This window comes from Lynx rufus, unplaced genomic scaffold (genome assembly GCF_022079265.1).
Source record: "Lynx rufus isolate CCGP_SWC_20201006 ecotype Redwood Valley unplaced genomic scaffold, mLynRuf1.p SCAF_8, whole genome shotgun sequence".
In the NCBI taxonomy this organism is placed as follows: domain Eukaryota; kingdom Metazoa; phylum Chordata; class Mammalia; order Carnivora; family Felidae; genus Lynx; species Lynx rufus.
The window spans coordinates 111,649,093-111,793,271 of record NW_025814896.1 but is presented as its reverse complement, the minus strand read 5'-3'; positions in this window follow the sequence as shown (position 1 = coordinate 111,793,271).

Sequence of the window (144,179 nt, the reverse complement as noted above, 5' to 3'; positions counted from 1 at the left end):
AGGGCAGTGGGATTGAGCCCTGTATCGGATTTCACGCTGAGCATGGAGGCTGTTTAAGATTCTCTCTCTCTCTCTCTCTCTCTCTCTCTCTCTCTCTCTGAGGCGCCTGGGTGGCTCAGTCAGTTAAGCATCCGACTTCAGCTCAGGTCATGATCTCGTGGTTCGTGATTTCGACCCCCCATGTTGGGGTCTGTGCTGACAGCTCAGAGCCTGGAGCCTGCTTCAGATTCTGTGTCTCCATCTCTCTCTGCCATTCCCCCACTCACACTCTGTCTCTCTTTCTCTCTCAAAAATAAACGTTAAACAAAATTATTAAAAAAAAAAAAGATTCTCTCTCTCTGTGTCCTTCTGCCCCCTCCCCAACTCCTGCTTTCTAAATAAATAAATAAATAAATAAATAAATAAATAAATAAATAAAATGGGAGGAGAGCTGATAGTCTCTTAAGACCAGTTGAAGAAAATAACCAGGGTTTGTGCCTATATAATTGGTCACCCCTGCTTCCCTGTAATAATTACTATAATAAAATATGATGAATCAGGAGTTCCAGGTTAAAAGCCATCCTACAAAAAGCCTATATTAAACAAGTCATAGAGTTCACCTCAAACAAATGTCAGGTGTGGGGCAAAGGGGAGAAAGCTTTATAAACATACTGATCTATTTCAGAAGTTGGTCATTTTTTTTTCTTTTTTAAGATTTAAAACTAACAGGATCTTAAGGCACTTCCTTAGTAAGAAGGCAATCTCCAGCAGCTGAACTTACATGTAAGCTAGTCAAACAACTCAAAGAGCCCTACGCTTCCCAGAGTTTCAACTCACTGTTTGACAGTCAAACAGTCAGTGACAAGCCCTACTCATCAAAAACAAACAAACAAAAAGAACACTTACTTAATTCATTTTTATGTCCTTATGACAAGTGAGGTGACTGTGACACAGATATTATGAATGAGGTGGGAATCGTTCATGGTCTATTCACTGAAAAATCAATGAGGTGAGAGCAGATAAGTTAGGACTTCCCATTGTGCACTTGCTCTTTCTAGACTCAAAATTAAACATCCAGCAGCATGAACCTATGCCTCCAGCCCTTACTACCTCCTTCAGCTCTCACCACCTCCTAAGATACTGGTTCAAAAATGAACAAACAAAAAGCAGCTTTTCCTTCTATTCCACATGGACACTCCTATATAGTTTCAAGCTATGCCATGAAGCTGGAACTGGCATGAGGCAAAATGGTACTACTAAAGTTTTCTGAAAACCCAAGTTAAGAATGCAAAACACATTTGGAGCAATTCATAATGCTCACAACTGATGTTAGAAATTGATGCTCTGAGCTTACAGATTCAGGAACCTGAAGATAATGGAGAATTTATTGAAGTGATATTCAACCTGCCTCTTAAAAAATATTTTAGTTTCTACTCAACATGCCAAATCAGTACTTAGGATTACTAATTAGAAATAAAATACTTCATCTATAGACAAGGTATCATCAAATCATTCTTGGGGGTTTACCAAAATATCTTCATACTTGTGTGCTATATGAACAGTGCCAGTTACTTGAGGAGATACTGCAGGGAAATTTGCAAACATAAAGCCTATTATCGATGGATCTTCATTTCCTCCCTTAGTATCTAACTTCCACACACTACTTTAGGGCAGCAACTGTTTCTGTACTGAAAGTTCTCCTCTTGGTCATTAGCCTATTGTGACCTGATCCCCTGTGTTCTCCTTATTCATAAATTGTGAGTTCCTCCCTCCGGAAGCTCTCACTCAGAGAGATGGCAGGTACTGTTCAGTGGTGTCCCTAACCATTTGTAGGTTGGTTCCTTAAGTCTAAAAATAGTCAGGGGGCACCTGGAGGCTTAGTTGGTTAAGTTTCTGACTCTCGATTTCCACTCAGGTCACGATCTCAAGGTTCGTGCCCTTGAGCCCTGAGTAGGGCTCTGTGCTGACAGCGTGGAGTCTGCTTGGGATTCTCTGTCTCTGTCTCTCTCTGTCCCTTGACCACATGCTCCCTCTCTCAAAAACAAATAAACATTTAAAAAATAGTCACAATGGAAGTAAACAGTTTAAATTGCTTCTTCTTAGGGGCGCCTGGGTGGCTCAGTCAGTTAAGCGTCAGACTTCGGCTCAGGTCATGATCTCACGCTCCGTGGTTTCAAGCCCCACAGTCGGGCTCTGTGCTGACAGCTCAGAGCCTGGAGCCTGTTTCAGATTCTGTGTCTCCCTCTTTCTCTGACCCTCCCCTGTTCATGCTCTCTCTCTGTCTCAGAAATAAATAAATGTTAAAAAAAATTATAAAGAAAGAAAGAAAGAAATTGCTTCTTCTTAGAATTTGTTGCTGTTGCTTCCTACTGCTTCTTCTTTGAAAATATTAGTCATGAGAAGAGTAATAGAAATGTAAATTGTGGTGGCAGTGGGGTTGCCAGAAGACAATTCAAAGTCTGAATTATGCAGGGTACACACTAATTTAAACTATAACCATTTTTCATGTAATTAAAATGTTCATGTGGCATAGACACAGGAATCAATCATGTGGTCTAACTTTCCTGCTTATCAAAAAGGAACAATAATTAATTAAAGGATGCCTTCAGCATTTCACATGGCAAGTATTTCCAAAGTTATGAATGTAAAATAATAATCATCTCTCTTTGGGGCAAGATTATGCTTTGCTATTGTAGTAACAATAAAAGCAGTGATGAATATCAGAATGAGAAAAGGCTTTCTTAATGGTTCAAGAATAGTATTCCAACAAGTCCTATCTTGCTAGGAGGGAGGAGCATAGCATATGAAAAATATATTCACATGGAACCTAATCATCTGTGAGAACCAAAATAAAATACTGAAGATGGTAGAGCAAAAAAATTCAGACTTAAGGAGGATGCCCTAAGGGTAGAACTGATAATATGAGGGTACTATAGGGAGATGTAAAATAGTCTTCCCAGAGCAGAAGCTTCAGGAAAGGGAGCTGTAACTGTTCACAGAGGTTCTTTCATCATGCCAAGATGTCCATTCATGTTTCTCCAAGCAATATTGAAACCGTGGGCTGAACGATATAAAATGCTAGATTCCTGTAGAAAGCCATATACTCTATATGTAGAGTTCACCTAAAGAGGACACAGCTGTGTCAAGTACAAAAGGGAAAGAAGACATCAGCTGGAAAGCTTAGGTCCATTGAGAAGTATCTTTCTTATCTTCAAAATTGGCTTGACTGGGAACCTAGGAATAATTATGGGAAAAGCCTAGACATGTGACTTCCCCCTTCTCCTAGAGCCTGTCTTCCAATGGCATGCAGGATGGCCCCTGAGGACAGTGGATTCACACAGACTAAAGCAATTATGCTAGAGAATATATTCTGCCCTTTGAATATGTCTGAAACTTTACCTTCCTCCTTCTCAACACTCTCTCTGTTCTGAGGCCATTCTATTCATTTTTTCTGTTCCTTTGACAAGGAAGCAACACCCTCTAAGTACAGAAGACAGAGGAATTCCTTGGCTCTTTTATCCTTTCTTTGTTGAACCCAAGCCTTATTTATAAGCTTATATTTATAAACTCAGTTCTGAAAGCTGGTTTCTTTCAGGTGTTCAGCAGACGGATTTCCTTTAACCTTTCACTTTTTTTTTAGGGTTATTTCCAAAGCAGAAGAATGAAAAGTCAAAGGCCGTAGGAAAAAGGATGCCGTTCCACTAGCTTGAGATACCTTCACATCTTCTGGGAAAGGCACGTGAGGATGGTTCCAGTGAACACAGCAACAGGAGAACAAGCAGGCTGCTTCCCCTCAGCCTGTCCCTCCTACAATAGACTCATAACAGATGTAAATGAAACTAGTCATTCAATCTCAAGTGATGCAGATTCTCCTCTCCTTTTAGTTCTGAAAGTCTGAAATGGCTTATTCTCAAATCAATCTACACAGTAGACCCCAGGTCCGGTCTCAACATGGAGGCCCTAGGACGTTGTTAAGGAATGAAGTTGCAATAGGTAATTCACTTGACTTTCTAAGGTTATGTTTACATGTTAGGCAGAACACAATTACAGTAAGCCTATCCATATCACAACCCATGATGGATCAAGTTTTGATGCTTAGAGAGACACATTCACATTTTAGAAGCTAGCTGATCACCCAAGTTCTTGCAAATTTACAAAGAAAGTACAACAAAACTGGAAATAACTGTGAAATGTACCATTTAAAAAAACCCTATTTCTAATGAAATTGTTTATTGCGTGCCTTAAGAGTGATTTCCTAGGTAAGATACTTTTCCAAGTGGAAAATGCAATAGCGATGGTGACATTATTTGCAAATCATTGTAATGTAGTTCTATAGGCATATTACTGCACTCCAAAGCAATTTCCTGATTGTACATAGAAGCAGATTAAAATATGACAAGACACAGAACTGCAATGACAACACAGAAAAAATGCTAAAGAAAATCTAATATAGATTGTGTTGTGCAGAATTTAAGTAAATATAGATGTGTAGCTTTATGACTCTTAGTTTAAATTTAAATATGGTGTCTTTAGTCTTTACAAATATTAGATACATCACATAGTTGCACTATTGAAGCTATTACTGTACATTTATAATGGATTTTTCTATTATATTTGATGTAACATGATCAGTTCCATATCTAGAGCTCCTATAATGACCAACTCTATTTCATCTACAAAACTCTTCCTCATATGAAAAAAATAAAAGCTAGTAAGACCAGAGACTGACTCTCAGTTAAGAGAGTCCCTATATAATTTCCTGTATTATAGAAAATGGTTCCCACATCAAACACAAACATAATAAAATTCATGTGCAAGCCCCTATCAATAGGTCATTAAGCCACAAATATGCTCACTGAAAATCAGATTCTGTGTATGGTAAAACTGAGCCTAAATTATTATCAAGTTTCTTTTGCTTTCCATGAGGGATGGCAGGAGATAAGAATGAGAAGTTGCTGTTCTCACAATATATGGCAATAATTGACTGCAAATGATCAAAAATTAGATGGGCACATTGCTGCCATGTAGCAGACACTGTCCACTGATTATTGAATTTTCCAATTTTCCTCTCTACTTCCTTTTAACTGAAACTGTTTGTTCACTCCCCTCCAAATGGCCGTGATTTTCAGGAATCTGCTTCTAACAATAATTGCAGGGGATGAAATCTGTTAGTTGGTCTAAACCTATTGTGGGGGTCTCATGCCTTTTCCTGGGAGGTGGGTTCAGACATGAGCATTGGATACAGTATTGTGATTTTTCTCCTTTCACTGCCTTTGGATGCTGATTTCTGAGATGCCTGGGAAATTGATAGCCACCTTGGACCCAGGGGAACAGATGATGGCAAATTAACAACAACTGAACTACCAGATGAGGCTTTGAAAGGAAGGTTGCATTTGAATCAGAGATGATAGACTCCCTAAGACAACATTTCCAGGAAAAGGATTCTTATATTTTTATAATTAATAAGGAGAAAAGGAAGAAAGCAGAATCAAGTTCATAACAGGAGAGAAAGACAGAGCCAACAGATGTCACCTCTAGCAGTTCTCATGTTTCGGCTACAATTCACTTAGCTGCATCTTTGGCAATTTTCTCAGTGTAAACCAGAGCTGCAAGGAAAAATAATTTTCAATATCTGAATTCATCTCCATTAAAAGAGGGATGGTAGGCATATTATATTTCGAAGGCCAAGTCTTATGAACTAATTACATCTCCTAAAATACCATGTTAGGGAGGATGCTAAGGCTCAGACCCATCCCAGTTGAAAGGAGAGCTGTGCCTGGGGGTGTGCGCCTGGAGCCCAGCATAGAAGAATGTCAGCTAGCTTGCCAAGTATTTGTCCTCTTTGGTTTTGTTGATTTCACTAAACTCCACTATACACACACACACACACACACACACACACATATATATATGTGTATATATATATATATATATATATATATATATATATATTCTTCTATTGAATCTGAAACTATCTGGAAACATAAATATTTCTAAGTGGAATCTTGGCTCATCATTAATTTACATATTTGGTAAATATGTAGGGAGGGAACAGAAACAGATGATTATAATGTAAGACAAGAAGAGATGACTGGTTAGTGCTACAGTAAAGGCACAAAAAAGGCAGATCCTCTCCTAATGAAAATAAAACAATTTACAGCCTTCAGTCTGAGATGTATTGGTTGACCCCTCAAAGTATCATCAGTATGTTAGACCAATTTGCCTTTTAAAAGCAGATAAAGTTACAATTCTGCCTAAGTGTAAGGCTCAGTCAATAGAAAGCAAAAAAGGAAAAGGAATAAATAGAAGAAGGGGTGTAGGAGAAAATGTGAGAAAACTAAATGAAAGAGGCAAGAAAGATGTGGGAGAGCATGGGAAATGGTCACCAACCACCCTTCATGTGGCTTTCAACAACCAGCAGGAAGGCCCTGCATGGTATCCACGACGGAAATTACGATGATGTTTTTTTCTCTAAGCTTCCTGGGTGCTTGATATTTTTCTTTTTTTTTATTTTTTTTAATTTTTTTTTCAACGTTTATTTATTTTTTTTGGGACAGAGAGAGACAGAGCATGAACGGGGGAGGGGCAGAGAGAGAGGGAGACACAGAATCGGAAACAGGCTCCAGGCTCTGAGCCATCAGCCCAGAGCCGGACGCGGGGCTCGAACTCACGGACCGCGAGATCGTGACCTGGCTGAAGTCGGACGCTTAACCGATTGCGCCACCCAGGCGCCCTGATATTTTTCTAATAAAATGATTAAGTCTGCACAAAGAAATGATTTCTACCCCAAATGTCACCTAATGTAACCTAACCCATGTCATAAATATCATTGTTACTGCAGTCAATTTTGAAAATCCAAACATAAAACAACTTCGAGTGCAGGAGTGAGACCACTAGTGCTTCAAGTCAATCATACTAAAATATTAATTCTGGAAATGATGATAAAGTCACCTTTGATTTAAAGTTCCCCCATGAGATGGTGTCATCTCTCAGGTTTTAAATCTAGAATATTCACCCTTTTGGTCATAATACCTTAATTACTGACATAAACATGATGGGAGGTAAAAACAATTTTTTAAATGGTCCTTCGTTACACTTCTTTTTTCCAAACTGGACCATAAAATCAATTTTTAACAGAACAGAATAAAAATATCAGAATTCATAGTCTTTGTAGCACTTTCGTTTCTGTTCTGTGTTTGTAGTTTTACATTGGGTCACCTTGATTTTACGGTATTTCCTTTTGTGGATTGCAGTCAAAATATTTGAAAGCCATTACTTTCAACTACCTTCCCTAATGCTATTTGCCTATTTGACTTTTTAATGGAATCATCACTCATGATGTATATAACGGGAAGCAGGGATATGACCAAGAACAATGGCTGTACACTTAGTCCATCCAATCGGTTTGATAAATGTTTACATTTGAATTCTCACTTTAAAAAAATCTCATTAAGAACTCTCAAATAAAAAAAAAAAACAGAAAAAGCAAAACCAACTAGAACAGAATTTGTCCAGTTGGAACAGGGGTGTACCCCCATCACCTCTTTTAGCCTTCTTATGGAGAAACAGTGCTCACAACATCTTCGTCAGGTCTCAGCTCCTCCATAGAGCAGTCTGCAGCTTGAACAACTTACTCAACTTCTCTGGACCCAGCTGCTCCATCTGTAAAATGAAAAATGTATAGCCTCATTATGCTCACAGACCTATTGTGGGTGAAATTTGCACAATAGATTTCAGCTCCCAAGTTCCTAAGCTGCTTCTCAACTATTGTTTTGCGTCAACTCAACGATTTTCCATTCATCACAAAGTGTCTTAAAAATGTATCAAAGACAAGTTAATTTGAAATAACCCCAATGCATTTATCTCCCAAGATATTTGGCCATTGTTAATATTATAAATAAAACCTGATTCAGAGACCTAGGGAAAATATGTTGTGTCCCATCTCTAGAAAGTGCCTTATCCTACATGAAATTCTAATGTTTTACCTTCATTCCTTTGGATCAGTATCTATATTGATTAAAATGTGAAAAATAAAAGAAATAGTAATTGTATGGGAGAGTAATCACAAGAAAGTGTAACTTAGAATTTATATATATATAAATATAATATATATAGTATATATTTTATATATTATATTCTATAATATACCATATATAATATATATCTATATAATAAAGGAAAACATATATAGTATATTATAGAATATAATATATAATATATTATATATATCTAATAATATATGTCATATAAATTTATATATATATATATCCAAAGATTAAAAAAAGAAAAAGAAAATAGTGTTCAGTGAGGTAAATTAAACAGAAAGGGGAGAATCAGTATCAAAGAAACCTTTGTTTACTCTTATTGATAGAAATTCCAACGACTACAAGTAAGAATACCCTGTATTTGCATTTTTCTTGCTGGTTTGCAAAACTACCTCATACCAGATCCCTATAATATCTATGCAGAATACTTAGATAAGTCTTCATAAATTACTTTTTAAAAAACAGTTAAATAAAAAAAAGCTAAGAGTAAGATAAGCAAATTGCCCAATTTAAGAAATTAGTAAGTTGCAAGAAAATAACCTGGGAAAAGGCCCTTGGCCTTCTCTGTTCTTTCAGGTACATCTGTCCTCCCACTTTCTAGTCTTCTAAAAACCAGCCTTGAGTGCCGCGAAACAAACATGTGAAGTATCCCAACCCTGATCACCAGAAACAGGAACTCAGCTCTGCTGAAGGGAGCTTGCCCTTCTTTAGATTGTTCCCCAGTGCCGGTAGGAAGGTAAACTAGTATACTTATTCCACAGTACAGGACAGGCTTCCCTTCAAGGAGAGTTGAGTTCAAGAGAAAACACCTCCAAACACAAAATGTCAATACTATTGTGTGTTCTTTTTTTTAACATTTATTTATTTTTGAGACAGAGAGAGACAGAGCATGAACTGGGGAGGGTCAGAGAGAGGGAGACACAGAATCTGAAACAGGTTCCAGACTCGAACTCACGGACGACGAGATCACGACCTGAGCCAAAGTCGGACGCTTAACCAACTGAATCACCCAGGTGCCCCACTATTGTGTGTTCTTTAGGAACAAGGTACTTCAACATCGCCATTAATGACAATGACAAGGGAAGCCCCGCAACCAACACTGGACCAAACACCGTATTTATCAACAGTGAAAATCACTAAATAAACAAGAAGTTCACAGCTTTGGAACATGGGGTAAACATGTATCTCTGACTTCAGTGCAGTAATTTTATTTCCCTGGTTAAAAAGCAGCTATAAGAAAAAGATAGTAGACATATTTTTTAAGTTATTTATTTATTTTGAGAGAGAGAGAGACAGCATGAGTGGGGGAGGGGCAGAGAAAGAGGGAGACAGAGAGAATCCCAAGCAGGATCCGTGCTGTTAGCACAGAGCCCAATGTGAGGATCTCACGAAACTGTGAGATCATGACCCGAGCAGAAACCAAGAATCAGACTGCTAACCGACTGAGCCACCCAGGTACCCCGTTAATAGATATATTTTATTATTAGTCGACACTACTGAGAATGACAGAGGAAACCTGAAATTAAATAAACAGTGCATCTTCAAATAACATTTCTGAAGAGGTGACCTTGTTAATCAAATACAATTTACTCAAGGATACTGTTAGAAATGTCTACTATGTGCTTCTGTTTTCACTCCAGAAGGAAGTTTACCTATGGGCTACATTCACTAATATTCACTTTGTTTTATTAGTTTTACCTGATTTGTGTCCATATTCTTTGCTATTGTGATTTAGCATTGTGAACTTTCTGAGGTGCTCTGTCAGGACTATCAACAGTGTTGTGTCAACAGCACTCATAGATCATTACAGCGTGGGTGCAAAGATAATATGCTGAGCTAAGTGTTTGATATTAAAGTACTTTTGTTCTTAAAAGCATAAAATATTTTTTTAATTCTTAAATATTATAAAGACTAAGCTCAACAAAACAGCTAGGTAGAGTAGGCAAACTGTCTATGTAATTTGATTTCACGGGTCTAACAATTTCCTGCTCTTTTCTGAATACTTCATCCTTTTGCTCACTGGTATATGAAATTTAACATTTAGAGCTTTTTTCAGCAAACGACTTCATTATCATTCATATAAATAACCAAACATTTTTTAAAGTAGATACTCAAATGGAGACTAGTGTAAACCAAGATACTATTGAATTTAAGGTTTCAGTGCCTTTATGGAGAAGCAACACTTAGTGCTGAAGGGGAAGAAAAATGTTTTGCCTAATTAGAAAGAGAAAAATTAGTCGAAATTTGCATTTTGAAGTCAGTTTACTAAGTCATATGTCAAATGCCCCACACCATACTCAGAGAACTCTCTTTGGTTACTTTCCTCAAAAGTGGTTCTGGATAAGGCATATACTCAAAATGTCCCATAGATAGGTACATTAAGGAATTCATTTAATTACATTTTTAATCTTCGATTAGACTTTGAAAATTCAAAGAAAAAACTTGATTTTTGTATGGTTGACTTTGTATTATGAATTCTTATAAAATTTCCTTAGTATTTCATAGCAGTTTTATAGGTTCCTTTGACTATTTTATGTATAGTTTGGTTGAATTTCCATAATGACATTTTTATTTCACCTTTTCAAACTTTATTTCTTTTTCTTGACTTATTACATTTTGGGCTCTCTACTTCAACATTAAGGGAAAAAAAGAAATGAGAGAAGTCCTTTCTTTGTTTCTGATGTAAGAGAAAAAAATGTTAATTTTTTACCATTAAATTTGATACTAGCCATAAAGTCTTCATAGGTGTTCTTTATCAGGTTGAGAAGTTTCCTTCCATTCATAGTTTATTGTTAGGATTTTTTTAAATCATAAATTACCATTGAATGTAGCAAATACTTTTTCTGCTCTATTGAAGTGATCATGTGATTTTTCTTTCATAATCCTTTACTATGGTGAATTATACTGATTGATTTCATATATGAGCCAATCTGAATTCCTAGGATAAAACCTACTTGGTCATGACTTATAGTCCCTGCTATCTATTGCTGTTCTATCATAATCAATAGAATACTTTGTTAAAGATTTTTGCATTTAATATTCATGAGAAACATTAGTCTCCAGTTTTTTTCTCTTTGCAATATCTTTATCTTATCTTGGTATCAGAGTTATGCTTGCCTCATAAAGTGAGTTGGAGCGATTATACTTATCTACTTTGTGAAGAGTTTGCAAAATACAGGTATGATTTTTTTCCCTTAAATATTTAATAGAATTCATTAATGAAGCCATTTGGACCTACCATTTTCTTTGTGAAAATTCTATTTCTTTAATAGATATAAGACAATTTAAAAATTCCATTTCCCATTGCAAAAGTTATAGAAAATTGTGTTTTTAAGTCAACACCAATTTCTTATAAATTATTGCATTATATGTTATGAAGTTATTCATATATCCTCTTATTTTCTTTAATATCTCTGGTGATGCTCCTTAATTTATTCACCTTGGTAATTTGTATCTTGGGGTTCTTTTTCTCCTTTTTCTTGACAGTCTTGTTAGTAAATTTATCAATTTTATTGATCTTTTCAAATAAGTAGCTGACATTATTGATTTTCTCTACTGTTTAAATTTCTATTGCAGTGGTTTGACTCATATTTCCTTTTACTAATATTGGATTTGCTTTGTTCTGGTTAGTGTCTTCTTAAGGTAAGAGACTAGATCATTCATTTTGTACCTTTCTTCTTTCATGAAATAAACTATAAATTTCCTTTTATGGATTGTTTTAGTTGTATCTGTTAATTTTGATAAGAGGTGTGTGTGTGTGTTTTATTATTCAGCTAGTAATAGTTTTATATTAATTTTTATCTTATGATTTTTTTCTTTGATCCATGAGTTATTTGGAAGTACATTTAATTTTGAAGTACTTAGGGACATTTATCAATTTTTTATTAATACAGATTTCTAGTCTACTATACTAACTAGTATAATAATAGTATACTAATACTATTATACAAAGAGATCATTGTGTATTATTTCATCCTTTGAAACTTATTGGATCTTTTCACGTGGCCAAGAATATGGCCTATTTTCAGGAAAATTCCTTATTCGTTTGAAAAGAAAGCATATTCTGTTTACTTATAATGTTTTGAAAATTTCAATTAGGTTAATTTAATTGATAGTGTTAATTGGGACGCCTGGGTGGCTCAGTCAGTTAAGATCCTGACTCTTGGTTTTGGCTCAGGTCATGATCTCACAGTTTGTGGGTTCAAGCTCCATTGGGCTCTGTGCTGACAGTGCAGAGCCTGCTTGGGATACTCTCTCTCCCTTTCTCTCTGTCCCTCTCCTGCTTGTTCTCTCCGTCTCTCTCTCAAAATAAATAAATAAACAAACAAAATTTAATTTATACTGTTAATCAACTCTTCTATATATTAATTGGTCCATGTGAACTCATGCAAACAGTTTCTAAAAAGGGAGTTTTTAAAATCTTCAAATAATATTGTAGATCTTTGCCCATTTTCCTTTTCATTTTGCTGTTGTTATTATTGAAGTAACATTAATATACAGTGTTATATTAGTTTCAGGTGTATAATATAATGATTCAAGTGTACTCATCAAGATAAGTGTACTCTTAATCCCCTTCATCTGTTTCCCCATCTCCCTCCACCTCCACCGCTCTGGCAACGACTAGTGTGTTCTCTGTATTTAAGTGCTTTATTTTTCCCTTTGTCTTTGTCTCTTTTTCCTTTGTTCATTTGTTTTGTTTCTTAAATTCCACACATGAGTGAAATCATATGGTATTTGTCTTTCTTTTACTGGCTTATTTCATTTAGCATTATACCCTCTACATCCATCTATGTTGTTGCAAATCCCAAGATCTCATTTTTTTTTTTAATTTACATCCAAATTAGTTAGCATATAGTGCAACAATGGTTTCAGGAGTAGATTCCTTAATGTCCCTTACCCATTTAGCCCATCCCTCTCCCACAACCCTCCAGTAACTCTCTGTTTCTTCTCCATATTTGAGAGTCTCTTCTGTTTTGTCCCCCTCCTTGTTTTTATATTATTTTCGCTTCCCTTCCCTTATGTTCATCTGTTTCGTCTCTTAAAGTCCTCATATGAGTGAAGTCACATGATATTTGTCTTTCTCTGACTGGCTAATTTCACTTAGCATAATACCCTCCAGTTCCATCCACGTAGTTGCAAATGGCAAGATTTCATTCTTTTTGATTGCTGAGTAATACTCCATTGTATATATATATATATACCATGTACATACATGTATATATATATATATATACACACACACACATATATATATACATACATACATATATGTATACATACATACATATATACATACATACATATATATATATACCATGTACATGTATGTACATGGTATATACATATACACCACACCAAGATCTCATTTTTTAATGGCTGAGGATTATTCTAGTGTGTGTGTATGTATGTATGTGTTTGCCAGTATACATACATATCTCACACATCTTCTTTATCCATTAATGTATCAGTGGATATGGATTGCTTCCATATCTTACCTATTGTAAATAATGCTGCAGTAAACATGGGGGTGCATATATCTTTTCAAATTAGCATTTTCATTTTCTTTAGATAAGTACTCAGTTAGTGGAATTACTGGATCATATGGTAACTCTAGTTTTAATTTTTTGAGAAACCTCCATACTGTTTGCCATGGTGGCTTTAGCAATTTGTATTCCAACCAAAAGGGAATGAGGCTTCTTTTTTCTCCACATTCTCACCAACATTTGTCATTTGCTGCGTTTTTGATTTTAGCCACTCTGACAGGTATAAAGTAATATCTCATTATAGTTTTGATTTGTACTTACCTGATAATTAGTGATATTGAGCATCTTTTCATGTATCTATTGGTCATCTGTATATCCTCTTTGGAAAAATGTCTATTCCTGTCTTCTAGTTTTTATTGGATTGGGGGTGGTGGTGTTGAGCTGTATAAATTCTTTATATAAGTTGGATATTAAGCCTTTATGGATATGTCATTTGCTGATATCTTCTCCAATTAAGTAGGTTGTCTTTTTGCTTCCTTTGCTGTGCAAAGCTTTTTATTTTACTGTAGTCCCAATAGTATCATTTTTTGCTTTTGTTTCCCTTCCCTGAGGAGACATATCTAGAAAAATATTTCTATAATTGATTCCAGAGGTATTACTGCCTATCTTTTCTTTGAGGAGTTTTATGGTTTCAGGTCTCACATGTTGTTTTTTAATTCATTTTGAGTTTATCTTTGTGTATGGTGTAAGAAAGCAACCAAATTTCATTATTTTGCATGTAGCTGTCCGGTTTTCCCAGCACCATTTTTTGAAGAGACTATCTTTTCTCCATTCTATATTCATGCCTCCTTTGTCATAGCTTAATTGACTATATAAGCATGGGTTTATTTGGGGGCTTCTAATCTATTCCTTTGATTTATGTGTCTGTATATTTTTGTGCCAGTACCATACTGTTTTGATTACTACAGCTTTGTAGTATATCTTGAAATCTGGGATTGTGATACCTCCAACTTTGTTCTTTCTCAAGATTGGTTTGGCTACTTTGGGTCTTTTGTGGCTCTATACAAATTTTTCCCTTTAGTCTGACAACTTCTGTTTAAAGAATTTTAGAAAATTTGATACTGGACTCAGACATACTTACAATTAATAAAAATTCTTGATTTTTTGACACTTTTATCTGATATTAACACAGTCACAGCAACTTTCTTATGCTTAGTGTTTGCAGGGAAGGTATATATTTTTTTTCCTTTAACTTACAGAATTGTCTGTGTCTTTGTGTCTTTGTCTTTAAAATATGTATTATAATCAACACGTAGATCATTTTTTAAATCCTGCCTAATAATCTCTGCCTTTTAACTGGGTTTTTTTTTAACATACCTATATTCAATGTAATTATTGAGATGTCTACAGTTAAGCCTATGACATTGGCGTTTTTCCTATGCGTCCTGTAGTTCTTTGTTCCTGAGTTCTTCCTTCCAAGATTTTTTTCAGGGGCAGTAGGATGCACCAAATCAAGCATTTTTTAATATTACATTTATGTCCTCTGTTGGCATTTTAGCTATGCTTCTTTGTTTTATGTTTAGTGTTTACTGGATAGATTAAAATCTCCATTTTTAACCTTCAAAAATCATGTCTTTGCACATACATCAACAGCTTGTCTTTGCATATAATGTTCCCTTTTTCTGGAATGCTTTCTCCACAGGTATCTTTAAGATTCTCTTCCTCACGTCTTTCCGGTCAATGCTCAAATGTTGTCTCATCAGAAAAGTTCCATAACGTCTTCATATAAAATTGTAACCCATCTCTCTAAGTTGTCTCTTGTATCTTGTCTTATTTTCTCCGTAACATGTTTACATTTAAGGAAATTTTATTAACTAAAGTAATAAACAGAACTATTGCTCAATGGGGTGTTGGTGTATTCACTTTGAGTTTATTCAAATGAGTGATCACAAATCAATATAACCTTTGATACTTTAATATATTTCTGAAAATTATTTCAAAATGTATACGGGGCGCCTGGGTGGCGCAGTCGGTTAAGCGTCCGACTTCAGCCAGGTCACGATCTCGCGGTCCGTGAGTTCGAGCCCCGCGTCGGGCTCTGGGCTGATGGCTCAGAGCCTGGAGCCTGTTTCCGATTCTGTGTCTCCCTCTCTCTCTGCCTCTCGCCCGTTCATGCTCTGTCTCTCTCTGTCCCCAAAATAAATAAAACGTTGAAAAAAAAAATTTAAAAAAAAAAATAAAAAAAAAAAATGTATAATTGATTTTAAAAGCATACTACTGTTTGTTTTATAAAAATACTACTTATTTGAGAGTTAACTAACTAGAAATAATCTTTCCAATGTTCAAATTTCTCTCTTCAACCCTCTTTGACAACTCTCATTCTTTACATTTCTACTGAAAATTAACTTCTTTGCAATGTTTTCTTCATCCTTCAAGTCTAGATTCAGACTCCACCTATGCATTTCTAGAACACCTTTTTCTAAGAACATTTATCTCATGGGACACCTGGGTGGCTCAGGTTAAGCATCTGACTTCAGCTCAGATCACAATCTCCCGGTTCATGAGTTTGAGTCCCACATCAGGCTTTCTGCTGTCAGTGTGGATCCCTCTTCAGATCCTCTCTCCTGCATTTCTCTGTCTCCCCAACTTGTGCTCCCCCACCCCCCGTGAAAAATAAATAAACATTTAAAAAATAAGGTTGGGGCATCTGGGTGGCTCAGTCAGTTAAGTGTATGACTTTGGCTCAGGTAACGCTTTCACGGTTCATGAGTTCAAGCCCCGCATTGGGCTCTGTGCTGATAGCTCAAAGCCTGGAACCTGCTTTCAGATTCTGTGTGTGTGTCTCTCTCTTCCCCTCCCCTGCTCATGCTCTATCTCTCTCTGTCTCTGTCTCTCTCTGTCTCTCTCTCCCTCTGTCTCTCAACAATAAATAAAAGTTAAGATTTTTTAAAAGAATATTTATCTCACAGTATCGCACTTGCCAATTTGTCTCCCAGCACCTTGCATGGTCCCCAGCACATAACAAACACTCCATACATATTTGTATAAGGGAGAAACAGTGTGGGGAAAAAAAGGAAAAATGAGAGACAGGAAGAGAGGAAAGAAGAAGGCCCGCTTTACCTAATTCTGGTCAATGTCCTTCAATGCTCTGCACTCTTTCCTTACCTCACAAAATATCTAGATTTCTATAGTAAAATATATTAAAAATGAAGCATTTATTCAATTCATTTAGATCTCATATAATTTAAGCTTCATATTTAAGCTTAAGAAAGAGAGGGAAATCATTCTTTCTGGCTGTCAAGTAATGCTTGGATAAACTCTTATTGGCTTACTAAGGTTTACTACACATGGAGTGAATTTTCAGAATATGAGATCCTGCTACTTTTGTATATCCCATAGAGTCTTAAGTACAATATGCACTATTATGAAATATGAAATCAAATTTCACTGTTTCTTGACTTAACATGTTCCATCTTGTTGCTTAGCTACTTTGTTCTACAAAATTTCAAACTCACAGTTGCCACTTGAAGCAGAAATTTTAAGGAGAAAAAAGCTTTCAGGATAAAGACTCAGCTCTGCAGTCTATCCAAATTTTCCAGAAGATTCTTCAAAATATTTATATGTGCAAAAGCAAAATGACTCTTCTTAGGTATGACAGTCTACCTTTCTGGTATTTAACATCAATCCCCTTCTGGTTCTGCTATCCTTTGTTTTAGCACCATTCTATTAATCTTTCTTTAAATACATCATAATCACCAACGCCCTCATATCTGCAATGCCCATGTCCTGGATTTTATATCTCATTTTTACATCTTATCCCAACCTTCCACAAGAGAAACAATCATCTCTTCCTGTGTGTTCCCTAAGCCTCTGCTACATTGCTCATATCCACTGTATGTTATTTGGTGTAAACATGATTATAATCATACCTAGCAAAAAGGGGAAACTCCCCCCCCCCCGCCCGTGACATCTTTCAAGAAGTACACTGTCTTTGTTCAGCATAAATTAATACACAAGCTCCTTTGAGATACAGAGAAAAACCTTGGGGGCCTGAGTATGAGCAGAATCACTCCACAGTCTTTTCTAGAGAGGAAAAAGAATGTGCTGGTTTCTCCTCTGGGATGCAAAGGAGGAGAGCAAAGGACAGAGCAAAGGGTGATCCATGATGGGATCCCCATGATTTAAAACGTGGTCTCACCCATATTTTGCTGAATATCCGTGGTGAAGGAATAAATTCATGAAATGCTTGCATGATGGAAGATTTTGTGGAAAACTGGTGAAAGCTGGAGTTTTGCACTCATGTGGTGGGGGTGAAATCAGGACTGAAAGGACAGAAGCAGTCAGGTGACAGCCAAGAGAAAGGTATAAAAATAAAAGTGATTAGATGTTGGTGATTGGCAACAAGTTTATAGAAATCTCTTATGCCTGTGGTCACACTCTATGCCCCGGATCCTGTGATCTAGCACAACTTGGCCAGCTACGTATTGTATGTAGTTATCCACCCTTGAACACAATCAAGGTTGTGGATGGTCTTGCCTTGACTCCTATCTACTGAAAGAATTGGATAAGGATGTAGAGCATCACCAGGCACAAGTCCTGACTGCTTTTTGAATAAACCTCAAAGTCAAAGCAAAGTTTCGGAAACTACTACTTACACTATTGGATGGTGTCAAATGGAAAGCTAAGCACACAAAAAGTAGGGTGTGAACTTACTAGACTCAGCAATTCTAAGAAACTCCCACCTGAAGCAGCTGACTAGAGGTTGTTTTTAACACAGCTTAGCTGACATGCCATGCGTTAAGAGATTGAAGAAATCTTTCCTAGAAAGGGAAAAAAGCCTGTTGCACATGTATTTAAGCTGAATTTCTTTCTCGTATTTTATCCACTGAGAGAGGAATCTGCAGCCTGGACTGCTACTATAATAGCGTCTATCTGACAGATACTGGAATCTCTAAATAAGGCTACAAGCTACTAGAAACAAGGGGCATTTTAATGGAGCATATATTTAGGGTTTGCAGTGGAGGATTTGGAACCAAGGAGAGAGCGTGATCCTGAAATGTTGTAGTGCAGCCACAGGTCTTGAGAGTAGCAAAGTAACAGCAATTAACAGAAAGTTCGGAGGATATATAGCATATGATCCCAAAGCCACCAGGGAAAATATCTTGCAGATACAATAGCATAAAATACTAGAATGGGTATTTAAGAAAGTGGAGAAATTCTAGAATGCAATTCAAATTTCTGACCATAAACAGGAAGGGAATGGCATAGAAATATTTTAAGACATATGAGACACTTTAAGTAAACCATTCAGCAAAGTGCTTGGAAGTCATTTTTAAAAATCAGGCCCAGGGAGCAATTTACAGCAATGCTTTACTAGAAAAAAATTTCACCAGCATAAGCAGGTTTAGAGCCCCCAAATTCTTACTATTAGTGAATCTAATCCAGAAAAAAAGAGAGTGATGTGACATCAGCTGCCCTCTGGGATCAAGAATAAATCGACTTCCACACTGAAAGCGAGTGGGAATTTGAACTGAGGTAAATATAATGCAGACCCAGAAGAGGAATGCAGGTGCTAGAAGTCAGCTGAAGCTGGCTCCCCACCTTTAGTAAGAAGGTATGGCAGCCAAAAGTGCTTTTGAACAAGTATTTCCTCTTCTCTAACATATGGTGGTATCACATTTCTCCATTCCCTTTGAATTTAGGCATTGCCACCCAACTTGCTTTGGCCAATGAAATGTGAGCAGAAGTGATCAAGTCACTTTATAAGACAAAAACATTTAGAGTTAGTACACAAGTTGTTTCATACCTTCCCATTGCTGCAGTGATTAAGGAAACACATATCAAAATGGAGTTTCCATGGGCACCTTGGTGGCTTAGTTGGTTAAATGTCAAGCTTCAGCTCAGGTCATGATCTCACAGTCTGTGAGTTCAAGCCCCACGTCCAGCTCCGTGCTGACAGCTCAGAGTCTGGAGCCTGCTTCAGATTCTGTCTCCCTCTCTCTCTGTTCCTCCCCTGCTCATGCTTTCTTTCGCTCTCTCTGCCTCTGTCTCTCTTGAAAACAAATAAATATTTTTTAAGATGAGGTCTCCATTAGCCTGGGTCCTTGAATGTCTCCAGTGAACATGTACATAGATATGACTTAGAAATAAACTTGTTGTAAGATCTGGTGGACACACCCTAAGGGGATGTCCAATACTGCTCATCTATTGTTCATGCTTCTGTGTAATCCCCTCCTTTTCAGTGTAGGTGGGACTTGCTTCCAACCAATAGAACAGGGCAAAAGTAATGGGAGCTCATTTCTGTGATTACATTATAAAACATATAAAAATATCTTACTGGCAGACACACCAGGGGCTCCACTCACAGGCCCTGAAGTAAGCTACCATGAAACAAGGACCCATGTTGGAAAAGCCCACTGGCAAGGAACTGTGGTCATTTATTAGGCAGCAATAGAAAACTTACGCAGAAGCCATTGTGTTTTAGAAGTTGTTACTACATCATAACCTATCGTATTCCTTCTGACAGAAGAATCCCAAATAAGCCCAATATTTATGTATAAGAGTGTGCCTACAAATGCCAGTACAGTATAGGTAGCCCAGTATAGGAGTCCATAGCAGGCTTCTCAGATCCACTGGTTTTGTTTATCTAAGTATCCATTGTGTGGTATTATGTTTGCAGTGGAACTGTCCCATATATGTGAAACAGATTTAAGTTTAAAGAACAGCCAGAAATTTCGTGAAGGAGAAACACTTACCAGGTAACTTAGATGCAGTGATCATTGGGTCTCTTAAAACAGTGACCATGAAGTGAACTCTATTTCTGTATCCAGACTTTCCAAAGAAAATTGATGATTTGGGATTATGTGTCATATTTATTTGTACCACTCTATGCCCTCCAGAACACTATCATCTATCTCCAGATTTATATGCATCCTAGTTGAAATGTACAATTCTATAAGAGCCAACTATATGAATGAGTTACAAGGTAAATGCATGCTAATGCTGACAATGGTGGAAGCATCTACAATCATAACATTTAACACATTTTTACAACAGTAAGCCTGCTATTTGCCATTTATGGGAAACCTTCCTAGAGCCTCAAAACTTAGCATTTGGTTATATTTGTCTCTCATTTGTTATAAATTTTCTCTTATGTCACTTAGACTCAAGTTAGACCAATTAGATTTTGTCCTTAGAACATTTGGAATTAGGATTCATTGAAACACTATCTGTTGATTATTTGAACTGAGGAGGAATTTACTGAGGAGCTGTGTGGGTGGCCATATGTGCATAGAAGAAAAAGCCTTGATGCAGAGAGAAAAAATAGAGAAGTCACAGACAGTGCAAAAATAAGAGGCCAGGTAGGAAGTGGGAGAGAAAACAAGCGAGAAACTAACTGACTGACTTGGTGACTGAAGAATTCCCATTTCCATCCTTAGGTTTATTTTAATTAAGTGCTTCTTTTACACTTACATCAAGTTGTGCCTTTATTTACTTTGAAGCACGAAATTTATGAAATGTATCTCTAGTAAGATGCTGCCTTCTCCAAGGCCCTGGAAAGAATTTAAGCAGTTCCTGAACTTAGATGAAAGAAAGAAAAAGAAAGAAAGAAAGAAAGAAAGAAAGAAAGAAAGAAAGAAAGAAAGAATTATCCTTAGTTTTACCTACCTCTAAGTGAAATTAGAATTTTCTTCAATTATGGATGTAAGAAAATAAGCAGTCATATAAAGCAATATTGTAACTGTCATCAATAGCAATCAGAAATTTCCATACCCCACTACAGTTGTATCTGAAATCTTGATATACTGTATATGTTGATCACAATTTCAAAATGATGGTAGTTATTAGACTCACCACTAGATAGTATTATTTAATGCATTAATAAGGAAGTACATAATTACTATGTTACAAATTTATTTTTAATACTTTGCTAGTCTCATTTCAATATAATTGGTTTCCAATGCAATCTTATTTTCTTGTATTAATTTTATTTTATTTAAAAAAAATTTTTTAATGCTTATTTATTTTTTGAGACAGAGACAGACACAGCATGAACAGGGGAGGGTCAGAAAGAGAGGGAGACATAGAATCCAAAGCAGGCTCCAGGCCCTGAGCTATAAGCACAGAGACCGACACGGGGCTCGAACTCACGGACCGTGAGATCATGACCTGAGCCGAAGTCGGACGGTTAACCGACTGAGCCAACCAGGCGTCCCTATTATATTAATTTTAAAACATTACTCTGAGAAGGGATACACAGGATTTACCAGATGTCCAAATGGGTTTAGGGCCCATAAAAATACTGAGATCAAAGATAGGCAAGAAGTGTTAAGATTACCAGTGAGCTAAACAATCAAATCCATAGAAATCAGGGGAACACCAAGTGGAACAAGACCCTTATACCTCTGAGAATTACTGTTATTTCCTATGCCCAGGTTTGGACATTTTACACCTACTATGTTAAATATCTGACTATATCTTTAAAAGACCTTAGTGAAAAATATGAGATACAATTTTTTTTCCTGCTGTAGCTGAAGTCTTTATATGTAATGGCTGATGAAACAGTAAGTGGTGTTATCATGCTGAGTCAAATCATTCAAGTTGACTACCAGTTAAGGAACATAAACACAGGTTGTATTGAATTGGGAGGGAATAATGAAAAAAATTAAACTCCATCATCATTCCTATCATTTCAATTATTGTTTTGCTTATAACATTCCAATCCTCTCTCAGTAACTTAAGATAACTTAAGATATATTTACATATGCATTCTAGTGGTGGTTTTAAATAAGCATTCTGTCAGCCTCCAGTTATTACCTCAACCAATTTGAGAAAGAGAATCTGTGGCTAGAATTACAAATGAGTGGGTTTGCAACTTACGGCACTTAGGGAGTGAAGGACCATTGACAGTAATTACTTCTTTTCCCCTTGAGGGCCCCTGAGAAGGAAAGTACTGCATTTTCCTACTGAGAAAATTCAGTGTTTGACAGACCATGGACAATTATAAAATTAGCTAATTGATGACTTATTAACATGAGAAACATGCATGTTCATCAGTAGATATTTTTAAAATAAAGTTCTACTCTAATTTCGCATGAATATTTCAAATGAGGCCTATCAAGAAATTCTGTTTCATTTTATTTCCTTTTTCTTCATTTGCATTGTCTGTCATCCCTGATAAATTCTGGAATCTTCAGAGATTTAGGTATAAATAGGGAAAACCACTGACTCTGAGGTCTCTGATGTTTTCCACAATTGCAAATTAATCTATGACATAATTCTAAAAATATTAAAAATTATTATCAACAAGTGCAACAGGAATGAGGCTGGATGAATTAAGGCCACCTCTGACTGTTTCTTTAAAACAGAAACACATTCACACACACACCTTGATTTCTGGACTATTTGAAGGCAATGGACACTAAATAAAGGAAGAATAACAGATGGGAGCTTACTGTGTTTTCAATATCCTTGAGGACTTGTTTTAGAAAAAGACTTGTTTAAGCCATTCTGCTCGATCTACAAAATTCTGTTGTAAAATTTAGTCTCCTGAGAAATAAGAATAAAAAAAAAATACCTGATGAAGAGAATAGCTCTATATTGTCATGTTCAAACAAAGGTTAACTAGAAAATGGAAAATCTTGATTCTAACAAGTTTATAATGCCATAGTTCATGGCAGTGCTTAAAAGCTGCTTACTGGCAAAGTAGAATCTGAGCTCAAATTCCACTACCACGTTCCACCTGCATATCCTAGGGAAAAGGAATGAATGGGCCTCAGATGATTCACGTGTAAAAGGAGGAAAATAACAATTCTCCCTCAGGGATGTTGTGAGGATTTCATGAAACAAGAAAAGTGCCTAGGAAAGTGCCTGACATATGACAGGTGCTCAATAAACTGAAGCATGCTGCCCTCTTCTGCTGGTTTGTACCCTACTGTCCATCAGACTGAGCAGCATGTACAGGAGTGAGCCAAATGGATACTAATTTGGGATAAGATGGAATCAAGGAAAAGAAAGGAACATAGAGTTATTACATTTGAAATAGGACTACACCTTGAGAAAGAGAAAAGCAATACCTCTCAGATAGGCAATGAAATAACTCAAGCTTACATATCTTTAATTCTTGTTAGTTCGAATCTCTGAGGCCCTTTCTTAGTTTCTTTTTTCTCAACATTCCCCGTGGCTTTCCAGAAAATCATTGCCTTATGTTTTGGTTATTTATTTTGATGCTATATATTTAAATTAGGCTTATTATGTTTTCAGTGATTTAAAGGAAGTGGACTTACGGTGGTAGTATATAATATTTCTTAATGCTTACTATCTTCAACTAAAATTTAGGTAATAAACCACTAGAAGATAGATTTCCCCATTCTAAAAATCCCATAACCCAAATGACTGGTTTGTTTAAGCAACAATAAGTGAGGAGGGAAGAATAAAAATCAAGAGAAGGAGAGAAGAGTGAAGGAAGGAGGGAAACAGAAAAAAAAAAGGATAAATATGCACTCCTTTAAAAAAATACAATTTCAGTTAGGTGAGTAGTGAGTGGCTTCTTGAAAATATAGACTTAGGGCATTTCTGTAACCCAAAAATCCAGCAAGGTATGGACTGTTTGCAAAAATATAAGAAAATACACCACCTTTCCCATCTGCTTCTTCCTCTAAAACCCTATATATTTCTTTGTTGTTGCACCTCCAGAAATGCAAAATGGAATTGGGAGATTTTTGGAAAGGAAAACCAAAGCAATCACAGGGATTTGGAGTAGGAATCAAGCTAGGGAAGTCATCCAGCAATGCAAGAAGAAACTGAAAGAGGAAAAGTCTTCAGCCAGGAAAGGCAAAACCATAGGATGCTAACCACATTAAAATCATTACAATACAAAATTGCTATGACCAGAACAAACATAAACCTAACTTTCAAAATCTGAAAGACTAGGGTGAGTCTTCTTTAAAGGAGATGTTTCTCAAACTGAGCAAGGCAAACTTAGGAAAAAGAAAAAAAGGAAGTACTTTTTTAGACAGAGGACAATAATCTTACGAAATGTAATCCCCAAGAGGTAGGTACTGACAGCAAATATAAGTAAGTTTTGAAGGGGATTGGCTGAATTTATATACCACAGTGCCATCAACAGAGATTAAGAAGAACTGACGCATGTTCTGCCTCTAAGGTTGATGTCAGAATGAAAAATTACAACCACTCATGGTTCATCCCTAAGGGCCATTGTTTGCACAGATTTGGGGGCTAGTTGGAACATTAATCTAGACCAGTCATGGTTATTTCTAAGTTTCTAAGCTTTATCTTTATAATTTAAAATTTATAAAGTCAGGAAATAAGTTGGAAGAAAACTTAGGTCTCATCTGGTTTAACCTCCCTCATATTTTTCATAGGAAGCTTGAGTCCCGGAGTCACATTGACTTACCTCAGGTCACCCGATTTGCTGATGGAAGAATCAAAAATAAAATCAATTCTTCTCCAAAATTTATAGATGACAGCATTAACATTCTTCTCTCCTCATGGCAACTATAAATAAAATTACAGACTATAATATACCTAATCTAGATGCATACCCAGGGCAGGAGTCATTGTGGTTCTCCTACCTCAATCAGGAAATTAATTTTGTAGTAATGGTTTGAGGTATTCTATTTACCTCTTCATCAGTTCATCTGTCATGGGCCTTGAAATCCACATAAATTTAGTTTCTTTACTAAATTCTCAGTTCTCAGTCAGTTTTTAAGCCTGAACTAAAGCAAAAACCTCTGAGAGACTCTTTTTTTCTGTTAAAGAAACTTCAAATTAGGGAAACTGACATCATCTTTGTCTTATTGAATTTTAAAACTTATCTTGGTAAGCAGCTCTACAGAAAGTAATTGACTACCAGGATTTTATGCAGATGCCTCCAAAACCACTCACCTTGAGCTAAATCATAGTAAACACCCCTCCCAGGTTAACACGAGTAAATGGAACCACTCAGTTATAGCTGGTAAGCATTTTCCCTCTTCATTAATGTGTGTACCCATATTTTTAGCCATTCTTCAGAGAATTGCACTATTTGGCATTGCATTTGCAGGGTCCGTTAAGGTAGATGGTCTCAGATATTTACTGAAAACAAATAAGAATTATTATTCACACGTAAAATTTAAGATGTACATGCACTACCTCAATGCAATGATGTTGCAATTTTATTTGACTGATATTCAGAGAAATCAAACCACAAGGGAAATTAACCTGAGAATCCAGTGAAGCTCTGGTCACCAAAAGGTCACTCATGGAATTCTATATTAATGTCTGTTATCAGAACTTAGTAACCAAAGGGATATGCAAAGTGTAAGCAATAGAGATTAACTGAAAACATAAACTACACATAACTATACCTAGCATACAAATGTCCATGAGTAGGAAAGAATATGAGAAGATTATGCAAAAAGAGAAAAGCTTGTTATTCTGGGCAAATGCAATCTATTTAGGGTATGAATTTTGCCTAAGGAAGGCCTCACCTGCTCTGAGGAACTTCTGAGTAAACCATTACTTGATTTGCATGGAAATGCAAAGTGATTCCTTCAGAGGACTGCTATTGGAACATCCCAATATTAAGACCAAGTCATTGAAATGCTCTTCAAAGCAGCCAGTAGTGCCCTCTGCATACTCTGAAAAATTGTGTACTTCATGTTTTATACTTGATGATTATATTCTCATTCCTGGTTTTTTTTAATTAGACTATAACCTATTCAAGGAAAATAATACTATAATCTTTCAAAATATTTTTAAACTCATTGTGTCCCACACAGTATCTGACCTGGACCATTAATAGACTGAGCAATCTTAGATCATGATAGGCAATCAAAATGGAGAAGGCAAGGAAAAAGGGGGACATTTTTCAAAGTACATTTATATTCATAATCTGACCTTTAGATTTCTTATAGTTTTGGAAATGATTTTTTTGATAAGATAAAATTATTATTCCATGCATACTAAATCTGCTGTGGCTGACATTTTGGAATAAACAGAATTTTTACACAGCAGAAAAACATATCTAAATCTACTTTATAAAGAAATTCAAATCCTGCCTGGCCATGATGGAGTAATAATGCTAGAATACCACTTCTACTGCAGACCATTAAAACTTAGACAGAATATATGAAATTACTTTTTTAGTCACTAGAAAGCAAATGGCACAGACCTACAGTCCTTGAAAACAGGAGTCTTTGGCTTTCTGCCTATGTCCAGTTTCAGGACTGGATAAGGAGGAAGGGAAACTCAAATAGAGACTGCCATCTTTCTTAGTACAGGACACAGAGATTGACATTCAATGAGGCCAAGGAAACTCAAATTAGTCGTGGGAGGCAAAGGAGGAATTATAGAATGCCAGAGAGGAGAAAGCTATGAAGAGAAAGAGGTCCAATATGTATCGCAGTCCTCTTGAATCTTTAGCTGAATATAAATCTGCATATATTTGTGGTGGACCAGACAAAGAACAACTTTCAGGGAAAGAAAACATATTGGTAATCTGTTGGCAAATAATTCCTAGCGCTCACTCGGGCAAGAAATAATGTGTGTTCCCACCAACCAAAATGGAAAGACCTTGTTAATATACAGGGCATTCAGTACATGTCCTGAAAGAATCAAGCTTTAGTAATGAAGCTAGAGTGGAGGCTACTCTCTACCTGTCCCCACCCCAAAAGCTTGAAAACAAATCACAAAAGCATCAAAATGATTTGTAACTAACTTGATTGCCTGCCAGGACATTCTTCATACAAATCTGAAAAGTTCAATACTCGAAAAAAATGTAAAATCATAATGCCTACCAGCCAACAAAAACCACTAGATAAGTGAAAAAGCAGAAAAATGTAACCTACAACCAGGAGAAGAATCAAATAACAGAAGCAGACATAGAAATGACAATGACAATGGAATTAGGAGAAAAGTATACCAACATCATTATTATTAATGTGTCAATTTTGCTCAAAGATTTAAAGAGAAACATAATGAGAAGAGAAATAGAAAATATAAGAATCAAATGGAACTTCTAGAAATGAAATACTAAAATGAAACTGTCACTAGGAAGAATTAAGACCAGATTAGACACTCAGAAAGAAAGGTCAGTGAACCTGAAGACATAACAAAAGCAACTACCTAAAAAATACAATGAGAGGAAAAAAAAAAAAAGAGAGAGAGAGCAAGAGAGATTGGAAAAAAGAAGAGTCTCGGTGATGTGTGCTTAATTGCAAGATGTGTAACCACCATGTAGTTTGAGTACCAGAAGAAAGGAAAGAAGAGGGAGATAGAAAAATATTTAAGGAAATTAAAATTCCAAAATTGTCCAAGAGTTTTCCAAATTTGGTGAAAACAATAAACCCACAGATTCAAGAAGATCAATAAACACTAACTGAATACAAAACCACACCAACACACATTACAATCAAATTACTGAAAACTTCAACAAAGCGAAAAATCATAGGAAAAAAGATACATTTTTTACATAATAAAAAAAAATGACCACAGACACATGAAAAGTCAGTGATTCAGAGCTGATGAAATGAAAGGGGGAAAAGAAACTTGTCAAACAACACAGTGAAAATATTCTACAAAAAAATAAGCAATGAAGACTTTTTCAGGCCAAAAAAAATCTGTAACAATGTTTTGCCAGCAAGTATTCACTGAAAGAAATGTTGAAGGAAATTCTTCAGATATAATGAAATGATACCAGACAAAAAACTAGATGACAAAAAAGAAAGAAAAATAAAAGGTAAATAGGTAGGTAGACATAAAAGCATGTTTGTTTTATGTTTAATTTTTATTTTTTTAAGTTTATTTATTTACTTTGAGAGAGTGAGTGCATGAGAGGGGCAGAGAGAGAGGGAAAGAGAGAATCCCACATAGGTTCTTCACTGTCAGCACGGACCCTGATATGGGGCTTGAATTCATGAACTGAGGGATTGTGACCTGAGCTGAAATCAAGAGTTGGACACTTAACTGACTGAGCCACCAAGGCCACCCAGGTTTGTTTTATTAAGGGAGGAAAAAAAAAATATATATATATACATATATGTATGTATAATTGGTTGTTTAAAACAAAAATATACTGTGGGATTTAACTTATTCCTATAACTATACCTATATACACATAAAGTGCACCACAACAAAAATACAAAGGATTGGAAGGGAAATGGTTTAGGGAAAATTTTTTAAGGTTTTTAGCCATACATGTAATGTAAAATATGTTAAGTTACAGATATATAGTGCAAAATCTACAGTAGCCACAAAAAGATGTATACCTAATACACCAATAATGGAGATAAATATTAACAAATTAGACAAAAAATAATCAAAAGATAAAGAGAAATAAACAAATATCAGATAGCATGATGGTATATGTAAGCCAATTATGTTAAAATTTACTTAAATACAAATGGTCTAAGCACTCTAATTAAAGATCAGAGATTATCAGACTGAACCAAAAAAACAATAATGAACTATATTTTGTCTACATTTAAGTATGTTTTTTTAAGTGTAAAGATGTCAACAGGATAAAAGTAAAATTGTACAAAAAGGACTGTACAAACACTAATATTAAGAAAGCTATAGTGACTGTGATTAGATAAAATGCAAATCAAAGAATATTAACAGGGATTAAAAAGAATATTTCATAATGCTTCATAAGGATAAATAGGTCAATTCTCAATGAAGATACAATAATTTTATACTCTACGTGCCTAAACACAAATTTTAAAAACGAGTTTCAAAATTCCATGGAGCAACAAATCAGCAGAACTGAAATGAGAAAGAAGCAAATATATTATTCTAATTAGAGAGTTCAACATTCTGAGCAATGATAGAACATGTAGACAGAATATCAGTGAAGATACAGAAAACTGAGCAACACATTCTATCAATGTGACCTAACTGACATTTATTTACACAACACTTTACCAAAGAACAGCAACACATACATTATTTTCAATTGAACATGCCACATGCTACCAAGATAAACCATATGGTGGACTATAAAACAAGTCAATAAATTTTAAAAGATTCAAATACACAGTATGTTCTCTGACAACAATAGAATTAGCACAGAAATTAACAAAGCTATCTGGGAAATTCCCAAATATATAGACACAAAACAATGCACTTCTAAACAAATATGTCAAAGAAAGAATCACCAAAAGAATTAGAAATGCCTTCAACTGGTGAAAATGAAGTCATCAAAATATCAAAATTTGTAAGTTTTGGCTAAAACAGTTCTTAGAGAGATAATTATAGATTGATAAACTTAGAAAAGAAGAAAGTTCTAAAAATAAGTGAGGTAAGCTCTCAACTTAAGAAACTAGGAAAAGAAGAGCTAATTAAAATAAATTAGCATAATGAAGAAAATAACGGATACATAATTGAAAATCAATACAGAAAAACAATAAAGAAAAATCGGTTAAAGCAAAAATTGTTCCTTTGAGAAGGTCAACAAAAATGGTAACTAATTATCCTGATCAAGAAAAAAGAGAGAGAAGAGAAACAAATTGCCAAAAATGATGGAGGAGATCACTAAAGATCTCACAGACATTAAAAATATAATAAAGGATAATTTCACAACTTAATAACAATATATGCTACTTCCAAGAAAAACAAATTCCTTGAAAATCAGTGAACCAAAACTAATACAAGATGATACAGAAAATCTAATCTAATTTTTGAAATATTCGTTAAACACATTGATTTTTCTATCATTTTCAAAAAACTGTAGAACCTTATGATTTATATGAATTATGTCATACATTTATGAAATAAATAATACCAACCACATACATACTCTTTCAGAAAGCAGAGAAGGAAGCACTTATCAAATCACTTTATAAAGCTAGCATCACTCTATCACCAAAATCAGTTGAAGACTTTACAAAAACAGGAGCTGCAGACCACATCCTTATGCATGTAAATGCAAAAACCCTTAACAATTTATAACAAATAAAATCCTATAACATATAAAGAGGCTGACATATAGGGTTTACCCTCGAAATGAGAAGATAGTCATGAAGAAAGAAGTAAGATCTATAAATGGATCTTGTCTGGGGAATGTAAAGACTGGAGGAAGAGGCCACTTGTTTTTATGTAAAGACAGCAACACAAGACTTCAAGGAACAGGAAGAATCAAGGAACCATGACACCACCAAAGGAACACAATATAGACTCTTCAACAGTGATGTTAGAACAACTGGGTAACCATATGGGAAAAACTAAATCTGAACTCTTAACTGCATCTTAAAAAAATTAATTCAAAATGGTTCTTAGACTTAAATGGAAAAACTTTAATTATAAAATTCTAGAAGAAAATATAAGAGAAAGATATGTGATCTTGAACTAGCAAAAAGTTCCAAAGTCATACACATACACACACAACAAACCATGAATCATAAAAGAACTGAACGTAATCACAATTAAAAATTACTGTTTTTCTCGGGGCGCCTGGGTGGCTCAGTCAGTTGGGCGTCGACTTCGGCTCAGGTCACAATCTCGTGGTCCGTGAGTTCGAGCCCCGCGTCGGGCTCTGTGCTGACTGCTCAGAGCCTGGAGCCTGGAGCCTGTTTCAGATTCTGAGTCTCCCTGTCTCTGACCCTCCCCTGTTCATGCTCTGTCTCTCTCTGTCTCAAAAATAAATAAACGTTAAAAAAAATTTTTTTTTAAATTACTATTTTTCTGAAGACACTTATATGGAAAGTCACAATCTGAGAGAAGATATTTGCACTACACACATGTGATAAAGGACTTGTATGCAAAATATATAAAGAATATTTACAACTCAGGGCACCTTGGGTGGCTCAGTCGGTTAAGTATCCGACTTTGCCTCAGGTCATGATCTCACAGTTCATGAGTTCAAGCCCCACATTAGGCTAGCTGCTGGAAGCACAGAGCCTGCTTCAGATCCTCTGTCTCCCTCATTCTCTGCCGCTTATCCTCTCTCTCTCTCTCTCTCTCTCTGTATGTGTGTGTGTGTGTCAAAAATAAATAAAACATTATATATATTTTTTAAAAAGAATATTTACAACTCAATAATGCAAAGGAGATCTGACTTAAAAATGGGCAAATGATTTGAACAGACACTTCATCAAAAAAGAAAATACAAATAACTAATAAGCACATGAAAAGATGTTCAACGTCATTAGTCATCAGAGAAAATGTGACTTTAAACTGCAATAACTTACCAATAACACTCACACTCAAATGTCCAAAGTTGAAAAGACTTGTCCAGGTAGTAGAAAAACTGGCGCTTATACATGGCTGGTAGGAACATGAAAGGATAAAACCTTTGGGACACTGATTTTTTAAAAGAATTTAAACATACAGGGGCACCTGGGTGGCTCAGTTGGTTGAGTGTCCGACTTCAGCTCAGGTCATGATCTCACCGCTTGTGAGTTTGAGTCCCGCGTCAGGCTCTGTGCTGACAGCTCAGAGCCTGGATCCTGCTTTGGATTCTGTGTCTCGCTCTCTCTCTGCCCCTCCCTCACTCATGCTCTGTCTCTCTCTCTCTGTCAAGAATAAATAAAACATTTTTTAAAATTTTTAAGAAAAGAATTTAAACATACAGTTACCATATGATTCAGCTATTCAACTAAGATATTCACCCAGGAAAAGTGAAAACATTTATGCACAAAACCACTTGTACAAGAATGTTCACGTCAACTGTTTTCTGTAGTCAAAAATTGGGAACAATCAGAATGTCTATCAAGAAGCAAATGGAAAAGCAGTTGGTAGGGACTAGTTGGCAATATAAAAGAACTAACAACTGAGAACAATGTGGCTGAATCTAAAAACAACACATTGAGTGAAAGAAACCAGACACGAAACTATATGATTCCATTTCTATGAAACTGTAGAAAAAGGTGAATCCTACATATAAGCGAAAGAAAGCATGTCAGTGTCTACCTGGGACTCAAGTTGCAGTAATGGAAATGTTCTCTATATTGATTTTAGTGGTAGTTTTCAGATACATACATTTATCAAATCACATAAACTTCCCATTGGAAATCAGATCTTTTCTGCTTCCTTTGGCTACCACAATGAAAGACTACCATGTCTAGGGAGACTTGTAGAGTTTGTTTTTGATCTTTACATTTCTGATGTTTAATAGCATAGTGCATATAATGTCGTCGTAGATACAGATGCTCAGATTCTATATAAATGTTTGTTCATAGGCTTTGATGCCTTGGAAGGGTATATATATTTTCTCAATCTTGGCTGCAGAGTTGTACACATGACTATCCATTCAGGCTGTTTATTAGATTGTTTGACTGATCAGTATCTAAAAATGCTATTTTTCCTTGGTAATTCTGTCAATATTTATGTCTTATGTTTGAGGCTACAGGTATATTCAGGGTTCAGAACTGGTATATCTTTATAGTGAATCATTCCTTTTATGGTTAAGTGATAATCCTCATTATCCCTACCAATATATTTGTCTTGGAACTATCTGTTTTGATAATAGTGCCACATCAATGTTCTTTTGAATAGAATTTTAAAAACATACATTTTCCATTTCCTACCTTTCAAACTTTATATATCTTTATATCATAGGGATGTCTCTTGAAATTACCTGAGACCTGGATTTAGTTTTTGCTTTTACAGCAAAAACTTTCTCTCTCTAAGAGATTGTCATCAAGAAAGTTTCTTATATTTACAAGTATTGTGATTATTGATGCATTTAAACTCATTTTAGTTTTTAATTTTTCATGCATTTTTATTAGTATGCAGCTTTTAATATCCAGTTTGTAATATTTGTTAGTGGCATATGTTACGAGACCATGATTTTTTTTCCATTTGAAACTCTCAAGATGTGTTTCCTAAATATGATGATCAGAAGAGGGAAGTAGAGGCACCAGTTGATGTCTGTTTCTTAACTGAAATGATCAGTCCTACCACCCCCCCCCCCCAGTAAGAGGATGTATTTGTGAGAATTTTGGACTTGGAAAGAGTCTCAAAGATGTGGCCTAATCCATTGTACATGTGAAAATTGAAAACTGGAAGGTTTAGATTTGTTGTTCAAGGTCACAAAGCGAGCTAATAATTACGATATGACTGGAGTGGAGTCTCCTAACTCTTTGTCTAGTATTCTCTCCATGCTGTCCTTTCAGATTTATGCTGTACAGACTATTGAGTATCATCATTTCGGCGATACAATTGTAGCACATGTCTTCCTGAAGGAGCTTGCAAGTTGAATCAATTCTGATGTGCATATTAAGTTAAGAAGCATGCAAAGCAGATGGTAAAATGCAAATGGATTAAGAGCTCCAAGGTTATACAGATTTGAATCTATTTTAAAAAGTGATAGCCTGTTTTAAGTCTCATCAGTGACTTTGAAAACAATAGACTCAACCACAATGGGAAATATGAAATATTTTCTAACTTGCAGTTGCCCTTTGTAAAAAATGTTTTATTTCCATATCTAATTTATTATTTCTCATTTATGTAATACCCTGCAGCTTTATTTCTCTACAACTTTTACCTTCCCATTGAGTATTTAAATTTTTCTATCATTTATTTTCCCTCAAAGGCATTAACCTGCTTTTCTAAACCATATTTCATTTTCTTTGTTACTTTCCAGACACCTAAAATTTTTAAATATTATTTCTAGTTAATCCCATATGGCACACAAAATGAAGAGCCAGTGTAAAGAATAATTACTCAGTATTTCAAAATGCAGGACTGCTGGGGTAAATTACATGATGGGAATCAATGCCATCAGGTCTCATAGTATTGACCATGAAAACGTAGCAGTCATACTTGGAAAAAGCTTTTACTTTCTCTACATGAGAAAGAAAAGGAAAACACAAAAACCCAATCTCAAATTATGCTTCAATTTCTACATTAATGTTCTCTTCTTAAAATATACATCGCTAAACCCCCTGGTTCAGCAGATCTTTCAAAACCAGCCTTTGAGATTTCAGTCTAGGTCTGCATTCTGAGCATATTTTTTAGCAGATAGACCAATTAGGCTTTTTTCCTGACAGCAGCCAATGTCGTGGGGCCTTTGTTGAATTTCTATCACATCTTGTGTTTATGAAAATGAACTGTGTCCTTGGGAATTTCAAAAGGTAATGAAGCATGGGTCTACGGGGAGCACCAGAGGGAGGCATAGCACAGAGTTTGTCACTATGTCACTCTGATGGGGGTATTTGATTTCAACTGATAGCAATGGTTCTCTATGGTACATAGGTCCAAAGAATCAGAAATCAAAACAAAACCTCGCGAACTCTAATACCTAGAAATAACCAATTTTTGTTTAAGCTCATGTGTACCACCAATTAATCCCAAGAAGAGATAGATTTGGAATTTGGCATATTTTATTTTTTTACAGAGACCTATTTAAACTTGAGAAAGGGCAGACATGAGCTATTTACAATCTCTTGGGCATATACTATGTTGTGTCTGCCTCATGCCAGCCCCACGCTCGGCCTTTTCACTGTTTTGGTTGAAGGACTCCCTCAAAGGTCGGCTCATCCTGAACTCTACAGTCAAGCTCTTTCCACTTTCATTTTTCTCCCTTGGCTATTCTTCTTTCCATCCAGGGATGCATTTATCTGTTCATCCTCAGACTCTCTGGAACTTTGGGTGATCAAATCATGCAGCTTTGCCAGGGACTGTCTCAGTTTTAGCCCTATAAATCGCACCTCCCAGGAACACCCCATTTTTCCTTTCCAAGCTGCTCTGGAGATTTACGTCTTTCTCCAAGCCCAACCAAGGGACTGATCTTACTGCATATTCATTCTTTCAATAAGATCCTTCTCCTAAGTCACTGCCCCATCCCCTCCCCAAACACACACACACACACACATACACACGCACACACACACACACACACACACAAGAGCTTAGAAATATACTGAGAATGAGCACAAAGGTTTTGCTTCATTGATGTGATGTTTGGCCTAAATGTCACCTCTTCTTTGCCTTTTCAAAATCAGCCAGGACTTGAAAGACCTGCCTCAGTCTGCTTAGTGTCTGTGTCTTCAATCTGTGTTCCCAGGTCAGCCTTATGCTGAGTAGGTGTTACTCTCCCTTGGGCTCATTTCACCAAGCTTTTTATGCTCTCTGATGGCCTTCACTTGCTGGCTCAGGCTTATCTTGGATGAGCCTGGGAGCAACCTGGGAGAGAAAGTTCCTATTTCAGTTATGCCTCTCCACCATATTTCTAGGAAGTGGAACATGGAATTGTCATACTTCACATTTTGGGATTTGCGGGCCCAACTATGATTGCTCTTTTTGTATGTGACTTGCTTCTTCCTCCTTATTTGGAAGGTTTTAAGATCTTTCCTTTGTCCCTACTATTCTGGAAATTCACAAATATGTTCTTTCTTAATATTTTATTTTATTTTTGAGAGAGTGCAAGAAGGGGAGGGGCAGAGAGAGGGGGACAGGGATCATAAGCAGGCTTTGCGCTGACAGCAGACAGCCTGATGTGGGGCTCAAATTCACAAACCGCGAGACCATGACCTAAGCCGAAGTCGAATGCTCAACTGACTGAGTCACTCAGGTGCCCCACAAATATGTCCTTTAATGTGGGTTTTTCTCCATTCATTTAACTAGAAACTCAGTGGGTCCTTCCATTCTGAAAAATCATGTGTTGATACCTTTTTATCCCACTTCTTTATTAATTTAGTCATCTTGCAATTTCCCTGTTCCTTCTAATAGTTCATTGTTGTTTTACTCCTTTCATTATATATGACATCCTATTCTTTTTAATTGATGTAACATTTTCCCTTATTAAGGTGATCATAAAATGTAATATAATGCATTCATTTAATGTTCATTTTCCCCTTTCTAAATATCAAATAATTTTACTGGAATATACCTTCCAGTTCCTTTAATTGTTTTAGCTGTAAATTTAATTGTATCAGTTAAACAGTAAAAGTTTCATTTTATGAATGTTGAGACTATGCAACGTATAATTGTGTAAAATTGGGGGGGGGATTGTTCAAAGGACTGTGGAAAACCTTGTCTCTGGGCTTTGGTTTCACAGTTTTAAAATGAAAACTGACAGCAAACCTGTGTTTTGTACCTGCCAAAAGACAGGTGATCTTAAAAGAGCCACTCCCTGCTTCCCCCTCCCCCCCCCCGCCCCCCAGTCCCTGGACATCAGTTGAAGAACTGACATACTTTAATCCTAACCAGTGTTTTGAAAGAAAATACAGGGTGGGGGTGGGGGGAATTCCACACATTTAACTCCAAAAGGAATACCTTTTTAAAATAATAAGAAAAAGAAAATGAATGATATTAATCAATTAGAAATGAGTCAAAGGCCAGGATGCCTGGGTGGCTCAGTCAGTTAAGCATCTCACTCTTGACCTTGACTCAGGTCACAATCTCAGTGTGAGGCTGAGTCCTGCTTGGGCTCCAGACTCTATAGCCAGCGTGAAGCCTGCTTGAGATTCTCAATCTCTCTCTCTCTCTCTCTCTCTCCCTCTACCCCTCCCCTTCTCACATTCTTTCTTTCTCTCTAAAGAAGAAAGAAAAAAAGAAAGAAAAGAAAAGAAAAGAAAAGAAAAGAAAAGAAAAGAAAAGAAAAGAAAAAAGAAAAAGAAAAAAGAAATGAGCCAAGGGCTAAGGGAATTTTAAGTAAAATAAATCCTTAGGATAAAACCAAATTAAAAAGTTTTTAACGGCACAAGGTTCTCACACAAAGACAGGAAAACAATGAGTCAGCACCGAACTAGTAACAAAGTGTCTTATCTGTTAATGAAATTATACCCCACTACAACTGAGTAAGATGACATGGTGAGTCACTTCCATGCCAATGATCAATGTTAAAGCTAAAAGGAATAGTACAGAACAATAAGTTCAACTCTTATTTTCATAAAGAACTGACTGAGACTAAAAGAAACAAGGAAGTCATTCAAGCCCTCACAAATAGCTAATGGCCCATGCAGCAAATATGTTATTGCTCCAAAATCAAACTGCTCAATCTCTTTATTCCTATGAACTTCAATGTTCCCTGAAGAAACGGGTCTATAATGAAATAACTAACACAACTACAGATAGGTGAAAAATAATTGGCAAAGTCTAGATATGGCCCATATAATTTAATACTCAATACAGCGCAGTTTCAAAAAGAGAAAAGATTCCAGATCTATATGTTTTCAATAAAATATCCTTTAAAGTCAAACGTTAGATGGTCCAGAGATGAACAATAAAAGAATAAAAAAGAGAACAGCAAAGAACATTTGTGAAGGCAATTAAAGAACTTGGGTTGTAAAATTTAGAGAAGAAAATGTTAAAGAATGACTAGCTACAGTTAAATGACAAATACAGGCAATTATTCCCCATGTTCATGGAGATAAAATAGAATTAGGTAGGCACGGATGTACCCAACAAGCAATTCTTATGGGTAGAGTGACTTAGGTCTGGCTCAGCCCATCAGTAGCGAAATAAAAAGGTTAATGGTAGATGGATCCCTAGAGTTTTGGGATAAATGGACTAACAGTTGAAATTTGCTGGTCGGACGTCTAGAAGCTAGACCAAGTGACCACTACCATACTGCAAAACCACAAAGCTAACTGCCTTTCTTAATCAAGGAAATGACATGTTCAACTCTTCCAAGTCAAAAAGGTACTGTGATTAAGCACGGACTCAAGGGTCCAGAATGCCTGGGTTCAAATCCCAGCCTTCATCAATAGCTAATGTAAATTTAGGCAAATTACTTTTAAGTATCTCCAGCTTCTCCTATGTCAATGAAGAAGATTTGGGTGACCACCTAAGATGGTGTCTACCAATTCTTGGGCCAACTCTAGGAAATAATGAGTAATTATTATCTTCCATATGTCTGAGAGTGTACAATCTGACATAATTTAACATAATTATTGAAAGTATCAAGATAGAAATGTGGCTTTTAAATTTATCTATTAAAGGTGTCACCTGCTCGATTGAAGAGGGGAAAAAAATGTAGCTAAGGATATTTAACAGCCGTTATTACATCACCACGACCCATCAAACGGGCAGTGATGAATACCTTGACTAAATCCTAATTAAGAGTCTACTGAATTAGTGAATTTTCGATTTTTACAATTGGCATTTGCTTCCTCTTGAGTAATGTTAGGCTTTCTTTACATGAGCATTGGAGAAGCCGTTTCCTAGTCATGTTTTATTAGCAACTATGTGGCAATACCATGCCTCTCTAAACATAAATTTCTACAAATACTCATAATGTATACACTCAAAATACAACTTGTTTCCAAATGGCTGAATCATTTGGCTGCCAAATGAACTCTCAGTTGAAACAATGGAAGAAGCGCAAAGAATCTGTAATTTAGACACAAATAAGAGACTATCCAACAGCATGACTTGGTAGCTAAACTCAATAGTAATGAAATGCTAAATTCTTACATTTCTTTAATTATTGCATAAATCTGTTAAGACTTTAATCTGTAGGTATGGTGAAATGACTATAGAGCAAGAGAAGGAGCTATTAGAGTCCTCTAAGATATCCCAATACAGTCAGTTCTGTGATCTGAGACATATGTCTTCCTAAAAATCAGTGCATTCTGTGAAATTGTGCAATAAAAACCATAGGGCTTAGGTAACAACAACAACAACAAAATGAGGCTATGTCACAAGACTTGAAAGCTTCATCAGTGAAACACTGGAAAAAAAGAGATAGGAACCTAACGACTATGGCCAGAAGAGTTTTATACACATTAAATAGCTAAGAAATACTTAAGGACTAAAACACACCAAGTATTTTACCTGGAAAAAAAGATGTGAAATTGGCTTGTGTAAGTGGACAACAGAGAAGTTGCTGCTTGTGAGTTATTGTAAAGAGGTGGAAGGAGGATTAACAGAAATCATAGGGAAAATTGTAATCCCAGAAGCAGTGAACTGAGGCAGCTGGAAGATATTTGAGGCGCGCGCACGTGTATGTCTGTGTGTGCATGCATTCCTACCTAAATCACTTCATTTGGAAAATTTCCTGCATCAACCTAGTATTTCTTGCAGATAAAACCATGCATAAGCAAATGCAAAATTCACAGTATGCTCAAATTGTTACCTAAAATACCAATCTCATGGGAACAAATCAGTTTCAAAATAAGATAATGTATATGACAATTTATCATTGATAAAAACTTGAGACGGGGAATAAGCTTGACAGAAAATTTAAATAATCAACACCAGACTTTCTTGGATCAAGGAGGTTGTTGAATGAACTGAATAAATTAGAAAGATTAACACCTTACAAAACTTTTCCTGGATTTTCTCTCCTTTTTTTTATTTGCTATTCCTTTGCCTTTGAAAATTAACTCAACGATTTCTTAATATATCTACAAATGACCCTCCTCCATTCTTTTTCTTAACATGACTTTTTCTCCTCTCTATTCATCACCCTGAATTAGTTTCTTTTTCAAAAATGTTTTTTGAACTAACATTCTTGATTTTCTTTCTTCTAAACAGGATATTAACTTTATTTAAGTGTGAGGCTAAAAAAATGTTTTAAATACCTTATTTTGAGACATGGGAGGTTTGGGGGTTGGTAAAGGATGGGTGGGTTATGTTTCTAGGGTTGAATTTCTGAAGACTCAATTTGTAATACAAGTACAGTTTCTAATTCCTCACAAATCTGGTTCACAACCTGGATAATACCAGGATGGTGAACCACCCACCCAACTACCTTATCCTCAGTTTGTTTCTTTTTATCAGGGAGAAAATCTTCAACTAAGATGGAAATCAAAAGATTTCTCTGTTCTAGATGTAGAACTGTTTGTCTTGGAATGTTTCACTAAGTCCTTCCACAAAGACTTAGAATGTTTTTCTTCCCTCTGGATACATTTCACTTTAGCTGAAGGAAGAAGGTGTAGGAAAAAAAAAAAAAATCCTATCAGCCTCTGAATATCAGCTTCCATCCTGGCTAACTTTTGACCATAGAGTTACCTAAAAATAAAAAATCCTTTCAAATATTTTCTCAGGTCTCAGCTGGGGCACATAGTAAAATATTCCTGGAAGTATGGAACAACCCCTTGGATGCAAAAGGCATCCCCAAAGAGGGTGCAAAGGATACGAGGTACAGAGTCAATCCTCAAAGGTAAACACAAGAAAGACAATTCCTCTGAGAGCTGGAAAGGGTGAGTAAGGCCCTAGTCACAGATGGAGGGCAACCCACATTTCTGTCCAACCATATTTTGGGGGACTCCAACCTAACAATCACCAACTAAATACACAGGACACAAAATGAGACAATCAAACCAATGGGTACTTGAAAGCAAATTCATGAGCCACAATTTAAAGATCTAATTCTTACAAATGTTTTTTGCCTGAAAATCTGAATTTGGGAAGGAAGGGAAGTTTTATCTTCCTCCCTTGACCAGCCACCACCAATACAGATCTGGGAGAAATGACTTCAGTTAAAATCTTACTCTTGCTGCACCTGGGAGGCTCAGTCGGTTAAGTGACAGGCTCTTCATTTCCACTCAGGTCATGATCTCATGGTTTCTGAGATCAAGCCCCACATTGGGCTCTGTGCTGACAGCGAGACACCTGCTTGGAATTCTCTCTCTCCCTCTCTCTGCCCCCTCCCCAGTTTGCACCTTCTTGCTCTCTCTCTTTCAAAATAAATAAATAAACTTACAAAGGCGGGGGGTGGATCTTTTATCTTTTGCAGCCTCTTCATTTTTCCAGGATCCTGTCTTCAGTCTGCAGAGCAAGTGGATCTCATCCGGTCACCAGAAACTATAAAGGAGGAAAAATAATTTCCCCTCGACCCTTTGTACTGAGTGCTTGGCTAGGACCCCTTTTTGTTGGACACCTCATAAATGAAAAGGCTTATATATGTTAAAATTCTCCACTGTGGCCACTGTAATTCAAGAATATCTTTGGTAAGGTTAACCTGCTTGTTCAGCCTTAAAACAATTTTTATTTTTTATCTGTGGTCTCACACTGACCTCAGAGCAGTTTAAGTCAGGCCCAGTCTGACTATGGATTTGGTCTGACCCCGAACTCTGTCTGGTTTTCAAGTTGGACCCAGTTTGAATCCCAACCCAGTCTGGCTTTTTAAGTCCAACCCAGTGCAACTCTGGCTAGGTTCTGGACTCAGTCCAGGAAAAAAAAAAAAAATGGTCAAATAAAATCTCAAAACTCATAACGCAAGGTTTGCACAGCTAGGATCTGAAAGGTACTTACCCCCACCTTCAGAGACAGCTAGAAGGCAAGGAGCTTAAGGAGCTCAGCAGGTCTCTTTGTGTGGTTACTCATGGCTCTTGGGGGCTGTGGGGTCTCCTTTGGATCCCTCTCCTGATGACAGAACTGTTAAAAGATAAACTGTGGCATATGAAAAATTCTGAGTTCATTTGAGCAAAAATGGATTCAAATCAGGCAGGATCCAACCCAGCAGTAGAAAGGAGTCTTGGAGAGCTGTGCAAAATGAAAGAACCTTAATTTTTTTATGTTTATTTATTTTTGAGAGAGAGAGAGAGAGAGAGAGAGAGAGAGCGCATGAATGGGGGAGGAGCAGAGAGAGGGAGACACAGAATCTAAAGCAGGCTCCAGGCTCCGAGCTGTCAGCACAGAGCCCGACGCGGGGCTAAAACTCACGAACTGTGAGATCTTGACCTGAGCCAAAGTCAGACAATTAACCGACTGATCCACCCAGGCGCCTCTAAATGAAAGAATTTTATAGGCAAAAGGAAACAGGAACAAGAAAGTTATACTAGGAAAACAAAACAGCTCCTTTTCTTTGAGGGGTGGTAGATTACCTACCGGGCGCTGTTCAGGTGACTCCCGGTTACTGGCTTTAGCATTCTGTGCCTCCTAGATTTCAATGTCTATTTTCTTCCCCAGAATGGGGAAGTTCTCAGCTGATTTGTTCAAGTATACCTTCCGCCCCTTCCTCTTTCTTCTTCTTCTGGAACTACTACGATATAGATATTGTTCTGTTTCATTGAATCACTTAGTTCTCTAGTTCTCCCCTCGTGATCCAGAATTTTTAAATCTTTTTCTCAGCTTCACCTTTTTCCCTAATTTTACCTCTATTTCACTTAATCTCCCCTCTGCCTCTTCAATCCTCGCAGTCACCGCCTCTAGTTTATTTTGCACTTCATTTGCAGCACTTTTTAATTCATCATGACTATTATTTAGTTCCTTGATCTCTGCAGCAATAGATTCTCTGCTGTCTTCTGTGCTTTTTTCAAGCACAGCAATTAATCTTATGACTATTACTCTAAATTCTTGTTTAGTTATATTGTTTATATCTGTTTTGATCAATTCTTTAGCTGTCATTTCTTCCTGGAATTTCTTTTGAGGAGAATTCTTCCGTTTCATCATTTTGGCTAGTTTTCTGTCCCTTATGTGTTTTAAAAGTTTTTATGTGACCTTAACCTGTGAGCACTACTGTATTAAAGAGGGATCATACACTGTCCAGGGCCTGGCCCTTCAGGAGGTGTGTTTTTGGAGTGTGTTACTTGCTCTCTGTTTTTGTGACTTTGGTTACTTTACCTCCCTACTGGAAGTACCCCTGGAAAGGAAAACAAACAAAAGACAACCAGAAAACAAAAACAAACACAAAAACAAAAGCTAAAAACCAGAAACACCAGCTACAAGTAAACACCAGGGTGGAGGCAGTGTTGATGGAAGCGGCCTTATGCCACACAAAGAGAGAAATGGCAGGGGTGGGGAAAAAGAAAATAAAATAAAAATTGACCAGAGAAACTATATGGCTTAATCCAGAGAGAGAGAAAAAAATAGAGAAGGTATAGAACATGTATAAAGAGAATAGATTAACTATGTCTGCTTAAACAAACCAATAACCAGAGTAACCAGACTAGAGGAGGGAAGAGACAAGAAGGAGAAAAGGAAGGAAGACTATATCTATATAATAAGAATTATCCAAGAATTAAATCAGGCAATGCAAGAGCGCCGGTCTGGAGGAGGGCCTGTCTGGCTTGTCAGCACCAACTCGGCTGCCGTAGATACGCAGTTAGCAGGCGCGGAGGGGCGTGGTTTGGTGCAGGCAGTCCCGCCTCCCCTGTGGACCCGCCGCCCTTTCCCAGAAGCCCCACCTTGGTGGTGATCGGGCGAAACGTGGCGACGCCCAGTCTCTCTTCCACAGACCGGGTGATCCAAACCACTCTGTTCAAGCCGTCCTCACCGTGCCCTGGGAGCAAAGAAGGCGGTTTGCCCCACCCCGCCAACTCCCGCACCTCCCTGGTGCTTGGCTGGGACTTAAACCCTGATGTCTTTAAGGTTCCCACTCCGTCTGCCGCCGGGGTTTCGGGCAAGTGCAGCTCCGCACTGCCCAATATATGGTCTCCGGCTGGAGGGCGCAGGCAGTCTTTTGTCTTTTTAGCGGATATATACCTTCTTCCCACAGCATTCCAGGAAGGGGATTACTTTCTCCCACTTAGAACTGCGTGTCTGAACCGGTTACCAAGCCCGGGGCTGGCTCCCTTCCTCCCCAGGTGCGTGAACAGAGCAGCCCATCCCAGTCCAGGGAAAGCCCCGCAGTTAGAGATTGTATCTTTCTCCATCCTGGTGCCTGGTTTTTTCCTTGTCCAGATACAGTCCTACACTTCCCCAGCCTCCCTTTCTCTTCCCTTTGTCTCTCCGCAGGAGGGGATCCCTTCCCTCCATTCCTCTGCTGCGGGTTTTCTCTCTCCCAGTTTGCAATCACGCATCTTTGGCCCGCCAGGTTGTCCCAGTGCCTGGAGGCATCTCTGTCACTTTGCTTCCTGGACTCTTGGAGTTCAAAGTCTGTTGGCCTCAACACTACTGTGTTTGAGAGATGAGGGAACTTCGGATCCCCCTACTTCTCCACCACGTTGGAAAGTTGCTACATCTTAAGCATTCTTACCGAACAAAAGAGAGTTAACTATGTGACAGGTTAGATGTGTTAATTATCTTGATGTTGGTAATCATTCTACAATGTATATGTATATCAACCCATCACATGCACTTTAAATATATACAAGTACGGTTTTCAATTACCACTTAATAAGGTTAAAAAAATTACTTGGATCAATCTTCCAATTCATGAGTTTAGTTCCTGTATCATGTATCATTTCTCCTAATCTAACCCCTCGGTATTTACTTTTAGTTTAGTTACCATGTTTCTTAATTCTCAAGGCTTCAAATTTGCTTTTCTATTGAAGTCTGTCATTTTATTCTCTCCTAGAGGGTACTAATAAGTATTTTTGTTTTTCCTCTATTAAAATTTTGGTGTGATCATTTCTTTTTTTTTTTTTTTAATTTTTTTTCAACGTTTTTTATTTATTTTTGGGACAGAGAGAGACAGAGCATGAATGGGGGAGGGGCAGAGAGAGAGGGAGACACAGAATCGGAAACAGGCTCCAGGCTCTGAGCCATCAGCCCAGAGCCTGACGCAGGGCTCGAACTCACGGACCGCGAGATCGTGACCTGGCTGAAGTTGGACGCTTAACCTACTGCGCCACCCAGGCGCCCCTGGTGTGATCATTTCTTAATTTTGTTGAATCTCTTCTCTTTTGAGTTTCCTTACATGTCTGGGACTTTGTTGAATGTTTGTATTTTTAGATTAGCATCTAAGAAACACTGAAAATACCCATAGAGGGGGGAAAAAGAGTCTCAATGAGGAGTCCTATGTCCAGCAGTTATGTAATGGAGCAAAAGGCGGGACTTGTGGTGGGCTAGCATGTTGTTAAATGCATGAGAATATTTCACTTGTTCAGGAAGGGGAGGCACCCATTCTTCATAGTAGACATAAGTTATCTGGAACCTTCTCCATACCTTGTACTCTATAAGTCTCATAATCTCTTGTGAGGATGTCTAAATTCAAATTCCTTATTCATATTGTACCCCTCCAACTCTATCCTGAGGCCAAATTAGGAAACAGTGGAAAATAGTAATGAATAGACATTTGTCATTAGTTTCCCTTCATCCAGCCTCTGAACCCTTTTCCATGTTAGGAGAATTTTCCACCGTAGGAGTCTTGCTGAGGCAAAGAATGCCCCCTTTATAAAAAACCGAAGCTCTTGTGATTCTCTTTTCTAGTTATCAGACTTAGACTCTGCCAATCAAAATACATATGTGCCGGATTTGAAGCTCTGAAAGGGAAGATCTGTGCCCACGCCTGCAAAATTCACCTCCTGGAGCAGAAGTGGCTCAATGGTAAGTCATTGCAATACTACCTGAATAGGGTTGTAGAGATTCCATAGCAAGGCCACTTCTGTGGCTTGGAGTTGTTGCTCCTGGCGGCCCAGCCTCCGTCCTGGTTCTCCAGCCTTCTTGCAATTCTGTGAGCCACGCCAATCCGTATCTGCTTCATTCAGAGTAATTTTCGCTTGCACTTGACAACTGATTAGTACCCTTGGCAGAACTACTTCACAGCCCTTTTATTAATTACCAATCAGACCTCACAAGGCCTCCGTCTCCAAAACATACCACCTGGAGGAAAAGGTGGGTTTTTCTCTTTGCCTGCCTTGTGCTTTTCAGCAATCTCGCGTTCCATTGTCGGCCGAATATTACATGTTCTGTTTCTTTCAAAAAATGCACCACTCTTCTGGGTTTTGGTCACTCTTCCCAGGTTTCCAAATTCCTGTGCATCCCCTTTTCTTTTATGTATGTTTCCATGAGATCTGGGATGGTAGGAAAAGTACATCCTATTTTTAGGAAACCATACTGAACTGAAAGTTAACTATTTTATTTTCTACCTTTTACTCCTGATTCATTTTTAAATAATAATTGCCATATGAGTATACTTAAAACTTTATATATGAATGTGTATATATGTGTGTATGTGTGCGTGCATGGGTGTGTGTGTGTGTGTGTGTGAGAGAGAGAGAGAGAGAGAGAGAGAGAGAAAGAGATCTATAGATCACCGGAAGAATTTCTAACTTAATGGTGATGTTAGGAAACAAGTGGAGGCCTTGGTATCAGGTCGTACTGTACTGATACGTCATTCTTTATCACTGTGATCAGTGTAGTCAGGTTGTTTTCAAATTGCTTTCATTGTCAATCAGCAAAGTAAACATTCCATTCCAATTTAGCCCACGTAGCTCCTCATCTGCTTTCAATGGGGATCATCTACAGTGTGTTCATTCTCTCTTTGGTTTTTTGTTTGCCTAAATACCTGTTTGAGATGGAATCATGAAGATTATGACGGTGTCTATTTACTTTGGTGAATATGACATTTCTTCAGGCCTACAGTAAAATCATTACCTAGGTTTATTCAATGTAGAGGTCCATTTATATTTGAAATCATATGCTGCCAAAAAGCCTGAATAAAATAAATGTTTTGTTAACTGGACCCTACTTTGAATGTAGCTAGGTCCACTGCAAGCAGATGTACTTAAAGCTACTGAAAAAAAATCTATACTTTTCAATACAAAATTGTCAGCACATTGGGGCGCCTGGGTGGCGCAGTCGGGTAAGCGTCCGACTTCAGCCAGGTCACGATCTCGCGGTCCGTGAGTTCGAGCCCCGCGTCGGGCTCTGGGCTGACGGCTCAGAGCCTGGAGCCTGTTTCCGATTCTGTGTCTCCCTCTCTCTCTGCCCCTCCCCCGTTCATGCTCTGTCTCTCTCTGTCCCAAAAAAATAAATAAACGTTGAAAAAAAAAAAAAATTCAAAATTGTCAGCACATTGCAGGTGCCCAATCACAATCTTGTGTGCTTGATATTCATTCTTTCCTGCCCTTCCCCCACCAAAAATTTCCTCTAATTTATCTGCATTTTTAAAAGTTGTCGATTCCTATAGTGGGTTTTCGTAAGCTAGGGCACACCTGTATATATCTCTAACCACTGAATATTCCAGTTGCCTCAATATCACATTTCCCAATACTGCCTTAAAGACATTCTCTGTCTCTGTTTCCTTTACCTTTGCTGGTTTTCTTCTGGTGAGCTAATACTTTTCAGGCGCTCTTTTTTCAATTTGCTTTAAACTTCTGACTCTACTCTCTGAGTTTTCCTGCTTCTCTTTAAACTTGAGTCAGGCTGTCAACACCACTTATTGAATGCCTGCTGTGAAAAGATACAAAAGGAATCAAGGCAACACTTTCTTTCCTGGAAGACTGTAAAATCTACTTGGTGAGACAGAATATACATTCCCATTGAAAGCATGTAAAAGACTCCAAAATGACCTGAAATAAGCATGTATTAATTTAGTCGAACACTTACATGTATTCTAAAAGAATGCAGTGTTCTTTAGTACTGTGCAAGATTGATTAAGTCTCTTCTAGATCTGAGTTTTGAGTGTCAAACCTATCAGACATCATGTCTCCTTTTATAATAAATATTTTATGATAACTTTTTACTATTTCAAAATGAAATGAATAGATGACAAAATCTAACAATGCACGTAATTTCAAGGAAATTAATATAAGGTCTTATCTGCAACACAAAGGAGAGTAAAAATATTTTATAATCAAATAATATATATTTCAAAATATAACTGGCCAGGCACATGCACACTAGAAGACAAAATGAGGTAGAATCAGATTCTGGTCCCATATGTGGCAATTGCAAATGTATTGGTGGCTCAAAAGTCAGGAAGCATGGCTGTCAGAAGTGTGGATTTCCACAGTGGTGACCTACTCTCGGTCAAGTCCCAGAGGAAAACAAATATTCCCTTGGCTTATATGTAGGTTACACCTGTGAAAAAAATCACTGTGTATTAGAAAAATCACTATGTATTGTTGTATGCAACCATTTTGTTTCCTATATGTGAAAGGATTAAATTCTGGTCTCAATTAGAAACAGGCATCCCATTTATATGAGGACCCAGGGTCTGTTCAAATATGGCAAGGATTTGAAACTGTTCTTTATTGTACAAGATTGTCCTCACACTGAGGGATGTCTAATATCTTCCTGCTGGTCATCTAATCCTGTGACAACTGTCCTCACACTGAAGGATGTTTAATATCTTCCTGCTCGCCACCCTGTCCAATCATGTGACAACTGCATGTGTCTCCACGTATTTGCCAAAGCATCCTCTGGATATGGGGCTACCTGTGTTGAGAATAACTGGAAGTAGAAGAGAAGACAGATCTTTAGTGATAAATGGGCCAAGCATTTCAGCACCTTCTTTCCATCTCTTTGGTTCCTAAGCCTTATTCATGTCAAAACCATGTGGAGAAACCTCTCATCTATCTAGTTAACACACGCTTAACACATACTTCCATCGTGTGTTCTATACCTGAAACTATTATAAACGCTCTACATATATTACCTCATTTAATCTATTTACCAACCTTTCAGGTAGCTTTAAGGTAGACACTATCAGTACAAATTACAGATTAGGAAACTTGCATATTGAGAGGTTAAATGATTTGTGCAGGTCGCACAGCTAATAAATATAGAAGCTAAGATTCTAATATAGGTATTTTGGTTTCATGGTAAATGGTAAGTGAATATATTATGCATTAGACATATAAATCCCATCCTCAGTGGTTTTGATTCAGTTAAATCTGGTGTCAGGATAGAAAAATCTGTATGTATGTGGATAAGACTTGCACATATATATAGTGAGAAAGACACTGACTCGTATATGGAAACTTCAGTACTGTACCACAGCTCAATTGGGAGTGACAAGAAGGAGACTTATATCATTAGAGTCAAATCTCTGTATTAGAGTATAATGAGAAAGCAAAAAAACAAAAACAAAACAACAACAACAACAACAACAAAACAGTGAGTGGGGAACTATCCATTTAGAACCTTGGAAGCCAGTATAATACACATCACTTTTGTAAAATTGTCAATAGGGAGCTATGCATTGTTCAATACAATGAAACATATTGAAAACACAGCATCAGAGGAAGAGCATGAATAGCATTAAGAAACATAAAAATGTTATAACACATTCAGCAAAACATATAAAGATAATAAATCTGCACCTGGAGAAAGTACATTAGGTTGTATGCCTGATGTGGGGAAAAAAGCAATAGTATCTAATTAGCTGTTGCATAGCTTTCAATTATGAGGCTTACAAACCAATTAGATAATTGTGAGCTCATAGATAGATAAGCACTGGGATTTAGAAAGTACCTTTGAGAACATTAGGTCTGGAGACCACAAACCCAAACGCTTATAAGATCAAGCAGATAATGAGAAAGAATACTTCTAAGACAATGGGGAAGAGTGGGGAGGGTGTCAAACTTGAACATGCGTAGAGGGCAGCTGTCATTTTGTTCCAAGCAATTACTGTTAGGATAATTATACTAGCCCAATATTAGCACACACTCTGATTTTAAAGAAAGCCAAGACATTCATATTTTTAGTCAAACAGTTCACATTTTACCATGTTATGCTCAAACATAGTTTAGAAACTTTATCACGTAATTTGTTGAAATCTGGATATAGTGTATTTTTTATGTCTCCTAATTTTCATAATGTGTGAAAAGTGACTGATAGTGACTATAAAAATATATAGGGACTTTAAAGAGTTGCTGGATGCCCTTTTACTAATCCCTCCCCTGTGACAGGTGGCAATTACAAAAACAAAACAAAACTTCTGTTCTACCTACAGGGATCCCTGCACACATAATGACTGGTAGTTATAAACTACATGTTCTAGGAGTCATGAAAGAAAAGTCAAGCCCTGTGTCTTCCATTTATTAGGCATAATAACTTCACCAGTGCACTCAACCTGTGCCTACTCTGTAAAGTAGAGATTACAATTCCCAGTCTGTATTTCTCACTAGGTTACTATAAAAATCAAATATATATCAAATGTATTCAACCCTGTAAAAATGCAATACAGTGGATTGGAAATTAAGGGATCGAGTCAATTAGTCGATTAGTTTTCCACTGGTGTTCTAACCTAAAAATGAGGTTGATCAAGAGCAGTGATCACTTATAGAAATGTAAGGTGAACCGCATTTATAACTAAATGTTCTAGAGTCTGCATTGAAAAAGGAAAAAAGGACAGGTAAAGTTAATTTTAATAATATTATATATTTAATTCAGTGTATCCAAAATATTACCATGTCAACATAAGATCAAGATAAAAATAATTATTGAGATTTTTTTACATATACTTTTATGTCAAATTTGGTATATGATAATGCATTTTAAAATTTTTTTTTTTTTTCAACGTTTATTTATTTTTGGGACAGAGAGAGACAGAGCATGAACGGGGGAGGGGCAGAGAGAGAGGGAGACACAGAATCAGAAACAGGCTCCAGGCTCTGAGCCATCAGCCCAGAGCCCGACGCGGGGCTCGAACTCACAGACCGCGAGATCGTGACCTGGCTGAAGTCGGACGCTTAACCGACTGCGCCACCCAGGCGCCCCTGATAATGCATTTTATATTTACGGCATGTCTCAATTTGTATTAGTCACATGTCAAGTGCTTGATAGTCACAGTGGTAGTGGCTGTCATATTGGATGGCACAGATCAAGATAATGACTAATTCAACTCTTTGATACATGCCTCATTATTATATATCGCATCATGCATCGGTCTTTTTAAATGGCTAAAGCTTAAATCCACCTCAAGATGAATCAAATAAGGTCTTTAACATTTTTTTTTAAATTAGGAATTGAAATGGCCTAACAAAATTATTCTTTTCTAATTCCATAATAAGGAGAAGATACCAAGAATTACAGTATATAAACAAGTTCCTTTGATATTTTTTTAAAACTAGCATAGTCAAAATTAAAATTTTATTCAACAGAAAACTTATTTAGTGCTTTCATTGTTTCGAAAGGGCATATACAATTTCACTCATGTAAGCTTCTTGCTGCATTTGTTGTCAACTGAATGCCAGATATATAATTGAATTTTGAAATCATCAATCTGCTCCAAGAGATATCCACTACCACACTGGCATAGAGAATTTGTTTCGTGCAGATAAATCTTTCAATATGGTGATGAAGAAAAAAGATGCATGGGAAAACTTCCCATTTTTTTCAGGTACGCTGAAATAATGTTTTCCTCTTTGAACATCTTATGGGAATTTCTTAGAGGACACAGTGGAATCTCATCAGATTCTTTAGGACAGAACCTTAACTCTAAGTGCAGGCAGTGAGTTAGTTATTAATTCAACACTTCAGCTTTCAGCCAGAAAGGTTAAGATGGAACTTTCTAATGCCTGGAAGGAATGATTTCAGAGATTTCCCCTTGGTCTCCTTTAGGGGAAATTCTTAAATCTATAAGCATTATATTTGTGTTATTAACAGTACTCTAAATTCAACTTGTCATGTGTAGAATGCTGCAGGACTACAGCATTGCACTAATCCAGAGGGCACCATTTGTATTTTATTGTATGGAGCCCACTGCCAAAAGGAGATATAGCTTGCTGTTTGCAACTTGGCAGTCTTAATGGGTTATGTTTCTCCCAAAAACATTTAAACATGTCTTAATTTAAGAGTAACCAATGCAAGTCATTCAGTTGAGCCACCACCTATACATAGTTCCTTCCTGTAAATTTCCACATGCACACATATAACCACTTATTTTGTATTTCCTATTTCTCCATCTGAGAGTCCTCTTTCATTATTTAGCAAAAAAGCTCCTACTCATTATCCTCTAGAGTTGATTAAAATGACAAGGAAGCATCTTCTTTTTTCCCCTGCAGATGCTGTTTGAAATATAAATATCAGAAAAAAATAGCTGGAGGTAAATTATCCATAAAATGACACTTCCTAGCTAATCACATATTTACAAATTTTATTATACTGTTTCTATTACAAGTAAATGAAGCAATATTGTAGAAATTTATTATGTGTATTCTACCAAAGAAAACATAAACTTCACCTTAATTATCACTATTATTAGCGTTACTAAAATCAGGATATCATTTAAATTTATAAATTACATATTTTTTTGTATATCTAACACAAATATGATTCAAAGTGGAGCATGTGTGTGTTTGGGACATAGTCTACCATTAGTCTAAAAAAACATAATTAATTTGAAGTTGAAAATCTTACCCAAAATTGTGCAAGAAAACAATAGCAAGGTTAAGGATCTAGATTAGAACTAAAGTTCCATTAAGAAAGCCTCACTTCTTAGAATGTAGAAATTCTTTAGTAAGAGCCATACATGTGTGCAAGAGAACAAGGGAGAAAACACAGATTAAAAAAGAAAAGAGATAGATGATGCAAACAAGAAATTTCAAGGTGGTGTTCATATTAAGTATTTTCTTTCTGTCAAGCTGCATCCTTAAATGGTTTTGCTCCTAAGAAGCGCTAGGCAGCATGTGCACACTGAAGCCCTTGACTTATTTTCTTGGTGTTAGTGTTGTACTAATGAGGTCAAAAGATATATGCCCGCTGCTTAAGGACAATTAAGAGAATTACAAGAAAAAGAAAGTGAAAAGTGCCTGAGAGGATATTTAAAAATTAAGTGATGCTTTGAGCAAACTAGAATAGAGGGAATTTGCTCAACTTCATAAAGAATATCTACAAATACCTACAGCTAACATCATCATCAATGATGAGAAAGTTTAAGCTTTACTGCCCGTATCAGGAAAAGGCAAAGATCTCCTTTCTCATGACTGGTTTTCAACATCACACTGCAAGTCCTAGCTAATGCAAGCAGATAAGAAAAGGAAATAAAAGGGCCACAGATTGGGAAAGAAGAAATAAAACTGTCTTGTTTGTAAATGATATGGCCATCTAAGTAGAAAATCCAAAAGAACAGGCAAAAAAATTCTCTAGGCTTGCAGTGACATGCCTTCGTCACTCCCACCCCACATATTGCTTACTGTACATTCTAGACCTTAGCTGATAACTCTCTCCTTCAGAGAAGTTTCAAGGACCCGGAGTCTTTGTTAAGTTTCTCAGTTACATATTCTCACAGCACTGTTTCTTTCCTTTGGAAAATTTACCAAAATTTCTTGTCATGTATTTGTTTTATGATCATGTTGTTGATGTCTGACTTTCTTGATATACTGTAAGTTCTAGGAAGGCAGAATTTCTGGTTTTTCTCACCATTGTATCTCCAATATTTAACTCTTGGCAATGCTATTTGCTTTTAAACTGTAATACATTAATACTATTTGAAAGAACACAAGCTGATACTATGTAAAAATATATACCAACTCACCGTCTTATGTAATATTACATAATGTGTTCTTGTTTAGAAACCCTTACTAAGGAAAAACAACTACAGAAAGGTAAATAGAAACCTATAACTCACAAAGCTAAAACAAATAATAACTTTGGACTCAATAATCACTTTCCTTTGCTACAAGGAGTACAGATTATTTCTATTTCACCTATAATCTAAGTTCTAAATATTTTAAAATCGCTCAAAGACTTAAATGAAAAACTGGGCAACAAAAATTTGCCTAATTTAAGTTCTAGTAGGGATTTAACTTAACTCACAGTTTCCCTTCACCACTGTGAATTTGTAAAAAGCATTCTGGCCAGAATTTACCACTTGGTCCAGAAAAAATTTTAAAGAACTATCAAGTATAAAGTATATGTCTAAGTTTTTCTCTCAAGCTCTTTTAGTAGGAAAAAAACCTCCCAGAATAATGATGGAGGGAAATTCTTTAGCTTACTTTGGTTCAACTAGAATCTTATAATCACCATCCTCAGTACAGTAAAACCTCGGTTTGCAAGCATCATTTGTTCAAAAAAATGCTTGTAATCCAAAGCACTTGTTTATCAAAGCAAATTTCCCCATAAGAAATCATGGAAACTCAGATGATTCATTCCAAAACCCAAAAATATTCATATAAAAATGATTAAAATACTACAATATAATACAAAATAATAAAATACAAATTATAAAGAAAAAATAAATTAACCTGCACTTACCTTTGTAATCCTTTGTGGCTGGTGTGAGGGAGACAAGAGAGAGGAGTTATTGTGTAGGATAACTTTTACTACCACTAACAGAATCACTGCTATCTTTTGGCTCAGTGGAATCTTTTTCTGCATGGGGGTCATTGTATACACTCGCACGGATGTTGACTATAGTACAATATTAATAAATTCTTGTTACAAATTGCATGTAATGTAACTGGCAATAAGTCAGCAGAAGAAAGGGTCTGCAGGCAGCCTGACCTAGAATGAAGCGAAGCCTTCCTAAGCTCACTCTTGTATGGAAAAGCAAAGGACTGTCCACAGGTGCTTTGAAGTGACAAAAAACACACTAGTGCCAGTCGTGGGCACCTTCCAACGTTCTGAAAAATCACTGATTTTTGCCAAACACTGAGGCCTGAGAGTGAGCATCCGAGCATGGGTGATGAACACCTACAATCCCACAGCAAGGGAGTGAGCAAGAGAGAGAGAGAGAGAGAGAGAGAGAGAGAGAGAGAAACCATTGGCTGAGTTGTGATCATGTGACCTGTGGCATTACACACTACTCCTATTGCAAGACATCACTTGTTTATCAAGTTAAAATTTATTAGAAATGTTTGCCCATCTTGCAGCACACTCACAGAACAAGTGACTCACAATGCAAGGTTTTACTGTACTTTTACAGGCAACCCTTGCCAAGAGTAGGTGCTCTAAGCTTAGTGCTTAATGGTAAAGATAGACCCTAGAGTCTCATAGCATTGGATACAGAATAACAATTAATGCCACTGGTAAAACAATAATTTGATTGTTAAACAATGGTTTGATGCATATTTATTGAATATTTTCCTCAGTTTACATAATACTTGCTGATACAATGTTTAGTGTACAGGTGAGATTCTCCACATGCAGGGAACTTTACCTGTGATCATATAGCAGAAATAGAGCCAGATGGGGAGGCAGAATATAAATTTAAAAATGGATTCAAATGTCAATAGTTAATAAAAATAACTAATAGGAGTAGTCAACTAGAGAAGAAATGAGGATCAACATTGGGGGAAATTATGAAACAAGCCGAGAACAAGAAAAGCACCGTAAATCCTAAGTAGGGGGGCCTATAGTACCCACCCTCTTCCCAGTAAGAACATTATACATCCCCACGGATTGCCATGAGCTTTCAGTACTCTATGGTAGGCGATATCTACATGTTCGCCTCATTGTCAGGGCCATTTGACTTGCTTTGAATAATGAAATATGAGCAGAAGAGACATTTGAAATCCTAAGTATAGGCTTACGAACCACCTGCATGCTTCTGTTGGCACTCTTGCTTTTGTCTCTCTGCTGTGAGATGGGTAGGTCAAGACTAGAGGCTGCTTCTTCAGTTTGGACTTTGGAATGAAGACACAAGTCATGACCACCACAGCCACTGCCGTCTACAAATACCATCAAAAAGAAATATACCTCTTCTGTGAGTCACCAAGATCTGGAGATTGTTACTGCAGCCTTCCCCAGGGAGAGCAAACTAGTGCAGTGAGCATCCAGCAGGACTACTTTTTTGTTTGTAATCTGGAGGACTTCATCAATCTGTGGGATTGAAATCTTAAAGAAGTCAGGTCAGAATGGAAGGGCATTTGCTGTAAGGTTTTGTGCTGAACGCCAAAGGAAAGCTGATAGTTTTTGTTTTAATTTTTTAATGTTTATTTATTTCTGAGACAGAGACAGAGCATGAGTGGACGAGGGGCAGAGAGAGAGGGAGACACACAATGTGAAGCAGGCTCCAGGCTCTGAGCTGTCAGCACAGAGCCTGACGCGGGGCTTGAACTCGTCAACCTACAGATCATGACCTGAGCTGAAGTCTGACGCTTAACGGACTGAGCCACCCGGGTGCCCCAGAAAAATGAGTTTTTGCTTTTAAGAACTTTGCATTCCATTTGGGAGAACTTTGATGACTTCACTAAGCTCTGTCTAAATGAGGACTGTTTGAAGTTTGAAGGAAAAATGTCAGAGGACTTTAAGACTTACTCTTTCCAGTGATAAATTATCAGAAGATATCTCAGAATTAGAATGTAATTTGAATTTTCAAGGAGGGAAGGATCACCTTTAATAGGTGAACAGAAGGGATATTCAAATTTCTGTGAGTGTAAACACGTAGGCAAATGTACATCTAGGAGGAAAGCATTGGTAAATGTGTGTAGGATTGAAGACCTATAATCAAGAGGACATTAAAACTGTAAATAAAGGTCAAAACAAATTATACAGAACCTTGAATACCAACCTATAGAGCACTAATGTTGAGGTTTTCCAAATAATGCTCACAAACACCTGGAAATGACATAAAAATTTAATTACTACAGCCGCTATAATACTTCTGGACAGATGTCTGAGTAGCAGTGGTCAGGCTTAACTTTCCCCATCTTGACCCCATCCCAGAATGGAGAAACTTAGTTCAAGATACTCATAGATGGCATGGTGTTACGTGAAATCTGTTGTGTGTTTCTTCAGACAATCAGCTCATGCCCTTTCAGAATCACAAAACTCTGCTCTTCAATGCAGTTCTCTTTGGAAACTTGCTGTTTTAAATGCCCAGGTAGAGAGGTAGCAATATGAAGCCATAATATACAGCATCTAGACTATAGGTGACTGTATATACATATTTTTAATGGAGAATTTAAATAATACTAGGCAAAAATATACACATTTTATGGGTTACTTTAAGTCGCCCATAATTCTATGAAACAATTATTCGATTTAGTAAGCCTTTCTCTCCCTTTCACTATTTATATCTACCTTACCTTCTCTCTGGAGAATAAAGTAGAAGGAAAAAAAAAGAGATTATAATGCTGCAACTTTACATATGAGGTTTCAAACAAAAAATATTCTTATTAAATGTGGCTACAATTTTGAATACTCAATGTGTTTTGCTATATGGAATATTTAATAAGTGTTAAGACAATATTGCAATGCTAATTTAAGTTTAGTATTTCTTGTGTTATTTTTATGTTAGATCTTAGCTTTAATATTTAATTAACATTCTAGTAATATTTAATGTATTTATACATTATAGACATTACTATAAAGGCTTGAATTATATGTATTTTCATGCATTTCTTACTTAGAAAATCATGAGACTGATCCTGAACTGTTAGCTTGGAAACAACTGATTTGAAGTCATTTTCTAGATGAGAGTACTTTGAGGATTACACAAAGCGATTTTATAATCAATCAAACCTGCATCTACATATGTAGTATTAAATGAAGAGAAAAGCAATTTTCTAGACAATTCAGGCAAAATTTCATTTAAGGTGTGTTTGTTTATTTGTTTGGTTATTTTTTTGTGCTAAAATAACATTTGGGCTGAATTCCACCAAATGTATTTATTAATCTATAGTCATCATTTTTTATTAGATATGTAGACACAGTATTTATGCTAATTATATTTGTATGTAGGACAAGAAAACTTATAAATATAATTCATAATTTTCAGAAGTGACTGTATTACAATGTTTGAGAAAACTTACTTTGTTCAAGTTAATACAGTATTTGCAGAGGCCCAGATTCCCAGTAAATCCAATCCAAAATAGTTACTGAAACTGTACCATGAAAAAGGTACTACACAGGAGCTGTAACCAGAAAGAATGTAATATCCCAAATAAGGGGCAAAGCCTTAGCACTTTAAGCCAAATTAAAACCAGAATTTTTGAGGCAAATTCATGACTGATCAAGTGATTCATGTACTTAAATCCCTTCAGTGAAATCCCATTTTCTTGGCCCCTGCCTGCTTCTTTATCTTCATACCTAGCCACACTAGGGGCTGGAGAATCTTTAGATTTCTAAACACTTTCTCTATACACAAACATGCATCATCTCCTAATAACTGAGATTTGTATTTCTTTCTTATTAATACTTATTCATGTTATTTCTTTTGTCTTCCTGGACTGCCTTATTTTTAAGTTATAATATGTAACAAACATACAGAAAATCCAAAAAGACATACATGATTTAACAAAACTGTAAAATTAAATGTCTCCTTAACGCACCCCCCCCCCCCAAATCTCAAGAGTGGAGCATGGCTAGCAGCTAAAAAAGCCCCACAGGTTCCTTCTGGATCATGATATCCTTCCTGATTTCAATGATAACCATGCTCCTTAGTGTTTTAAAACATATTCCTTTTTGCCTCCCCTTATCATTTTACTATCTAATTGTTCATTTTGAAAAAATGTGGTTTAATTTGTTTCCTATTTTTGAAGTTTATATAAATAAAATCAATTAGTTGGTATTCTTCCATATCTGATTTCTTTCACTCAACATTATGAAGGTTTATTCATTTTTTGCATCCCTATGTATACATTGAGGTCTAGTTTTCTGAATGAATATACAACGGTCTGTTTACCCTTTCTAATGTTGATGGAAATTTAGGTATTTCCAGTTTTGAGCTATAACAAATGGTCTTGCTATGAATGTCCTTGTTCGTGTTTCCTAGCATATTTATGCATGCCTAGCAGAATTGCAAGATAACGTAATAATGTTTTCAGCATCTACCAGATGGTGTCAAGCTTGTTCCCAAAGTAGCCGTTACCATTTCATATATCCAGGGTGGCTGTTGGGAAAGGAAATGTGGAAGCAAGGTAAAGGAGAGCGAGAATAAGCTGGAACCCAACTTGAGAGTTGTGGTTCAACATCTTCACCAATATTTGATGTTTTCAACCTTAAAATTTTGCCAATCTGGTGGTAGTAGACTGATTGGTATTTAGGCTTTGTGTTTTGTTTGTTTGGTTGGTTTATTTTTTTGTTTGTTGAGAGAGAAAGACCACACACAAGCAGGGGAGAGGGCAGAGGGTTAGAGAGAGAGAATTTTAAGCATGGAGCCTGACGCGGGGCTCGATCCCAGGTGCTGGGATCATGACCTGCGCTGAAATCAAGAATCGGACATTCAACTGACTGAGCCACCCAGGTGCCGCTCTTATTTTTATTTTATATTAATAGTTCTTCTTTCACAGTAAGTATACATTTAATTTATTTAGCTATGATATTGGAAAGAAGCACAGCCTTCTATTTTCTAATGGCCAAGGAAATTCTTCTCAGGTTTCACTTGTAAATATGATTATTGGTCTAAGTTTTCTTTAAGATATATTTTTTTACATTAAAGAGGTTCTCTCATCTTTATAGTTTATGAATTTCTAGCGTAACTAGATATTGAACTATAGCAAATGCTTGTTCTGTATCTAATGAGATAATCATATGATTTCTCTTCTTTGTTAGGCTAATGTGGTAAGTTATATTATTTCATATGTTAATGTAAACCAACCTTGTACCCTGAAATGAATCTCACTTAATTGTGAAGTATTATTCTTCTTATCTATAGACATATTTGGTTTACTAATATTTTATTTTGGACTTTGTTCATGCGGAGATTGGTCTATAATATTTTTTATAAAATTTTCCAAGTTTTATAACCACAATCATACCAACTTCAAAACAGGAGATGAGGAATTTCTGATTTTTTTATTCTGAAAGAATTTGTGTAAGAATTTCTAAAATATTCAGTAGAATTTGATGGTGAGGCATTAGTGCCTGTGTGTGTGGGGGGGGAGGGGGGTGGGATATTAAATTAAGGTTTCTTTAAAAATATATGATTCTTATATTTATTTCTCACTGTGTCAGAGTGAAGTTTCATTTTTCTCAGAATGTGTCCATTTCAACTAGATATTAATATTTATTAGCATTAGTCTTTTATAAGATCCTTATGTTTTCTTTGAAATTTCTTTACATTTCTAGTGATACCATATTTTTCAAAACTCTATTATGTTATTGTATTATATATGGTTAGTTGTATTATTTTATTTACTATTTCTTTTTTTTGTGTGTGTTTATTTTTGAGACAGAGTGTGAGTGGGGGGGGGGGGAGGGCAGAGAGAGAGGGAGACACAGAATCAGAAGCAGGCTCCAGGCTCTGAGCTGTCAGCACAGAGCCTGATGCGGGGCTTGAACTCACGAGTGGTGAGATAATGACTTGAGCCAAAGTCAGACCCTTAACCAACTGAGCCACTCAAGTACCCCTACTATTTCTTTCCTTACATTTCTTTGAGTTTATTTTGCTACTTTTTTTCTGCTTTTTTTCATATATTTTAAATGTGTCTCCTATGAACAATATACGGTCTGAGTGTTGTGTTTTTGAATCCAGTTCAACAATTTTTGAATTTTGTATAGAGCATTTAGGCTATTTATATTTTATCTAATTACTAGTATACTTGAGCTTATACCTACCACTTTACCATTTGGCTTCTATAGATAATGACTGTTCTATGTTCATTTTTGTCTCCTTTATTACATTTATTTAGCATAATTGATTACTGCATCAGAGTTCAATTAGGGAAACAATACCACTAGGAAAAGTGATGATACAGATAGATAAAGATAGGTATAAAGGGATTTATCACATGATTTGACCATGCACAATTATGAGAGTTGGTTAAGCAGTCTCTGTAAGGCTATCATTTTCACATCTGATATTAGACCTTGCAATCCAGAGGTAGGCTGTTGGAAAGGAAATATGGAAGTAAGGTAGAGGAGAGCAAGAACAAGCTGGAACCCATGACAGTTCTTTTTGTCTTTCACCCTGATGATACAGGTGTCTAGCTGAAGCCAGAGACTTCCATCATGTTACTAAATGCACATTCCCCTGACTCAGGACTTAGAGAAGCTAAAGAAATACTTAAAGATGGAGCAGTTTCAGGCTTGGCCATTTGGTAAGGGAAAATGTGTGTGAGCTTCAAAAAGGCTGCTGCTTCACTCCTACCTTCCAAATTCCCCAGAAGAATTTCTCCTGTGGACTACTCTACCAGAAACTTAGAGAATAGGAATTCTGGGAATGTAGGTCAGTTTAGACAAGTTGACATATTGAAAAGCCACCAAAACTGTTTTAATCACTTCCATGTTTTCTGTAGTTTGGAAGTTATGCAAACTTTGGTTTCTGCACTTTTATTATATGTGTTCAAATGTAAATTTCCTTTTTTTCCCTTTTTTTTTAAGTTTATTTATTCATTTTGAGAGAGAGAGAACACGAGTGGGGGAGAGGCAGAGAGAGAAAGCAAGAGAGAAAGTATCCCAAGCAGACCCCTCACTGACAGCACAGAGCCAGATGTGGGGCTAAAATCCATGAACTGTGAGATCATGACCTGAGCTGAAACCAAGAGTTGGATGCTCAACCAACAGATTCACCCATGTACCCCGGTAAATTTCCTTTTAATTATCCCATTGGACATCTGTTGGGCTTATTGATCAGTTTTAGAAAATTGTCAGTAACTATTTTATGTTACTGCTTCCTCATTTTCTTCTCCACACTTCTGGAACTCTAATAAATGAATGAATTTTAGATATTCTTGTTTTATCCTTTATATTGATTATTCTCTTAACTATATCTCTGTTTTCCAATTCTCCTTGTTTCATTCTGAATTTCTTCTGAGCTATCTTCCTATTCATAATTTTCTCTTCAATTGTATCTCATCTGCCCTAAGAGTCATCTGTTTTTGATATCAGTTATTATATATTTTTCAGTTATATCATTTCTAATTGGAGCCTTTTCAAAGCTGCAAAATAGTATTTTGTGTTTCCAGTACTTTGCAGAAACTTTTTGCATTTAGATTTTGTTTCTAAGAGTATAATGAACAGAGTGCTATTACATTCTGTCTTGGATGATTTCATGTTTTTGGTCTTGTGAATTTGTTTCTGTTGGCGATTGTTTCTGCTGATTTTAGTTTGTGTTTTATTGCCTCCTGTGCCTCATAAACTTTAATTGCTTGCTGGATACTTTATTTGATAAATTCTTTTTAGAAATAATTTGAGATCTGGAGTTTTATTATCTTGTGTCAGAAATGGTTTTATTTTATTTTTTAATCTTTCTTCCAAGTTCCTGGAAGAAAGAGTGCAAACCCAAGCCATCAGAATTTTCTATGATACTTAGATGATCAGGGCACTATTCCTAATCCCACTCTATAATGTAACCTTTTAGGGTCCTTGCCAGAATAGGGGCCATATAAAACAAGATTTCCACCTTTGGAGAAGACTGTAATTTGATCTTTTCTCTTCGGTTCAAGGAGTTTGTGCCTCAAAGTCCTGTGTGTCTCTTAACAACTTTCTTAAAACTGGCAGAAGAAATACGGAAGTGGACAATTCTCAGAGAGCTTTGCTTCTGGTGGACAAAAGGAATTTGACAGCTGTTCCTTAGCTGTCTCTCATGGAGCCCTAGCTCTGACCTGCTTTAGAAAAATGTCCCTGGATAGAAGCAGCCCTGGTTTAATTCAGGGGCTATTATCTTCCCCTTTTTCATGGTCTGGCAATATCTCACCATCTTACAGAGTTTTGACCAGTTCTTTTAGTTATCATTAGTAGAAGGATTAGTCCAAATCATCTAGTTAGCTATTTATGGAAATGGAAGTCTTTCAGGAAGCTTTTCTTTCACTACCTTAAAGTCTCCATTTTTCTTTAGGGTCTTTGAAAATATTTCATCAGCATATAAATCTTCCACCCATTTTTGAGTATTTTTGAATTCAGATTGGGGCCTTGGACAGATTTCTCAAATTCTCTTTTAAATATTAAACATAAAAATAGTTTTGTGATAAAAATTAAATGTTTAAGTGTTTAAGGTCCTTCACTCTTACTAAAATGTAATATCATTGACAATAATAATGTACTGATAACATTTATTTAATGCTTACTGTGCTAGATACTCTTCTCAGAAATTTCCACCTATAAGACTCAGAGTTTTACTAACTTTTTCAGGTCAGGTAGTAAGTTAGTGATGGAACCTAGTTACAAATATGAAAACTCTGGCTCCAGATTTCCTTCGGTAAACCACTGCACCAAAAATTCCTTGCGTGTAATGACAGTGGTATCTCATTTACCACCTATCTGTACTATCTAACACAAGGACTCAGTGTGTTATGCTCAAAAAGTTCTCAATAAACATGTGTTGGAAGACTGCATGAATGAATTCAATAATTTTCATATGTATTGTAAACATGATAATTTCTATAAGAATAAAGAGAAAGATTATATCAATTTAGATTGTCAGAGAATACAAAGCAGTTAGATTCCAGACAACTAATCTTGTATACTAATTATTATTTGAATAGGAAAATACAAATAAGGCAAATAAAAGCAAAGAGGCAGAAAAGCATATATCCCAACACCTATTTTAAATATGTTTGGGTGGAGTAAAATATTGGGGAGTCATAATACATATCTCAATATTAATACTAATTAACATTTTTAACAATGGTTCTAGACTGAGTATATATCATTATTTCATTAATATTATATAGTTTACATCATTTATTCCCATTTTACAGAGAGAAAATTGAGTTTCCAAGCGAAATAACAGTCTCAAAATCATATGACTAGCAAGTGGTGAAGCTTTTAAGTAAAGAATGAATAGTAGAAGAAATTGGGACAGGGAAATTAGGATCCAGAATTCACATTTTCTGTGCCTACATAAGGCATTTGGATTTTATCCAGTAGGCAAAGAAGAACAAAGAAATTCCACTTCTGAGGTGAAAAATAACCAAAGTTTGTGTGTGTGGAAACGAAGTCTTGTGGTAGTAGGCCTGATAGAATTTTTATCTACACTAAAGTTGAAATGCATTTTCATTCCTCATACTCTTTCTGATTAGACTAACATCTATCTATTTGTGGCTATTGTTCCATCTGTTTGTTCTTGTTTCTTATGTATAAATGTAATCTGTGTCAGGTACTGGGTTGGTTCCCAGCAATACAACAAAGCAACAGAAACACAATGTGCAAACAAGCAATTTGTGTACAGTATGGTGCATGGTCTTCATTTAAGAAGTAGGCATAGGATGTCTGAGAAAGTGTTCTGGGAAGGTCATACCTAAGATAAATGATGGATGTGAAGAGTTTAGCCTGTTAAATATGGGCAGGTAGACCCACTCTCAGGTAAAAAGATAACACAGGGACAGGGACAGGAATGGAAATAGAGAACACTCATCGTATAGGGAACTAGTACCCAAAGGTGGTGACAGAATAGATGTCCAGAGCTGGACACAGAGGTCCATATTCACCATGAAAAGAAGCTTTACTTTCATTCCATAAGATGTCTGGAGCCATTCAAAGATTGTACCCAGGGCCCTGATGGGGATAACAATCAGTGTGTTGGTACCTGACTTGAAATTTGTCCTCAGTGAGTTCTTATCAAGAACTTTCTACCTGCTCTGTGTGTTGTGGCCACCCCACTTCCATTAACCAACCATACAGGGCTTCAATTTTAGAGTCCAGATATTTTTGAATTTGGAATTGCTTCTCCCTCCACAGACAGTGCTCAGAGACAATTTAATCCAAAGTGAACGTGGTAACAGAAGGAGCCATAAATAGGATAAGCCACTCCAAGATATGACACCTTACTGAGGAACAAAAAGTATTGAAGGAGAAAATCCCAGTATAGAAATAAGACAATTAAAAAACTGTATGCAGAAAATTACAAAGACTGAATTTTGGGTTAGCTGTGTGGATGTAAAGAAAGTTTCCTTCTCTATCACCCTCCAATGCTTTATTTGTACCAGATACTCTCAAGTGTAGACGAACAAAGTTACAGCCAGTAGAACAAGTAGCTTCAGAATTAACCTTCCAATAAAGGTTCCTAAGGGACTCTGATGAAATTCTTAAGAAATTTCCACCACAGTCTGGGGGAAGCAGCAATAGCTTCAGATACAAGGCCGTCTATAAACAGAAAACCTCTCCTGGATCTTCCCTCCATGGAGGTTGTATGCCCACAGTTGACCTCATGAGCATGAAATGGATACAAAGAAGAGGACACGAACAAAGATAATGAAAAGGTGGTCCGGGAGTGAGTGCCTGTATGACTTGTGGATCAGCACTTTCTTGCTTGAACACGACTTCCACTTAATGAGTATGGAACATACTTAACATGTTTACGTGTCTATTTGAAGTGAGTCCATTTCCTAGACAATAATTCCTTTGTCATCTGTCGTCCCTTCTCACATGTTTCTATCATTTTTTTTCCTAAAATATACATTCAAACTGAAACATTAATTATGAAACCCTAGCTTTCATGCTTCAATCCACTTATACGTAATGTGTCAGATACCCCCTGCAGGAAAAATGATCCCTTCCAGTTAGGGTACAGATTTTATTCACCTCAGCATCATCTTAAGCTCAAAGCAACTTTCTAAGAACTTTGGATATAGAATATTTTCGATAAAAGATGTTTGCTTTACAACAATATAGTTACTAAAAAATTCTAGTTGGTGTTTGAATTTGATAGCCGTGATTGTATCTGCTGCATTTCCCTTACATCAATTCCATACATAATCAGGGAAATGGAACTTGATGGGGAAAATAAAGAAAGTCCCACAGATTTTAAAGTTTAGAAATCTCAGTTATTAATTAAACTTATAGAGTAAATTCAAAAGCAACCAAAACCTTTTGTAAAAAAAAAATAACAAATTTAAAAATGTTATCCATATTCAGCCATAGAACTTCAAGGCCAGTTCAACATGTATAGATAAAAAAAAAAAGTTCTCCATATGCTACTGTAAAAGTAAAACTAGGGTTTCTCATACTAAGGACATGTTCCTGGTTGAATTAGTGTTAACTAGTCTCCATAGTTTCTGTCTTTTTGGAGTTCTCTCTCTTTGCTTCATGAATTCTGTAAGGCTTTTGTTGCAAATAAATAGTCCAACTCTCCTCAGTGCCGTGGAAAATAGCTGTCTACATCAATATTGCATGGCTAAAACTGTCTCTAGTGCCTACTACTCAAGCATTTCAGCTTCCTCTCTTTGCCCCCAACCAACTCCCATTAACCGTAAAGTTAGCAGGATATTCCATGATGTCCCACCAGCAGATATGCTTTCAAATGTAACCAGTCCAACAGACTGGAGTTGGCCCAAAGTTCAGTATACATGCAGCCACTCACTGGAAGTAGAAGTCATTGTCAAATAAAACCCAACAAAATAGGAAGATGATCAACTCAAAACATAAATACCGGAAGCATTTGACATCACCAAATTATAATATATTCCTCCTCATCAGTTTAAAGAAAACAGTAAAAGGCAACAGAACCTAAAACGGAAGTCTTGCTACCTGTAAGTATTTTGGCTGATTCACAGATGTAACAAAAGCCTCTTTCAAGGTGCAACTTCAAAAGATGAAATAGGTTATAACTGTAAAATCTAACACAAAACAGACTGGATTTAGTCCCTAGAGAGATTGAAGTGGAAGAAAGTCACAATGTAAACCATAAATGAAGAATGTGGAAAATTGTCACCATCAATTTCAGTGGCTTTGGAAGGCATTTGGCAGTCCATGCGGGAAGACCAAGTAATACCCAATGATGGATTTAGCCCTCTTGTCACTGCTGAGCTGATGGATACAAATCACTTGCCTTTTAAACTGCAAGTTGTGGAAATAGGATGCATTGAGCTTTAAGGGGATCAAATGGATGAAAGTCAAATACCAACAGATCAGAAGGTGTACACCCCAATGTAGTCTGGACCAATTTTTGTAAATTGGTTCCGGTAAAGAAAATTAATATTCTCACTGAATTCTAAGAGTTAGATTTTTTTTTAAAATCCAATAGTTTCACAAGAATGGTGGAAGGAAAGGTGATGTGGTTGATGTTGTAGATAAGGGACATTCCTAGCATCACTTCTAATCACACCAGGGGAGTGGACCGGTTTCACCTCTGCATAAATCTCCAGGTGGAGGACAGAGTGTGAGACAGGGAAGCTGAAACCATTTACCAGTCATGTGACCCTGAGACAGCCACTTAATCTCTCTGAAGCTTATTTTCTATATAAAGAGTGTAAAGACCTAAAAAAAAAAAAAAGAGAGAGAGAGAGGTTTCTATTTCACAAGGTTGTCTGAGGGTTAAAAGAATTAATTTCTTTGGAAATGCACTGAAGTACATATGTTTAAGGATAGCTGTTTGAGAACAATCAACTGAGTCTCTTCCAAAATTTCTTTGAAATGTCCAAAATGAAAATTATATTTAAACACTTTACCAGTGATAGAAAATGGAGAAAAAAATTGTCATTAAGACAAAAATTTTAAAAGATCCCTTTTAAGATACAGTACAGGTGAGCAAGTTTACAAAAAGCAATAACCAGCTGGCAAATCAGCAGAATGAAGGATGTGAGAAGGTACCCACATGGGTAATAAATTAACAGGATTTCCAACAGAGCCCTCGGAACTACTCATCTAAAACTGGCATGGCTCAAGAGGGAAGCAGAGTCCCTTGGGGACACTTGGAAGACTAGCAAATTGAACAAATTTAAGAATTTCAGACACTATTTCAGTAGCCAGATACATTCAACAGACTGTGGCCCTGATCACCATTCCTCCAACTAATGTGACCAAACCAAGGTAAACCATGAAATTTGCTACTGCAGACTCATAAAACATAGCCATGTCAGTCAGAGAATGTTTGAAATGACACCTCCCCCCTTAAGTGATGGGGGACTAAGGCAAAAATAACAGCCTCTTTGACAGCTTTTTCCATTCTTCCCTTGAGCAAAAGAATTTTTAATGGATCACAGATATCCCAACTCTCCATCTGGAAGTAGTGGGAGAAGATAGCCATAGGTCAGCTGGCAGAAAGAAAATTACTTGAACAACTTTAGGAACTGCAAGCATGAATATGGACACACATATACAAACTTCGCAACAAATTTTCCTGCCTCCCCAAAGAAGTGTTTTCCTTGTAGCTAACGTCCTAATTCCCACTTTCAAGCACTAGGAGTAATACAGGGACAAAAATAGATATAAATCCTCACCTTCATATGCTCGTACTCTAAAATAAGTTATCTTCTTTTCTACTTGAAGCTTCCTCTTCCATTTTATATTGCCAGGGAAAGAAAGGCTGTATCTAGAAAAAATTATTGAATCCATAAAAAAGATAAACCAAGACCAGGAAATAAATTTTTCATATGAAAATAGGATAAATTGGGGCGCCTGGGTGGCGCAGTCGGTTAAGCGTCCGACTTCAGCCAGGTCACGATCTCGCAGTCCGTGGGTTCGAGCCCCGCGTCGGGCTCTGGGCTGATGGCTCAGAGCCTGGAGCCTGTTTCCGATTCTGTGTCTCCCTCTCTCTCTGCCCCTCCCCCGTTCATGATCTGTCTCTCTCTGTCCCAAAAATAAATAAACGTTGAAAAAAAAAATTAAAAAAAAAAAAAAAGAAAATAGGATAAATAAATTTAAAAATTGAGTTGAGGCAATAAAGAACAGATTAGAGACTGCAGGAAAATGAGTATTTGATTTAAAAACAGGAGTCACCAAACTTGTCTATAAAGAAGAGGATAGTAAGTATTTTAGGCTACGAATTTCAGATATCGTCTGTGTTGCTGTTGCTGCTGCTGCTAATAATAAAAATAATATATAATAATACATTATTATTATTTCTTAGCAACCCTTTAAAAATGTGAAAACCATTTTTAGCTCATGAGCCAAACAAAAGCAGGTCATGCACCATAGTTTACCAATTCTTGATTTAGAAGATCCGCTTATTTCTTTAACAACATGTTAGAAATATACTAAGATTAAGACAACTTTAGTGGACAGTAGATTTAGGAAATTTCCCAAGAGCAAGAGAGCAAACAAGAAAGTCAAAACTGGGGTGCCTGGGTGGCTCAGTTGGTTAAGCGTCCAACTTTGGCTCAGGTCGTGATTTCATAGTTAAGAATCTTTTTCACCAAGAAAAATTTTTTAATCCTTCAAGCATTCAGGCAGAGAAAAAGGTGTTTACATACAAAATAAAAATAAAACTTATCTTCACATCAGACTTGTTTTGCATTTTATTGGTCACCAGAGGACAGCAGAGCAATGGCTACACTTTGACCAGTTGGAAGTCTAGCCAGATCAGGTCATTCAGGAGCCAGAGCAACAGAGAGAGTTTCCAATATCCAGTGACCCAGTAGCACACCAGCTACTTGTTACTCCTGGATAAAAATGTCCAAAAATGTACTTTAGAAAAATACATTAAAAAAAAAAAACAGTTCAAGAGAAAAAGTAAGGTACTCAAATCTGGCGACAAAAACTGCTAAGAAGACATGGAGAAGTGTAATTGAGGAGGAAAAAATGATATTCTTGGAAATAGAAAAACAATTAGAAATAAGTAGATAAGTAAAATAGAAAAAAAATAGAAAATATAAATACATAGGGAAAATATTAAAAGACTAGAGATGAAAAGGTAAAAATTTAGGAAAGATTTTAGATTCACAGTCCATACTCTAGAGAGTATGGCTCAAACACAAAACATTTTTGTAAAATGAAAGAAGATATTGGATCTCCAGCTTCTGAGCATAACAGAGGATTGGATCTAGCCATTTCCTGGGTACCTCTACACACACTGTTCTGATACTTGTGTAGTTAAACTTTAATGCACCTGTAGTTGCAACATTTCTGTGCAAAATACCCCAGAAATACTCCCCAGCTCATAGGGACCTGCTTCAGCAAGGGCACACACTACCCAAATTCATTCATTTACTGACATAAGAGATACAGGGGACCAGGCACTTTCTAGTGCCAGGGATAAACAGGGAACAAAATAGACACAAATCGCTGCCCTCACAGTGCTTACATTCTAAAAAACTAATTTTCTCTTCTATTTGAAACCTCTTCCCCATTTTATATTGCCAAGGAAAGGCTACATGAAAAGCTGTCCCACCGACAAGCTTTCATGTTTCTTTGTCTTCTTTTTTTCTTTCTCTTCCCTTTTCCCTCCAACTTTGCTTCTTAAAATGACACTGAGGTCTGTGAACAACAGTACTTTTATTCTGAGGATTAGAAATGATTATGCAAAGAAGCAATCTATCAACTAAGAATGAGAGGGGTGGAGTCAGGAACCCTGGCTTCATCATGAGGAGCTCTGGAAACTCAGACAAATCCCCTAACTTATGTGTGCTTCTGTTTTCTTGTATATATAATAAAGCTAACAGTAGGATTTGCCTTAGACAGTTGTAGTGAGTATTAAATAATATAAACGATGAACAGATTGGGAATAGGGTTAGGCATGGAAAAAAGTAGCCCATATTCCCTGCACTCACATTTAATTATTATGGTCAATCCTGAACAAATGACATGCCTCTCAAAGTATAGGTGTAGGGGCACCTGAGTGGCTCGGTTAAGCGTCCTACTTTGGCTCAGGTTACCATCTCACGGTTTGTGGGTTGGAGCCCTACATTGGGCTCTGCACTGACAGTGTGGAGCCTGCTTGGGATTCTCTCTCTCTCTGTCTCTCTGTGCCTCTCTCTGACTCATGCTTTCTTTCTCTCTCAAAAACATAAAGTTAAAAAAAAAAAAAAAAAGGATGGCTAGGGGTGCCTGGGTGGCTTAGTCAGTTAAGCCTCTAACTCTTGATTTCAGCTCAGGTCATGATCCCAGGGTTGTGGGATAGAGCCCTGTGTTGGGTTCCAGGCTGGGTGTGGAGGCTGCTTAAGATTCTCTCTCTCTGACCCCCCTACTCATGAACATGCAGGTATGCTGTTTGTCTCTCTCTCTCTCCCCCTCCCCTCAAAAAAAAAATACTCTCACACATACAAAGTTGTGAAGATACAAAGATAGAAAGAAAGTTCACATATACATTACTACAGGCCACTCCATAATTTGAGCTCCGGTGATCCTGGCTCTAACACTTCTGTTCTGCTTATGCTGCCTCCTTAGGAGAAGCATCTGAATCTCCATTCCTTCAAATAACCCAATTCAACTTAATTCCCTTGGGACAATGCAAAGGCTTTGAGCACATGGAGCTAAATGTCACTTACACTGGTACTTTTCTTATGACAAAAGGCTTTTATAAAAAGAAAAGTGCAGTTGAGAAAATGGTATTATGACATTATTGGACATAAAAATAAAGCAGACTGAGCACTTCAGGGAGAACCCACTGCCCTCAGAGAAGAGCTTAATATGTCACTCTCAGAGAAAAGCAATCCTTATGGAAAGGGCAAGACCAGTAATCTAGGAAGAACCTCACTTACACTTGGTAGGATGTTGAGCTCCCAGCTCAAGGGCAGAGAGAGAGCAAGAGTCATATGGAAGGGTCATGAAGATGAGGGGCCCCATCAGAAAATCCCCTTCGCTTCTATTTGAACACTAACTGTAGCAAGAGTAAGCAAGCACTCATAAAATGCTTGCTCTGTGAGGGACACTGTGCTGATTGCTTTACGTCCTTTATTACATTTGGTTCTTCCATTAATGAAGTAAATGTTATTGCTATTCTGATTCCCTAGATGAGGAAAGTGAAACTCCGTGAGGTTAGGAAATTGGCTCAAGATTATCAAACTAGTAAGTGGAGTTGCTGGGACCTGGTTAATGAATTCTTGAGAAACAAGTTACTATAATTGAATTAAACAAAATTAATCATTTTCTTATTCAATTAACATGATCATTCTTCAAGGAAGAAAGTATTATCTGACACTGATTTTAATGCAAATAACTTATCAATTTAATTATTCATTAATAACATTGCATCAATGTATTTAGCCAGTGTTTTTAAGGGGCCTATTAAGCACAAAGCACTTTGCTTGGCATGATAGGAAGTTGGGTTTTAGAATCCAAAAAAAAAGTGTAAGGTTACAACAGAAGATGCTCCTAGCAATCCCAGGAACTGCATTATTTACACCGAAGGTGAACATTGGCCACCTCAATGGGACACAGAAACACTTGGCATAACCAGAAGCTAGATTGATGCCCATTCTGAGCCCACTTATTTCACAGCCTTACAGTGCCTTAACCCCCCCGATACTCTCTCTCAGGTTTTACTGAGTGCTGTTAAGATACCTGTTTTCTATATTTAGTGCCATAATATCTGAGAAAATACTGAGAAATTTAAGAAAATGTTAGTACCAGCTAACTAGAGAGCAATTTTGCAAAATGGAAAGATTTAGAGAGGGAAAGAAAACTAGATTTGGATTGGGCATTGCAGTCCCAATCAGATCTCAGCCAACCCCTGGGTAGCTCCAGTGCTGGGATGATTTCTCAGAGTTAACTTGAGTTGGGTCAAGAAAGTCAAGCCATTACAGCTCCATGGATGCAGGTTGCCCTTGAAAGGAGCTTAGGTGACACGGTCTTCTTCCTCACCCAGTCTTCCAAAGGAAATCCTCAAAGAAGAATAACAACTAATGGCACATCTTTAGGTAGCTCTCAGGAGCTGGTGGAATAAACTCTTAATTCCTAAAGGGGCAGAAAGGCAGTGCACCCCAATAACTACAACAGTTTACACTTTGAGCCCCTTGTATACATTTCTTTATATATGGTCTGGGAGCAGTTGGCCTTTCTTCCTGGGAGAAATGCAAAGGGGAGAGAGTGGGATGAACTGCAGCTTTTGTCACTGTAATTGGACTTGGGGCCACAGCTAATATCATTCTGATAAGTCCTATCTGACTTCTCTTATTGTCAGTAGGGATGATTTTTCATATCACCCTTTTTTCCAAAAATAAAATGGTCTTTATTGTTGTGAGACTATATTTTAGGAATAATGCATCACTCTAGCAGATTAAATTCTGTTCTGCTAGTTTTCTTTCTAGTTTTACGTTCACCAAGAAAGAACAATTCCAGTTACCTGGTAAAGATCAGGGTGTATGTTCCATCTCCTTTGTAAGCAAAGAACCAATGTCCTATATGGCTTTAATTTTCCATTTTCACTAATTCTTGTATTCTAAGAATAAATAAGGCACTGTTGCTTTTTATGTTTGCTTACTTATCATTATCAGAACAGTTCATTTATTATCCAATTCTAATATGATAAGTAAGCAAAACAAAGAAGAAACAATAAATTGAGGTTTCAATGGACCTTCTTTAATGACTTGCTTTAAAAATGAATATACATAGGGATGCCTGGGTTGCTCAGTTGCTTGAGCAGCCGACTTCGGCTCAGGTCATGATCTCACGGTCTGTGAGTTCAGGCCCGGCATCGGGCTCTGTGCTGACAGCTCAGAGCCTGGAGCCTGCTTGGGATTTGTATCTCCCTCTCTCTCTGTCTCACCCCTTCTCACAGTCTGTCTCTCTCTCTCTCAAAAATAAATAAACATTAAAAAAATTAATGAATATATATATAATTTCAACCTAAAGAAATCTTCCATGGGTTAATGCATGACTTCAGCTTAGTTTATGGCATGGTTAAGAGTGAACATTAATATATACATGCTACAGATTTGTAGATTTCCAATAATTACTGCTTGCAATATGAAAGGGGAGTTCTTATTTCATTTTGAATAGCAACATGAAATTCTTATTAAAATCATTGACTCTATAGGTCATAGATATCCTTCATTTTCAGAGTGAAATAAATTCACTTTTTTAAACAATATACTCTATTGCTTTTTTAGCTTTTAATTCTCAAGGCTTTTAATAACCAGATTGAGAAATTAAGTAATTAGCTAGTTTGCTTCTAGTATCTGCCCCCCCCCCCCGCCCGAGAAATAGTAACCATCTGCCAAAAGCTTCCCTTCCCCATTCATTTTTCCCTCAGACCCCTTTGTGATTTTTTCCATGAAAAGGTTCTGATAGCTTTAAATAAATCAGGGTAACAAATCCCCTTGGCCAAAGTGATTAGTTCAGGGTGGGTAGTTAATCTGTTAATCTGGTTAGATACAATGAGATGCACAGGCATATTTTCTGGGGCTTCTGGAAATCTCTCTCTCCCTCTCTCCATCTCTTTCTCCTCTCTCTCTCTCTGTCCCTGTCTCTCTCTCCCTCCCTCCCTTCCTTGACCCTCTGTAAACTGGGATTTAGAAGAGGGAAGGCTTGGCCCAACTGAATCCATCTTGTGACATTGAATGGAACCAACCTAAAAATGCTAGCAACTCAGACCCAGAGACAACAGACTCAGAAGCTGATCCTAATAACTTTGTTTATGCATCTGAACTAAGCCATATCGGAAGTTTGTCCTAATCCTAAACTGTCAGTTATGTGACCCAGTAAATTCCCCTTTTCTGTTTAGGCCAGCTTAGTTAGATTTTCTGGGCAACAGCCAAATAAGTACTAACTGAAACCTATGGGAAATCTGCCATTGATCCAATGAGCAATTGTAGAATTAGCTCTTCATTATGATTAGGCTAATAGGAAATTCCAAACACCATGTTCATCTTTTTATTCCTCTGGAATGTTTACGTATCACCAGTATCACTTCACCAGGAATGAAGTGAATAAAAATATGTACAAGGTAAGTTAAATGGAGAGTCATTAGGAAAATATAATTCATCTTCAAAAGTGAAATTACCTTGTTAAATTCATCAAAATTCAGGTTCTAGTTCTCAGTCTTGTGCATCTAGAAAATTAAATAAAATGTATCAGTATATCCCAAAGTACTCAGTCTTTCAATGAGCACTAACATTAACCAAAATTACAGTAGGCTAATGTATGATATCTAATAGCAATTTTGTAATAAATAACTAGTCATCTAATTTCCAGATGGTCACATTCTCTGTTCAGGGCATCTCTTCCCCGAAATTAACATAAATTGTAACACCAAAATAGTACTCATACTTTTTCCTTTTTGGTGAGCATGGAAATGAAGCCAGAGAGGGCATAATCCTCAGTGGATCTCAACCAAAGGTAGTAACTCTTACTGAAAGTATTTAAACTTAACAGTGATTGGTAGTGTTTGTGGGGTATTACTGGGGCTTGGGTCCTGGTCACTTAGAAACATTTAGGTCAGTCCTGACCAAAATGCCAATAAAGACTGATTGTCTAGTAAGGCCTATCTGAAGGTACAAATCCCAGAATCAGTATCCTTTTCCCCTTATAACATCCTGACCCTAAAGACAATGACAATCTACAATAAAAAGGACCGCTAACATATAGTTTGTGGTCTCTGAATACCATTTTACATAACAGAAACTAGGGGTACAAAGAGACATGGCTGATTCTGTGTCTGGTACAAGAAATATACAATAGTTTTCTTATGCTAGAAACCTATCAAAGACTAATAAACTATTAAGTCTCTTTCATTCAGTAATGAGCCCGAGGGGAGGGGGTGAGGAACCCCAAGCTAAAGGAACTTTCACTGGTCTAGCATAGTATAAATCAATCATCAAGAAAAAGTTATTACAATAGGTTGCAACACATCAAATATATAAGAATATATATTAATGATATAATGACATGATAACTTTTAAAAAGTAAAAGTCACTGTTTACCACAATGGACAATTCAATGAACAAATTCAGTATTCTACAGATTAACAAATAAAGAAAAACTGCTAAATATCCCTCTTTTCCTCTGAAACTTTATTTCAGGGTAACCAAATATTTGATAAGGGAGAGTCATTTTTTTTAAGTTTATTTATTTATTTTGAGAAAGAGAGAAAGAGAGAGAGTGGGTGAGCAGGGGAGGGGCAGAGAGGGAGAAAGAGAATCCCAAGCAGGCTCCACACTGTCAATGAGGAGCCTGATGTAGGGCTCGATCTCAAGAACCATGAGATCATGACCTGGGTGGAAATCAATAGTCATCCAACGCTTAACTGACTGAGCCACCCAGAGACCCCAGGGAGAGTTCTTTTCGATAGAATGCCTGATCAAAGTACAGGAGGAATGATAAAATTAGAAAACCACCATTTTGCAATCCCAATTAATAATGTATCTAAGTAATATCCATCAATGGATTACAAATCTAATGGTGCAATAGGAATTAACACCATCTATGTATATTCTATCCAAAAATATTACGGTTGAACAAATCAAGTCTTAAGAAGAAAAAAAACTATCACTTAAAAAAGTAGCATAGAGGGGTGCCTGGGTGGCTCAGTCGGTTAAGTGGCCGACTTCGGCTCAGGTCACGATCTCACGGTCTGTGAGTTTGAGCCCCGCGTCAGGCTCTGTGCTGACAGCTCAGAGCCTGGAGCCTGTTTCAGATTCTGTGTCTCCCTCTCTCTGACCCTCCCCTGTTCATGCTCTGTCTCTCCCTGTCTCAAAAATAAATAAAATGTTAAAAAAAAAAAAGTAGCATAGAAAGCCATTTTTAAAAATCTTCTCAGGAAAAGATGATCAGCCAAATTCATAATGTGGGACATTCTTTAAGACAAATGACCCAGTTTCTGCAAAAGAAGGAGAAGGAGAAGACAAAGAAGAAATGTGAAGAGGAAACAAAGAGCCATTTTTGAATAAAAGAGACTTAAAAGGCATAAGAATAAAATGTGATGTGAGGCTCTTGTTTGCACTTTGATCTAAACAAACCACTTGTTAGTAGATAGTTTTGAGAAAATTAGTGAGATTTAAATATGGCCTGTGTATTAGTATTAAATCATTGCCAACTTTCTCAGTTATAATAATGTCATGATAGGTGCATAAAAAATTCACTGTCAATTAGTGAAGTATACTGAATGGTTTCAGAAGGAAGTAACTGTTCGGTTGCAACTTCAGGAGCTTCCTGGATGAAACCTAAAACTGGCTTCCATACCCAGAGGGTAAAGAGTGTGCAGAAAGAGGCAGACCATCCCACATTGGTAGATGGCAGGTTTAATAAACAAGGGAAGTTACATATGAAGCTTGTCTTGGGTGGCCACCAGATGCGGAGGTTTCTGCACCTCCCTGCCAGAATCTTAAAAGTTATATAGAGGCCTTAACTGGGTTCACTCATGTATTTAGTCCAGGTGGTCTCAACAACACCTCCCCCTCTCCACTGTGAGAATGGTACCCAGAGCATACATTCCAGGGGCAGGGGAAGGGGTGAACAGCATCTAATTGCCTGGGTCCAGCTGGTGGGTCACCTGGAAGTCACATTCTCTTGATGACCTTCTCTAACAGTAACATGATGGCTAGCATGCTTTCAAATACTCCAGGAAAATAAAAATGTGTGGACAGGGAATACAAGATACAAAACTAACAAAATGTTGATCATTATTGAAGTTGGTTTATTATATTACTTTCTAAACTTTTATATATACCATTTTTTTATAAAATAGTTTTTAAGAGAAGAAAGTACTAGAGCCAAGCTGTTTCTCTAAGTCCCATTTTGATAAATAATTTCATTGGTAGACTTGTACCAGTTAAGCTAAAGGCAGTCTTCACTACAGATTAATTCTTTTAGTTGCTCAGGACATGAACCTGGATACCAGCCTTGGCTCCGTTTGTTTGTTTGTTTGTTTGTTTGTTTGTTTTTCTTTCACACCCCACAATGACTCCATCAGCAAATCTTTCTGGCTTGGTATTTGACACATATCCTAAATCTGACTTCTCATCATTTGCACTGCATCTGCCTTTTTCCAAACTACCACCATCTCTCCTCTGAATTATTGCAAAATCCTCCTACTGGTATACTTGCTTCTATCTTTTTGCTCTTTTGGTTTGTTCTCAATGGGGCATACAGACATGTCCTTTTAAAGGCTAGGTCAAGTTAATCCTTTGCTCATCCCCTCTACCTCTAACATTATATCTATCTCACTCAGATTGAAAGGATATATCCTTAATGCAGTCTGCAGGGTTCGACAAGATCTAGACCATTACTCTCCCCTGTTTGTTTCCCCTTCACTCATTCCATTGCAGCCACACTGGTCTCCTTATCATCTCTTGAACATAAGAGCATGTTCCAGTCTCAGGGCCTTTATCTTTGCTGCCCCTTCAACCAGCCATACACTTTTCCCACATGCCTGTAGGCTTGTTCCCTTACTTCTTTTAGGTCTTTGTTCAAATGTCATTTTCTCAGATTTCCTTTTTAAAAATTCTCTACTCTTCCCTATTCCTCATCAATGTCTTATTTTTTGTCATACCTCAAAAAAACTCAACATATATATGTTGAACTTATTTAAATTGTTTCAGTGTCTTCTATTTTCCATGACAGATTTATGACTCTTCTGTTCACTACTAGATCCCTAGCACTCAGAATAGTGCCTGCTACATGGTAGGAATTCCATAATTACTGATTGAATAAACAAATTTGTTGAATAACATTTGCTGAATAAATTAAGCTACTATTCCAATAATGTTGTCCATGACCCTAGAGTCTCTTTATGTTCCCAAGTGAACTTACCTTGACTAGTTTTAACCATCAGGGAGCAAACCCACTTGCATTATTCACTTATTCTTTCAAAATATATTTATTGAGTTCCTTCTTTGCATTAGGAACTAAAAATACAATAATTAATGAGATAAAGATGTTATGCACTCTCTCATAATCATCTCTCCCAGTTTTTAGGGAAGAAGGGGCACCTCACTGTCATCCTGTGATTAGTGTATATAAGTATTTAATCAGTTATTCTAGACCCTAGGGCAAACTTTCATAAAAAATTTTTCAAAGTGTGTATGCTACAGAAGAGTTATAGAGGTAGGTACTGTGAGATAAGGATCCCTCTGGAATAGGCAGCCTTAGTGATCCTGAGGGCTGTTTGGAGTCCCAAAGCCAATAGCATCTGATTTTTAGCTTCCTCTTCTGGACCTCCTCCAAGAGCAGCCCAAGAGAAATAGGTTACAAGAGTATTGCCCATGATCTTCTCAGGTGGTGAGTACTCCTAGCCATATCTGGCTCTCACCACTGGACCCTGATATTCAAGCGTGGAGCCAAGGAGTAGCTCTGCCACTAGAACAAGAGGGCAGTGTTACTGCAGGAGGCACTCAAAGAGAACCACACAGAGCAGCAGTCCAACCTCCAGCCCATGGGAGGAGAGGAGTGACTCCTCATGGGTACAATTCCACACAGTGGCTAATAATTAAAGCTTTTATTCTGATGCTTCTACTGTTTGTGTCTCTTTAGTGATATCCAGGGTAACCTAGGGTGGTTGTTCTAATAATGTATGCATGTTCTGCAAGTCAGAGCTCCATCATTAGTTTAAAATACCTACATTCAAGATCCTTTTTTATTACCACAGAATATTTCAACATTGCATTTGTCAATGGAAGAAAAGAATAATGATTATATTCTTTAAACCTAATTTCCAACTATTAATTTTTGTATTGCTATAATAACAGTTTTAAATTTTTTATCACCTGTTTGTAGGAACCAAGTTTCTTGTTGATAATGACTATCAGATTTTGGAGACATCAGCATTTAAAAAGGTCTTAATCAGAAATTGCTTGTGGTCATTTCAGTATAAAGATCTGATGAAAATTATAGTTATGTTCCCTGAAGCAAGCTCAAGCTTCTCATTTGAAATTTTAAGGTTTTACTTGGATGTATTCTTCCAGTTCAATATCAAGTATTGTCCTTAATACTTTGCTTTATAAAGAGATATAATTGTTTTATCACCATGCCTTATATAGCTACTCCCAAATTTACTCCGATTTACCCCAGGAAATATTATTATTTCCTGTGCGTGCTTTGAAATGGAAAAATGTTGATAAGCACTCCACTGGGGAAACTTATATGCCATGGGTGAATCCATTGGCCTCTTATGTGCAGACATTTTCAGACAGCCAAGATTTCCCAATGGCATTTCAAACCTCTTTCTCTCATGGCTTGATTCCTGTGCAGATGATGACAAGTACTGGTGACAGCAATAGCCTCCCTGTGCTATCATTCAATTCCTTCAGTTCCTTAGAATGAGATCAATAAAGCTTCACTCTTTTGAAGGAAAAATTATACCATTGTCTTGGAGTGTCACTAAAGACAGTATGTGAGTTCAGTAAGAGGATATATTGATGGTACAGATTTCCAGTCCAAGTTAGAATGACTGTTTCAGGGTCAAGGAAGTGAGACAGAATTATTCTAATCCATACTAGACTGCTGTTTGCCACAGTTATTACAGTATATAAGCTTAAGTCATAAGAAGAGAGTTATGGTTGAAATTACAGTTGCCATCTTTGATATCTTGAATATCTCTTAGGCTCATTTACCCTTTTTTCTAAATAAACTTAGAACATTAGCACCTAAGAGCTACCCTTATTAGTAATGAGTTTGACTATCAAAAAAGTGTATAATCAAATCTGAGTTGCTTCAGCAAGATGAGGTAACTATGCAATTTCCTGACTACATGGTAGCAGCTGTTTTCCCATTTGTGTGTGCAGTGGAAGGACTTTGTATAATCATAGGTGAGGCTTTATCTTTTGCATATCCATCATCACTGTGACCTAGTCAAAGTAGGCATCTGTGAATGGCATAAAAGGATATTTCTCTAACAATTAATAAAAATTTTAACACTTGGAAAATAACAATTATATTTGGAAAAAGAAGAATCACAAAAATACTGGTGGTTATGGGTGTGGAAAGTTGGGGCCTGACATCTGTTCCCATTGCCCTGGTAGTCCCCACCCCCCGCCAATGCAAGGCAGGTGCTTAACCCCTAAGAAAAATCTAATAACTGTTTATAGGTTTGAATGAATAAAATAAGAGATGTAAAAACGTCTTCAATATTCATAACATTCATCACTAATACAGTAGGCGGAGTACAAGGTTTTATTGATATTCAGTCTTTGGTCGGGCATGAGGAAGAGCTGTGAGCTGTGGCTATGTTGTAACCCTATGATATGGTGGAGCCTTAGCTAAAAGTCTGTTCTCTCAGACCCGTACTCCCCATGAAAAGGTATATGTGTTATGGTTTCATTTTTGAAACAGACGTTCTTTCCTGCTGCAAAAATTGTCGAGAAGTTGAGTTTATAGAGAGCATGTGTAGCAAAATGTTGAGTGCTTCAGTCAGGATGGCAGAACACCATACATTTTAAACCAGTGTATTTATAATGTTGCTGATGCATTTGGTTAGAGGAAGGCCCTGTTAAATGCCTCACACGCACTCTCGTTTAACCTTTAGAGTGCTTTTACACAGGAGATGCTATTTGTAACCCCATCTTACTGATGAGGAAAGTAAAGCTTAGCATCTGAACCCAAGTGTGTCTGAATCAAAATGCCACACTCTAACCCCTTTGCTCATTGCCTCTTGATAAGTGCACATTCAAGTGCTTACATTTTACACATTATATCTAGAAAAGCTTTTCTACTCTTTGACAGCTGTTTACATTTTTCAGCCTTTTTGGAGGAAAAGTATAACTTTTGCCACTTTACAGGCTTGTATTAATTATTTGTTAAATTGAAAAATCAATGTTTTACTTTTTGGAAATGCTTATGTTAATACTTAAGAGTCAATCTGAAATAGATGAGAATTTGGGTATTTTAATATATACTTGAAGAATTATTAAACACTGATTATGATGATTGTAACCAGTATGAGATAAGAGGATACCCGTGGCCAGGAAGGTCAAGAATGAGTTTTCCAGGTCATTGGCTCTGCCCAGAACTGCCTTGGTGAATCACATTCCACACAGTCTCTCAGTGCTGAGCTAGCATCTATGTAGATCAAAGCTGTGGCCAGAATGGCTAATTCATGCACTAAACCCAAATGTCAAGATTTGTTAAACACATGTCCTTTAGAAAAGCTACCTAACTGAACCCACTGCATGAAAAGTGGTAGAACGAATTATTGGTCTAGATTCAGATTTAGATATTTTAATTTACTTTTAGGAGGAGCAGCCACACAATAAAAGCAATGGCACAGGAATAGCCTACCTGGGGGGAAAGTGAGAGTCTGTGGCTGAAAGTCTTCAGGGAAAGACATGTAAGGAAATTAGTGAGATTGATGAAGTGTTTCGCGGTGTATGATACAGAGGTTCATAATGGATTGTCCCTCAGTCTTCCCTAACCACATTGAATATAAATGCATTATTGAATGAATAAATCAGCAGCTTAATGATATAAAGGCTTTCAGTGTATCAACCCAGCTGTTGATTCTTAATGTCTCTGCTCAGTTTCCCCACCCTTCTTTTTTCTTCTTCTCACTCCTAGTGAGGAATGTCTTAGGACTACAAAAGCATAATAACCCCGACGCTGCCACCATCACATACACATCTTTTTTAATAGGGTGGAATACTAGTTTAGGACCCTCAAAGCTCCAAAAGCAGAAACCTGATTCCCTTGCTCCTCTTTGTCTCTTTTCTCACCTCCAATTCCACTTAACCAACTCCAGGAGAGCACATACTGGGCTTCTCACAAGGACTTGCATTTATTATACAACATCATTCTTCATACTTTTTATAGTGCCATAAAAATTAGGAGTGTGTGGACACTCATGGCACAAAAAGGTAGGAATCCTGCTATCTTCCCTTTCAGCTCTTCCTCACATAAGGAGAGAAAATGGCAAGCATAAACTAAAAAGATGCTTATAGGGGTGCCAGGGTGGCTCAGTCAGTTAAGCATCTGACTCCTGATTTTGGCTCAGGTCATGATCTTACGGTTTGTGAGTTCAAGCCCTGCATTGGGATCTGCACACTGACAGTGCAAAGCCTGCTTGGGACTCTCTCCCTCCCTCTCTCTCTCTACCCTGCTCCCACTTGCTTGTTTTCTCTCTCTCTCTCTCTCTCTCTCTCTCTCTCTCTCTCTCAAATAAATAAATTAAAAAAAAAGATGCTTATAATATGATAGACCCAGTGCCACTTATACACACCACAATGTATTACCTGAGTTAACATGAGACTCTCATATAAAGTTCATGCCGTGGTCACTCCTTGCCTTCCACATCCTTACCACAGTCAATGGTTTCTATGTATTCTGCTTACATAAAGTCAACATAATTATATTTGAAATGTTCAGAGACAAAGAAACTGGTATTTAGCTACAATCCTTGATTGTCCCAGTACCTAGAAACTCAATGACAAAAACTTGAATCCTGTACCTCTCGATTAAGCTAAAGCCTCATACAGACATCTCTGAATGACCAGGATAGACATTCAAGGTCATAGCAGAAAAGAACATAAGGCCCCCAAATAAAACTGTTACAAGTGCCAAATGAGCTTAGGAAGACAGGACTTCACAGGAGTTCCTGGGCATTGGGAAGAATTAGTTGATGCTCGATAAGACGAGCAGAAACCTATCCGTCATCTTTGCTATTACTTATGCCAGCTGTGAGGTTAAACTGAGGGGATTATAAAATTAGGGCCTTTAACTCCTCTGCTATGGGACCCCCTTAATGAATAGAGTGGCAAGCAGCTAAGCTCTGAGAAAGGATATGATGAGGAAACGTCCAAAGAAATTTTAGTATTGTTCAAGCATTTCAGGTCCAACCCTACAGAGACTTAAGGCATTGTGTCCAGTCCTTCTACATCCATTAAAAGCCAACACTTTATGGGGTCTGGCAGACATTCTCAGGCCAACCATGCCCTCTTGGCCCACACATTTCTGACTTTCAACTCCTTTAATTTTGGCCCCTGTCAGTATCCCTTAGACTTTCATGAGCACAGCTATGCACTTAAGATGTTGTTGCATTTCTAGCTGTCTCACGATGGAAGAATTTTCACCTCCCAATCTCAATATTCCTGGGACTTTAAGAGTCTTCATTTTTCCAAAGAACTCTTTCTAAAATAGATGTGTATAAGGCTGTTGTTTAAAACAATGAATTCACTGAAATTTGGTGTGGTTTCAGATACTATGCTCTGAGAACCTCTGTTCAACCTTTGGCTCTCTCAGCCTTCTTTAAGAGGGTAAAAGGAAATGACCTGTGTGGTTATACTTGAAACTCTTCTTTTAGGGATAAAACCTGGAGGCATGTGGTAGAAAGCAAGTAATGTACTGAGGACATTGTAAACATAAGAAAGTAGGGTGCAAAAATGCTGGATGGATTATTAATAATATTAGCTTAGCACTGAGTCAATTTCCCAAAGTCCTGTTGTATCTTGGTAGAGTTTCTCCAGGCATGTAAACTATTCCCTGGGTGCAAACTAAACACTTTCAAAACTATATTCACTTTCTTAGGCTTCTGTGGAAGTAAATTCATTAAACTGGAAATTCCCCCTGGACTGAAAGACTGAATGCAGTTTCTTTAAGTGCTCTTTAAGTAAAGGAAAGATGACTTTTAAAAGTGTATTGATTTGGCAACTATTCTGAATCCATTTACAGACAGAATAAGCACAGGACCCCTTTGTCCCCTGGATATCCCACTCTGGCTCCAGATTTCTAACTGACAGTCATACCTCTCAAGAAAATAAGCCTAGGTAAAGAAATTTAAAAAGAATTCAATGGTTTGGAGCATGATGCTATTTAGCTATGTCTATTCTTCTTTTCCTATGTAAAACATCAACAGAGCACAGAGAAGTTGGAAAATAGGGACACAGAGAAGTTATGAGACAGTAAAACACAAAGAAGCAAGATCATTGTGGGCTTCCAGGTTGGTTGCAGACCCACCAAACAATAGGTAAGTCTCGCAAACATATTAAACCCAGGTTAGGAGTATAAATACAAAGCCTTCCCCTAATTACAAATATATCTCTTTTGCAAACAAATGTATAGGAGAGAAAGGAAAAGGTCACACAAGGTCCTGAAAAGGAGGCAAAAACAGTGATAAAGAGGGTGGTAAGCCGAGCTTCACTGTACCTAAAGAAAAGCGCCAAGAGACTACTGGGTGTCAAAGTAGGACCATAGACTTTTTAGCGAGAACATGGAAATAAATAAATTGATGGGGGAAAAAAAAGGGGGAAATGTGAACATTGTTGAAGGGAGTCTTGAAAAGATATCTGAGGGGGCACCTGGGTGGCTCAGTCAGTTGGGCGTCTGACTTCAACTCAGGTCATGATCTTGCGGTTTGTGAGTTCAAGCCCCACGTCGGGCTCTGTGCTGACAGCTCGGAACCTGGAGCCTGCTTTAGATTCTGTCTCCCTCTCTCTCTGCCCCTCCCCTGTTCACAGACTGTCTCTCTCTGTCTCTCAATAATAAATAAATGTTTAAAAATTTTTTTTAAAAAGAAGATATCTGGGGCGCCTGGGTGGCGCAGTCGGTTAAGCGTCCGACTTCAGCCAGGTCACGATCTCGCGGTCCGTGAGTTCGAGCCCCGCGTCAGGCTCTGGGCTGATGGCTCGGAGCCTGGAGCCTGTTTCCGATTCTGTGTCTCCCTCTCTCTCTGCCCCTCCCCCGTTCATGCTCTGTCTCTCTCTGTCCCAAAAATAAATAAACGTTGAAAAAAAAAATTTAAAAAAAAAAAAAAAAGAAGATATCTGAGGACTTTTAGGTATGAAGCTAATTACATGTTAAAACTACTGAGGATCTAACCTTATACCCAACGTCCTTTCAAAGTGCCCTTTGAAGACCTGCAATGGGGAATAATGAAGGCAATTAACAGAAACCTAGATTCTGTGATTGAGCTTGGGACTAAATTTAGGAAGATTTGCTGTAAATTTAGTAGAAATATGAACACATAAAAAAAAGGGTGTGGACGAGGGGTTTGAAGATTGACATAGGATTGCCTCCTGAACTAAATAAAGTTCTATGCCTCAGAAATAAGTGGGTCTTGGAGAGTCAAGACAATGTTCAGAATCTAAACGATAGTAATATCTTACACTATAATCATCAGTGTTGACCCAGGAAGTCTACTCACAAGCCTCTTTAAGGACACATTTAAAAATGTTGAAATGCTTTGTACACACATATATTCATCAAAGGGTTATCTATGATAGTGAAATTGAAATGTCTAACCATAGGCAGGTTGTTACACGAATGGGGTTTTTTGAAGATCTGAAAATGAGATTTACACATCCAGGTAATAACACGGAAAAGTGTTGCTATGTTTAAAATGTAGGCTGTAGTATATACATATTTTTAAATTAGAGTTGCAGGAAAAAATGCTTAAATGGAAAATCACAAAAAAGTCAAAATTCTTACATTTAGGTAGGAGAAAATGATGTTGACATCATCTTCCTCTGCCCCTTCCTCCTCTGCTTTCTCGTTTTCTATTTTATAATTTTCAAGTTTTATTTAATGATCTTGTATTATTTTTTAAATGATTTTTAAAAACAGTTCAATAGAGGTAGAAGCCCATCTGAGGTTATTCATACAGGGAATGGACAGTCTAAGATGGTAGTTCTCCACTTAAGCATATATAAGAATTATCTACAGTTCATGATTCTGTAGGTCTGGGATAGGACCAGAAATTTTGCTTTTTTCATATGTTCCCAAAGGATTCCTATAGTGTTGATCTAGGGACCAAACTTGGAACCACTGCTCTAAGAGAAATGCTTTCATTCCTCATGATTCACAAGATTTTACCCATTTATCCAATCATTTTACCAGTCATTCTACCACACAAATAGAAGGCTCTAGTGTAGTGAAACTGATGCTACAACAGTATGACTCAATATTTTGCCCTTGCCTTTTATCCAAGGTCAAAGTAAATATGACACTTTTCTTTTTCTTGGAAAGGGCGACTGAGGACATGATTTTACATGTTCCAAGTTCCCTTTTAAAAGGCTTATGTTGAAAAAGCTTTCACAGAACAAAGAGGAAAAAGAATTTAATCATATTTTTCTAATTACTTTTCTTTATTAAACAATAGGAACTGATTTTTAACTGTGTTTATATCTGCTTTATTCCTGGATTTAGGATTGTTTCCAAAAATATAGGACAGGAGACAGAAAAATGTTGCAAATAGATAGGTGAGGAAATCATGACAAAAATTTACATAACAAAGATGGCATTAGCCTGTCCTCTTTACCTTGAAAAGTTATGCATTTGCCATTGCACTACCTTCCTTCAGCGTTGGTTTTCTGTTTTTTTTCTGTATTTAGTTTCCTCCTATTGCTTCCATGGCACCTTTGAGTACTTTCTTGCAGACATATCTCCCTTTCGACTCAACTGCCCAAAGAGTTACGTTAAATTGTAGATGATGCTTATATTCCTATTCCTCACATAATTAATCTTCAACTAAATATCAACAAATACAAAGTTATGTTCAACTAGCAACACAACTGAAATTAATACTTAAGGACAAGAATATTTAAGTCTACTGTCTCAAATATAGTTGTTTTTTTTTTTAATTTTTTTTTTTCAACGTTTATTTATTTTTGGGACAGAGAGAGACAGAGCATGAACGGGGGAGGGGCAGAGAGAGAGGGAGACACAGAATCGGAAACAGGCTCCAGGCTCTGAGCCATCAGCCCAGAGCCCGACGCGGGGCTCGAACTCCCGGACCGCGAGATCGTGACCTGGCTGAAGTCGGACGCTTAACCGACTGCGCCACCCAGGCGCCCCTCAAATATAGTTTTAAGTATTTGTTTGGATATCTCAACGAAGTCTTGAGAAACAAAAGCTTTGAGAATATGAAAACCTCTCCAATTCAAGATAAAATAAAAGTGTCACAGTCATTGTAATGAATTTACTCAATATCTCAAATTTAACCAGCTGAAAAAAATTTTTTTTCCTTTGTAAGCAGTATTCTATTCAACTTTTAGAAATGAGGATCCTGTCTTACAATGGAAAAGCAGCATATTGTCCTATAGGTGGAACAAAATGTCCTTGACTTATTAATCCTCTAGGGGAGCATTGCCTTTGGTAACAGCTACTTAGCATATATTAAAGGAGTAGATTCCAGTAATTTCACTTCAGGGCTTAAAAGTCCAGAGGCTTCCTTTTGTTCAGCATAAAGAAAAATGCCATTCTAATTCCAATGTACTAGCTTCTGCTTAACTAAACTCTGGCAATATTAGTCTCCTGCTGTGTAAGGACACCCTAAGAGCACAAAAGAAAGAAGCAACTTTAAAATAAGTGATTGAAAAATAAAACACAATAATAAGTGATTGATGTAATTAAACACATTAGAAAAGGAGAATGTTGTGATCCAAGAGCAAGTCGGTCAACAGCAAGTTTAAGTGAGACTCAATGTACTGTAAATACCTGCTTGCTTCTTACTGATTTGGGGAATATATAATTAAAAAATAGCACATTTAATCTGTAATTTGCAAAATCAGTGAAACAATAAAAGCCTACTTAAGGGAGAAGTTTTTACTCTTTGGTTTTTAAACAGCAAAACACATGATTGGCATTTGCTTACTTAATAAGACTGTTGGAGATAATTTTTCAGGGTTGACACATTATCAATTCAAATCAGTAATTAAAGATACAGATGAAACTTGTCAGTGATATTGATATGGTTCAGAATTGTTTGGAATCAAAGCAAACTCAGAATGAAGTGTTGATGGAAATTATTTTTAAGAAGTACTATTAGGTTCCTCCTGGGTACGGAGTCTTGAATCAAACCCTGGAGAGACAGATAAATTATAAACATCTCTGAGAAATATTGTATACAAGGATAAACTGACAGAATTGCACCATGGAAAGAATTCAATGTGTTTGTATTCCATTTTTTTAAGAGAAACATTATGACATAATTGGTTCAGAGTTTGCCCACTTGAGAATACTGAGCACTCACCAGGGGTCAGATGCTTCATATAAACATTACGTCGTTTAATCCTTACAACAGTCTGGAGAGGCAGGAAAAATTGTGCCGTTTTACAAAAGAGGAGAAAAGCTCAAAGTGTTTAAAAACTGTCTCAAAATAGCATTGTTTGTGGGAATCAGAACCAAGACTTGAAGCCAAGACTGCCTGATAAAACTGTTTCCTACAACACACCAGACTGCCATGCAGCACTCTCTCTTCCATACTCTGGGGACACCTTTATCCAATTTCTCATTTCTAAATCAAAGATCATTCTGTTCTTAGGAAGCTCCTCAAATCTTATTTCCCTGGAATATTAATTATATTCTGACAGCTTCCAGACCAAGAAGCACTTCTACAGAAACTTGGACACCTTCAGGAAGTCATCAACTGGAAACACTTTCCCCTCCATGGGCAGTGTCTCCCACCCACCTTTAGCATCCGGATCTATTTTAGACGTACTTGTTTTTAAAGATTCAACACAAGTAGTACCTATTCCATAAAGCTTTTTCTTTTATTCGCAACCAGATGTGATCTTGCCTTCCTCTGTTATAATTTTCTTTTCTTTCTCCAATAGCACTTTGTTTATAGTTCTGTGTGGTAGTGCATTGTATTTATTTATGTATATTTATTGACTCAACAAGCATTTACTGAATGCCTTCTAAGTATCACTCTATCTAAGTCACTGCTAAATGCTGAGTCTATAGAAATTAGAATTATGTAAAGACACCCCAACTTCGTTTCACGGCCTGGCAGAACATGCTTGCTTCATGTGTTGGATAAGACTGAAAGTTCTTTTATGTTTCAACTTATGTCTTGTTCATTTCAACATAAAACACGAACCATGTGTTAAATAAACCAACACATTGCCTTTCTCCTAGCTGCTTTCAAAAGCAGTTGTTCAATTTAATTAGATTGAGAGGCACCTGTATGGCCCAGTGGGTTGAGTGTCCAACCGTGGCTCCAATCATGATGCTGCAGTGCGTGAGTTTGAGCCCCACTTTGGGTTCTGCGCTGACAGTTCAAAGCTGGCTTCAGATTTTGTGTCTCCCTCTCTCTCTGACCCTCCCGTGCTGTAACTCTGTCTCTCTCTCTTTCTCACAAAAATAAATATTTAAAAATATATATATTTAAAACATAAGAATTTAATTAGATTGAAATAACGTGCAATACTTGCGGTGAAAAATCCATGTAAAGTTATTTACAAGAATACAGACAGCATTTGCATCCGTATCTTATTATTTCAGGTAGATGAAAGTAAGACTTTTCTCTTTTCTGACATATAAAACTAGGAACTAAGTATATGGAATTCTGTGTTTATAACCATATGCCAGGGCTCAGTAGAGTCTTAAATGTACACAATCTGACATTAAATGCATTTTGAATATATTGCTGGTCAAATTAAATCCCAAGAAACATTAAATAAATTACATAATTAAAATGCCTTGGACAGCATGCTCACAAAGGGAATACCCACATACAACAGTCAACAAAAAGCAAACAAAAGTGATGTCAATTTCCTTCTCTGAGTAGTATAAATGGATTCTCCTATATTTTTCTTCAAGTGAAAAATAATGAGATAGTGAAGCTTATTACAGGGTTGCTTTAAATTTTTTATGGGTAGAGAAGTTGCTTCCATATTTTAGCCAACCTAAGTCACATTGTTTTAAAGTCCCAAAGTGATTCAATTTTTGTCAATACTTTCCTATCCTTTTAAGTCCTTACTTCTTATAACTGATTTCTAGATCCAAGTGACTTGCTGTCTTTAGAATCTTCTTCCACTAGTAGCTTAAGAGAAGAAAGTATGTGTATATTTCTTCTTGAAAAAGTTTTGTGCCATCAACATAATTGGGGCAGTGTAGAAGGTCTAGAAGAATGGATCTGTATTTTATTTCTTTAAAAATTTTCTTCTAGTGAAGGATAGATATTTTCCACAGTTCAAGTGGATTGGGAGTTTGCCATGTCAATGCTTTGTAGAACACTCAAATTTCACCTCTTGTATCTTATTTACTCCTGATATTTCTCCAATAAAGAGAGTAGGTTCAAATAATTTAAGCTTGGTCAGTCTCCCACTAAAATGCAGGCAAAAATAATCCACGTGGGGTTGGTGGAAGAGAATCTGATATAAGGACTAAAAGGTGAAAAGCTAAAAAAATGATTTGAGAACTCTACTGCCTGATGAACTTAGAGATCTTTTTAAGGAACTTCCTGCAATCATTGAGGCAGCACCAGAGTAACATGTTAAGAAAGGGGGGGGGCATGGAAACGGAGGGGTCATGGAAACAAATTAAAAATATGCAAAGAAGTGGGATACAGGTAGGAAGCTGGAGGCCATGCCCAGCAGAGTCTAGTGAGAAAGTTCCCCTCTTAAAAGTGGAGTATCCATCATTGCGTAGGTTCTAGTATTGGAATGAATGAGAGAATAAGTTTATCCAGCTTTCTAAACTGCAGTTGCAGGGAAGCAAGATGGGGTGGGCATTGGTTCTGTGTCCTGGGTACTCTCTTCCAGGCAGCTCATTGCAAGAGAATGTATTTGAAAGCTTCTAATCACCTGTCTCCTGCTGAGCAGTTTCCACCTGGGTAAGTTCAGCAGGTGTATCAATCAAGAGTTTGGGCCAATATCTCCTCAAATGCCTTCATTATATCTTACATCTTCCTCTGGCTGTATTTTTTTTTTTTCATTTCCAGAGTCTTATTCTGATTTTTTTCAAACTAACAGAAAATTTGAACAATGAACATTTTAATGCCCTTCCCCTATATTCATCATTTCTTTTCTTTTCTTTTCTTTTCCTTTCTTTCTTTCTTTCTTTCTTTCTTTCTTTCTTTCTCTTTCTTTCTTTCTTTCTTTCTCTTTCTTTCTTTCTTTTTCTTCTCTCTTTCTTTCTCTTTCTTTCTTTCTCTCTCTCTCTCTCTCTCTCTCTGACATTTCTCCTGAGCAATTTGGAATGTAGTTACAGAAATCATGATAGTTTACCGCTAAATATTACATCATGCATCTCGTAAGGAAAAAAATCATCTTACCAAGAAAATTAACAATACCATCTACTCTCCATATTAAAATGTTCCCAATTACCGAAAATACATTTTTTTCCAAAAATATATCTTATAACTTTAAAATACAAGATTCAAGGGGCGCCTGGGTGGCTCAGTCAGTTGAGCATCTGACTTCGGCTCACGTCATGATCTCACAGTTTGTGAGTTCAAGCCCCACATCGAGCTCTGTGCTGACACCTCAGAGCCTGGAGCCTGCTTCCAATTCTGTGTCTCTGGCTCTCTCTGCCCCTCCCCTGCTCTCTCTCTCTCAAAAATAAATAAACATTAAAAAAATTTTTTTTTAATACAAGAGTCAATGAATGATGAAGCATTGCATTTGATTGTTGTCTTTTTAGCCTTTATAAATTTAGAAGTTACATACCTTTATGTTTGTTTGTTTTGTTTTTCAAGACATTGTGTTTTGTTTTGTTTTGTTTTTTGTTTTCTGGAGGAGTACAAGCCATTATTTTGAGGAACAGATTACATTTTGAAGTTTCTGATTGTTTTTTAAGGAATGAATTCAAGTTAAACATATTTGGAAAGAAGAGCATAGGTGTTACTGGTACTTTTTATTATATCACATTAGGAGCATAATGTATCACATTTTCACACTAATAGTAATGCTGTTTGCTTGTTAGTTAAGGAGTTGACTGTCAGATCTCTCTATTCATAAAAGTACATTTCCCCTGTAAAATTCAATTAGTAAATAACTGGTGGGATTGAATCATTGTTGACTAAATATACTGTTTTCTAACCACATTTTAGCTAAAAGTGTTCGCATCCACAAAGAATCCTTGCCTAATCTAGTTACTACATTAAGGGTTGCCAATAGTGTTTTCCCAATTTTCCCATTTCTTTTATTTTTTAATGTTTTGGTTATTTTGAGAGGGAGAGAGAGAGCAAGCAGGGGAGAGGCAGAGAAAGAGGGAGACAGAGAATCTCAAGCAGTCTCCACACTGTCAGCATAGAGCCCAAAGCAGGACTCAAACTCACAAACTGAGATCATGACTTGGACAGAAATCAAGGGTCAGTCACTTCACTGACTGAGCCACCCGGGTGCCCCTTCCATTTCTTTTACATTAACTCATTGATATTTTTCTGAAAAATGCTTTAATTTGTACTCCCCCCCCCCCCACACACATATATTATCTCACAGGAATCACTACCACCACATAGATATTTGTATCAGTGTTATCATCCATTTTCATAAGTCTTTGATACTCAAAGTGCCCAACTTGTGGCCAGTGGGAGCCCCTTCAACCTGCCTTCCATGTCATTTTCAAATGACTTTGTTGTTTCTGAGTTCCTCTTTGCTTTCTGCCATAGGTATTCCTGGCACACCTTATGCTTTTCCTGCCTCAGAAGGAGGCAGAAGTCAGCCACGTCAGCTACTTCTCAAATGAGTTGCAGTTCTTTTTAGTGGGAAACGGAACATAGAAACCAACTCTGGGAGCTAGATGTGCCCCGTAGTAATGGGATGTCATTGTTTTGAGACCATCTCAGTAGCCAGTTTACTCTGTGTGTGTGTGTGTGTGTGTGTGTGTGTGCACGCACGTGCATGTATGTATGCATGTGTGTTGTATAATGTTCTTAACTTTCTTATATTTTGATATGCCTTCACTGGGATAGTAAATTTTATTATTTTTTAAAGATAATATTTTTAGAGCAGTTTCAAATCTACAATAATGATGCTTTCTCTGCCCATATCTTGGGGTAGATGAGAGGAACAAACAAAATAATATATACCATGCCCTTTGAAAGGCATAAACTACTGTAAAAAACTTAGTGCATTGCCAGTGTTATTACTCATACATGTTCATAGTTGATCAGACATTTGAAATATGCCCCAGAAATTTTCTTAGTTTGTAGTGCTAGGTGTTTATGTTTTTTTGCTTTTGGTTAAAAATATCATTTTAGAATTTCCTAGTGTAGTATGTATAATCTTGCATGCTTTATATAAAGTTAGAAATTCAAAGTTTGGGAGGCCTGCAGTAACCTCAGGAATAGGCAAACATTGGCAGATTTGGAACATAAAGGCTTTCACTTTAATGCTGGCCCTTACTGCAATCAGCAAACTAAATTCCTTGTCACATTTCTTACTCTGAGTGAATTCCAATGTGGCAGAGTACTCTCAAAAAGCATTTAATCATCGTGCAAGTCGCAAGACAGGTTATTAATAAGTGATTATTTCTCATAATAAAGAAGCTTGTTATAATCAAAGCTGTTGTTTATTCCTACAAGAAATGTTCTTCTGCTCAAAATGAAGTTTGTTCCCGTTTTTAACGGAGTTTAAGTGTGAGAAATTAGAATGCAAAACTGGGTGAAGCAACAGAAATTGGCTGGCAGGGTTCAAATATCAACCCACAACATGTCAACTTTCTCAGTCTCAGATGCTGCTGTAGACACACACGCCTACTGTGAAGGATCCCACGCGCAGAGACCTGACACAAAACATGAGAATCATGGAAGCAGAAGAGACCGTAGGAACATATGAAACACTTGCCCCACAACAGATGAAACTGTTTTTACCCAAGAGGAAACTCTTTTACCCAAGTTCACAGTGCAAGTCAGTAGAAGAACAGAGCTAGAGCCCAGGTGTCCAGACTCCAGGTCCAGTGCTGTTCTGCTTTGTGCACCTGTCTGTAGCGCCGGAGGTAGACATTGGTTAAGTTAAACAGTCAAGGGGTAAACAGAATGTAACCTGGTTGGATGTGGGGAAGGCAAAAGGACAAAAGAGAAAAACATGAACAGATTCTTACCTCATTCACCAGAAATCCTGTCCCTATAATTTGGCTCTTTAAGGCTGTAGTGATTCTGTGATTCTGGCTGACGTTCCAGACATGGAAAGGAATGTTCTCTAGATATTTCCATGTAAATAAACTTGCTGCCACCAGGAGTGCTAATCCCTGGGCATTCTGCTGCCTGCAAAAGTATCTTTATCCTCTTATGCTTATATGCTTAAACAAGGGTGATACCACACCCAGACCCTAGACACATTGTCCCTCAGTGGCTTTCCCAGCAAACACTGTTGTTCTTAACTCCCAGGAAAGAGCAGTAAGAACTGAGGTGCCCCTTCTTTTGGAATTATTCAGAGGCACAGTGCAGGGCAGGAGTGGGGGGGTTGGGGGGGGGAAGAGTATTCATTTAGAATAAAACAAAAAATCTACAAAGAAAATGTTAAATTATATTAAAGGTACATATGTCCAAAACAAAGATTTTTCAGGGAAACATAAATAACAAAAATATATATTAAATGCATTCAAAAATATTCTTGTGGTCAGAAGGCAAATAGAATTAAGGACGAAGGGAATAAGTAGACAACAAACTAAAATAAAATAAATTTTTAAAAAAATTTGGGGGGAGTGGTAATGACAGAAGGGGTATTTCACTATAAGAAATACCAAGTTACTATGCACGTCACTTGACCTGACTGCATAAAGAAATCAGATGTCAGAGTTGTTAGGTCCTTGGTATAAATTTGTGCCAAAACGTTACATCCCGTGGTCTTTATAAAAGTGTTCTGAAAGAGCTCTGTTAAAACACAAAGTGCCAGGAATGACTGCATTCAACCTGGAGAGCTAGGAGTGAAAGAAAAACCATGCCAACCGATACAACATGTTGGCCAGTTGCATGCAGTTTAATTCATAAGGCCTCACAGGTGATTATAAAATGACCACTTTGACTTTCTTTTTGAAATCATCTGCTGAGAATATTAACATAACGACAATTTGCGTGTACCAGGTGAGTGGGGAATATTGCATAGAAGAAAGTCAGTATTTTTTAAACTTCCTGGTTCAGTCAGCTTTTTAATTTAACCCAGAGAAATGAGGAGAAGCCTCCAGTTAAGCCTGGGGTTTAACCCCAGGGTGGGGGAGTAGGGAGGTAGAACAAAGACAGAAGCAAGAGGAACCAGGAAGCCACCCACCAGGACCAGAGACTTTCTGCCAACAAGGACTTTTTTCTTTGCAAGGATGAACTGATACATTGAGGAAATTCAACAGCAGGCTTAATTTTTTAGGTGACTGTTGAAAAAACTAAAAGTAAGACATTGAAAATAGTCATACCCTTCAAAATATATGGCCCTTGGAATTTAAAGGAGGTTGTTGTCATAAAATGTAAACCTTAATTCAACTTTCACAAAAGTTCTTATTGGACACCCCTCCACTGTCTCTCCGCTCCATGAATAGCCTGCTTTCAGCAATTTTCGTTTCTGTTCATACATAAGGTATTAGCTTACTCTCCTTTCCCCTTGGCCTCTGGCCTTGAGAGAGACTCTAAGTAATAATGCAGGAGGAGAGCAGTACAGGGCAACTTTTCAGTGTTTCCACTTCCTCCTTAGATGTCACACCATCTCACCCAGCAACTCTTCATTCAAGAAATCCAGTGCAGAAACCAGAAGGTCATGAGCAGAGTCATGAGTCACGAGAACTGGCTAAATTCTAAACCATTCCTGAGATATAATAACAACTACCTACTAGAAAAAAGCAGCTGACCCTAAGAGGCTTCTTGACAGTGTAGGACAGAAGAGTCCAGAATAGTCCCTCTGCACCATTGCTGCACATTAGAATCACCTGGGGGAGTATTTCAAAAATATACATGCTCAAGTTCAACCCAAACTAATTAAATCAGAATCTGAGGGTGTTAGGCTCAGTATTATTAAAGCCCCTCAGGTAATTGTAATATGAAGCCAAGGGTGAGAACTAGTGTTCTAGAAGATCCAAGGAACAGATAATTAATACAATCCGGTTGCTTATTAAGGGTGGTTTTATAACAAAACATTTAATTAGTAGCTAATCAAGGTAGTTGAAATGGAGAATTAACCTCAGGCTTTGTCTTACTGCATTTTTTGAGATCACAGTCAGATACCAATTTATAAAGTGATAGGTTGCAGAAGGCTGAGAAAAATGGAGCAAAGTGTGTGGGGAGATGGGTAGGAGTCAGCCAAAGGGAAGTACCCCAAATCCTGAGAGCAGAGACAGCATCGTATTCATCTTTGAATTGCCACCACCTAACATAGCAAGTCTGCACAGAGTGGGTTCACAATAACTACCACGATCTGACTGAATTACCAGGAGAAGCTTCTTTTTGTCTGGGTTTCTCTGATAGATCTTGATACTAGAGCGTTTTTCTCCTGAAAGCCAGGGGAAATCCCTTGAGAAAGCACCTCCAGACAAGCCTGGATAGACATGTTGGACACACGCAACTAGCTAACAACGTGGTGCCCCTTAAAGTGGATATTCATTTTAAATGTTGCCTGGGCATTGTTTAGTCGAGAAGCCAAAGGCTCTGTTCGGGAAGGGCAGGACTGAGAAGATCTGGTGGTAGTAATCTGGCTTTCTTCCATTATATGAACAAATTGGCTCTGGACCCAAATTTGCATATAGCATTTGGCAAAACAAAAGCCATTCAGTTAATTAATCCACCCTACTCAAAATAATTTTCGTGATAATCTATTGTCATTTAAGCTTATTGATGGAAGTGTCACCTATATCATCCCTAAGTACTTTGTTAATATTCCTACTAATTACATCTGTATTTTCCCTCAAAGGGACTAGAGAAGATAAAATTTGATGCCTCTTTTACCTTTCCCCTGTTCCCCAGGGATTTACATGTGCCTGCATAAATTGGTACCCTGTGGCTGGCATATCTCTGAATCCATCTGATTTTCTTGAGTAATTGCCACTATCACCACACTGTCTAGCAGTGCCTCAGACATTTCCTGGTTCCTATTGGAAATTTCAATTCATCGCCAGGCCTCCTACTCATCTTCAAGTTGTCCACTCTGAGACATTGCTTGCATTCCTCACACTGACTTCAGGACAGTCACTCACTATTCTTCTTTGGAAACCCTCTGCCTCTATTATACCGTCATATTTGGCTATCCAGAAATTCAGCCCACTGTCGTCACCTGTGAACATTTTCTCATACTGGTCCTTATCTTCTGTCTCTCTATAAAAATATAATCCAAAAGATTTGCCTCAAGTCCCATAATTTAATAGAACTTTCCAGAACTAATTATGAATCTCTTTTCTCTGAGCTTTTTGTGCTGTAGTTCTTCTTCGGCACTCATGCTATTTTACTTTACTATGTACACGCGAGTCTGTATTAGTTGGACTCTTTTAGTTACAAGTGACGTAAAACTCACTTTTCAAACTGGCTGCAACAACAAAATATTTAACTGAGAAGTCAAGAAGTAGGACAGGCTTCTAGCATGGTTAAAGAAGAACGTGAGTTCCAAATATGTGTAACTCTTCCATTTTTTCACTCCGCTCTCATGTGTTGGCTTCATTATCAGAACTGGCCTCTTTCGTGGTGGTAAGTTGGCTGCTGGGGCAATGATAACCTCCTCCTTCACATGTGGCAGATATAGGAAATGATATCCCATCATAATTGGAAAAAGAATCTTGGGTTTTCTGCTGCCTAACCCCATTTCCAAACAATCCCTTTACCTAAGGAAACGTCTTGCATTAATTGGTTAATGCCTGAATCAGTCACCATAGCTCTGGAGTTTGGCTGAGACCAGGAGTCAGCATTGCCATAAACTTCAGCAGAGGGTACAAATTGGCCCACAGTCCATTTTTGTAAATAAAGTTTTATAGGAACACAGACACACTCATTTGTTTACTTTCTCACTGTGGCTACTACAAAGGGCAGAGGTGAGTAGTGTGACAGACTCTATATGGTTCCACAAAGCCTAAAATATTTCACCTTGGCCCTTCATAGAAAAAACTTGCCAATTCCTGCTTAAGTCTAGTTTGGGACCATCCATGAAACTGAGCTTGGGGTCATTTCCAAAAGGAATGGCTGCTTTATCATGAAGAGGAGAGGGTCCCAAAATGCAATTCTGTGTCTTACTAGGAAAGAAGAAGGAGAAGTTTCTTGAGGGCACTGACCAAACTTACTGATTTTCATAGCACAGTGTTCTGAATGGCGTTAGGCTCAATAATAATGTGTAGATTTGCTGAGTTGAATCGAATTGTTGCATTCTCTCCTGTTAATTTCCTCTTCCATTTCTCTGGCAATGTAGATATTGAATACTCTAGAAATTCTATTGGGTGTAAAGGAAAGTTTCTCCAACTTGCTTGCTCCATTACTTTGCTGAAGGAAATGATGGGATGTGACATTGCATTTGTAATCACCAACTCTGTTTATTTGTCCAAGTCAACAGTAAACCCTAAAAATACTGCAGGAACTCCAAGAATGGAGAAGGACATGCTAAATTTTTTAGAGAAAAATAAGGCTGAATATTCTGTAATTATACATTCAGGAAGGTATCCTCACTTGTTTGTTTCTTTTTTTAACAGAAACTTTTACAAATATGAGTCAAGTTTAAAAGTATATTCTTCCTTTTCTATAGTTCCATAGTAAATGAATATTTTCATGGAATAACTAAATTGGGTCTGTAAATTTTAGTGTAGAAGATTTCTTCGGCTACTGAATGATACAACTGACATTATTTGAAATTAGAATAAGGCAAAAAGTACATGTAACAGCTTAATATTTATAGTTCTGCCATCAGGAAATCATACATCTGACTAGAATATTTTTAATATAAATAAGGCACATATTTTTCAGTTATTTTACTTATTAAGTGCCAATCGTATCACGAAGTTAGTACATCAAAATCATTCCTATTTGATTATTAGCAGGTATGTTTTAGCCTACTGATTTATCTTTTTCATTCAATACTGATTTTGAAAGCAAAGGGGCTGGGATAAGGAGAGAGGACATAGAACTGCAAAAATTGCCTATTAATTACAATAAAAATTACAATAGTATAAAAATATTTATGTTATCCTAAGACCCAAGATATTCAAAATTGGATGTGAATATCAAGCTGAAAATGCAAAGGAAAAATACTTTAATTTCCCAAACAAACTGCATCATTTCCTGCTGAAAGGAAAAATTGACTAGATGAGAATTTGATGCTGTAACATATTCTGAGTTCAGAATCCTGCAATTTTTAAGGATTAAAATACTAGGGGATTCAAAGCTGTGCAATTCCATCTGACATTTGGATTGTCATTTACTATTCAGCTCCCTGTTTCATCACTCTCGGGGGGGGGGTTGAGGTTGGGGGGGAGTACTCTAACTGCATACTGGAGAAGCCTGCTCCCCCATCTCAGCTACACGCTGAGAAGGGAAATGTCCTGCCTCCTAACACCTCATTTCTTGTCTTCCCGTTTGGATTATGCATTGCCCACAATGGATTTCAAAACAACCTTGAAATCTTGTGGTATTAGAATCTCATTACCTGATATTTACCACTGATTTCCTTCCATTCAAAATATAATTTTACGTCCTTAATTTCGTAGCATAAACAAACCACTTCCAATACCCACATCTACTTGCACACCGTGGAATTGGTAATAACTCAGATTCAGTTGTTCTAATTCACCACGGCTCTTTAGGGTTGCCTCCAGAGAGGCAAAAATTCTGTCTTGCTTGTAAATAGTAACCCACTGTTGCCTGAAGGCTATGTCTAATTTATCTTATTTTGCAAAGATATGCACCTGTAGCACAATACATATTGAAATATTGAAACTTTTACTTTGGTTTACACATTAATTTCCTTAAAAACACCTTTAGCCTTTTATTTTTTTTATTTTTATTTTTTTATTCTTTTTTTTCAACGTTTATTTATTTTTGGGACAGAGAGAGACAGAGCATGAACGGGGGAGGGGCAGAGAGAGAGGGAGACACAGAATTGGAAACAGGCTCCAGGCTCTGAGCCATCAGCCCAGAGCCCGACGCGGGGCTCGAACTCACGGACCGCGAGATCATGACCTGGCTGAAGTCGGATGCTTAACCGACTGCGCCACCCAGGCGCCCCACCTTTAGCCTTTTAAAACCATTCACCATTCGGTAATTTTCATGACTTTCATATACATTTGTCAATAGTTTTTTTTTATTTTCCCCACACCTTACACTCTATTTCTTGCTCTTTATTACTGAGAATAAAGGTCTCAGACAATAGAACTGGGCTGTTTCCCCTGTTTTATAAAATATCAAGGTTAGGATAAAAACTACAGCACGTTTTTTCCTCCTGAGTTCACTTTTGTTGCCATTCTACCTTACAGAATCTGATCCTCAAGAAGTTATTCATAGTGTGCAAAGGTCCTTTATACGTTCAACTACTTTTTACATATCAAGTCTCACTACTCCCTTCTTTCTCCTCCTCTGCTTACCTAGTCTACACATTTACTTTGTCCCCAGAAGGAATAATCACAATAGAAGTATGTTAATACTGCTTTACAATTTGGATGTCACTACACTGTAGCATTTTGTCCTATCACAGACATAAACTAAGAGATTATATTATAGTTTATACTAATCTTCTCACATGGATTACCAAACAGAAAAAGCTCTAGTCCACTTCTGTTTAAAACTTCACCCACATAAATCAGGAAAAGGAGAGAGCAATGTCATGGGAACTTTTTTGATTGTTTGTTTTTAATATTTATATATTTTTGAGAGAGAGACAGACCGTGAATGAGAGAGAAGCAGAGAGAGAGGGAAACACAGAATCTGAAGCAGGCTCCAGGCTCTAAGCTGTCAGCACAGAGCCCGACGTGGCGCTTGAACTCAAAAGCCATGAGTTCATGACCTGAGCTGAAAGTCGGACGTTTAACCCACTGAGCCACCCAGGTGCCCCAATGTCATGGGACCTTTGTATTTGAAGTTAAACTGACCTGAAAATGCAGGTTTTGACTCTGTGCACGTGAATGCCTGTTTGCCTGCCTGTTATGCCAATGTGGGCATTTCTCAGAGGATCCAAGTGACAGAGACAGTGGAGTTAGAACAAAGAAAATGCATCAATAAAAGATGTATCCATTAAGTATGGACAGGAGAGAACATATACAATGTAGCCCCACAGATACATTAAATGAGTGTTACGTAAAGAAATTAACCAGATGAAATGAAGTAGAATTTCTTGATTACTGCAGTAAGAGACTTCTAACTCTACTGAGTAGATCCTGAAGTAAATCAGACCTTGTTGAACAACAAGACTTTGAAGTCTTGTTTCAGCAGAGAGGCTTGACTAGAATTGAGCAAAGGTGTTGGCGTAATAGTTCAGGCTTGGTAAAAACAGCAAGGTGACGATTTTGAGGTGAGGGATTCAAAAAATGTTAGGGAGTAAATAGTCCACTGATACTTTCTATTGAAGATTTAATGAGTCTTTTAGGAAATTTCTGGAATGAATAATGAAGTTGTTTGCAGCTAGTTTTTTATTTTGCTGGTAAAAGTCTCCTGGAATAATAATACCATATTGATGTAGACAGTGATAATACTAGATCCTATATTTATGATTTCTGTAATCTGGCAAAACATTTACTGTCTCAATATCTCTTTTCCCCATCTGTAAAATGGGAATGCTTTTTACCTGGCAGTTTGTTTGGGAAGACTGAATGAGATATTTGTTAGGTTCTGGCACAGTATTTGACCTAAGTTTTCAACAAATGCTATTTTTTTTCCCTCTTCCCTAATTTCTGGACTCTGGCTCCGAGGATTCAATAATATTTTATTTTTTATTCTATTTTTTTTAATAACTCGAAGTTTGTACACTTTGATCACCTTCACCCATTTCCCCTGTCCCCGCACCCTCCCCAGGCATCTGCCATTTTACTCTTTAGGGTAATGGCCTCAAGTCCATCCATGTTGTTGCAATGGCAGGATTTCCATATCTTTTATGACTGAATAATATTCCATGGTATATGTATATACCGCATTTTCTTTTTCTGTCCATCTCCTGACGAACCCTTAAGTTGTTTCCATGTCTTGGCTATTGTTAGTCACACTGCAGTGAACATGAAGGTGCAGTTATCTCTTCAAGATAGTGATTTTATTTCCTTTGAACCCAGAAGTGGAATTGCTGAATCGTATGGTAATTCTACTTTTAATTATTTGAGGATGCTTCATGCTGTTTTCCATAGTGGCTGCATCAATCTGCACTTCCACCAACAGTGTACCTAGGTTTTCTTTTGTATCGTTTGCTTTAGCCAGCTTTCAAATCGAACCCAAGAGTTCCTTCCATCTACTTTCCTGCATCCCAGAGCTGCTATAAATAATGATACAACCCTCCCAACCACTCTTTTACTGGATGCTGTGGGAAATTAGTACATGAGATCTTTTTATTTTAAAGTTTTAGTTCTAATCATCTTGGGGGAAATAGATGTGAGGAAGTTGTACAAGTTCCAGATAGTTCAGGAAATTGGTGTCACGGTTATTCCCAGATTTATTGAAACACCCAGGCTGGGCCTGTCTTTTATTTAGCCTGGCAAAACTACTTCTTAAAAGGGTCCCGTGGAGGTTTAATTCATATATATTTTTAAGTGACTGATAGCTTAATGCGTTTCCTATAGCAGGGCGATGTATATACCAGCTTACCAACTAAAACATTGTGTATACAAATGAACAATGACCAAATCATACATGACAATAGAAATCTGACCCACAAACTCTACAGCAACCAGTCCAGGAAGCCAAACCACAACTTCTGCAATAATTGTAGGACTTGGTTAATGACTGCCAGCTTACCTATTTTTTGCCTCCCACTCAAATCAGAATCAAAGAAAGCCACACATGATCTCTAAAACGATCATATAGACACTGTGCTTCTAATTAGCCCAACTCGCATGCCCAAAACCCTCATTCAGAGCACACCTAACACCTTCCCCTTCTCTCTCCCCCTATTTTTCCTATACTGCTTTCCCATTACCCAGCCTGTCTTTGAGTTTCTGCCAAATACATCATTTGCTGTAGAAAACTCCGAATAAATAACCTCTGATTGTTCTCATTTAGGTGGTCATTTGTTTATACACAATAAGGCATCAGCAAAATCCAGAGTCCCCAGCAACTTCCAGAGAGCCATTTACTAAACATATCACTCAAGTGTGAACCCCTAGTTCCCTCTTATTCTTCCAGATTTCATTGACTTGACTATACTCAACAGGGGCAAACTACATTCCTGCCAATAGATCTCACCAGAAGTCAGTATTAACATGAGAGGCTTTCTCCGTCACCTTAGTTAGCAATGTTCATGTTGAAGTCCCACTAATGGACACCATGAGTTCAAAAATGTGTCTCTAGGGATTAGGCCTCAGCAACAGAACACAAGTAGGTGACAAAGAAATTTAGGTGATGAAACAGAGCAATCAATCTCCTACTTACTGAAAGTCAGGCCCTAAGGTTTACGACAAAACACCTGATTTATGTCCCCACTTTTGTTGGCCAGAGAAACACCTAAGTGTCTTCTTAGGTTGGAATAGATTTTGTGAGATTTAATGCTCAAAGAAATCATGTGACACCAATAGATGAGAAAACCAAAATTCAAATACATGAGCATGTCCACAGCCAACCAAAAATTATCTGGATGACTACCAAAGACAAAAGCCAGAGATTCAAGTCCAGATGGTCTATTCGAAGTCTAATGTTCTCTCTGTTACACCCTAATAAAGTATATAGCATGTTTCTGAAACAACAATTTCACATAAGAAACCAATGTCAAACTCATAGAAATGAAGACATATTAAGTTAAATCAACATATAAAATTAATTAGTTCTTCCGTAGTATTAGCTAGGGCAGGGAATCTGTATGATATTTGTTTTGACTGCTGTCATGGCCCTTAGCACATTGTTCTATAATCATCAGATAGTCTTCAGTGTCTTCTTGATGTTAGGGACTGTGACATTTTTGTTTTTGTGTCTCCAGTCTTAACAATTTGCAACACATCACAGACTCACAATAAGTGTTTGCTGAATAAATGTAGAAATTTTGTGAGGCAGTCAAGAGATTTCAAACCAAGAGCTATGTTTGCACCATCTCTGGAAATTAGTCAGGTCAATTCATCTACCTGGGACTTGCACTAGATTAGTGCTTCTCAACTATTTTTTTTTTCATTACTTATTCCCCTAAGGAGTCTTTTTTAGATATTTTTAAAAATCGTCACTGTCTCATCACATTTTAGTATACCGGCTTATCTAATACATGTATATCTGTGTTTTATACATAAAAATGTTAAGATTTTCTTCTTACCCTCCAAGAACCAATATTGCCCTCATTGAAAATACATAGCACTACATGGTGATGTATGAATACATGGTTGATGAATATCCCAACTACAAAATGCTGTAATTATTCAATTTCTTAGGTTTTACAATTATTACAAATGATGTGTTAGTCTTAAGGTTGGTAAGGAACTGTGTGAAACACAAAGAGGTGACTGATAGTGAAAATTATAGAATCAGGGCAAGATAAATATTATTCTGATCATATATAATCAGGCTCCTTCTATTCTAAACATGGACACTGACTTTTGACCAGGGATCAAAATCTTCTTGTGGTTATAGCTTTCCAGTTTGTACCATCGATCTCCCAGAGGCCCGCATGCTGGTAGGCCTCACTCGGAAATGATGTACATTAAAGGAAAAGCCTCCAATCATGAATCAGATCCTGGAGTGAGCAAGCCAAAGTCTCTAAAATTGAACGGCTCAGCAGGGACTCTAACACTGCTTTAATTTGAACATTCTGATTTTTTCCTATTTATACATATCTTGGGTAGTCTCTTGGCTTAAAATCAAGTAACAAGCATATTCTTACAATGGACCTAATTAATAATTTGTGCCTGGATTTATACTGCATTACAACTGAATGAAGATTAAAAGAATAATTTGTCCTCCTCAACACTACATGCTACTCTGAAGCTATATAGGCTCATTTTTAATTTTTTTTTTTTTTTTTTTTGAGAGAGAGAGAGAGAGAGAGCGTGCAAGCAGGGGAAAGGGCAGAGGGAGACAGAGAGAGAGAATCTTAAGCAGGCTCCAGTGTGGAGCCTGATGTGAACCTTGATCCCACAACCCTGGAATCACGACCTGATCCAAAATCAAGAGGTGGATGCTCAACCAACTGAGCCACCAAGGGGCCCTCAATTTTACATTCTTATACAATAATTCTCTGGGATTCTCTCTCTGTGTGCCTCTCTCTCTCTGTCTCTCTCTCTCTGTGTCTCTCTCTCTCTCTCCCCCTTTCTCTATCTCTGTCTCTTCCTCCCTCAACTCCTCCCTCCCTCCCTCAGAATGTTCCAGTATGATTGATGGACAAACGAATTCTACAACAAATCCAAGCTATATCATAATAGGTCATGATAAAACATTACAGTGATACTGACTTCAAAAATATTGCCATGGTAACCAGCAAAATTTGGATTTGAATGTGGTGAGAGAAAATGACTATCTCTCAACAAACAAAAGAAAAAATAACAGTTAAGGGTACAGAGTGATCTTGCCTTAGTAACCTGATTAACAAAGCTCTCTGTAAGGAGTATCACTCAGTGGTACCATTGCCCTTCATTTCCTTGGCACTAGGAATGAATAAACAGTGATACAAAGAAAACAAACTATGAGTAATAAGCTAATAAATACTCTGGTTATAAAATACAGTATTTGGTGCTTTGTTGCCAGTGACTGTGCTTTGAACTGATTTCAGTAGGGGTTTCAATTTTTTTTTTTTTTATGTACTAAAAAGAGAGAGATGTCAAAACCCAGATTTGGTCCATCTCTGGTAATTTTAGCTCATGAAGGTCACAGGTCTCTGCTCAACGTAATTTCAAAGCCTATGCTCCTCTCACCAGACTTCCCTAAATAATGCCAAGTCAAACTAATCCCCAGAAGTTTTCTCCAGGTAATCACTTCATCGCCCACTCAATCAGATGGGCTTTCCATTCATTTCATCTTTTTTTTCCAAGTGTTCAGATTTTCAGATTTGGTTGTACAAATCATTAGAATACGCTTGCCATTAAAAGATATATGTGCTGTTGCATATTTGATGATATTGTTTTGAAGTTGGAACCATCCTGTTTGAAAACAGCAGTTGCCATAGGAACAGGTTTTCCAACTAGATCTTACAAGGAGAAGTATGTCATAAATAATTGGCAATGCCCTGAGGGAGCTGTTAAACACCCAAAGAAAGGCAAGAAAAGAAAAAGAAGAGAGATGCCAGAGGACAGCCACAGAGTGACATTCCACAGGGAAAAGGCAAATGCTGTCTAAATACCCTAGATTCCGATTAAGGTAATAAATTAAACTTTAAGATTCCAAATCAATACCTGAAATGCAGTGCTGAGTTAATTCTAGTGCAGAGTTAAAAGAAAAGTGGTCATAAATAAAAGACCACAATCACATTCTGTATTAATAACTCTCCTATCCAGGAGTGAATTAATGGCACTCAGTTCCCTGTTACATAAACGTAATAACATAACTCAAGAAAAGCATATATTATGGTTCAAAGACTCGTTCCTAAATGCACAGATTTCTCTTCAGGAAGAGCTGCTCTGCCATAAAGTGCTTGGCAGCCAGAATGCAGGAACTGGCCCAGTGGTGCGATCCAGAGGTGGAGGGAGCTGAGACTTAGGCCCTTTGCTCTGGGCTCTTTCCTTTGTTGCACGGGGTGTTGACTTTTAATCTTATTTCTTCTCTCATTGTCTCTCCAAGCCCTCTCCTCTCACGTTAATCTCTAGCTCCAGCCCTGGTTACAGCCCTGCTGATTTTGCGCAGGAGAACTCGTCACTTGGGATTGAAACCTAGTTGGAAGGGAACAGAAAGAACTCTGGCATGTCTGTGGGAGTTCTGTGAGGTCAAAACGTATACTGGTGACCTGGAGTTCCTATGGAAGAGGGAAAGCTATTCTCAGCCATATTTATTGAAGAGACAGACCCACAAAGACTCTCTTTACATGGACCACGCCCTACTGTTAGTTGAAAACTGAAACAAATCAGACCCTGGCTCTGCATCCACAGTTCCTCCTTCTCATTCAGGCTTTCATTGGTTCTAGAAGCCTCTTCAGGGTGGGCTGCTCACTGGATGAAACCCTGGAGGTAACAAGCACACAGTGCCTTCCTCAGTTCCCCTTATCATAGCTGTAATGGGCTGGATTATTGTCAAATATTACTACTATATACTAGGGGAACGCAACAAAATTATTCAAGAAAATGCAGACCACATATCCATGGACAAGTTTCCAAAGTCCTTGATGTTACGTAAGAGCACTAGTGAATCCCCAGAGTGTCAGAAGGTGCTTGTCCCCTCTTTTCTTTTTTGCTGTATTCGCGTCGTGCATGTGGTTTACATGGGTCAAGATGCAAACCTGCGTTTTAATCCAAGGGGCACGTTTGCTGTACTGCCTAGAAAAAATCGTTAGGCCCAATGATTTTGGCAGCAATTAGGACAAGTTTTTTCAATCTAGAGCCAGAGACAGGGCAGGCAAAAATAGTCCTTTGAAAATAAAATGCATTGCTGGAATTACAAAGAGAAAGAAGAAAAAGGAGGAAGAGGGTAAGGGAGGAGGAGGAGAACAAACACTACAAACTTTTGTAAAGTGTCTTGTAGAAAGATAGAACTTCCTCAAGTTCTCTATAGTAAAGCTCAGGATGTATAGTGGATAAAGATTCTTTTTTAAAGTCTAGAAGCTCTGCAACTGAAGACCATGTGTCTGAGAGTTCCTTAAAAGTACCAGTATAACTGTGTTCAAATAAGTGAGCACATAAAGCATACTCTGATCTCAGAAAGTAGAAACCAGAATAAATAGGGCCAAAGCTACTGTTAAAGAGTAAGAAATCATAATTAAGAATTTCATTAGTTTTCAGAAAGGACTTGAAAATACAACATATTAAATTATTAATTTATTCTTAAAACCAATTCTAATTCATTAAAATTAATTTTAAATAATAATGTTGAATTGTATAGTTTTCCTTCTGTTTCATCTCAGGTTCCTTTGCTGGGCCCAGCCGGGAGCCTGGGTTTGTGGGAGCTGACAGGGAGTCTGAGGGCCATGGGATCTACCCAGGGCTCCTGGAGCCAGCAGGTGCCAGGGCAAACTGGGGTGTGGGGAGGGAGAGAGCTGGGTTCCCAGAAGCCACTGGAAGCCTAGTGCTACAGAAGCCACCTGAGATTACAGGAGCTGCCTGGTACCATTAGAGCTGACAGGCACCATGGTGAGCTGGGGGCCTGGATTCCTGGGAGACCCCAGGGAGCCACTCTGGGGCAGGTCCTCTCTTAGTCAGTGCTCACTTCAGTCTCCTTCCACAGGGAAATTGTGTCCCTCCGTGCTAGGCTGCTGGGGCTTAGGGGATGGGTGATGGAGTATGTCAATCTGTTATTCCTACCTTCCCTGCATTTTGTTGTTTTTTTTTTTTTTTTTAATTTCTGTGCTTCACCCAGCTGCTGTAATACCTCACATGGAAACCTTGTCTCTTTTGATGGTATTTTTATGGTTCTAGCATATGGACTACAAAATCCCCAAGCTTGAAATTCAACAGAAATCAATTTAATACCTAAGAACAGCCATCCAGGGCTGTTTTAATGACTTCCATCCATTAACATAGAAGAAGTCAAGAATAACATGAGTAAAAACCAAAATGTGTGCATAAATTGGAGAAGCATACACAGATAACATCTATCATTTCTGCTTAAACACTTTGTGGCCACTCTAAAAAAAAATATATGAGATAATGATGACCTAAATGGGGTGGCAGTAGAAAGAGACATTTTGAAAAAGAAAATGCAATGTGATTTAGTGATTGAAAGAATGATGGAATCTAAATTCACTTTAATCGAACATTTTGAACTAGGCAATTTGCATAAATAAATGAATAAAAATTCCATGAATGGAAAAAGGGAAATGGAGAGGGAATTTGTTTGGTGGGGAGAATGATTAAGTCAGGCCCTAGGTATGTTTCATCTAGTATATTTTCATCTAGGCACAATCATGGGATAATCATAGCACAGAGAGAGGATGGAGTTAGAGGCATAACTTGATGCCATCATTAACAGCTAAAAGTAGATGGAGATGATTTATATTTTAAGGCAGTATTTTGAAAGCAGAGACTGAACAACACAATAAATGAAGCTGTTTGAGGTTTCGCTTTAAACAGCACTGTCTCTCTTGTAGATAACATAGAAATAGTTTTACCCAAATGTGATAATCTGTGACTTTAAATTGGAGGTTTGGGGCCATTTTTGTTTAATGATTTTGTACGATTGAGTTTGGCTCTCCATTGTCATTTGTTTTATTTTACTTCAGTATGTTTTTTGTTTCTCCATTTCTTTTTCCTGAATCCTTTGGGATTAATCAAATATCTTTCCACATTCTGTTTCAATTCTTCCATTGGCCTGTTAGCTATACCTCTTTATATTGTGTTTTCTTTCTTTTCTTTTTTATTCTTTGTTAGTTGTTCTAGGAATTACAGTATGCTCCATTTATTTATCCTGATCTACTACATTGTCCTACGTTATATAAAACATGATATCTTTATAGCACTGTGGCCCCATTTACTCCCTAACTTTATGTTTTTGTCATAGGTATTACATGCATAACTACAGATTTCATGAATCCCACAACACAGTACTATAAGTTTTGCTTAGAACTGTCATATGTCTTTTTTAAAAAATGAGCAAATAAAAGAAAACATGTAGGACTGTATGTTCATTCACATATTTAGCATGGATGATACCTTCCATTATGTCATATAAATTAGAGTTTCCATTTGATCTCATTTTCTTCAAGTATAAAGAACTTAACCTTAGCATTTCTTATGGTGCAGGTCAGCTAGAAATGAATTCTCTATCTGAAATTTTTATCTATCTGAAAATTCTTTCATTTGTTTTTATTCTTTTTTAAAAATTGTTTTAACATATTTATTTTTGAGAGAGGGACATGGACAGACAGAGCATAAGTGGGGGAGGCGCAGAGAGAGAGAGGGAGACACAGAACCTGAATCTGGCTCCAGGCTCTGAGCTGACAGCACAGAGCCCAACACGGGGCTTGAGCTCATAAACCACAAGATCATGACCTGAGCTGAAGTCGGATGCTTAACCTACTGAGTCACCCTTGTTTGTTTTTATTCTTGAAGAATATTTTTGGTGGACATAGCATCTCAATTGACAAGTTTTGTTTGTTTGTTTGTTTGTTTGTTTCCTCATCACTTTAAAGATATCACCCCACGGAGTATGAGCTTCATGGCTTCTGATGAGAAGTTTGCCATCATTTTGTAAGTAACGGGTCATTTTCTCTCTGACTGCTTTCAGGATTAATCATCAAATATTTTTTGATATTTTGTTTCATTTCCTCCATTGGCCTGTTAGGTATACCTCTTTATACTGTATTTTCTTTCTTTCTTGTAAAGATTTTCCTTTTATCTTTGGTTTCCAGTAGTTTAAATATATTTAGAGGTGTGGCTTTTTTTTTGTCTCTCTCTGACCGAAGGTTGCTGAGCCTCATAAATGTTAAATTTATATCCTTCATCCCATTTGAGAAATTTTTGGCTGTTGTTTCTCTAAATTTCTTCTGCTCTATTTTATTTCTTCTCCTTCTGGTTGAATTGCATATATATTTGACCAGTCATTAATATTCTATGTGTCACGAGGATCTGTTCTTTATTTTATTCATCTTTCCCTCTCGTTTTTACATTGGATAATTTTTTTAATTTTTGTTTTTACATTTATTTATTTTTGAGAAACAGAGTGAGACAAAGCGTGAGTGGGGGAGGGGCAGAGAGAGAAGGAGACACAGAATCTGAAGCAGGCTCCAGGCTCTGAGCTGTCAGCACAGAGCCTGATGCAGGGCTCGAACCCACAAACTGTGAGATCGTGACCTGAGCCAAAGTCGGACGCTCAACCGACTGAGCCACCCAGGCGCCCCTACATTGGATAATTTTTAATGAGCAATCCTCAAACTCAACGTTGTTTTCCTATGCAATCTGAAAATTTCTTTTCAGATATTACACTTTTAGTTCTAAACTTCTCAATTTTTATAGTTTTAGAATTCTTACTTCTGAGATTCCCCACCTGGTCATTTAGTATAACCACATTTTTTCAAGTCCTTGAAGATGTACATAATATCTTTTTAAAAATCTTTGTCTGCTAGTTCTTAGAGTTAGGTTTGATTGACTTTATTTTTCTGGACTATGGGTGATATATCCCTATTTCTTCTCAGGTCTGGTAGTGTATATTGTATGCATTAGATTGTGGACAAGAGATTGTAGGAAGTCTGAATTATGGCTTTACCCTGTAGATGGTGTTGACTTTGTTCTGGCAAGCAATCAAATTACTATGGGATGATGTTGGTTCTGTCAGAGTTACTCCTATGATCTGTTGTGGCAGATTTCTTTTGGTTTTGAATTTAGAACTGTGGTATGTCCTTTACCATAGATGTGATAATATCCATAAAATATCCAAAATGTGGTCATTGTGAGGTCTTCAACAGTGACAGTTCCAGCTGCCCAGCAAGGCCTCTCTACTCTGATGGGGTTGTAACTCCAATGTCTTCCAGAACTGCAGAACCTTTAATATCAGCTGACCTCTTTCAGGTCTCAGTCTTTCAGCAGGCAATCTCTGCTAGACCTTATAAATACTTCTCTGGATGTGTGCAGCTCAATCCTTGGCCAATTATATATGACCGACTCCCACACAGATGTCGGGGTTCTCTTTCTGGTCAGCTGTCTCTTCTCTAGTATGCTGCCCCACAAACTTCAACTATTTAGGCAGCATGGAATTTTAAACCTCTGTTTCCTCAACCCAGAAATTCAGCCCACTCCTCTGCTTGGGGTCTAACTCCTTGTTCTACAATAGCAAAGTGCCCTAGCTGAAAATCCAGGGAAATCTTGGTCAGTCACTGGGCTCTTATGTTGTGTGTTTGCCTTTTCTAAAGGATCATAGTCCTCCTACATTATCTTTTGTTCAGTGTTTGAAAATAGTTACATTGAATATTTTGTTCAGTTTTGTAGTTTTTTTTATTGAGAAGGCTATTTACTTTGTGGCCAAAAACTGAAATCATCTGGATCTATTTTTTTTTTTTTCGTGATAGCTATCGGCCCTTGACACATTATAGTCTTTTAGTTTATTTTTTTATTGTAAATCTTCCCCCATCCCACCTTGATTGAAATGTCCAAGAGAGCCAATATTTTGTCTGTAGTTTAATGCTCTAACCACCTCATCTAGAATAGTAACTAACATATATGGGTTTTTTCAAAATGTTATTCATTATTCAATGAATGAGTGAACAATTTCCATAATCTCACTCCATAATCTCATGTCCATAATCTCACATATTCTCAGTAAATTGGCTTTTTAAAACAATATTACAAGTTTTTAGTTCATTTCTGTAACTGTGAAACAAAGATCCCTAAACTGGTACTCAGCTGACAACTCTTACCCATATTTAATTCTCTGAGTAGAAGCAGTATCCTTGTAGCATCTGTTTATATCCACCATTGTTGCCACATTCCAAGTTCATCGTTTTATTATAAAATGTATTATACCTGTGAATATGGATGTGTGTATACTAGTATACATAGTGTTTTGTATAGTTTCAGAAATAATAATAAAATAAAACCTATGAAGCAACCACCCTAATTATGAAACTATCCATTATCATTAACTTTGAGGATCCTTGTGTGTCCTTGATATCATCACTTTCCCTCTATAATACTTTCCCTTTTATAATACTATAAAACAATTACGCATCCAACATTTGTGCTGCTTCTAGTTTTTTGTTACACAAAAATTCTTCTTAGGATGATCCTATACGTGTCTCCAGGTATAACATGCAAGTTTCTGTAAGGTATATGTACCTAGAGTGGAATTTTTGTGGTCTTTGGTATGGAAATGTTAAATTTAAAAGATAATTTCAAATAGTTTTTCAAAGAGTCTGTTCCAATATACACTTCAAAATTCAGCTCATGAAAGTTCCCATTGCTCAATATACTTATCAATTATTTAGTACTATCAGATTTATAAATTATAGCCATTCTGATAGGTGAAATGTTATTTCACAATGCTTAATTTGCCGTTTCCTGTTTACAAATGAGGTTGGATATGATTTCATGTTTGCAGTCCATGCATATTTCCCCACTACCAAGTGTCTATGTGTATCTATTGCTCATTTTTTTTCTCTTATGTTGCTTCCTTTTGTTGATTTATAGATATCTTTATATAGTATGGATACTCACAGTCTCTTTACTATAATGTTTATCAAATAGCTTCTCCACATTTGTGGCTTTCTTTTTCTCTTCATGATGGTTGCTTTTGAAGGACAGAGGTTGTTAATGTGAATGCAGTCATATCTCTCAGTCTGTACTCAGCTCTTTTGTGATAAGGATTATTTGTGTTTTATTTAGAAATCCTTCTTATACCCCAAGGATAAGCTCCTCCTCTCAAGTTCTTTTCTAAAATGTGTACAATTTCACCTTTCTCATGGAAGTCCTTGTCCCAACAGGATCTGGTTTTTTGTATATATGAGGTAGAGATCCATTTTCATTTTTCCATATGGATGAACAGTTTTCCTAATGTCATTTCTGGAATGGTTCTTTACTCTCTGTTCTGCAACACCAACTTGTTTAATTATCAGATTCCCATATATCAGCATGAGTCAGGCCATTTTTAAGCCCAGTATTCTGTTCTATTCTGTTTGTGCTAACTGATCTCCTTTTCAGGGTGCTGCTATAAGCATAGGCCCTCTCCCTACATTTTTGGAGTCTCTACCTTTTTAGATTTTCTGGCTTTAACTCTCAGTTTTATATTCACAAGAAAGAGAACCTCATGGGTCCAGGTCAATCAAGTGTCTGTCTACTCCAAGTTCTATAATATATGGTAGGAATCAGGATCTTCCCTGAAAGCAAATAGGGCCACTAGAGGCCCACCGCAGCCTCCACAGAGGGTGAAACTATTGTGGGAAAGGGAGCTGGCCCAGGGCTTTCTACTCTGACTAATGTCAAAGCAGGATACTGTACCTATATGCAGTTACAAAAGAGTTTGACTAAATCCTTTTCAGAAACTGCTCACAAAACAGCCCCCCAATAATTATAACAATGAACTATTCTTTGCTTACCAACAAGACAAAGATTTATTCAAATTATAATTGATCATCTTCCAAAGGATGCAACGAAAGAAGCATGCATGCGTGGTGATAGGAATTTAATTCTATACAACTTTTCTACATAGCAAATTAGCAGTATTTGTCAAAAACTTTAGAAAGGTATGTATCCCATAAAGTAATAATTCTAAGACAATATCTTATGAGAATAATAATAGATTTATTAAAAGGTGTCTTAGGTCAATTTCTTCATAAGCAGAGCACAGGCAAACCTTTTTTCCAAGTGATTTATTAAAAGAAGTGTTCCCAGGGCAAGGCGGTAAGCCGGTGGAAGAAGGAGGGGGAAAAGAGAGGAAGCAAAGCAAGGGTGTAGTTGTAGGTAAAGCTTCAGGCAAGCTGCAGCTAATCCCTCAGGGAAACCTTGAAGTTGAAGTCATGCCTTAGAGCTGTCTTACCACAGGCGAAGTTCCTGTGCAGTCATATCTGGGCACCTGCCAGTCATTGTTTAAACACTGAATTTCCCAGGCACGTAATGACATTGTTACAACAGTTGTACTACTCACAGTTAATTATAATAGCAAAACAAAACAAAATAAAACTGCAGCAATTATTTAATAGTTAAAAATGGTAAAAAAAAAAATCATGTCATTAAATATCTAGTTCTTTAATAAAATGGCAAAATGCTCATGATATATTCTTAAAAATCAGAATATATATATATATATAAAATGAGGCAAATTATATTACAAATGTATAAAATATATAGGTAATATATATTACAATAGATAATATATATTACAATATATTACAAATATATACTATATATTACAATATATATTACAAATATAATAATAGAGATAGAGAAATAGGAATACATATGCAGAAATAGTTATATTTTCTACCCTATACTCTATATTTTCACAATTATTTACCAGTTTAAGTGCACAATACAGTTTTGGAGAAAGTGAAAGCAAGCGAAAAAGCAAAAGAGAAAAAGAGATCTCGCATTAACGTCTATAAATGTAAATATGCAAATTGCATCAAGCTTAATGCCAGTACCCTCCGGACAACTGTTACTTGGAAACTGTTTGGGAAATGCTTCTCTCACCTCAACTCCACTTCATCCATTCAGCATCTGGCTACTTGTTCCCTGTTTCACAGGGAAATGCTTAGACCGCAGCCTTTGATGTAGACACCCTGATGATTCTAAATGCTGTGGCCCTGAGCGTGTGTGTGTGTGTGTGTGTGTGTGTGTGTGTGTGTCTACATGCCTTGATCTCCACAGGATAAATCAACAAAACTGTCCTGTGCGGTACATTGGAAATTGTAACTGAGAACCATTGTCATAAGTGAAACTGGAGGATATTGAACAAACTTTAGAAAGACCGGAGTGAGCTACAGGGGGAAGAACTGAGCTGCTTCAGGTGACTGCCCCAGGAAGGACATCTGAGCTGCCATCTCTCTGGGGAAAGTGTCCCACAGTTGCCAGTACACGTCTCCACAGGAGAAACATTGGGGAGTCCCCTACGGCAGCTCCATGCATGAGCCAGTGTCCATCCCCATGATCAAGGCATCTCTTTCAAAAGGCTACATATTTGTTCTTTCTAATCCAAGTATTTTAAGTCCAGTAAAAGCATTACTTAAACAAAAGGCCAAACTATTTTGAATGATCAAAAATCTTAAAGTTAATTTGCTTCAAAATCTTCCTCGACCTGAAAAATGCCCTTTCACATTTGGATATCTCCAAATTGGCCCAGTGAATTTTTGTGTAACCTCACCATATGTGGCTCAAATTGAGATGAAGAATGAGAAATTTCAGCAAACGGGACTTAAAAAAAATAGACAAGGAAGAGGAAATAGGCTGTTTAAATAAAAAATGACTTTTCCACCCATAAATATAGGGTTGCCACTTTCACATTACTATACAATCAATTTAACATCCTTGGGTATCATAAGATAACTTTATCATCCATGGCTTATATCCATTTCAAGCAACATTCTTCTGATTTCTAATTTTAAAGTGAATTCTAGATTGTACCAGAATATGCAATAACATATGCCTACACACAAGACCACATCACATTCCTTACGTTGGGCTATATTTTACTGTATTGACAGTCCTTACAGTAAAGTGGCATCTGAAAATGTATTTGAAACTGTAAATTAGTATTAAAAATCACACTTTGTTTTATTTCTTCCAACTAAAACCAATATGCTTCATTTTAAAGTTAAAGATTATGATTTCAAATACATGTATCAAGAGCATTATCCTAACTATTAATTACAGATTTACTTTGAAACATAAACTTCTACTCTTCATCACTGTGCCAGTGTTCTAGGGGTGCCATAACAAAATACCACAGATTGTGCAGTGTAAACAACAGAAAGGTAGTTTCTTACGATTCTAGAGGCTGGAAGTCAGAGATCAATGGGTCAGCAGGGTTCATTTCTTTTGAGGCCTCTCCCCTTGCCTTGTAGATGGCCATCTTATTTTTTTGTCTTCAATAGTATTTCCTCTGTTCCTGTCTGTGTCCAAATTTCCTCTTCTTATAAGGACACCAGTCATATTGGATTAAGACCCACCCAAATGACCTCATTTTACCTTAATCACCTATTTATAGACCCTGTTTCCAAATAGAGTTAACATTCTCAAGTATTGGGGGTTAGTATTTCAATATGAATTGGGGGTAGGGAAAGACATAATTCAGTCCAGTCATCTACTAGCACATGACATCTCACAAAGAAAAGTGGACGTTTTCCTGACTTGTAGTTTTTGACTGCAGAAGGGTTCATCCATAGGATCTTAATTGTCTCTCACAGGACAGAACATAATGATGCCTCTGTGTAGTTATGGGAAACATGAACACTCAACCAACCTATCTGCCTGTGTCTTCTCAGCACCCAATACTTTACCTCTGAGGAATGGTGTGCCTCTATAACAGAGTAGGCTCAGTATGAGGGAGGCATAATGTTGGCCCATAGAACTAATGCAACCTACAGAGAGATCAAAACAAAGACATTGGTTTCATCAGCTCCCCTAACCACCACAAGTAACCAAGTTAAAAATAATATTACAAAGGCAGTGGGGGGGGGGGGGAATTTACCAATAAATTTTATCTTGTTTCTTTAAGGCAGTATAAGATCCTAATCAGGGTTAAATTTCATGTAAGCTTACTGTTATGTTTATCCTAAAAAAAAGGTTTGTTTTAAGTTTTTTTGTTTTTAATTTTCATACATTATTCCCCTTTTGTGAAATAGATTCTGTTCTTCCTTCATGTTCTCAAAGTCTACTTATTTTCTAATACTTAATTCCAATCCCACCTCTGGTGATACTTCTTCAAATATTTTAGCTTAGATTTCTCTCTCATCCCTTGGCTTAACAGGCAGTGTAACATAGTTTGTTTTTGAATGGTTTTTGTTTAATTTATGTCTTACGAGTTGTGTTCCTCCCAGCCAGACAATAAAATTGGAAAGAGTAGAGATTGTAGTTTCTAGTCCTCTGTATACAATTGAGGGAATATAGTAGGTTTAATATATATATATACATTGACTAATAAACTGGAGTATGTCCATCATGACCATTGTTCACAAGATGCTGTCTCTAAACGATCACTTATAGCCTAGTAGGGTAAATTCTCAATGCAATTAGCAATTGCAATATGTTTGATGGGTATTTTTAGGATGAAGCTCGAGTAGTGAAAATGTGGAACCACTGAAAGGTGTTATCTACAAAAGTGATGTGATTAAGTTGCATTTTTAGAACTCACTGTGGGCACTGTGGCTGGATATGGCAATATGCCTGGCAAGAATTTTTAGTGGCCTGGACTTGGCTAATGGCAGGAATGGAAAGAGAAAAATACACTGGATACACATTTAGGAGGGGCAAACAATAGGCACAGCTGTGGAGTATAAGAAAAGCAATCTTAAGTGGCATGCAGATTTTAGGCTTAAACACCTGAGTGGATAGACATAATGTTTACAAGAAAAATAGATATGGGAAGGAAGATGATGGCTTCATGCCTGATCTTGTTAAGCCTGAAGTGATAAATATCCGAGTAGAAATGCCAATAAATTATGTTAATCTGATTCATGATCTAATGGCCTCCCAAAAGCCCATTTCCTAATACCATCACATTGGAGGTTAGGATTTCAACAGATGAGTTTAGAGGGACACACATATTCAGTCTGTAACAGTGACCTAAATTATTGTGATAATATAATAGAAGAGCCAAATTACTGTTGGAAGAGTGAATGAAAGGTAAGAAAATAGACATTGAAATAGAGAGAATCTTTCAATTGGCACATCTGTACTTTTCACTGTCTACACTGTAGACTCAATTACAGAGTTACTTGTTTCTTTAAGACAGTGTAAATCCCAACCAAGATTAGAGTTTATGCAGATTTACTATTATTTTTATTTACCAAAAATATGGTTAGAAAAAATACTTTTAAAAAATCTTTAAAATGAGTTACAAAGACCCCTTTGCTTTGTCCCTTGTATGGCTGAATCCCTTTGCCTTAATTTATTCTCACCAGCATCTCATCATATTTCCATCCATTTGCCCCAAATACCAGAGCATCTCACCCTTCCATGTTTTCATGTACAGTGCTTTCCTCTGTATGCACTCCGTGCCATTCACAGCTTCTACGCCTGGCAAACACCTCCACATCCTTCTCCAAAACCTCTCCTGACATCCTTCTTCTCCAGTATAGCAAAGATGACTCTAATACCCACACCATGCTTTATATCTGTCTCTTTTATGGCAATTCTATAGTTTGAATCCGAACACCCTAAGTATGTCCTTAAGTGACCTCATCACATTTTCTTTCAATAGAGACAGATTTCTCAGAAAATCATAGTTAGCAAAACCTTATTTCTTCATAATTCTCATAGTATCTCTGCAAGATAAAAACCACTGAGATCCTATATTTTCTTTAGCAAAGAGAAGTCTCATAAAGGCATTTTATGTTATAACATCTAAAAACAATTTTTAGGTTATTCCTCATGTTAAACAGAGATGATAATGATGCTATCAGTATTTGAGGTTAACTGCAGAACTCACTTTCTTAATGGAAATAGTTCTCTTCATCAATTTAATCACCTACATAGAGTTTTTCCCCATGCCTCCCAAATGCTATCAGCTTTCAGGTAGTGAGTATGTTACCCCCACATGAAATTTAGAAGCATTATAAGCTAGCATGTTGGAAATGTGGAGTTGAGGCAAAAGAAGCCCTTATAAGAAAGAAGTGTTGAAGCATAATAACAACTTATTTACAGGGTGACACAACTCTACTAGTGATGCTTAACTTTGCAAGAGATATGGGGAATTTAAGAAACAAAACAGATGAACATAGGGGAAAGGAATGAAAAATAAAATATGACAAAAACAGAGAGGGAAGTAACCCATAAGAGACTCTTAAAAGCAGAGAATAAACTGAGGGGTTGCTGGAGGGGAGGTGGGTGGGGGGAGGGGGTAAACGGGTGATGGGCATTAAGGAGGATACTTGTTAGGATGAGCACTGGGTGTTATATGTAAATGATGAATCACTAAATTCTACTCCTGAAGCTAATACCACATTATGTGTTAACTAACTTGAATTTAAATAAAATAAAATAAAATAAAATAAAATAAAATAAAATAAAATAAAATAAAATAAAATAAAATAAAATAAAATAAAATGTGAAAAAAAAACATACCAAGAGATTAAAAATAAAAATAATAATCTCCCAAATTATCAGCTTTTATGGAATGGATAATAAAAGCAAAATTAAATAGGGCAAACTCTATAATCCCCAAATTCAGCTAAATAAAGTATTGACAAACTAAAATGAGGGGATCAACACTAAAAATATATTGTTAATAAAAATGTATGAAAGGGAAATTGTCCTGAATAAATTATAGACACTGATCCAGATACCAGAATTACAGAGAGAATTATGTAAAATATATCCCTGGAAGAGAGCAATATGATCAGGTTTGTTAAAACCTATTCAAACTTATTTCACAGACTATTATAAAGTAGAAAATATGATTAAATATGCGACATCATCTCAAAATCCAGTGTTTGAAGCATTAAGCCTAGAAATATTTATATTTCTTTTTTTTAAATAAATTGAACACAAAACTAGATTTGGAGAATAAGAAGCAGAACAAAATAAATAATGCACCATATTTAGTTAATAATCTTTCTATTTTATCTCTGAGCTGAAATCCTGCTCAGGCATGGAAGCAAATTGCTTCAGAGACTCCGAGAAAGGAAATCAAGTTAGTAATGTGGAATTGGACCAAACATAGACTATGATGTCAGAAGGATTTCTTTTTTTCATAATCAATAGGTGATGAAAGACTTATAAAAATCATCCAGAGATTTATTTGATCAAAACCATATGCTACCCAACCAAAGCAGCTTTGTAGTGAAACTAATCAGATTTTGTATGGTCAGTGCTCAAAGCATGCCTTTTTCACCACAGAGGTAATTGCCTTTCAGTTTCCAAAATATGGCATGTTAATGTTATTTTTTAAATATTTGAATTGGTAATACAGTCACATTATTCAATATAAAAGCAGTATAGTGGAAAGTCTTCCTACCGTCACCATCCCTCACCCAGGTACAACTTTCATGAATGTCTGGTATATACTTTCAGAGTTACTTTACAGAGATAAAAGTGAATATGAATATACGATCTTATTTTCTACCTTTTTATACACAAAAAATATTATATTTTCCAGTTTCTCACCTTGTTTCCATTATTAAACACATGTCTTGGTAAGCTTTCCATATCAACAGAATTTTCAGATATATTTGGAATAGATTTTGGAGGAAAAAAGTAGTTTCATGAATTTTCTAATTTCTATCATTTCTCAGGATGCCTTTATTTCTTTCCTGTGTTTTATATTTGTGCTTTCCCCTTATATTCTTGGTAAAGTTAGATTGTGGCTTATCTGTTTTATGATTTGTTGAAATAATACTAATAACATAATTATACATATACATACATACACACATATATATATGTGTATGTATATATGTATACACGTGTTGTGTGTGTGGTTTTGAAGGGAATGCACTATAAAATAATTTTTTTAAATGACTATAATTTCAGTCTTCCTATCCAAGAATAAAGTCCCTATCTTTAAATTTGCCAAACCTTTTTGTCACTTAGTAAAGTTTGTTTCATGAATTTTCTCATTAAATTAAAAAACTTGTTCTCTGAATCTTTGAATAGAAGCGTAAAAGTTGAATGAATATTCTTTTTTAGATCACAATGATCCAAACCACCATTTTTATCCTTTCTTTGTTTTTGCAAAACTTAGTTGTTTAGTGTTTTGGGGACTGCCAGTTTGCCTTCAGAGCCATACTTTGCCTTTTACTAGCTGTGTGACTTAGAGCAAGTTCTTCAATTTCTGTGGACTTCATTTTCCTTATTTTTCATATGAGAATGATATTTTTTAATGTTTATTATTTATTTTTTGAGAGAGAGAGAGAGAGACAGAGCATGAGTGGGGGAGGGGCAGAGAGAGAGGGAGTCATAGAATCCAAAGCAGGCTCCAGGTTCTGAGCTGTCAGCACAGAGTCCGAAGCGGGGCTCGAACTCACAAACTGTGAGATCATGACCTGAGCCCAAGTTGAACACTTAACCAACTGAGCCACCCAGAAGCCCCTGTATTATGAGAATGATTATAATAACAGTACCTACATCATAGTGTTGTTATGGTAATTAACTGAGTAATAGGTATAATGGGCTAGTAATGTTGTCTGGTATAATAAACAAACAAAAAATGATGATGATGATGATGATGATGATGATGATGATGCAGTAACTTGAAATTGATAACCCTGGCAAGTGCAAGGGGTGTGTGTATGTGTGTGTGTGTGTGTGTGTGTGTATTTCAATAAACAACTGCTTACACAAATATAATTTGCTTCCCTATAGTTGTCATGAAACTTGCTTTGGATCACTTATCCCATTGCTCAGGCCAAAGATGAAGAAAGCAACCCTGATTCCTCTTTCTCACATACCCCACAACTCACCAGCAAGTCCTGCAGTTCTTCCTTTAAAATAGACCCCAATTCATGAGGTACCTGGGTGGCTCAGGATGAGTCTTGATTTCTACTCTGTTCATGATCTCACAGTTCATGAGTTCAAGCCCCATAGCAGGCTTCGGGCTGATAGCATGGAGGCTGCTTGGGATTCACTGTCTCCCTCTCTCTCTCTCCTCTTCCCCGATGCGCTTGCTCTCCCTCTCTCTCTCAGATAAATAAATATTTAAAAATAAAACAAAATAAAATAGAACCTTATTCAGACCTCTGTGCGCCTTCCCCACTACTAATGCTGTGTTCCAAACCATCATCTCTGGCATGGTCTGTTTCACCTGTTCCCCACAAACCCTTGCCGCTTCATCTCTTGTCCTTCCATGGTCTGTTCATATGGCAGCCGAAGTGGTCTCTTTAAATTTAAATTACATCACACCGTTCCACACCCAAAACTTTCTAATGACTTTCCATCAAGTAAAATCCAAATCAATTACAATGGTTGAATGAACCTCCATGATATTCCAACAAAGATTTGCCATTTGTCCTCCCTCAACCCAATCCAGCCACGTTGGCTCTCCTGCTATGTCTTGAGCAGTCACATTCATCCCTATGGCAAGGCTTCACACTTGCTATTTTTTAAATCTTGAAATCTATCTCTCTAGATCCAATATGTAGATAGTTTTCTCACTATTCAGATCTTGGCTCAAATGTAAGGTTGCCAGATTAGGAAATAAAAATGCAAGATACCTGGTTAAATTAAAATTTCAGATAAACAATAAATTTGATACTCAAATTATGTCTACAATATTGCATGGGACACACTTATACTGAGAAATTATTTGTCATTTATCAACAATTTAAATTTTGTTGGTCATCTCATATATATATATATATATATATATATATATAGAGAGAGAGAGAGAGAGAGAGAGAGAGAGAGAGGCATTCTTGCAATTAGCTCCTCAAAGAGGTCTTTCCTGTTACCTTGTATTAAGTAGACTCCTCCCTTCCTCTGTCGCTCTCTAATCTTCTGCCCTGTGTTATGTGTCTTTATAGCACTTACCGCTACCTGAAGTGTTATTTACTTGTTTATGATTATGGAGAAATCTTCCTATCTAAAAATGTATCTTGCATGAGGACAGAAGATTTGTCTTTTATTATACCTTACTGCCAATGCCCAGCACATAATAAATGCTAAAATGTATGTATTGAATGGTTAAATGAATGGCACATGGTTACTTTTTAAAATGAGCATGAAATATTTCTGCCTTACATATTTTGAACATAGAATATTCCTAGAGAAATACAACGCTATTTCCATCACAGTCTCAGACAATTTATTTTTTTTTTTAATTTTTTTTTTCAACGTTTATTTATTTTTGGGACAGAGAGAGACAGAGCATGAACGGGGGAGGGGCAGAGAGAGAGGGAGATACAGAATCGGAAACAGGCTCCAGGCTCTGAGCCATCAGCCCAGAGCCTGATGCGGGGCTCGAACTCACGGACCGCGAGATCGTGACCTGGCTGAAGTCTGACGCTTAACCGACTGCGCCACCCAGGCACCCCAGTCTCAGACAATTTAAATATCAATGTGAGACTCTTCTTCCCAAGATACCTTCTCAAACCACAAGAAGAGGTTATTTTTTCCACTTTTATGTTACTCTTATGCAACATCCAGCCTCCTTGCTAGAGAAATAAAAACAAATTGAAATCTAAAGCAGAATATTAACTTATAGATATTAGAGGTCAACAATCTAATTTTATACATAGAGAGACTGAGTCTCAGAAATATAATTTTCCCAAAGCCATGAAGTTAACATATTTGTTTGTAGAGTTTACTACCTATTTTCTCCCCCACTATGTTATAAGCTCCCTGAAAACAGAACCCTGATTATTTGGTTGGCTGATTGCTTACACCACCTCGAAGAGTGCTTAACACATATTGGGTGCTCAACAAATATGTGTGGTTGAATGACGAGTCAATGAAGTGAAATCTGGCTCCTATGGCTTCCAGCCAAGTGGTCCTCCCATAAGATATGACATATTGTTTTATTTAACTATCATGGGCATTCACTGAATTACAGCAATCCTTTTATTTCAAAAAAACTAAAGAAAAAATCTATCATATTATAAATAAAAACCAAGTTGTCAACATTTAATTAAGTCACAATATCTACATATAAAAAAGAGAACCCTATCTTTGGAAAGTGTTAATTGACTCAAACCTCACAAAATGATACATGAGAAATTTAAAGCTTTAAATTTTCTTTAATTTGTACAAGAATAGATTTATGAAATATAACACTCTAAATTATCCATGCTAATGAGTGTCTTTGGAGCATATCAAATAATAACCTGTCTTTGTTGGATTTCAGTGGTCATAAAACTTGTTCTATCTTGTTGAAAGAACAATGACATTACAAAAGTATTTGATAATAGCAAAGGATTTTATGAAAGAAAAACAGAGCAAATATTGTATCTTCAAAGATAAGCCATGTGTCCAGAAGTATAAGTCAAGGGATTTCTGAGTGGACTGCAGACATGAGGGTGACAGAGGAGCCTGGACAAAGCGGTTTACCTAAATGACTATCAGGCCTGATGGATAAATGAATAAAACAGGAAACCAGTAGACTGTATATTATATTTAAAATGGACAGTCTCCACTCACCAGGAAAAAAAAACATGGCTGTAGCATGACCAGATTTTTCTTTTTTCTTTTTTTCCCAAAGAAGCCAAAATCACTGATTTTTTTAAAATGTGAAATCTGGTATTTTATAAATATCATACAGGACAAACAAAATGGGGACAGACTCACTATGAATGTCAGAGACAAAATCAACAGAAAAACAAATTGGAAATTATAGATAACAAAGAGAAAAATAATCAATCACTTTTAAAATCTAATTGACATAAGTGGAAAGATTAGAAAAGTATTACACCCATGAAAAAGAACAAGATGCTATTAGTTTTTTAAAACATGAAAGAACATTTAAAATGAGGGGTGTCTGGGTGGCTCAGTCAGTTAAGTGTCATAGTCTTGATCTTGGCTTAGGTCATGATCTCACAGTGAGATTGAGCCCTGCATTGGGAACCTGCTTGTGATTCTCTCTCCCTCTCTGCCCTTCCCCCCATCTCAAAATAAATTAACATTTAAAAAATAAAAATAAAATGAGAAATAGTCAAAAATACAAATTAATCATATGGAAAAAATCAGTTAAATAAATGGAATATGAAGTCAAAATAATCTTTCAGACATTATAATAAAAAGGCAATAGGAGAAAAGATAAAAAAGAATTAGAAGATCATTTAAGTCTTTCCTCTGTATGATAGGAATTTTAGGAAAAGAAAAATGTGAAAATGGAAGGAAAGATACTGTCATATCAGTAATACAGGATAATTTCCCAAAACTGTTGGATATGGGTTTCCAGTTTGAAAAAACCCAACAAGTGCCCAAGAGAATAAATTTTAAAAGATCCACATATCATTGTGAAATTTCAGAAGATAAGGAATAGAGAGACAATCCCAAGATCTTCAAGTGAACTTCAGTAGCTTTTCAATGCAGAACCACAAGTCATAAACAGTGAAATAAGTATCAAAATGATGTCAGGTTTTTCAGTTGTAATCCCAGATTCTAAAATGCCTTCAATCCTTCAAAATTCTGAGGGACACTGATTTTCAGTCTATAATTCTAAACCAAGTCTATAATTCTAAACCAACTCAAAATAGCGTGGTTGTAAAATAGTCATTTTCTCACAAAGATTTTAAAATTTACCTTTTATGCTACTTTAAATCAAGAAAGAAGAATATTTATGAGCCAAGAAACAGGAGATCCAACAAAGAAAACAGCAAGTAGAATTACCAAGACCATAGGTGTCTTAGTTGTTCAGTTCAGATGGCAGAGGAGAAGAAAAGTTATGGGGAGAGGAAGGTCTAAGGTGTAGATGTGAAGAATGCAGAGTTTAGGTTTTACTAAGGTTAAGTTTTACTAGGGTAGAGGTTTTGTTTTGCAGGACAGCTAACGAGAGAGGGAGGGAAGGAAAGAGACAGAGAAAAGAAATGAGGCTTGGGTTTAATTACAAGGAAGTTATGATAATTATAAGCCATGGAAAGATGCTAAGCAGGGACAGAAGTGAAGACCAGAAGTTGGCATAGAAGGCAAATTTTAAGACTTTGCATATAGAATCCTCAACTCTCTGCTAGATATCAGATTAATTCTGTCATCCCATTAGCATATCTACTTGAGTACTCTGCAGTTATCTTAAACATTTCCAAAAAAGAAACATTTCCCCATTCTTCTCTTATAAACCCTCTTTCCAATAATGGTTTGTAATCCAAAAGAATCCTAGAAGCCCTTCAACTAAAACATACTAAACATACTATAAACATCTTTCAGGGTATTGCCTTAGTTAAGGTTTTCAACAATTATTTACCAATCTCTTACAACTTACCTTTGCCCCTTATTCCTAATTTCTCACTCTTTCAGTATATGCTCTACATTGATTTTACTATTCCCCAATAAAAACCCTTTGGTAGTTTTTTTGTTCCTATAGAATAATGTTCATCCTATCTAGCAGGATATTTAAACAGAATTTCAATATATCTATCTATTTCAATCTATCTTTGAAGCTTCAACTCCTGTTGTTCCAGTCACCCTAAAAGAATGGACATCTCTTAATATATTCTTTCTCAGCACCATTTCTAACAAAAATACCCCAAAACTGAATGGGATTGAGAAAATGATTTGCAAAAAGATTCCTCCACTCTTAGCTATGAAGGGCCAGTTCTCATGATTTATGTATTAAATCATTGAACTAAAGGTTATTTGAACAGTGTCAACATATATATTCTTCACAGCAACTCTGGATTTGGGGATTATTATTGTCATTTTACAGATGAAGAAAACTATCCTCATGAAAGTTAACCAGTTTGATCAGGATAAAACAATAAATGATACAGAGGCCATGTTAACCAAAATCCTATGTAAATTAAAAGCTCATGTTTCACAGATGGCATGATCTTATATATAGACAATCCTAAGGAATCTACTAATAAATGAGTTCAGTAATGTTGCAGTATAAGTCAAATCCAAAAATCAATCGTATTCCTATACACTAATAATAAACAATTCACAAATGAAATTCAGAAAACAATTCCATTTAAAGTGGTATCAAAAAGAATAAAATATTTAAGAATAAATTTAACAGAAAATGTATAAAACTTATACACTAGAAACTAAAAAACATTACTGAAATAAAGATGATCTAAATAAATAAATGGAAAGATATCCCATGTTCATGAAAAGACAGCATTATTAAAATGGCAATACTCGTCAAACTTGTCTACAGAGTCAGTGCAATCCCTATAAAACTCCTAGCTGCTTTATTTGCAGAAACTGAGAAGGTTATAGTAAAATCCATATGAAAATGCAATGACTCTTAATAGCCAAATTTTTTTTCTTAAGAAAGAACAAAGTTGGAGGACTCACACTTCAAGGTTTCAAAACTTACTACAAAATTGTCATAATGAAGGCAGTGTAGTACTGGTATAAGGCCAACTATATAGACCAATGAAATAGAATTGAGTATGCAAATAAATCCTCACATTTATAGCCAGTTGGTTTTCAACAAGGATGCCTAGACAATTCTATGGGGAAATAATAGTCTTTTCAACACATGGAACTGATACACTGGCCACATGCAAAAGAATGAATAACTCCTACCTCACATATGTACAAAAATTAACTCAAAATGCATCAAAGAGTAAACATAGGAGCTGAAACTGTAAAAAATCTCAGAAGAAAACATGCAAAATCTTTATAGTTTCTTAGTATGACACCAAAAGCACAAACAACAGAAGAAATATAAATTGGGTTTCATCAAAATTAAAATATTTTGTACTTCAGAGGACACAAGTGAAAAAATTAAAAGATAATTCACAGAATTCAAGAGAATATTTGCAAATCATATATCTGATTGTGGATGTATATTCAGAATATGTAACTAACTCTTGCAACTCAATAATAAAAAGACAGATAACTCAATTTAAAAATTAGCAAAGGATTTGAATAGACATTTTCCAAAGATTTACAAATGGCCAATAAGCACATGAAGAGATGTTCAATGTCATTAATCATTAGAGAAATACAAATAAGAGCCATAATGAAGTACCATTTCACATCTGCTAAGATGGCTATAATTTTAAAAAAATATAGAAAATAACAGGTTTCCACTGGATGCGAAGAAATTGGAACCTGCATACATTGGTGGTAATGTAAAATAGTATGGTTGCCTTGGAAAATAGTTTGACAATTCCTCAGAAATTTAACCATAGAGTGACCATATGGCCCAGCAATTCCACTCCAAGATATATACCAAAGAGAATCAAAAATATATTCACACAAAAACTTGTACATGATGTTTATAACAAGATTTTTCATATGGCAAAAAGGTAAAAACAACCCAATGTCCATCAATAAATGAATGAATACACAAAATGTGGTATTCTCACTTAATTGAATCTTACTTACTTATTGAAGGGAACAAAATATTGATAATGCTACAACATGGATGACCCATGAAAACATTATACTAAGTGAAAGAAGCCAGACACAAGAAGGCCACATAATATATGATCCCATTCATACAAGATGTCCAGAATAGCAAATCCATAGAAATTAAAAAAGGGGAGTGACTGCCAGAGACTTTGAAGATGGGTGATGAAGAATGCAGAATGATTTGTAATGTGAAGGAAGTTCCTTTGTAGGGTGATAAAAATGTTCTGGAATTAGATAATGATAATAGTTGCAAATATTTGTGAATATACTCAAAATCACTGAATTTTATCTTTCAAGAGAGTTGAATTTTATCATATATAAATTAAATCTCAGATTGAAAAAAAAATAGCTCATTTGCTTCAGGGTGTAAACATCATCTTTGTTCTGCCAACGAACCAAATTAACTAAGATTTTGTTGGAGATTTTTAAGGGGGCATGAATCTGGAAAATAAAATAGTTTTTAGCATCTGACTTTAATAAAAACAAACAAAAAACTGACCTCTTCCTTCAGAGCTCAGAAGTACACCCAGAATGGGGCACTAGGAAATAGGATAGGTGTTTTGTATAGTTGGGCTATAGGATACATATGGGGAGTGGTAGGCAGTGCTTGGGAAAGTACAGACAAGTGAATGAAAGGTTAAAGGGCCTTTCATGAAAGGATGAAGCAATTTAGAATTTTTTTTTTTTTTTAGAAAGAGGAAGAAAGAGAGAAAGAGTAGGGAGAGGGGCAGAGGGAGAAAGAGAAAGAATCTTAAGCAGGCTCCATACTCAGCACAGAGTCTGACCTGGGACTCAATCCCAGAAAGCTGGGATCATGACCTGAGCTGAAATCAGGAGTCAGATGCTCAAGCAACTGAGTCACTCAGGCAACCCAATTTAGACTCTTTAATACAGAACAAGTAGTTTCAAAAATTAGCATTATTTAAGAATCACCTGAGAAACTTTTGAAAATATTCCACTTCCCTCAGTACTATCACTTCAGAGCTGCTGATTCTATCCATCTCAAAGGGGCTAGAAATATGTAGTCAAAATCCCCCCAAATGATTCTAACAGTAGGCAGGTTTCAGAAATGCTTTAATAGGCCATGGCTACTTTGAGAGTGCTGATAAGGAAGGACAGGGTTCTAAATGAAAGCAGTGGCAATGAAGTGTAAAGGAAGGGAAGGATGAGAGGACACTTAGGCCTAGTAAAATTCATTCCACACATTCATTTTTTTCTACATATTTTTATGAAGTATCCATTCTCTATGAGACACAGGATCTAAAACATTAAAATCAGTCCTCATTGGGGCACCTGGGTGGCTCAGTCGGTTGAGTGTTCAACTCTTGATTTTGGCTCAGGTCCTGATCCCAGGGTTGTGGGATTGAGCCCCATGTTGGGCTCCAGGCTCAGCATGGAGCCTGCTTAAGATTCTCTCCCTCTCTCTCTCTGTCTCACCCTCCCTCTTTCTCTCCCTCTCCCCTCTTCACGCACTCTCTCTCTCTAAAATAAGAAATATATATATCCTCATGGAGACTTTATTCTATTTGAAAAAATAAAGTATGTATGGAAGAATAAGAATTTAAGTGATAACTGTAAACTTTATAGCAAGACTGACTGGATAAGTGGCCCACGTTTGCCTCATTCATTAAGGAATAAAATAATAATATCAGGAAACCTTTATGTGTCAGGTGAGGACTTTACACATTCATTCTTTCATTCCTCACATGTGTGGAACCATATCTGTGTTTTAGAAATATGGACCTGTGTCAAAGGGGGGCTGGTAGGCTGCCTCTTGTGCTACAGTAGGTGTGGGGTGGGGAGATGTGGGGAGAGGCAGGGGAGAGCCAGGACTTGGACCAAACAGTTGACTCCAGAAAGAGGCTATGATGAAGTCAATGTTATACTCAGCCAAAATCTCATTTGTACTGGAATAGCCTACCCCTGAATTCCATTTCTAGGATCTTCAATATGTATTCTAGAGAAGACAAGCTTCACAGGAGTCTCCAGATGAGTGGCACAAGGGCCATGAATCTCTGAAATAGTAAGGAAATTTTTCAGGTGTATGCTTACTTACATTCTTTTTGGAGAGAGAATTCTTAACACCAGTAAAATGAGTTCATGTAAAAAAAAAAAAACAGAAAAAGTTAAAATATCTCTTCTGACACCCATTTAACTCATTTTGTCACATGTCTAATGAAATTTGTGGGAGAAAGCTTCCTGTGCAGGCATGCATGGTGACAAAGATTGTCACCAATGATTTAGAGTGGAAGCCTCTCCTCCTTTTCTCCTGCCTGCCTTCTCTCTTTTTTTTTTTAATGTTTTAATGTTTGTTTATTTTTGAGAGAGAAACAGAGCACGAATAGGCAAAGGGCAGAGAGAGTGGGAGACACAGGCTCCAGGCTCTGAGCTGTCAGCCCAGAGCCTGACATTGGTCTTGAACCCACGAACCTTGAGATCATGACCTGAGCCAAAGTCAGATGCTTAACGGACTGAGCCACCCAGGTACCCCCTTCCTCCTCTTTTACAACCACATTACTGAGTACCAATCAACCAGACTGCCTCCAACTTCATGTCTACAGCTGGGTCCTCCCAATACAGGGGGAAATCATGGATCTGTTCCTTCACCATGTCACTAAAGTTTTACCTGTCTCTGAACATATTATAAAATTTCATTCATTCATTAATCTATTAAATGTGTCTGAATGTGACTTCTCTGACACCATTGGCTCACATCATCCCCACTTGTTTTGCTTTCAGGCACAGTTCCTGTTGACATCAAAAACAGCCCACCTGGGTGGCTTAATTGGTTAAGTGTCAGACTCAGTCTCAGTTCAGGTCTTGATCTCAGGGTCGGGTGTGAAGTCTACTTAAAAAGAAAAGAAAAAGGGCTCTTCCCTTGAGTGAGGGAGGGGTTGACGGTTGAGGAGGCAGCATTAGTTGGTCCTTGGATTTCTCAGTGGTGTTGGCTTTTCCCAGGAGAGGTATGTTCCTTCTGATAGTAGCCCAGTCTAACAAGGCAAAGTTCTAATTTCAGAACATTGCCCAGTTAAGTTTAATTTTTAAAGAGATTTTTGCAGTGTTTATTCAAAAGTAGCATCTCTTATTGCTCTATATCTTGAGTGTTGAAAGGAAGAGAAAGGCATTTTGAAGGCAGGCCTGGTATTTACAGCTTGTTTTTAAAAAATGTAGTTCCTAGGCCACCTGTATTAGAATCACCAAAGATGCTTGTTGAAAATTGCAGATTCCTGGACCCCATACAAGTGTTCTGAACTAGACCTTCCATAAAATCTGTTAGCAACCACATCAGGTGATTCTTATGCAATTGGAAGGTAACTTCGATGTCTGGGACACTCTGAAGCTAGATTTTGTCATAGTGAAGTACTAAAATCATGAGACTCCATATCAGATTGCTAAAGATTGTTCAGTCACACTGCTGCTTCCCCTAAACTCCTACACAACCTTCAGGGCAGAGGAAATGATGCAGACAGGAGGCAGGTGCTGAGGTAGTCCCCTGTCGCAACATGGCTTTCAGAGTCACTAAGTTCCACTTTGGAGCAGAAGACCTCCAGCTTGTACTTTCTCACTCTCTTGGCTTCCTTGCAGCAGGTTTGGCCATATAAGCTTTTCAAACCAAGAGGCTCCATTCAAGTCAATATTATTTCAAGAGTTGACAGAAAAGCAAAATAGAAACAAAAACAAGCAAACAAATGATTTCAGTGGCATAGAGATGAAAGAAAGAACTGTTTGTAAATTGTCCTCCTTGTACCATTTCAATCCTTATTACTTACCTGGGACTGAATACAAAAAATGAAAGCAAGGAAGAGAGAAGCAGCTACTAAAACTCAACAATTTTGGTAGTTACATAACGTGGAAGTGCCCTCTTCTGTCTTCCCCAACTGCCAAATATTACTTTGATCTCCTTAGTCTTCAGTGAGTTCCTGAAATGTTCTTCTAAGTCAGTTTTTTTTGGTCCTCTCTCAGACTTAACCTCCTGCTTACTTCCAGATGCCCTCATATCTTGCTTAACTCCAGAACCACCTGCAATCTCCCTTTTAATAACACATCTCAATGTGCACAATTTTCTACAAAGCTAGCCCCAGTTCCTCCAATGCACAAGTGTCTCTGAGTCCTCCTTTGTTCTGGACTCTTCTGCAACAGTTAAGGAGGGAACGAAAGGGCCATTTTGTGAACAGAATAGTGCCAATCAAGGGCAAGCGAGATGGAAGAGAGTGCTTACTTTTCTCTAACTTGCTTTGATAGAGCCCTCCAGAGCTGCCTGTGTTACAGTCACAAGCTTCTTAATAGTAACCAAACAAAAAAAAATAGTTAACTTCTGGGGTCACCATGTGGCTCCGTGGGTTAAGCGTCAGACTCTTGATTTTGGCTCAGGTCATGATCTCACGGTTCAGGGGCTCGAGCCCCACATCAGGCTCCACACTGACAGTGAGGAACCTGCTTGGAATTCTCTCTCCCTCTCTCTCTCTGCCCTTTTCCCGCTCTTTCTCACTCTCTCTCAAAATAAATAAATAAATAAACTTTTTTAAAAATATGGTTAACTTCTGCATGTGTGTTCACCATGTAGCCAGCATTTAATTGACTGCTCTAAACGCAGTATGTCATTTAATCCTCTCAACAATCCAGGGAGTTGGACTCCAGTATTATCCCCATTTCAGAGATAAGAAAACTGAGGGTCAGAAGAGTTAAGAATGATCTATAAAGGTCATACAGATATTAACTGATAAAGCCTCGATTCAAATTCAGTACTGTTTGAGTCCATAGTGAACACACATTAACAGGATTAGGTCTATAGTTTTGCCTGCAAATAACAAAAAAACCTTAGATGAGGTAACTATTTCAAATAACAAGAAGATTGAAGTTATAGGTTTTCAAGGTTAGTTAAATAATGAGGCCTCCAGTGTCAGGGCTCTGGGTTATAGTCTCTGAGATATTTTTACCTTTCTCTTCATGAACATAGGATGGCTGCCATGGTACCAAACATCATCTCTTCATTTGACAACACGCAAAGGCAGAAAAGAAATGGGAAGGTATCTCTTCCTACTTGTGTCTATTTTTATCAGAAAGAAAAATCTTTCCCAGAATTCCCCAGCAAACACTTTCTTCTAAGTCATGAGTCAGAACTGGGTCATATGCCCCATTCCCACCCCTTAATCACTCATGGGCAAAGGACTACCCTGCCTTGGTTAGTCTAACCATGATTCAGCCCATGGAACCCAAGAAGGGATCCACCTACCCTGAGTACATTGCCACTCACCTGAATTACTGAACAAAATCAGAATCTGTTAATAGGGAAGGGCAGGATAAATGCCTGTTGCTTAAATAACCAACAGTGTCTCCTATGCATTACCTTTCAATTTGGTGCTTCATCTCTCCTGGATTCATCAGGATTTCCTTCACCTATCCAGATTGCTAGTCTCCAATGCCAATATGAAAATACACCGCAGATTCTGCACTTTTGTCACCAATAAGGAGAAAAAATTACTAAGTATGAAAAATTTAGTGTATTTGAATCAGGTAGAAAATATGTGACTCAAGTGATAAATATATGACTATTATTCTCAAATAATTATAATGTAGGGCTAAAAACAAGTCAAGTTACCTTCCAATTTATAATGTTTTCACTCTATTTCACACAACCCCCTTCTGATGCTCTTTACAGATGTATTATAGATCTTTATTTTCTCTTAAAAACTTCCTTCTCCAAATTTCTTCATGGTCCATCTATTTTTGTGTCACAATAATTATTTATGGATGAGAGAGAGGTTCTAATTTTTTCTCTGTGTTTTCTAAACTCTTCAAATACTTCCACACACACAAAAAATGTGTTATTTTTCTGTTATTTTCCAAATTGGTCAAATATTGTCACAAAATGTAAATCTATCTGCGTAATTGGGAGTTTATGTAATTGGGTAATTCATCACATTGAGGCATTCTGATTCTAAAAGTTGGATAATTGGAACCTTCTCAATAAAGAGGTTCTTTTATGTATGAGTATTTTTTTTTTGTCTTTTTGTTTTTGTTATGTGTATAACAAATCTCTTGGCCCTGTTGGAAACATTAGGGCAGAGAAGCCCATCTCTCATCTCTCACAGTCCTGGCCCATACATGTCACTGCAACCACATTTATTTCCTTGCTGCTCCTGGAATTTGGTTCTTTCTTAACCCCAAGTTAAGTTGTTCTGACTCCACTAATCCCCCTTCCTGATTTACTTTAAGGCATATGTTAAAATTTATGTTTTATAGGAATTTACCTTTTTTTATAGTACACTATACTTTATTGATGGTACATGACAAAGTAGGGTTCCCCGAGCCCTCCCCTTGCTGTGGAGGTTGGGAGATTCTCAGTGTGTTGGAGGATGAGCTGGGGTAAGGACTCCCCGGAAGCTGAGGGCCTCTCTCTTTCTCTTGTTCTCAGCCCTCAGCTGGTCCCGGGGTCTCTGACTCCTTGGAGGCCATGTTAACCCATAAGGTCCACAACCTAGTTTCTATAGCCAAATTCATTGTTATACCAGGAAATGAGCTTGACAGAGTGTCCATTGAGAGCAGTGCCAACCCTAGCATCGAAATGGAAGAGTGGGTGTTCCTGTTAAAGTCATGGGAGACAAACTAGTGTAGCCAAGATGCCCTTAAGAGGACCCTCCAATTCCTGTTTCACCACCTTCTTGATGTCATCATATTTGGCAGCTGTCTTCAGGAAGTAGGTCAGATCCATGATGGACACATTGGAGGTGGGGACACAGAAGGCCATGCAGATGAGCTTCCTATTTAGCTCAGAGATGGCCTTGCCTATAGCCTTGGCAGCACCAGTAGAAGCCAGAATGATGTTCTAGGCAGCCCCTTGGCCATTACACCACAGCTTCCCAGAGAGGCCTCTCTGACCTTCTTGGTATCAGTGATGGCATGGACTGGAGTCATGAATTTCTCCATGATGCCAAGTTGTCATGGATGACCTTGGCTAAAGTAGCCAAGCAGTTGGTGTGCAGGAGGCATTGCTGAAAATCTTGAGGGAGTTGTCATACTTCTCATGGTTCACACCCATCACAAACATGGAGGCATCATCAGAAGGTGAAGAGATGATGACCCTCTTGGTCCCACCTTTCAAGTGAGCCCAGCCTTCTCCAGGGTAGTGAAGACCCCAGTGGACTCCACAACATACTCAGCACCAGCATCACTCCATTTGATGTTGGCAGGATCTTGCTCCTGGAAGGTGGAGATAGCGTTTCCATTGATGGCAAGTGTCCCATTCTCACCCTTGACTGACCCATGGAATTTTCTGTGGCAAAATCATACTGCAGCATATAGACCATGTACCTGAGGTCATTGAAGGGGTCATCGATGGCAACAATATCCACTTGGCCAGAGTTAAAAGCAGACTTGGTAATCAGGTGCCCAATATGACAAATCCTTTTACTCCAACCTTCATCATCATGTCTCAGGGATGTGGCTGGCACTACACCAGAAGATACAGCTGTCTGTCAAGCAAGGAGGAACAAAGAACCAGAAATTTACCTATTTTTTTGAAAAGTATCTCCCATTCCAAAGCATTCTTTCTACCTTATAATCCACCAAATCGTATTTTCAGCTTAAAAAGAATAGTAAAAGTGACCTTGACAACCTCTTCCATTTTATACACTAGGAACTTTGGACCTGAGTGGAATAACATTGTTCATGGTCATGCAACTCCTCATTGCTTTGAGAGGGATTTTGCTCCCTCAAACCAGATAAGAATGGGGATAGGAGAAGGGCATGGAAAATTACTGGGGGCAACAGTGAGAAGGGAGAGTAGTAGTCTTAACTAGAGAGTCTGGGAGTGCAAGAATGGGTGTCTGGGGTGAAGAGTCCATTTAGGGACTGATGACACTTGGGTAGCATGTTTACTTCCCTTGAGTATAGACCATCTTCTCACCAACCTGTGGATAATTTGTCTCCAGATAGCACTCAGCACTTTAAACCACCACTATCCCAATTCAGTGCTGCTGGATAGTCCATTACTAAACCCTGCAGGGTAAGCAATTTTGTTTCCTGCCAAACTCACTCATCTCAAGAAAAATAAAGCTATGTAGGAGATTCCATTACTTCTTGTCTCTTCTGGAGGCAAGTGACTGAAACTCTTATTTCAGTTGTATATTAAGCAATCAGGTTCAGGTAACCAAATATGCTGCCAGGACTCTCACTCACCATCTCTTATCTGTTCCTGCACATCAACCTCATTATCTCATGTTGATGATGAACTTGGTAAGAACCTCATTGCTTCACCCGCAGTGGAGAACTGACCTCTACTTTCTTTACTTCCTTTGTCAAAAATCCCCAGACATAGAATTAATCAGAAGCACATTCCTCAACGTGGGGAAAAAAAAAAAACTCCAAAAGAACCCAGGGACAACCTGGAGTATGCAAGACCTCAGCAGCTGCCATTCTACTCCTGGAGACCATCTAAGTAGGATAGCAGATGTGGTGCTGAGCAAATGAAAAATGAATTGTCCACAGGAGGCTTGCATTCAGGAGACAATGAGGACAGGTCCCATTCAGCAACTATTTCTTTAATCTCATTACGATTCTCTTTCAGGGTTTTAAAAATATTTAAGTAGATACTGGATTACATTAACCAAATAATTGATAACAAATCTGATATAGAGAATCAAATATAACAAATGTAAAATTAAAGCAATAAAGATCAGTTACTTAAAAGTATCTTTTCATCTCAGCACAGACATATTGTTTTGATTAAAGTTGTGACATTTAGTGGAAAATGAACTTTGGATTCCTATAGCATGTCAAAAGTAACTTAACTAAATGTATTCAATTATTTTTATATTAATTGCATATAGATTAGGTGCATTTGACATAACCTTCTAATATTTTGAATATGGGTGTACACTACACAATTTATCATTATAAATTTATAGAATTTATTTTTGCAAGTATTAGCCCAACTCAAAAGAAAACTTAATAATAAATCACAGTGAGTCCTAAAGGTAGTGGCAGCTCCAGCCTTGAGCGGTTTGAAATTTTCCTGACTGGTTTGGACTCTGCTTGATACAGAAATAAATTTCCCTCCCTCTTCCACGCCATGCTGATCTCTATATTTCCCATTTGTTTAATGTTTACTTAGACATATCTAAAATTTTACGTATCTTTATACTGAAACTTAAACAGAAATGTCTATTTCTTTTTACAGTAATAGATCATACACTATTGGCTAAGGTTCTCAGTAACTGAAAACAGTATCAAATATAGCTGGTTTAAGCAGAAAGGGATTTATTAGAGAACATTAAGTACCATACAGAGTTTCTGGCAAAGCCAGAGACAAATTTGCATTATAGGCAATCCAAAATAAAAGGAGCCAGGAGAAAGGCTCATCTACACCACAGACTATTCTAGCAGAAAACCTACTCCTGAGACTACACAATTGGGCAGCCAGAGCACTGGGACTCGACACCTGGTACTATACCAGAGCTGCCCCAGAAGAGCCAAATGTCCCAGCATCCCTTATTAGAGATCAGACCTTTCCACATACAGCTGTGTCTCACCTTGTTCTTCCTTATCTCGTGTCAGCCCAGGAGAACCTTGGCCACATCAGGCACCCAAGATTCACATGATCTTGGGAAATACAGTTTCTTCCTTCAGTCTCATAAGTGCACAGAGTCATGCTAAACACAAAAGTTAGAATAGACCTTGAACAGCCAACCCTAAATATCTGCCTCAAATTCTGTTCAGTTCCTTGACAATTTTCTCTTTCTACTTAACAGCCTAATGTTTTTCTAAGTCAGTACACATGGAGCTATGTTATGGTTAATTTTAGGTGTCAACTTGGGTAGACTATAATACCCAGCTGTTTAATCAAACACTAAACAGGGTGTTGCTGTGAAGGTATTTTGTAGATGTGTTAACATCAACAATCAGTTGACTTTAAGTAAATGCAATTACTCTTGAATTTGTGGGTGGAGTTCATCCGATCAGTTGAAGACTTTAGACCAAAAATGACAAAACATCTATCATAACAAATAAAGCTCAGATGCACAACACAATAAATGTTTATTTCTTGATGATGTAAATCTGGCATGGGTGGGGCCAGTCTTCCTCTGTATTGTAACTATGCCATCTGGGACACAGGCCCTCCAAGGCCCACATAGCAGAGGAAGAGAAGGATGGGAGAAGTCACACCTCTCCCAACTGCATCCACATATCTTCCCTTTTGCTTATATTCATACACCAGAAATAGTCATGTGGTCTCAAGCTAATTGCAAGGATGTTTGGGTTATGTAGACAAGGCCATGACTATTTGAGAACACTAACAGATTCAGCCATAAAACCTTCTACTGCAGAAGCACATTTAATTAAACCATGTTAAATGCATGTTTCTTTAAAAAAAGATATATTGTTGGGGTGCCTGGGTGGCTCAGTTGGTTAAGCTTCTGACTTCAGTTCAGGTCATGATCTCACGGTTCCTGGGTTCATGCCCTGTGTCAGGCTCTGTGCTGATAGCTCAGAGCCTGGAGCCTGCTTCAGATTGTGTGTCTCCTCTCTCTGCCCCTCCCTCTCTCCCTCCCTCTCTCTCTCTCTCTCTCAAAGACAAATAAACATTAAAAAAAATTTTTTTTAATATACTGTTAACAGGAAGGGATGAAGGGGAAAGGGGAGGGAGGTAGGAAAGAAAGAAAGGATACTCTTTATATGTTATACTTCTAATGGAATAATGGGACAAACTATATTCACATTTTAACTGGAACTTAAAAGTAATTACTGATAATATGTGACACATTCACTCCTACCAACAGTAGGAAAGCACTTGTTTTTGCATGGCCTCATCATCACTAGATGTTACTAATATTTTTAAAGTTTTCCATTCTTTTTTTTAATATGAAGTTTATTGTCAAATTGGTTTCCATACAACACCCAGTGCTCATCCCAACAGGTTCCCTCCTCAATGCCCATCACCCACCCTCCTCTCCTTCCCACCCCCCATCAACCCTCAGTTTATTCTCAGTTTTTAAGAGTCTCTTATGTTTTGGTTCTCTCCCTCTCTAACTTTTTTTTTACCTTCCCCTCCCCCATAGTCTTCTATTAAGTTTCTCAGGATCCACATAAGAGTGAAAACATATGGTATCTGTCTTTCTCTGTATGACTTATTTCACTTAGCCTAACACTCTCTAGTTCCATCCACATTGCTACAAAAGGCCATATTTCATTCTTTCTCATTGCCAAGTAGTATTCCATTGTATATATAAACCACAACTTCTTTATCCATTCATCAGTTGATGGACATTTAGGCTCTTTCCATAATTTGGCTATTGTTGAAAGTGCCGCTATAAACATTGGGGTACAAGTGCCCCTATGCGTCAGCACTCCTGTATCCCTTGGATAAATTCCTAGCAGTGCTATTGCTGGGTTATTTTATTAAAAATAAAAATCTATTTTTAATTTCTTGAGGAACCTCCACACTGTTTTCCAGAATGGCTGCACCAGTTTGCATTCCCACCAACAGTGCAAGAGGGTTCCCGTTTCTCCACATCCTCTCCAGCATCTATAGTCTCCTGATTTGTTCATTTTAGCACTCTGACTGGCGTGAGGTGATATTTCAGTGTGGTTTTGATTTGTATTTCCCTGACGAGGAATGATGTTGAGCATCTTTTCATGTGCCTGTTGGCCATCTGGATGTCTTCTTTAGAAAGTGTCTATTCATGTCTTCTGCTCATTTCTTCACTGGATTATTTGTTTTTCGGGTTGGAATTTGATGAGTTCTTTATAGATTTTGGATACTAGCCCTTTGTCTGATATGTCATTTGTAAATATCTTTTCCCATTCCATTGGTTGCCTTTTAGTTTAGTTGATTGTTTACTTTGCAGTGCAGAAGATTTTTATCTTCATGAGGTCCCAATAGTTCATTTTTGCTTTTAATTCCCTTGCCTTTGGGGATGTGTCAAGTAAGAAATTGCTGCGGCTGAGGTCAGAGAGGTTTTTTCCTGCTTTCTCCTCTAGGGTTTTGATGATTTCCTGTCTCACATTCAGGTCCTTCATCCATTTTGAGTTTATTTTTGTGAATGGTTTAAGAAAGTGGTCTAGTTTCATCCTTCTGCATGTTGTTGTCCAGTTTTCCCAGCACCATTTGTTAAAGAGACTGTCTTTTTTCCATTGGATATTCTTTCCTGCTTTGTGAAAGATTAGTTGGCCATACATTTGTGGGTCCAATTCTGGAGTCTCTCTTCTATTCCATTGGTCTATGTGTCTGTTTTTGTGCCAGTACCATGCTATCTTGATGATTACAGCTTTGTAGTAGAGGCTAAAGTCTGGGATTGTGATGCCTCCCATTTTGGTCTTCTTCTTCACTATTACTTTGGCTATTTGGGGCCTTTTGTGGTTCCATACAAATTTTAGGATTGCTTGTTCTAGCTTTGAGAAGAATGTTGGTGCAATCTTGATTGGGATTGCATTGAATGTGTAGATAGCTTTGGGTAGTTAAAGTTTTCCATTCTGATAATATTTTCAAGTTATAAATTTTTCTATTAGGTTTAACATGTTTTCATTGTTTATTTTTTGTTTATATTTCCTTTTCTGTAATTGCCTGTACATACAATTTGCTCATTTCTTTATTTGACAATGTGATTGTTTCTTACTTTTAGAAAATAGCTTTACTTATTTTATAGAATTTGACCCTTTGTGTATTATTTTGTTGCAGATATGTTCTTGCTGTTATATACCTTTGTTTTGTTTGTTATCTCTTGCAATCTAGACTTTATTTTTATCTGCTCAAATCCATTATATTTTTCCTCTATGACATTCCTGTTTTATTTAGGAAATGCAATCAAAACCAAAGTTATAAAACCATAGTTCTTTACAGATAAATTCTATTTCATTTTTCTAATTAGTTTTTTCATTTATCTTAAATTTACTTTTGAATTATAGGAGTTAAATATCAACTTCGTTTTCTTCCAAATCAATGGTCAAATAGCTAAAAACTTTTACTGAGTAGCCGTTCTTTCCTCTACATAATGGAATAGAATCTCTAATGTATATTTAATTCCCATATAAACTTAAGCTTATTTTGGGCCCTCTGTTCAACTCTATTGCTTTGCTTGCTTATTCCTTTTCTTAATCCACACACTTATTTCAAATTTTTAAGATCTGGGATGAGACAAGTCCCCTTCTATTATGTGTAGTTTTCAATGTTTATTAGCAATGTTATACTTGATTCTTTCATATGGTTGTGAACATCTGTGTTTGTCTCTCCAGTCGAGAGACTGTGTTGTTGCTTGCCTCTCTCTACTACCCTGTTCTATCTATATCTTAGAAGGCTGGCATCTATGGCCTTGAATCGCCTGCCTGCTGCCATTCAGGTTTGGTCAAGGAGAGGCATCCATAGGAGACTGAAGGACAGAGAAGGCATTTGTTGACTCAGCTCCTTCCCATCAGGACTACCAGTCCGCATCAGCTTCCACCCAGTAGCCACACTTCTCATGGGGTGGTCCCCTTCTACAGCTAGAGTTGGAACTCTCTGGTCACCACTCCCTCCCCTTTCCCATTTGTTTAGGACTGATGATGGTAATGTGGGTCTAGGGCTTTACCATCTCCTGCAGATTCCACTTCACCCTACCAAAACCTTCGTAAATCATCCCTTTATTAAACTTTCCTCAATTATTCCCTTTGAAATTTGGATGTGCCATCTCCTTTCTGTCACGAAGTTAATGATATACAAAGGAACTGTGAATGGAATACAAGAGATACCAACGGGACTATTACTGGAACCATGTTAAATGCATACACTAATTTGGGAATGATTGATATGTTTGTCAGTAAATCTTCCCCATCAGAAATATCATCACTTTTCATTTCACTTGTCATTCAATAAATGTTTATCTTTAAATACATTTTTTAACATTCCTGTTCATATATTCCTATCAGGATTGGAAGGTTTTTAAATTTCCATTCTAACAGATTTTTGTTAATACAAAGGAAAGTCACTAAACTGTATATTTATCCTGTATCCAGGGAACATACGATATACTCTTATTATTTATAATGATTTTTTTCTGACGCTGGAATTCTTTTGGTATACTTACAAATTGTATGAAAATCATGGTAATTTTATTTCTTTTTTTATATTTTTATTCCTGAGAGAGAGAGAGAGAGAGAGAATACAAAGAGGGGAGGGGCAGAGAGAGAGGGAGACACAGAATCTGAAGCAGGCTCCAGGCTCTGAGCTGTCAGCACAGAGCCTGATGCAGAGCTCAAACTTGTGAACCATGAGATCATGACCTGAGCTGAAGTCGGACACTTAACCAACTGAGCCACCCAGGTGCCCCTTGATAATTTTATTTCTGGTTTTCAAGTAGAGATACAACTTACTTTATTTTTTTGTTATGTTGCATGAAACAGAAATACAAAATAAATTGAAAGTAATGATTTATAAGGACCATCCCTCTCTTTTATTTGATTTTAACATCAATGACTTTACTATTTCATCATTTATTAGGATTTTTCTTCTTTTTCTTCCTGGATAACAATTTTTACCATTTTTATTCCCAATTTATTTTTTCCTTACTTTAAATTATTTCCCAGACTCTATTGCTATTGAGAAGCTCTTTTTTCCTGTAATTTAATATTATAAGTTGTATAGCTAGATCTTAGCTTTGGGACATTCTTACATCCCTGTAATAAACTATTTGGCCACAGTAATAATAATAATAATAATAATAATAATAATAATAAGTTATTAAGAATAAGTTATTATTATAATAATAATAATAAGTTATTAAGAATAAGTTATTATTATTATTATTATTGTTATTATTATTATTATGTTAAAACACTGCTGTGATTCCATTTGCCAAGATCACAATTGGGATATTTCTATCTACATTCACAAGTGACCTAAACTAAAATTTTGTACCACATCTTCAAATTTTTGTGTGAGGGGTTATGTTCACCTTATAAAATGAATTTTTAAAGATTTTTTTCCATGCTCTGGGAAAGTCTGAATACATAGAAAATGGCTGTTTCTTGAAGGCTAATTAGAACCTAATTATAAAATCATCCAAGCCTTATACATTTCAGTGGTAAGTTGTTAGCAATATTTTACATACACACAACACAAAAATACATACAGCTATTGGTGTTTTCAAATATTTTATCTCTTCTTGAGTAAATATTTTATAGATTGCTAAAAATCATTCATTTCTTCAGCTGCTTTTGCTTTCATTTAGTGTTCCATTCTACTCTTCATTTTGTTTTTTAATTCTTTAGTTTACTTTTCCCTTATAAATTTTATTATTTGCTTTCTTTTACTTTTCTCTTTCCTTAAGTAGAACACTTAAATATGCATGTTCTCTCTCTTTTGCTAAAAAAATAAGCTTCTAGATTATGAATTTTT